This window comes from Cetorhinus maximus, chromosome 16 (genome assembly GCF_964194155.1).
Source record: "Cetorhinus maximus chromosome 16, sCetMax3.hap1.1, whole genome shotgun sequence".
NCBI lineage: Eukaryota > Metazoa > Chordata > Chondrichthyes > Lamniformes > Cetorhinidae > Cetorhinus > Cetorhinus maximus.
In genome coordinates, this window is record NC_135894.1 from 36299303 (window position 1) to 36443481 (window position 144179).

The 144179-nt window shown below is 45.2% G+C and overlaps 1 protein-coding gene across 7 annotated transcripts; it reads right to left on the reverse strand.

Moving 5' to 3' along the window:
* Positions 1 to 21966: 21966 nt before the first annotated feature.
* Positions 21967 to 96835, reverse strand: mab21l3 (mab-21-like 3). 7 transcript variants are annotated; one of them, XM_078559665.1, is made up of 8 exons: positions 96760 to 96835; positions 92306 to 92454; positions 83631 to 83771; positions 65730 to 65801; positions 62964 to 63255; positions 57386 to 57567; positions 24311 to 24505; positions 21967 to 22781 (listed from the first exon to the last, which is right to left on the reverse strand). In XM_078559665.1, the coding sequence occupies exons 2-8, from the start codon at positions 92351 to 92353 to the stop codon at positions 22548 to 22550; spliced, it is 1164 nt and encodes a 387-aa protein (XP_078415791.1). In that variant the 5' UTR covers positions 92354 to 92454; positions 96760 to 96835; the 3' UTR covers positions 21967 to 22547. The 7 variants fall into 7 exon arrangements, with proteins under 7 accessions (XP_078415791.1, XP_078415787.1, XP_078415789.1 ...); XM_078559661.1 differs by lacking the exon at positions 96760 to 96835 and adding an exon at positions 93103 to 93362; XM_078559663.1 differs by lacking the exon at positions 96760 to 96835 and adding an exon at positions 92947 to 92964.
* Positions 96836 to 144179: the final 47344 nt, after the last annotated feature.

Sequence of the window (144179 nt, forward strand, 5' to 3'; positions counted from 1 at the left end):
ACATCTCCAGGCAGCTCGCGGGTGCAGAGAATTTCAGTTTGAGCTGCTGCCATGTCGATGAACAATTAACAATGCGGAGTGATGTATTGCAATCAAGTAAAGACATTTCCTATTGCAAAACATTTCAACACAATCTTGGCTGCAACAGTGACATCAATTCAAGGACGTCAGCCAACATAACCGGTCAATCCTCGGGTTGGAACAATTACATATTCCATTGCAAGTGAACCAAGGAGTCAGAAATGTATCAGGTCATGCATCCCCTCATCTGTATAGTGCCACAATATGCCTGCCCATTTGTAGTCTGGCTAATTATGTGCTCCCACTGAGGTTGCAGTTTTTGACAGGGGCAAAAGACAATGGGGACTCAATAGGAACCACTTTCTACGCTCCCACCCACCTGGATTTGCAGCCCCAAGACAGATTTCCTACACCCAAAATACCATGCTCCCTTAATGCTGGTTCAGGATATTATGTATTTAAAAGGCTGGTTTGTTTTTTTTTGCAAAAATATACTTTATTCATAAAATATCTTCAATCACATTCCAAACCATTTCAAAAACACCATTACAAGGGTACAATCCAGGTTAAACTTTTACAAAATGTATCACCAGGTGCATCAGTACAAACAATATTACAATCATTTACAGCCTTTCATTTTGAGCTGTACAGCCCGAGGAGCTCTAAACAGTTCCCAGTCTCTCGGTGCGCTGTGGCAGAAAGGTCATAGACAGCGACCCTTCCCCATTGCGCCTTTGCGGCAGCTGCCCCAAGCTTTAGTGCGTCCCTCAGCACGTAGTCCTGGACTTTGGATTGTGCCAGTCCGCAACAATCGGTCAGGGACAACTCTTTGTGCTGGAAGACCAACAAGTTTCGGGCAGACCAAAGCGCGTCTTTCACCGAGTTGATGATCCTCCAGCTGCAGTTGATGTTTGTCTCGGTGTGTGTCCCTGGGAACAGCCCGTAGAGCACAGAGTCCTGTGTCACAGAACTGCTCGGGATGAACCTCGACAGCAACCACTGCATCTCTCTCCAGACTTTCTTTGCAAAGGCACAATCCACAAGGAGGTGAACAACGGTCTCTTCCCCACCACAGCCACCTCGAGGGCAACGTGCAGAGGGGGTGAGACTCCTGGCGTGTAGGAAGGATCTGACGGGGAGGGCCTTTCTCACCACCAGCCAAGCCACGTCTTGGTGCTTGTTGGAAAGTTCTGGCGATGAGGCATTCTGCCAAATGACTTTGACAGTCTGCTCGGGGAACCATCCCACAGGGTCCACCCTCTCCTTTTCCCTCAGGGCCTCTAGGACGTTACGTGCTGACCACTGCCTGATGGACTTGTGGTCAAAGGTGTTTTTCTGCATAAATTTTTCCACGAGGGACAGGTGGTACAGCAAAGTCCAACTACTTGGAGCGTTCCGCGGCAGCGTGGCCAGACCCATCCTTCGCAACACCGGGGACAGGTAGAACCTCAGCACGTAGTGACACTTCGTGTTTGCGTACCGAGGGTCTATGCACCGCTTGATGCAGCCACACACAAAGGTGGCCATCAGTATGAGGGCGATGTTGGGCACGTATTTAAAAGGCTGGTCTGATCTACCAACTTCCATCTACTGAATTGTCCTGTGTTAATCCACAAAGTATGTGCATGAGCCTAAAGGAACGTATTTAACACCACATTGAAGTTGGCCTATTGGCCTATTTTCATTGTTCAGGTTTCCATGCAAATTATTATATGTTGTAAAGCAGGTTCGAATATTATAAAATGAACAATGTTTTCCTGTTGTAGGAACACAGAGCTAAGGACTCAATTTGAAACGAACATTGGCATTAACAGAGCATGTGACTCCTTAATACAAGATTCCACAACTTTACAGGACCAAATATACTTAAAATATGAATTTTCCCTGGCTTGCACACACATGTGAGTTTCACCATTCCTAGTAGGCATCATGCTGTGTTGGTAAGTTATGAATTTTGCTCTCTTGTATTTTGCTACATTTTTTGTAAATGTGTCAAATCCTGTTTTCACAGGTTATAAAGTCAGGAATATTTTTTATAGAAATAAGCTTCTCTTTTACTGTAAACATTTTACTTTGAGGGATAACAGCACTTTTATGGAAACAATGGATCCAGTCACCACATGACTTCATTTAAGTTATTGGGCTAATGCTTCAGAATTAACTAAAAGAACATATTGGTGTTTCCAATGGCAGCGTGGCCTGCTTAACACTCCACAATGTTACCAAAAGCGTCCTGGGGAACTCATTGAAGAAATATCTTTTCACTTCGAAGCAGAACTAGCAAAGGTTTTGCATTGCTACAAAGACACAGCTCTAAGCATCTACAATTCTAGGAGGCGAATGGGGTACCTGATTACGATGAACCAGCTTTTCACCCTTCAGGTGGAAGGCAATATTTCTTCTAGGTAAATACCAATTATATAAAATAAAACTTTCATATCTACACCCATAGTATTTACTTCTGTAAACTTGGCATAAATTAATTCCAGCTGAAGAAGAAAAATGGCATGTGAAGCAGTCCTTTCAATATAAATTTTTCATGCAGCTAATGTGAAGAAATGGTAGAGTCCTATCTAGTGCTGAAGGATATTCATAGTTTTACAGCTTTAATTTCATAGAGACAGCAATTGCAGGCCTGGTCTCTCCAGAAGGAGACACAAACTGACAAGAATACCAGTTAGCAAAGTGACTGAAAATCCATAAGATAAACATGTTTTGCAGCTCCAGATCAGGATGTGTCTATGATGGGAAGAGTCAGTAATGTACTGAGGGCAGGGCTTTTTTCAGAAGATGACTGTATGCCGCCGTGTAGTTCGTTGCCTATCCCCAGCATGTAGCTTTAAAAAGCTGACTGTGAACTTTCCCTGTATTATTAAAACTACAAACAGTCATGAGAAGTCTTTCACTTGATACGACAACCTTGCAATTGTGGTTCTACTCTGCTAAGAATAAATCATGCATGGTTCATACTACACCTAACTGTCATTCACAGTTTACTTCTTCCGACAAGAAGCAGCCTTTTCGACAGGCCCATTGGAAGTATTTTAAAAGTGGTGTGGCCTGTCATTGGCTCTTTCAGGGTTATCTCTCCCTCATTTCCTCTCTTCATAACTGAGCTCTACCTCCCATTTCAGTGTAACTGCACAGAGAATCTCCAACCTTTTACTCTGTGGTAGCTGTGTTGGCGCATCTGTTGCTATACGATTTAAAAGTTCACTGAGTCTGCAGTTGTAGATTTTTAGCTTCAGCTTCTTTCTTGAAACAAAGTTAATGGCCTGTATTTTCATAGAGTTGGGGAAACTCTGTAGAGTGTTGAAAATGATGGACAGGACTTGGATCCCAAAGTCCTGCCCCTATTCTTGGCATTTCCAATACTAACAGTTGTGTGAAAGGGCCGTAAATTGCATATAGGGCAGTTACAAATCAGCCCGGCCATTTAAAGTGATAGGGCAGGACAGGAAGTCATGATTTTCACCCTGAAAACTTCCAGAACTTGGAGTGTCTGTGATACAACTTGGTGCTGGAGATGTAAACAGATCTGAAGGACAGAGGTAAACAATTTTAATCTTTATACAGAGCTGTGTGAAGCAGCAGCTGCAAAGCTCAACCTCCTTCTGAGATAGAGGCTGGTGTTTGCCCTCGAGGGGGTGGAGTGTCTGTAAAAGACCAAAGACTCATTCGTGTGGGCTCCTGCTCATCACTCGTTGCTTTGTCAGCCAAGTGGAAGACAGAACAATCTGCCAGTCTCACTGGGTTTGGAATGTGTTATCCACAAAGGAAGGAAGTTTGCTGATATGGGTGCAGGATCTTCACATATGTGCCATGCATATAAAAGAAAGATGGCAGCAGCAGTGTACGGTTAGAGCCAGGCTACGCGGGCAATGAGGTGGCAGAGCCCCCAGACAAACCAGAAAGACGGAGGGTGGTGAGATATTACCCTGAATGAAGGGTGTACAGGAACAGGTTCAGCTTCCTGGACATGAATGAGAGGCGGTGTAGGCAAAGGCTGATGTCTCAGGATATGGTCAGAGAAAACTATGCCCTAAACTGGTGCACATGTCCTCCCAATAGTAGTCAAAGTCATCATGGCCCTCAACTTTTATGCAGCTGGGTTCTTCCAGCGCTCTGCTGCAGACCTCTGCGACATTTCACAGTCTGCCACCCACAGGTGCATCGCAGCAGTCACTGATGCCCTCTTTGCCAGGGTATGGGAGCACATTAAGTTCCCTACAGATGTGGATTCTCAGAGCCAAAGAGCAATGGGGCTCATGTCAATGGCAGGCTTTCCACGGTGCAAGGCTTAATAGTCTGCACACATACCTCCACATAAACATCATTGTAGGGGGAGCACAGGTATATAAATAGAAAGTCTTTTTACACCATCACTGTCCAAGTTCTGTGCGACCAGAGTAAAGTTTTCCTCCACGTCTGTGCAAGATTGCCTGGGAGCTGCCATGGCTCATTTGTTCTGAGGAGGTCCAACTTGCCACACCTTTTTGAGCCTACACCCCAGATCTGTAGCTGCCTACTGGGCGACAAAGGTTACCCATTATGGAGGTGGCTGTTTCACTTTTGTGCCATCCGGAAACAGTGCCAGAACAGCATTATAACACCAGTTACCATCAGACCAGGGCAACCATTGAGCATTTTAAAAATACATTTCTGGTGCCTGGACTGCTCGGGAGAAGCACTGCAATTGTCATGATGCGGTAGATGATGTGTGCCAGGCAGGTCAAATCTACGAGGATTATGCGGTCACAACGATTTTGTAATTAGTAGTTATTTTGAGATGCATGCCCTGAATTCAGCAGTGAAAAGTCCACCAAGACTTTAGAGATTTTTTAGAAAATAAAATTAAATATTTATTAGCCAAAGAAAAGATTTCAAGTACATACATAGGTCTACAAATTATTCCTATAATAACTCCTAAAGCCCCTAATTAATCTAGCATCCAGTTACATCCCTGTTAAGGCAACTGTAAAAAAAATAGATTTAAACAGAACCAGGCAAGTCAACACTGGACAGTAGGATTCAAAGTGGCTTTTCCCAGCTTCGGTTTTTGTAGACAGCAGCTTAATACACAAATACTAGAGACTTTTCACACTTCTGGTAGATCTGACACATAGCCTTCCATGACACATAACTTCAATCTCCTTTATACATGTTTCTCCCTTTTAATGTAAATTCCGTTGTTCCCACATGTCTTTGGAACTTTATTTTTCTCATAATATAAATCTATTCATGGTGCTAATATTGTCAGTAATCTTTGGGAAAAATAAACACACTGCTTGGCCTAGCTTCTCTGGCTAGGTGTAAAATCCTACCATCTCTTTGAAATTCAAACTACCCTGATTTAACTAAAAATGCAAATTCTCCTCACCTCGCTTTCTAAAACTTCAGTCATGTTTACATATTTAGCATTTTAAACCGATTAAGTCACACACACACACACACACACACACACACAACCTATCCACCCCCACTATTAACCTACTTTTGCAATAAATCACAATAATATTATGAGAATTATTATACTTTTTGACACAACACTCACCTGCAAGGGTATCAAGAATAGTGGTGGCCTGCTGCATGCTGCCTGGCACAGCGAAGGGTTATATACAGGTAGGATCCAGGGCCCTGTGAAGAAGACCACCAATCAGAGGAAGAGGAGGTGGAGGAGGAAGAGCTGGAAGGACAATTCCAGCTGATACAAGGAGACACCACCACTGCAAGTTCCCCTGCAAGCCACACACCACTGAGAATTTGAACAAAACCGCTGCTGTTAGGTCAAAGTCCTGGAACTCCCTCCCTAACAGCACTGTGGATGTGCCGACACCACATGGACTACAGCGACTCATGAAGGCATCTCAACCACCACCACCTTCTCAAGGGAAATTAGGAATGATCATCATCTGCTGACCTGGACAGCAATGCACACCTCCCGTGGTTGACTATTATCAGCAGTGAAATTATTACTGATCTCCGATTTAATGATGATGGACTTGCAGGGCCCCACCCTTCACATCTGTCAGGTGGCTAAGGGATGGTCTTCTGGCTCCAATCTTCACAGGTGGAGTATATTGTGAAAAATGTGAACTTGTTCACTTTGGCAGGAAGAATGGAAACGCAGGATGCTATTTAAATGGAGAGAGATTGTAGATCTCAGTGGTACAGAGGGGTCTGGGTGTCCTGGTACATGAATCACGAAAAGTTAGTATGCAGGTACAGCAAGTGATTAGGAAGGGAAGTGGAATGTTGGTGGAATATGAAAGCAGGGAAGTTTGACTGCAGCTGTAAAGGCATTGATGAGGCCACATCTGGAATACTGTGTACAGTTCTGGTCTTATTTGAAAAAAGATTTAATTGTGTTAGAAGCAGTACAGAGAAAGTTCACTTGACTCATTCCTGGGCTGAAGGGTTTATTCTATGAAGAAGGGTTGAACAGGTTGCGCCCATACCCATTGGAGTTTAGAAGAATGAGAGGTGATCTATTGAAACATATATAAGGTCCTGAGGGGACTTGTTACGGTGGATACCAGGAACATGATTTGATTTGTGGGGGAGACCAGAACTAGGGAACACAGTTTAAGAATGAGGGGTCTCCCTTTTGAGGCTGAGATGAGGAGAAATATTTTCTCTTAGAGGATTGTTAGTATGTGGAATCCCCTTCTCCAGAGAACAGCTGGGCCATTTAATTTATTCAAGGTTGAGTTCAACAGATTTTTCATAGACAAGGGAGTCAAGGGTTATGGGGGGGAAAGGAGGGTGGCAGACAGGAAGGTGGAGTTGAGGCCACAACCAGAGCAGCCATGATATTGTTGAATGGGCTCAAAGGGCTGAATGGACTCAAAGGGCTGAATGGCCTACTCCTGCTCCTAAATCCTATGTTCCTATGTTGTTGGGGTACAGGGGTGGGGTCTCATTCTTAAGTTGGGTTGCCAGCTGCGGTAGGACATATTCCTGGAGTTTCCATCATATGAACTCCTGCATCCAAACATTGCTGGAGGATCCAGGGCAACCCTGTGGCAACCCTCCTGGGTACACTATCCTTGTGTGTGAGCACCGCAAAAATGGCACGGTGTATTCTAGGGCTTAAAGGACCTTGCTGGAATACTCCCTTGGAGTCACAAAGGCCAGCGAAGATAGTGTGCTGATGTCACAGTTATGGGTGAGGCACTTCTGGGTACCCACACTTGAAACTGCGACATGTAAAAATTATCACATGTAAAATTGTGAAATGACAGATCTGCATGCGGGGTCCTGAGACCAGCTACTGAGTTACCATGCTCATTTCACTTGCTGCACAGTGTCGTGACCTGTTGCAGCTGCAAAGATGCAGACATCTACATGGCTGGATGTGATTGAACATTGGCAACAGTGAATGCTGTGTGGACACTCTTTACAAATTACCAATGGCCAGACTTCACAATCTAAAGTTTCCTTTCCATGGAAAGCTCATGATTGGCCATAACTACAGCATTAAATACCAGTTGGCCAACATTTTTAACTTTCACTCAGCTGACTGTTCCTGAACTGTCCTCCCACACAGCCTTGTGAACCCTTGACAACTTCCTCCTCTTGCAGTGACTGACTTCCTGAACGGTCCTTTATAAAGGACCTGAGTAGTGAAAAGCCCGCTCCTAATTCACATATTGCCTCTGCCTAATGAGTTTCCAGGGTCTGCCACCCAGACTCCCCGCCCGACCCCACAGCAATGAAGATCGTGCCTCTGGAGCCACTTTTTCCCAAGGTGGGCATGCAAAGCTGGGAATTTTCCCGACTCCCCAGTACCTGCCTTGAGAATGAAAATCCAGGTCCGTGAAAGTGGGAGTCAGGCTGCTTCCAGAGCAGAAATAAAAACAAAAAGCTAAAAGCTACTGCGGATGCTGGAATCCAAAACAAAAACAGAATTACCTGGAAAAACTCAGCAGGTCTGGCAGCATCGGTGGAGAAGAAAACAGTTGACGTTTCGAGTCCTCATGACCCTTCGGCAGTTCTTCCTGCAGAGTGGCTGGAGCTTCTTCCAAGTCTGTCACATGGTGTACCTTTCAAGATTTTACATTGCCACCCCCCCCCCCCAAAATAACCTTCCATCCTTCTTTATATGTGTTTCTCTCTCTTTAATGTGTAAAATCCCATTGTTCGACATGTCTTCAGAAATCTACTTTTCCCATAATATAAAAATCTTTCATGTTGTCAATATGGCCTCTTTTCTTTTGGGAAAATTAACATAACAACCTTGCCCTATTTATCTTGTTAGTTGTAAACATCCTACCATCCCGTTGAAAATCAAACAACACCTTCACTTATCTAAAAATGCACATTTCATTCATATCTTACCTGTGGAACCCTCATCCTCGCTTGTCCATCTCCATATCAAAAGTTTGCCTTACACCTAAATCTTGATAATTTCAACCCTGCAGTCCACCTGATTCTAATTCAATTAAATCAGTCACACAGGCAGAACCATCCAAACTCATGAAAAATATTATAGTTTCATGACATTCCCTTTTCAATAAAGCCTTCAGAGAGTGTCCTTAAAATGTTTCCTCTGTCCTCCTTGAGATCGGGTGACATCCTTAAGTTGTGAAAAGGGGATCTGCTTCGGAATCCAATTATTTGGACGTTGATTTTGCATGGTCGTGGCTGCAATGCTGGAGGAAATGGTTTTGGTGAGAATGCTCGAGTTTGTTCTCCTGTCTTCCTAAGAGTATCCTGCAAGGACACTGCTGGCGGAAATTCCCCAGTGACCAGAGCCTTTGGAAGGTGACCCAAGTCTCACTGCCATACAGAAAGGTGGTGACAACAACAGTGTTAGAGACAAAAGCCTTTACCCTCTTATGAAGATCTCTGTTGTCAAAGACCCAGCTGTGCACCTTGTGGAAGGTGTGATGGCACAGCCGATTCGGTGCTGGATCTCCCCTTTGATGTTGACCTTTTGAGAAAGGTAGCTCCCGGGATATGGGAAATTCTCCCCATCAATAACAACAGCTGGAGGTGTGGGTGCTTGGATGGGGGAGGGCTGGTGGAGGATTTTAGTCTTGCTGATGTTGAATGAGAGATCGACCCTTTTGTATGCAGAGTTGAAGAGTTTGAGGATGGCCTGAATGTCGTTTGCACTGTGGGCCACAACTCCGCAGTTGTTGGCATATTTTAAGTCGTGTATACTCTGGAGGGTCCCCTTAGCCTTGGCTCTTAACCTGTTGAGGTTGGAAAGCTTCCTGTCAAGCTGAAACTCAATCATGACCCCCTTGTGGAAGTTGGTTATGAACGGGTTCCATGATCAGGCTGAGGTAAATAGTGAACAGAGATGGTGCAATCACACAGCCTTTTATCAAAAGCCTTTTGAAGGCCGGGGTACACAATGGGATAGGACTTTCCACAATTCAAATGAGTTATTCCAGGCTTGTCCCAAGGCCTGGCCTGCGGGCCGAATGCAACCCCGAGGCATTTTCATCCAGCCCGCCACGTCATTGGAGTCAACCGTCCAACATTTCTCCATGTATTGGCGGCTGATTGGCTCACCAGTAGCTGCCTATCAGCAGCCAATGTAGGCTGGAACCAGCCTGTGACTAGACGAGCAAGCTCTGAGCATTTTTCAAAATTCTGACCAGGAAGCCTTGGACGGTTGACTCCAATAATCTGGCAGGCTGGATGAAAATGCCTCATCAGTTGCCGGGTAAGTTTTTAATATCTGTTTCTGACTGGGGAGCTCAGAGACACAGGTAAGTTCACCAGGGAGTGGGTGCTCGGTGCGGGGCTGCTCAGAGTTTTGCTGGGGGCGGGGGCGGCGGCCAGAGCTGACGGCCTTGACCCCGACCTCAGTCCCGACCGCTGGAGCTGGTAAGGCCTCAGACGGCCTCAATTTCAATTTTGACCGGGTTCTCAGAGCTGGCGGGCCTGGGGGGGGGGCTGTGCTCGGTGCTGGCGGGCTGGGGGGGGTGTGCTCGGTGCTGGCGAGCTGGGGGGGTTGTGCTCGGTGCTGGTGGGCTGGGGGGGGTGTGCTCGGTGCTGGTGGGCTGGGGGGGGTGTGCTCGGTGCTGGCGAGCTGGGTGGGGTGTGCTCGGTGCTGGCGGGCTGGGGGGGGGTGTGTGCTCGATGCTGGCAAGCTGGGGGTGGGTGTGCTCGGTGCTGGCGGGCTGGGGGGGGTGGTGTGCTCGGTTCTGGCGGGCTTGGGGGGGGTGTGCTCGATGCTGGCGGGCTGGGGGGGTGTGCTCGATGCTGGCGGGCTGGGGGTGGGGTGTGCTCGGTGCTGGCGGGCTTGGGGGGGGTGTGCTCGGTGCTGGCGGGCTTGGGGGGGGGGTGTGCTCGGTGCTGGCGGGCTGGGGGGGGTGTGCTCGGTGCTGGCGGGCTGGGGGGGTGTGCTCGATGCTGGCGGGCTGGGGGGGTGTGCTTGGTGCTGGCGGGCTGGGGGGGGGTTGTGCCCAGTGCTGGCGGGCTGGGGGGGGGTGTGCTCGGTGCTGGCGGGCTGGGGGGGGTGTGCTCGATGCTGGCGGGCTGGGGGGGGGATTGTGCCCAGTGCTGGCGGGCTGGGGGGGGGTGTGCTTGGTGCTGGCGGGCTGGGGGGGGTTGTGCCCAGTGCTGGCGGGCTGGGGGGGGTGTGCTCGATGCTGGCGGGCTGGGGGGGGGTGTGCTCGATGCTGGCGGGCTGGGGGGGGGTGTGCTCGGTGCTGGCGGGCTGGGGGGGGGTGTGCTCGGTGCTGGCGGGCTGGGGGGGGTGTGCTCGGTGCTGGCGGGCTGGGGGGGGTGTGCTCGGTGCTGGCGGGCTGGGGGGGGTGTGCTCGGTGCTGGCGGGCTGGGGGGGGTGTGCTCGGTGCTGGCGGGCTGGGGGGGGTGTGCTCGGTGCTGGCGGGCTGGGGGGGGGTTGTGCCCAGTGCTGGCAAGCTGGGGGTGGGTGTGCTCGGTGCTGGCGGGCTGGGGGGGGTGTGCTCGGTGCTGGGGGGCTGGGGGGGTGTGCTCGGTGCTAGCGGGCTGGGGGGGGGTGTGCTCGGTGCTGGGGGGCTGGGGGAGGTGTGCTCGGTGCTGGCGGGCTGGGGGGGGTGTGCTCGGTGCTGGGGGGCTGGGGGGGGGTGTGCTCGGTGCTGGGGGGCTGGGGGAGGTGTGCTCGGTGCTGGCGGGCTGGGGGGGGTGTGCTCGGTGCTGGCGGGCTGGGGGGGGGGTTGTGCCCAGTGCTGGCGGGCTGGGGGGGGTGGTGTGCTTGGTGCTGGCGGGCTGGGGGGGGTGTGCTCGATGCTGGGGGGCTGGGGGGGTGTGCTCGATGCTGGGGGGCTGGGGGGGTGTGCTCGGTGCTAGCGGGCTGGGGGGGGGTGTGCTCGGTGCTGGGGGGCTGGGGGGGTGTGCTCGATGCTGGGGGGCTGGGGGGGTGTGCTCGGTGCTAGCGGGCTGGGGGGGGGGTGTGCTCGGTGCTGGGGGGCTGGGGGGTTGTGCTCGGTGCTAGCGGGCTGGGGGGGGGGTGTGCTCGGTGCTGGGGGGCTGGGGGGTTGTGCTCGGTGCTGGCGGGCTGGGGGGGGTGTGCTCGGTGCTGGTGGGCTGGGGGGGTGCTCGGTTCTGGCGGGCTTGGGGGGGGTGTGCTCGATGCTGGCGGGCTGGGGGTGGGGTGTGCTCGGTGCTGGCGGGCTGGGGGGGGGTTGTGCCCAGTGCTGGCGGGCTGGGGGGGGTGTGCTCGGTGCTGGCGGGCTGGGGGGGGTGTGCTCGGTGCTGGCGGGCTGGGGGGGGGGTTGTGCCCAGTGCTGGCGGGCTGGGGGGGGTGGTGTGCTTGGTGCTGGCGGGCTGGGGGGGGTGTGCTCGGTGCTGGGGGGCTGGGGGGGGTGTGCTCGGTGCTGGCGGGCTGGGGGGGGCTGTGCTTGGTGCTGGCGGGCTGGGGGGGTGTGCTCGATGCTGGGGGGCTGGGGGGGTGTGCTCGGTGCTAGCGGGCTGGGGGGGGGGTGTGCTCGGTGCTAGCGGGCTGGGGGGGGGGTGTGCTCGGTGCTAGCGGGCTGGGGGGGGGGTGTGCTCGGTGCTGGGGGGCTGGGGGGGGTGTGCTCGATGCTGGGGGGCTGGGGGGGTGTGCTCGGTGCTAGCGGGCTGGGGGGGGGTGTGCTCAGTGCTGGGGGGCTGGGGGGGTGTGCTCGGTGCTAGCGGGCTGGGGGGGGGTGTGCTCGGTGCTGGGGGGCTGGGGGGTTGTGCTCGGTGCTGGCGGGCTGGGGGGGTGTGCTCGGTGCTGGTGGGCTGGGGGGGTGCTCGGTGCTGGGGGGGGTGTGCTCGGTGCTGGTGGGCTGGGGGGGTGCTCGGTGCTGGTGGGCTAGGGGGGGTGCTCGGTGCTGGGGGGGATGTGCTCGGTGCTGGTGGGCTGGGGGGGTGCTCGGTGCTGGCGGGCTGGGGGTGTGCTTGGTTCTAGCGGGCTGGTGGGGGTGTGCTCGGTGCTGGGGGGCTGGGGGGAGTGTGCTCGGTGCTGGCGGGCTGGGGGGACTGTGCTCGATGCTGGTGGGCTGGGGGGTGTGCTCGATGCTGGTGGGCTGGGGGTGTGCTTGGTGCTGGCGGGCTGGGGGGCGGTTGTGCCCAGTGCTGGCGGGCTGGGGGGGGGGTGTGCTTGGTGCTGGCGGGCTGGGGGGGGGGTTGTGCCCAGTGCTGGCGGGCTGGGGGGAGTGTGCTCGATGCTGGTGGGCTGGGGGTGTGCTTGGTGCTAGCGGGCTGGGGGGGGTGTGCTCGGTGCTGGTGGGCTGGGGGTGTGTGCTTGGTGCTGGCGGGCTGCGGGGGGTGTGCTTGGTGCTGGCGGGCTGGTGGGGGTTTGTGCTCAGTGCTGGGGGGGGTGTGCTTGGTGCAGGCGGGCTGGGGGGGTGTTGCTTGGTGCTGGCGGGCTGGGGGGGTGTGCTCGGTGCAGGCGGGCTGGGGGGGTGTTGCTTGGTGCTGGCGGGCTGGGGGGTTTTGCTCGGTGCTGGCGGGCTGGGGGGAGTGTGCTCGGTGCAGGTGGGCTTGGGGGGTATTGCTTGGTGCAGGCGGGCTGGGGGGGATGTGCTCAGTGCTGGCGGGCTGAGGGGGTGTGCTCGGGGCTGGCGGGCTGGTGGGGTTGTGCTTGGTGCTGGCGGTCTGGGGGGAGTGTGCTCGATGCTGGCGGGCTGGGGGGGTGTGCTTGGTGCTGGCAGGCTGGGGGGTGGTTGTGCTCGGTGCTGGGGGGGTGTGCTCGGTGCTGGCGGGCTGGGGGGGTGTGCTTGGTGCTGGCAGGCTGGGGGGGGGTTGTGCTCGGTGCTGGGGGGGTGTGCTTGGTGCTGGCGGGCTGGGGGGGTGTGCTCGGTGCAGGCGGGCTCGGGGTGCGACCTGAGCTTCAACCACGATACCTCTGGACCTCAGGCAGCCTCAATTTAAATTTTCACTGGGGTGGGCGGTGCCCAGAAATAGCAGCCCTGGGCCTCGGGCTGCCTGCATTTTAGTTTTCACCCCACTGTCAGAGCTGCTGGAGCTGGTCCTTGGGTGGCCTCACCGTGAAGTTGAGCAGGGCTATGCTGGGCCCTGGTGCCTCTTGTGGAGAGAAGGATGGAGCAGGGCTGCAGGGCAATACTAAAGGGGGTGGAGAGAAAAAATGAATATGTGGTCCCACACGTGAAGAGGCTGGACAGGAATACAGCATCAGGATCACCCCTGAGAGATGGGCATCAGGTCCGGGACATTCCACCGTGCTACATCAGGTCCGTGTGCAGGCATCGAGCTCTTGGGTGTGGGAGAAACATCAAGGGCAAGTTGTCTCACTGAATCAGTGCTGAAGGTAGTGTGGAGAAGGCATGGCAATAAATCAGTCTCCTCATCTGCAGCTGGATTATAGTGATGTAGATTTGTGCTGTTTGGAGTAACAGCGAGATACATTTCCATTCCTCTGAGCCCATTTCCCTTTCTTCGCAAAACTTGTGCTTTGGGCCCCCGAGCAACAGGAAATCCAAAATGTCGGCCTCCGAGTGAGTTCTCAAAGGAGTCAAGGGAGGTCAGGCAGGTTAGAATCCACATTAACTGCTCTTTACTTGGTTAATTTGTATAGAATTACTGAATTATTTCTGATAATCAATTCTATTATTTTACATAACTAATGGGTAGTTTTTACCCTTGTCTAATTTTAAGCGCTTTTGAAAATGGGCACCATGTTAGCCTGTAATCAGTCTATTGGTGTGTCGTCTGCCTGGTGCACAGCGATTGTCCTCCCTCATCTCTTATCGTACTTTGGGATAATTACCACAAACCTCTGAGAATTAATCAACTTTTAACCTGCCTAGCACCTCCAACTTATTCCACTGTTTTGCTGAAATGTAAATGAAGCCAAATTAGTGTCCAAGAAATATTTCAAACACTTCTTCCAACTGCCCCAATTAATAAGTATTTCTCACTGGATGTTTAAAAGCATCCAAATTCAGGAGGGGTAGAGGTTGTTCACTGTGATTGCTATTGAACGCAATGATTAGATTCCCATGTATGTCTGCTTGCTTTCCAAAATAATATGTTCTCCAGCCCTCAAAATCCTTTACTCGAGCAGACGGTGCTTGCTTATCCTCAACAGCACAGTAAAGACAACTGGAGGTTAACAGTATTGGCAGAAATTTCTGTTTGTCTCTTTTATGATTGATATATGTATAGCTTGGATGATACATGCTCTATTTTGGGAATGGCTTTACACTTGTTGATAGAAGTACCCCAACGTACAGTGTTCCAGCCTATGACTTTGGTTGTCCTTATCCTGCCACAAACTGCCATCTACTGGAAAGATGGAGTACAACAGTTATGTGACACGTTTTTGAAGAAAAATTACAGGCTCCAAATAAATGAGTCAATCTTTCCCCAGACACTCAGTTTCTGGAGCTAATTCATTTTAGCATTTCTTCTAAACAGTAATTGTTGTTAGTTTACTGCAAGAAACATTAAATAAAGTCTCAAGATTTATCTATCTGTTTATCACAACTCTGACAAGTCTCAAAATAGGAAAATTTTAACTTACAGGCAGGAAGCTGCTGGGTGTGAGGGCAGCCTGGACAATTTTAATGATCTCATTTAAACCCTAGACCAACTAGGAAAGGTTTTTTTTTTAAAAAGTTTAAGAAAACCTATCTGTTTGAGCCTCTCTGTCCCCAGATCCTCATCCTGCCATTTTTACCTAGGGGGAAGTGTACTCAGGTCCTGATCTGCATATTTAAAGGGGGACCCCGCCAGCTTCAGGGAGATCCCTTACCACCTGCTGCGAGAAGCACGTGAAAATAAAACGTAGCATGAGCAGAACAGGGCTCTCAGGAGGGGGTTCCAAAACTGGTTATATTTGTCCTGTAAGTTTGGTCACTTCACATCCAGTCATCTGACATTTATTATTTAACATTGTACAACAGAAATGAATGGTTAATCTTTAAATGCCCATCATGGTCTTTTCCTCATTATGGTGCTGGTCACGATAAGTTGATGTAGCTGCGATACACCTGACCTGAGAGTGGTTGATGCCTGCACCGGTGCCCAAGAAAGTGCTCCTTTTCTTAGCCTAGCTTCCACCGTTCACAAGATTCATGAGAAAAAAATGCATAGGTTGCTGTAATTTGCCAGTTTATTATAGCTTCATCTTCCTTTGTATATTTTATTTGTGATATATGCTGCCTTCAGGGAATAAAAAGTGAAATATTGTAAAACGCTACTGGAAATTATTAAGCACTTCCAGCTATAATCATTTGATTTATATTGAATCTGATAGCTTGTCTCCTCTACTGACAGAAAGTGAGAAAATAAGCCATTAAAGTGAACCCTGCTGTCTTTCTTTCAAATCACATCACAGGTTGGGTGGTGTTTTCATTAGTGTTACAAAATGTCTAGATGCTATAAAGTTTGAAGATTTTGATAAACCTTACTTGAGATGGGCATTGACACTTACCAACAGATGCACATAGGATTACGTTACATTGGGTTACATAGGATGTATGGTGCAGAAATATTCAGGCCAACCAGTCCATGCTGGTGTTTACGTTCCACTCTAGCTTCCTCTCATCTTCCCTTCGCTAAATCTATCATCGCATTCTCTATTGCCTTCTCCCTCATATGCTTGCTAGCTGTCCCTTAAATACATCTCTACTATTTGATTCAACCACTCTATTTGGTAGCAAGTTCCATGTTCTGACCACTCTTGGAAGCTTGAGTTCCCTATTGGATTTCAGGATGACTGTCTTCTATTGATGGCCTAATGCTCTTCCCCACAAGTGGAAACATTGGGCTGGATTTTCATCCTCGAAGCAGGTAGCAGGAGTCAGGAAAATTCCCAGCTTGGCTTACTCCCTTCAGGAGAAAGTGCCCACAAAGATGGGGTTTTCATTGTGGGGGGGTGGGGGTGAGGGGGAAGAGGGGTGGGTGTGGGCTGTATTTGGGCCAGCTGACCCGATAAAGTTTAGGCTCAGCCACAGAAGCTGTCAGGTGCTATTTAAAAAGCCCGCCTTGGTGCTATGGGACTTTGACCCATTTATAATAAAAACAGAGTGGCTCTCCAGCTCTCACCCCTCACACGCCCTCCCCTCCACACACTCCCCATGCCCCATCCAGCCCACCCAACCCCAATGTCCCTCATGCCATGCTATGCCCCCAAACAATGCCTATGATTCCCATTTTGACTATGTCAAGCAATGGTGTTTCCATGCCCATTTACCCACTGTATACTGTATAGAACCCTATAGTGACAGTAATACGTCTTAAAAAAAGCTTTAAAAAAAGTCAATGATAACTTTACACTTTTTGAAAAAAAACTCCTTTTTAGTACAGTCTAATAGAAGTGTCAATCATCCAGACCCTTTAAAATATCAATCACAGAAACTGCAATCATTTGAAACCTCTTTAACTTGTGTAAATAAACATTGTGAAATTGACAGCATGGATCAGAGAGCCAATGCTGTCAATGAAGCAATGTTTTCCCTGGGGATCAGATGTTTCAACAGGCTTATGAATTTCTGAGCTCTTCACCAAGAGGCTTGGCCGAGAGCTCATGGGATAGTGATAATGTCATTGAACTAGTAATCCAGTCGCGCAGGCTAACGCTCTGGGACACAGATTCAAATCGCGCCACTACAACCCTTGGAATTTAAACTAAATTAATACATCTGCAATATAAAGCTATTCTCAATAATGGTGACCATGACAATTATTGTTGATTGTTGTAAGAATCCATCTGGTTCACTAATACTCTTTTGGGAAAGAAATCTGTTATCCTTACCTGGTCTGGCCTACATGTGACTCCAGTCCTACAGCAATGTATTTGACTCTTAACTGCCTTCTGAAATGGCCTAGAAAGCCACTCAGTTCAAGGGCAATTAAGACTGGGCAACAAATGCTGGCCTTGCTAGTGATGCCCACATCCTGTGAAAGAATAAAAGAATTACATCCCCTTGAAGTTCAATGGCATTACTATTGCTGAATTCCCCCACTATCAACACCCCAGGGTTAACGTTGACCAGAAACTGAACTGAACCGGGCATATAAATAATGTGGTTACAAGAGCAGGTCAGAGACTGGGAATTCTGCAGAGAATAACCCACTTCCTGACTCCCTAAAGCCTGTCCACCACCTACAAGGCACAAGTCAGGCGCACAATGGAACACTCTCTGCTTTCCTGGATGAGTGTAGCTTCAACAACACTCAGGATGATCAATACAATTGAGGATGAAGCAGCCAGTTTGATCAGTGCCTATACACCACCTAAAGATTCACTCCCTCCACTAGCACATCATAGCACTGTGCTGTGCATATACAAGATGCACTGCAGCAACTCGCTAAGGCTTCTTCAATAACACCTTCCAAACCCACAGTCTATACTACCTAGAAGAACCAGGTCAGCAGTCCTGTGGGAACACCACCACCTCCAAATTCCCCTGAAAGTCACACACCATTCAGACTTAGAAATATATCACCATTCCTTTGTCATTGCTGGGTTCAAATCCTGGAACTCCCTCCCACAGTGCTGATGTGGGTGTACCTACACTGCACAGACTGCGGCGGTTTAAGAAGATGGCTCATCGCCACTTTTTCAAGGGGAATTAGGAATGGGTGACTTTGCCAGTGATGCACAGTGGCAGCTCTGTGCACTATACACAAGGTGCACTGCAGCAACTCACCAAGGCTCCTTCATAGCACCTTTCAAACCATAATCTCCACCACCTAGCAGGATAAGGGCAACAGTCGCATGGGCACTGACCGCCTGCAAGTTCCCCTACAAGCAACACTGACACCTGGTGCGGAGGGGGGCCGGGAAGGAGGAGGACCTCCTCGTGAACCTGCTCCTGGGCTTGGCTAAGTTGGCCACTAACAGGTCCAGGCAGCGGGCGATCGAAGGGGTCGTCCGACCCGACTGTCTGCCCCTCTTCCATGGCTGCGTTCATGGCCGGGTGTCCATGGAGAGGGAACACGCGGTGTCTGCCGGCACCGTCGAGGCCTTCTGTGCCCGGTGGGCACCGCGGGGTCTGGGGTGCTTTATCGACCCTTTTAATCACATTTTGATTTGATGTTTGTAAGTTTCCATTAAACTTTGTCTTTGTTTTTTTTACAGCTGACCTAACTTAGGGGCTGTGTTTATTTTACCCCTGATTTTGTTGCTTTCGTTTATTTTGTTCACTTAGAAAGAGTATAAGCAACACTGATTTAGAACTGTATTACCATTCCTTTGCCATTGCTGAGTCAAAATCCTCCCTAACAGCACTGTAGGTGTACCTACACCACATGGACTGCAGCAGCAAGACAGCTCACCACCACCTTCTCAAGAGGAATTAGGGATGGGCATCAAATGCTGGTCTAGGTAGCAATGACTACATCCCACATGAAGGGATAAAAAGGGGTATCTGATGATGCTTTGAATTGGCATATGTACTAAGACACAGTAGAACTGCTTACCAACCACAAGGTAATCATCCTACTATGGTGATATGAACATTTCCATAAATTATTTATATCATCAAGCATCATGAAACATGATCTCAACTGTGTACCACATCAATGTGCAAATACCACGATTAGAGATCAGCACGAAGTAAACTGAAGCATTAATTAGTAGAGGACGTTTTGGTTTCAGTGTAAACAAGCTGCTGGAATCACATGCCGAAGGAACCTTTGGAAAGCTGGATGCATTACTGATTGGCTACTGCTTAACCATGGAAATGGGAAACAGACAACCAAAATCATGGAATTTTCATTGTTTCTATTCATGCAGATTAATGCATGAACGAATAACAACAATGATGGAAAACAGAAAAGTACAAGTTAATTGAAACTGAATTTTCTCCCCATCACAGAAAGATGCAGATTTAAAAAATACATCCCTTTCATGTCCAAAACCTTTAGTGAATTCTGACACTATTAGCTCCTTTCAGCCATCAGAAACTCTTTCAAATTCGTCCTAATGCTGAGCGTCGGGTCGCAGGGGGAACATAGGGTGGTGGTGGCAGGTGGTAGGTGCACAGCGGGGTGGGTGGGAGCTGGTTCTTTAATTATATCAGTGGTTAAATAGATGATGGCACACATAAACAGAGTTTAACATTTTTTTAAGGAGAAGTATTGTATACTGAATTGTCACAATCTATAAATATTATGAAGTTATCTAAACATTTATCTGGATGGTGTGTAGTCACATTAATGATGCCTAAAAACCTTGAAACCATCTAGGACTGGGGAGTTTGTTTTATTGATGTCCTTGCCACTGGACTTACAATCCACCCCATCTACCATCAGCGGTTGTACATACACTGGTTGTACATACAATCTACAGGATATACTAACTCACCAAGGTTACTTTAATAGTATCTTCTTTTCTAGAGATCTTTATCACCAAGAAGGACAAAAGAAACAATGTCACCATCATCGCCAGGTTTACCTCCCAGTCATTCCCCACTTTGCTTCGGATATATATTATTGTCCCATCGTTGTTGTTGGATGGATATTGTGGAATTCTCTACATACCACCACCTGGAAGTTCCCCTCATCAGCCTGACTTGGAAATGTATCACCATTCCTTCACTGTCACTGGGTCAAAATCCTAGAACTCCCTCCCTAACAGCACTGTGGGTGTACCTACACCACATGGACTGCAGCGGTTCGAGAAGGCAGCTCACCACCACCTTTTCAAGGGCAACTAGGGATGCAATAAATACTGGCCCAGCATCCCATGAATGAATTTTTAAAAATAGCATTATGAGAGAATTATCACCACCACAAATGCAGCAGTTCAAGGAAAGCAGTTTTCCTCCTTCCTTGGAGTATCCTATAGGAACTGTGAAAATTTATGTCACAGAAGGAGGTCATTGTGTCTGTGCCAGGAATCAGATCTTGTAAGGCCTTCACAGGCAGGTAGGCACCAATTTATCCAGACAGGCACCAGCGGTGCACATTGGTCCTCACACACACTTGCCCCACGAAAATTAGGTACCTTAAATAATACAAAAAATCCATGGGGCCAGTGTTGGAGAATTGTACTGCAATTGTGTACCAAAGAACTCCATAGTCAAGAAATAGGAATTTGCCTTAGTTTGGGCAGAGGCTGAGATGCAGTTCAGCATTGAGGTCTTCATGCAAAACAACCAGGAGTTGAGCACTGTAAGGAGACAAGTCCCGGGACAGGTCTGAAGAGGTAAAGGGAACCCGGGGGGGGCGTCAGAGAGCGTGCGAGAGCGAGCCCGAAACTGAACAGGAGCGCGCAAGCCCGCGACCGAGCAAGAGCACGAAACTGAACGGGAGCGCGCAAGTCCGCGGCCGAGTGAGAACGCGAACCCGCGACCGAGCGAGAGAGCGTGAGTCCGAAACTGAACGGGAGAGCCCGAGACCCAGCGAGAGAGCGCGAGCCCGGGATCGAGCGATAGGGCGCGGGCCAGGACCGGGTGAGAGGGCGCGGGAGCCCGGGACCGGGCGAGAGGGCGCGGGAGCCCGGGACCCGGCGAGAGGGCGCGCGAGCCCGGGACCCGGCGAGAGGGCGCGCGAGCCCGGGACCCGGCGAGAGGGCGCGAGCCCGAGTGAGAGCCCGGGACCAAGCAAGAGAGGGCGAACGTGAGTGAGAGAGCGTGAGGCCAAGAGAGAGAGCGCGAGGCTAAGAGAGAGCGAGAGAGCACACGAGCCCGAGCGAGAGAGCGCGAGGCCAATAGAGAGAGCGCGAGGCCAAGAGAGAGCGAGAGAGCACACGAGCCCGAGCGAGAGAGCGTGATGCCGAGAGAGAGCGAGAGCCCGAGATGCCTCTGCCATGTACTGTGCAGTGTAGTGTGTTTGACTGCAGTTTGCCTGTTAATTCACATGTAATCCATGTTAATTCTGAATGCTAGAGTATAAGATAGATATTTAAATTGTTTTACTTTTCTGACCTTGTATAATAAAGTTTATTTTGTTTATTCAAAAACTGTGGAATCTTGTAGCTTTATTTTCCAAGTACCTGGGATCTCAAACTTTGTCTACTTTAAATGAAGTGTTACTGGTCTCTAACTAGATCGTACCAAAAATTTAGGGGTGTGGTGCAGGATCATAACAAGGGCCATTTTGAAATTCTTTTCAATGACATTCAAGAATGGGAACAATAGATAGCAGATGCCTTTCATTTTTACACTATATGCCACTTGATGGGTTCTATACACAAATCACCTGGTCACAGGGTAGGTCTAGCCAATCATTCTAAAGCAGAAAACACATAGGTAAGAGGTGATACAGCTACTACTGGGCACAGCCTGGAAGTTGAATCCTGGAAGAACATTATATGATGCATGCACCAACAAAGCTTATACATTTAAGAACTATTGGGCACTTTGCCTTTAGTTTTAACAATTATAGAGGCAGAATTGGAATTTGTTTGATTTTCCTGTCCTTGTAAATTAGATTAGAATTGTTTAGCATTTGTGCTTGTAAGGACCCAAGGTATTTTTTTTAAAACATCAAGCAAGAGGCTGGAACAAGAAGTTTGATTGGGAATACGTGTGTTTTAGTAAAGGTAAAAAAACCAGAATGAACTTTATGGCTTAAATCAGAATCACAGAACGTCTGTCTTTAATTTAGTGAGATTTTGCTGAAATTTAAATGTGCATTTCATCAACTCAATGACATTTGGCAGCCCTTGGTTAACAGAACAATTTATTAAACACTAAACAATGGCTACATTGTAACACTTTTTTTTTAAAAAAAGAGTATCGCACAGTAGGAGCAAATGAAACTTTAATTTGCAAATTTGGATTATTGTTCAAGGCATGCAAGTCCACAGCAAAGAAACATCTTAAGATGTTTAAACCTTTAAGCACATTATAGGATAGAAATACTATCAGCAATGTTACTGTATGAATTCATAACATGATCTTATTAAATTCACCTCCCAAGTTTTACTGGAGGTTACTGGCATCCCTAAAATATCAGAGAGAAATCTGGTACAAATATTCATACGATAATAAAGCCATTAGTGATTTCTACTTGTGTTCTTCTCACAGTATTAATATCAACTCGTAACTCAATTTTAATTCAGGTAAAAGATGGAGAGTCTTGAAAAGTCAGTAAGACTTGGCACATTGGAACCTGTTGTTCATTTAAAAAGTCAGTAAAATTTAGTGGAAGTACACACTAGGGTTCATTAAGAACTCATTAATTTTCTGAGATGTTATATCCAGTTCATTTGTGTTAGCATACTTAAGCAGGTTAAAGCTCTTCACAAAGTAATGCCGGAGGTATCGCTGTAGCACACACTTCTGAAGTTTCTTTACCAAGCGCAGAAAGCATTTTTGGAAATTTTTCCAATCTTTAGAGCGTGGATATTTCTCGCAAGTCCAAAACAACAGCGTCTGGAGAGGGGAAAGTAAGCAGTTATCATTTATTAACAAAAATCTATTGTTGCCGAGAGATGAGTGAGATTTAATCACTAACTGTGGGTTGCTGCTTCTGCATTCAACCCACTGACGATCAAATGCTATCTTCTCCCTTTCTCCCTCTCTTGCATGCACGTCCTTACATCAGCAGTAATACATTACTGCACAGCTATTTACAACAACCCTTGTGGGAATTTTTAATCTGCTGACGTGTTGGGATCTAAGAGTCCTGAAGTCCATGTTTTCCCACACACTATGGAATTTTAACTCCACAGCATGTTACTTCCAGCTCCCTTTTGGTCCAATCACAGAGTCCTTTTGGAGTGGGGGCAGAAAATCTTCTAATCCCACTGTTGGTTCAATCTGTAATCCTGGAGGGAGGCTGATCCTGAAGGGGATTCTGACCCCGAGTGCAGCCATCTTAAAAATTTCTGGTATAGTGTTCACTGCTAACTCTCTTGCTTAATAGATTGTGCCAGCCATAACTGTACTCAATTTACTTAATCAATCATTAGCTTTCAAAACCATGGTGTGGAGAAATTAAAGGTAACATATCATTCACCTCAGAATAAAACAAACATATTATAGCTTGCCTCGCAAATATTTTATGCCAACCAAAAGCAACTTTCAATAATATAGCACCTTTAATGTACTAAAATGTCCCAAGGTGCTTCACAGGGGTATCAAACAAAATATGACACTGAGCCACATAAGGAGATATTAGGACAGGTGACCGAAAGCTTGGTCAAAGAGGTAAGTTTTAATGAATGTCTTAAAAGGGGAAGAGAGAGTTAGAGAGGCACAGAATTTAGAGAAGGAATTACAGAGGCTAGAGCCTTGACAGCTGTAGGGACAACCACCACAACCACTCAAGAAGCCAGAATTGAAGTAGTGCTGATGTCTCAGAGGGTTGTAGGGGATTACAGGTATAAGAATTTTAAATCGAGGCTCAACTGGGAGCCAATGTAGGTCGGCAAGCATGGCAAGTGATGGGCAAACAGGGCTTGGTGCATGTACTGCATACATGAATATATGTATCTCAGTCGTTACAGTAAGTGTTTCCCCAGTGAGATGAAGGAAACTGCACAAAGGTTAAAAGACAGATTGGCATAAATGAAGAGTCCATAATGGAATGCTGGCAGAAAGGAAAGGTGTTGGCCCAGAACCAAAGGCCACTAGGGTTCCTTAGTGCTTGATCCAGACTCAGGTGTGACCAAAGATATGAAGGAGGAATTTAGAACCTGAAATCATAAGGTAGTAATGAAGGAGTAACATCTAGGCTGTTTCATAGCCGTGGTGGTCTTACAATGTACTTTTATCAGTGATTGGAATATACCTGTCCATTCAATAATGGGTCCAGAAGCCACAGGTTATGTTTTTAAGCTAAACTACTATCCTCCATTTCTCTGTAAATCCACTTTGTTAAAGCAGAGATTGCGAGAGTGATGCAACATTGTAATAGTTTTATAAATCACCTGCTTTGTAAGCCATAGCACATTACTTACCTGCAGGTGATAGGATGTGATGACTGGTTTACTTCCGGGGCACCAGTAGTCTTCTTTCAGCTTTCTTATGACATGTAAACACTTTAAACGGCAGCTTCCATCTTCATCCATACCCTCTAATAGCTCCTGCTCTGCACGTGTGAATGAGAGCTGCCAGTGGTAATTCGATCTTGCCAATAAATTAAATCCAAAAGACTGCCAAGATAGAAAGCATTGGGTATTAAGTTAAGAGAAAGTAGCAGATCACTAATACGTTTGCTAAACACATTTTAACATTCCAATGAGGGTTTTAACTTCCCTTTCCTGATAGATTTACTCCTAAAAACAAAAATCGGATACACAATTTATGAATAAATGTACAAACACAGAAGTATTGGGCTGGAATTTCATTCCAGAGTCCCAAACACAATGTCGGGCTGAATTCCGGATCAGGAATCTGGGTCTGCCAGCGGCGGGATCTTGGAAGCGGTTTTTGAGGAGGTGGCCACCCCGTCCAATTAAGGTCAGTGGTCAGGTTGCTAAGGCTGGAGGACCAATAGGAGGCGCTTCAGCAATGAACGACTGGAAGCCCCACCATCAGAGGTGGAAGCTGGCAATGTAGAGATAGGTGAAAGAGAAGGAGCCGCAAAATGGAGGCACTGTCTGAAGACTTTTCAAAAACCTTAAAATACAAAGAGGCCACAGCTGCCAGGCCTAATTTTGTGGAGGGCGAACCTGCCAAAGGGTGGCCTGCAGTTGCAGCTGTGGCCCTTTGGGTATGGAGGTTGCAGGGGGCTTAACTTTAACAATGGAGGGCTGGTCGGTGGACTGCTGCCTGGAGGCCACCTCCATCCCTCAGCCAGGTTTCGTCCTCAGCAGCTAATAGGCCCTTACGGAAATTTAATTAGCTACCGGCCCACAAGGGCGCTTACTCCCAAATCCAGCATGTTCACAAATAGCCCAGAGACATGAACAGGCCGCAAACTGGCCGGTGGCAAGAAACTATCAACCCTTCCCTCTCTGGTCCCACCTCCGTAGCCGTTTGAAAATTTGACTCATTGGCCAGGATTCTCCCATCCCGCCCATGGCGGGATTCGTGACGGACGGGAGCGGAGAATCCAGCAGCAGGCAAAAAGTCGCAAATTTGCTGTCGTAAAAACAAGTCGTGGTTCTACCGATGGGGGCTCGTGGTGGGTCAGTTATCCCGCCGACTACTGGCGCGAATGCCATTTGCGTTCATTAGCATGTCATGAATGCTCAATAAAACAGCTGCTCGCTGGAATCTTGCCATGCCTTCCAATCTTCCATCACGCCAGCAGGAAATTACATTGGCCTCAAATCTGTTTGAAAGAGGGTGGCGTGCACAAGTCAAACCTCAGTTCGCTGGTAACTTCAAGGTGAGTGGGACATATCTGCCATTGTGCTGCAATGGTCTTGTTGTGACGAATGCCACTCTGTTGGGGCTGCAGGTTTGGACTGCTCCTTCTCTTTGCTTTCACTGTCCCAAGGAACACGACTGTGCTGTGGTACTCATGCAGGCCTCCACTTTCAGAGACTAGCACTTCAACTGAGGGTGGGCTGTGAGGCGAAGGTCGGGTTGACGAATACTATCGGGGCAATGGGGCGGGAAAGCTGTGGAATAGGCAGTGAGAGGGAAGGGCAAACACTGTGCATCATTCTCTAACCTCTTGTTGCTGCAGAAGTCCATTTAGAAAGGTGGAAGACGTCCCTGAGATGAAAGCCAATGGCTTCATTAGCACTGTTAAAGGGCTACTCAGAACTCAGTGGCTTCACATCACAGTCGCTGCAGCTCATGAGTAACACAGGAATGTTGAATTTGTGAATGCAGGCAATAGTGAAGGAGACACAGCTGTATCATATATGGCATTCCATCAATGAAGGCCTGTCACATGTTCACCAGATTTGACACTCCTAAATGGGTCAAAGTGCATCCGCTCATTGACCATGAACAACTGATTGGTCATTATTATGCCACATCAGAGCACAGAGCTAGGTTGGTCACTCATCTCATTTAAACTTTAGCGTCCCACGCAAGGCTCAAGGTGTAACATCTGCGATGCCATCTTGGTCACCTGTGTGTGTGCTAGTGTCTCAGGGACAAGACGGCATCAGCCACCATGCAGGTAGGTCAGGAAAAACTATGAACCCTCACAGTTTCCAAACATGTCATCTTCTGAGCTTCACTTTCTTGCCCCTTGAATCATTAATGTCTTCAATGTTTCCTTTCAGAGAGAAGGCAAAAGCAGATAAGGATCCAGGGCTCAATGTGCCTTCGTCAGGGTCCTAATGTAATGGAGGCGGCGAAGGAGGGAGAGGCGGCTCCATGCGCAGCTCCAGCATGAGGGACATGGTCAAGCGGAACCACAACATGAACCGGATGGTCAGGGGGAGACCCCCAGACAATGGGGGCGACTTGCCAACCTAGGGTTTATCGTCCAAGAGTCTCCTATTTACCAATGAGCGAGAGGCAATGCCGTGTACGTCTGCGTTTGTCCCGAGGTCTGGTACATTACATATGCCACATTCTTCATGAAGACCTGATACCATGAGTTAGAGGGTATCCCTTGCCAGTGGCTTTGAAGGTGACTGCTGAACTCAATTTCTCAGCCCCTGGTTCTTTCCAAAGATCAATAGGCGACCTTGTGAGACATCTCAGTCCGTGACACGCCGATGCATAAAGGAGGTCACAGATGCCCTTTACAGGAAGGCCCATCATTATATCAGGTTTGCTCTGGATGAAGAGAGCCAGGCTGTGAGGTTTACCAGCTTTGCTGTGATCTCAGGCTTCCCTAGAGTGCAGGGTGCAATATACTGCACCCATGTGGTTATACAGGCTCCATGGCAGCAGCCCCTAATGTTTATAAACCACAAGGGCTATCATTCCATCAATGTACAACTGGTGTGTGATCACTGGAAGCACATCCTGCATATTTGTGCACGGTGCCCTGGGAGTTGCCATGACTCCTACATCCTGAGTCACTCCCAAGTGCCTGAGATTTTTGAGGGGCCATTACGTCTGCTGGGATGGCTGCTTGGGGATAAGGTGTACTCACTGAAACGTGGACTGATGACAATGGTGCGTCGCCCTCAGAGTCACTCTGAGGAGAGGTACAACGCTGCTCACAGCTCCACACGCTGCCTTCTACAGCAGACCATAGGGCTTCTGAAAATGTGCTTCAGATGCTTGGGCTGCTCAGGTGGTTCACTCCAATACACTCCTGACAGGGTTTCCCGCATCATCGCAGTGTGTTGCCCCTTCACATTCTGGCAATGCAAAAAGGTAATTCTCTACCAGAGGATGACCTGGAGGAGGATAAGAGCTCATCAGAGGTTGAAGATCTGGAGGCCCAAGGTGGTCAGCAGGCTGCTGAGGGCCAGTATGAGCATGATCACGTCATGGAGGAATTTGTGGGAGACGTGCCTGTGATACGTTAATCGCTGACAGATTCCAGGAAGAGCAAAGTCAAATGACGGAATATGGCCACATCTCTGAGCCTTCAATGCCATTTTCTTTCAACTCAAGGGATGTCCACCCACTTGCAACGAGAACGAGTCCCACATTCACACTTGCCTTGAACTGAGAGTTCACTGAGGAACAAGAGTGATGCGAGAGAAGACTTGAAGCCTTCACCACCCTCCAATGAAACAGATACTGCTGCGGCTGAGATGTGAACATGCCTAGGGACCTCCTCCTCCCATGTGTGTCTTTTTTTCTGCCACTACCACTGAGGAGACACAAATGCCGCTAGAATAGCGAATGGATAGCATGTTTAGAGGGGTGGTCACACCGCAGATGAAGGGACCTGAGGAAGGAAGGGAATGGGTGACCACCAGGCAGTCCAAGAGAAACAGGCAGGTAGCTCAAGAGTCCCCTGGGGTCCCACTCGCAAATCGGTATTCCATTTTGGAGGCTGATGAGGATGCTGGTTTCTCCAGAGAGTGCGGAGCCAAGCGTCTGGCACCACAAGCAGCCTGTCTGTACAGGAGGGGAGGAAGAGAGGAAGAGCAATAATAATAGGGGATTCTATAGTCAGGGGAACAGACAGGCACTACTGTGGCCGTCAACGTGACTCCAAGATGGTGTGTTGCCTCCCTGGTGCCAGGGTCCGGGATGTCACTGAACGGCTGCAGGGCATCCTGAAGGGGGAGGGTGAAAAGGCAGAGGTCATGATACATGTTGGTACCAATGACATAGGTAGAAAGATGGATGGAGGTCTTGCATCAAGAATTCAGGGAGTTAGGCAGTAGACTAAAAAGCAAGACCTCTCGGGATGTAATCTCTGGATTACTCCCAGTGCCACGTGCTAGCGAACTCAGAAATAGGAGAATAGCGCAGATGAATACGTGGCTTAAGAGTTGGTGCAGGAGGGAGGGTTTTAGATTTCTGGATCACTGGGACCATTTCTGGGGAAGGTGGGACCTGTACAAGCGGGACGGTCTACATCTGAACCAGAGCGGAACTAACATCCTTGCGGGCGGGTTTGATAGTGCTGTTGGGAGGAGTTCAAACTAATTCAGCAGGGGGAGGGGACATAGAATGTTAGCAGAATAGGGACACATCATAATACAATAAAACAATCAAGTCAGAGGGAGTACAGCTGCATTAAGTTTCAAGGGAGTAAGGTAAGGCTGGATAGCCTCTACTTTAATGCCAAGAGTATTACAGGTAAAACGGATGAGTTAAGGGTGAGGATTGACACAAGGAATTGAGATGTAGTAGCCATCACTGAGATGTGGTTGAGGGAGGGGCAGAATTGGCAGCTTAACATTCCAGGATATAGAATCTTCAGGCGAGACAGGGGAGGGGGTAAAAGAGGAGGAGGCATTGCATTATTAGTTAAGGAGTCAGTTACTGCAGTAAGGAGAGATGATATCTTGGAGGGGGCATCGAATGAAGCTTTGTGGGTAGAGTTTAGGAATAAAAAAGGGGCAGCCACCTTGTTAGGTGTTCATTATAGACCCCCAGATAGTATGTGCACAATTTGCAGAGGTGCGTAAAAACAATAATAGGATAATTATATTAGGTGATTTCAACTTTCCCAACATTAATTGGGATAGACATAGTGTTAAGGGCTTGGATGGAGTGGATTTCTTGAAATGTATACTGGAGAGCTTTTTCGGTCAATATGTAGAGGGTCCAACCAGGGACAGCGCAGTGTTGGACCTAATTCTGGGGAATGAAGCCAGACAGGTAGCTGAGGTGGTGTTGGGGAGCATTTTAGTGATAGCGACTACAACATGGTACAATTTAAGCTTGTTATGGACAAAGAAATAGACAAGTTGCAAAAAAATGTTTTGGATTGGGGGAGAGTGGATTTTAGCAAAATAAGGCAGGATCTGGCCAAGGTAGACTGGGAACAGTTACTTGTGGGGAAATCTACAGAGGAGCAGTGGGGGACGTTCAAAAAGGAAATAGGGAGGGTACAGGCTCAACATGTTCCCTCTAGGGTGATAGGAAGGAGTAACAAGCCCAGAGAACCATGGATGACCAGAGATATTCAGGATAAGGTGAGAAGGAAAAGAGAGGCTTTTAGCAGATACAAGGGGAGCAAATCAGCGGAGGCATTAGTGGAGTACAGACCGTGTAGGGTGGAGCTTAAGAAAACAATTAGGAGAGCAAAGGGGGGAATATGAGAAAGCTCTGGCTGGTAAAAGTAGGGAAAATCCCAAGATATTCTATAAGTATATCAATGGGAAGAGATTAACCAGGGAAAGAGTAGGGCCCATTAGGGACCAAGAAGGCAATCCGTGGGTGGAGCCAGATGACATCGCTGGAGCGTTGAATGAATACTTCACATCCATCTTCACCCAAGAGAACGAGGATGAAGGTATCGAACTCGTGGAGAGGGACTGCGAGGTTCTTGAGCAAATTGATATAGGGAGTGACAAAGAATTGGAGGTGTTGGTAGGCTTATAAGTGGACAAATCTCCAGGTCCGGATGATTTGTGTCCCAGACTGCTGAGGGAGGCAAGGGAGGAGATCGTAGGGACTCTGACCCAAATTTTTAATTCCTCTCTGGCCACGGGGGAGGTGACAGAGAACTGGAGAAAGCTAATGTGCTCCGCTATTTAAGAAGGGCTGTAGAGATAAGCCAGGGAACTACAGGCCAGTGAGTCTCATGTCAGTGGTCGGGAAACTATTGGAGAAAATTCTGAAGGAGAGAATCTATCTCCACTTGGAGAGGCAAGGTTTGATCAGGGATAGTCAGCATGGCTTTGTCAGAGGGAGGTCATGCCTAACAAATTTGATTGAATTTTTTGAGGTGGTGACCAGGTGTGTAGATGAGGGTCATGCAGTTGATGTAGTTTATATGGATTTCAGCAAAGCCTTTGACAAGGTCCCACATGGGAGACTTATAAAGAAGGCAAACGCACATGGGATTCAGGATAATTTGATAAGGTGGATTCAAAATTGGCTTAGTTGTAGGAGACAGAGGGTGACGACACAAGGATGCTTTAGTGACTGGAAGCCAGTGTCCAGTGGCATACCACAGGGATCTGTGCTGGGTCCCCTATTATTTATCATTTATATAAACAACATAGATGACTATGTGGGGGGTAGGATTAGTAAGTTTGCGGATGACACAAAGATTGGCCGGGTGGTTAACAGTGAGGTTGAGTGTCCTGGGCTACAGGAAGATATAGACGGGATGGTCAAATGGGCAGATAAGTGACAGATGGAATTTAACCCTGAAAAGTGTGAGGTGATACACTTTGGAAGGAGTAATTTGACAAGGAAGTATTCAAAGAATGGTATGACGCTAGGAAGTTCTGAGGAACAAAGGGACCTTGGTGTGTGTGTCCATAGATCTCTGAAGGCGGAGGGGCATGTTAGGGGGGTGGTGAAAAAGGCATATGGGACGCTTGCCTTTATCAATCGAGACATAGATGACAAAAGGAGGGAGGTCATGTTGGAGTTGTATAGAACCTTGGTAAGGCCACAGCTGGAGTACTGTGTGCAGTTCTGGTCACCACATTATAGGAAGGATGTGATTGCACTGGAGGGGGTGCAGAGGAGATTCACCAGGATGTTGCCTGGGATGAAACATTTAAGTTATGAAGAGAGGTTGGATAGATTTGGGTTGTTTTCATTGGAGCAGAGAAGGCTGAGGGGCGACCTGATCGAGGTGTACAGGATTATGAGGGCCATGGACAGGGTGGATAGGGAGCAGCTGTTCCTCTTAGTTGAAGGGTCAGTCACGAGAGGACATAATTTCAAGGTGAGGGGCAGGAGGTTTTGGGGGGATGTGAGGAAAAACTTTTTACCCAGAGGGTGGTGACGGTCTGGAATGCGCTACCTGGGAGGGTGGTGGAGGTGGGTTGCCTCATCCTTTAAAAAGTACCTGGATGAGCACTTGGCACATCATAACATTCAAGGCTATGGGCCAAGTGCTGGTAAATGGGGTTAGGTAGGTAGGTCAGGTGTTTCTCACGTGTCGGTGCAGACTCGACGGGCCAAAGGGCCTCTTCTGCACTGTGATTCTGTACAAATATCAATGCTGATGAGCTACCGTCACTCAGTGGTGTTCCTCGAGGAAGAAGAAACACTTCCATCACACACTTCCAGTAAAGATTTAAGCACAGCTCCCTGCCATCACACAAGGGATGCAGATACTAGTTCAACTGAGGCTGACATCACAAGAATATGAATCTCACAGTGGGATACTATCACTGAGTGGAGGAAGGCTAAACCTCAAAATAAGAGGTTTCCTAAGGACAAAATCACAACACCTTCAGTTGACAGGAACATTCACATAACCATCAAATGCATTAACAAGTACAATTTAGTTATAGGCTAGCGGTGCGCCGTGACCCAAAAATGACATCAATTTTTCGTAACTTTCCTAACTGTACCGCTACGCCTGGGTGCAGCCCCGACATCCACAGCAGAGGTGGTGGCAGCCTGCTGACAGCTACGTCCTGATGACTGTGGTGACCTTGGCAGGCGTCCTCTGGTGGCCTGTAGCCTGAAGGGCCCCGGCCTGATAACGATCACCTGCTCAGGGTCAGAAGAGCCCTCAGTGGCTGGAGTGGAGGGGGTTACAGACAGAGGGGGCTGCAAGTGGCTACACACCCTTGGAGTGTCCTGAGAGGAGGCCCCCAGGGTGTCCGGCTGACACTGACACTCATCCTCCCTGTGGGGCCTGAGGGCCCCACCCTGACTCCTGTAGGAGATGGTGCACCTGGAGGGAGGTCAAAGTGCCTTGTCCCCATGTCACCTACATCTTGATGGTGCCCACCAGGGTGTGTGGCATTGGAGTGCAGGCCAAGTGCAAATCTGGCAAGACCTGTTGGACCAAGGTTTCCATGGTGGTTGCCAGCATTCCCATGGTGACCTCGGGGCACTTGCATGTCGGAGCCACAACATCAGACAAAACGCGGACGGACTCCTCCATCATTCGCTCTAGTCTGCTGAGTGACTGTCGAATCTCTGCCTGATGTTCCACCGCCTGTCGTTGAATCTCCAGCATAGATTTGATGGCCACTTCCGGAGGCTCATCATCTGACTCGGACTGAGCGGGTGGCTGGTCTCCAACAGCCCTCCAAGTGCCGGAGACCTGGGGTGTCCCTGCCTCTGACTGCTGCAGGGATGTGTTAGTGAGGTGTTCCCCAGAAAATGAGCCTGAGCCTTATCTACAGCTGTGTCCCACCGATGTGTTTGTGTCTGAGCTGGTGGAGGGTGGGTGCGTGCGCCGGGACCATTCTCCCAGAGTTTCCTTCTCGGATGTAGTCTGTGGGCTCACACTTGTGTTGAACTGGCTTGGGGGCCTCGATCTGCTGGTGCCTAGAAAATAGAAAAGAGAGTTTCAGTTACTGAGCATGAGCTGGATAAGACTGCATGTGACTCACTGTGAATGTCAGGATTTGAAGAACTGGCGGAGCTGTGATCCACACTGCATTGCTGGGAGAGACTGATCTCCCCTTCCCCACAAGAGTGATCTGTGTCCTCCTCAGCCATCTCGGCTGCAGCCTCCTCAGACTCACTGAGGGCAATGATGTCGGCTATCCTTCCCCATGTCTGCGATCCCTCACACCTGTTGTGCGCCGGCTTGGCCTGTATGAAAACAAAAGGCACGTGATGAGAAGGGATGGAGCAGAGGTTGGGTGAGATGCATGTGCCCTGTGTGTGGTGAGCCTTCCCCAGAAGTGCCAGAGGATGGAGCGTGAGCAACATGATAGACGGGATGGCGATGATGTGAAAGTCTCGGTGAGAGAATAAGTGTTGGTATGTGTCCCCCGCAAATAGTTGTGTGAGGTCCCTGAAGAGATTAGCCATTTGAGTGCATGATGCATGGTGAAAGTTTGATATTGGAGGGTGTTGAAGGATGATTTACCCTGGCGGAGCAGATGAGATCCTCTTCCTGCACTGGATGGCAGGAAGCTGCACCGACCTGCTCCGCGACGGTCTCCCAGGCCGGAGAGGTGAGGCTGCTGTGCTTCCTGCGGCCAACCCTGGGGTAGAGCACTATGCGCCTGCACCCCTCAGGGCCAGGCCTGGAGGGTCTGGTGCATGAAGCAGGGTGCGGCCTTCATGCTCAGGCTCACGCCTTCCTCTTCTGGCTGCCAGACATCACTGGTGGGCTGGAGAGAGTGAGATTGTGTGTTGGACTGGCCTCTAAATATTGCACCCTGACCTTCGAACCCGCCAGCTGACCGCAGGCGGACGAATCAGCTCCCGGCCCGCCAGGTCATTCAGACTGATACGCGCCTCTGCATAATCAATGAGGCTCTAAGTGCTGAACTGTGTGCAGGTTGCCACCATTACAGGCAGCCGGCTGGGCGTTGCAGAAATTGCCTGCCGCTGCACCTAGTTTCATTATGGGAAAATTCCACCCATTAACTCCATAGGGATGAAAGAGGGCATATATGTGCTTCAAAGAGAGGAGGAAATAACTGGATCTCTTATTTCTGTTCATAGGCTGGAAAACCAATAACTTTAGTAGTCCCTTGCCCCTCTTCATAAACCTCCTCCCCAACATTGATCCTAGCTGGAATTTCAGCTAAAATAATCTCGTGCTCTCAGTTCTTGATTGCAGTGCTACACTATGGCATGTACATCAGTAAGTATTTGAAATTAAAATTCCAGTGACTAGACCTAAAGAAGGAACAGATGTAACAAATGGAGGAATGATAATATGGTTCAAGTTTCCGCTTTGGGTGCAGTTGCCAGAATGGGCGCTTTCTTAGAGTTTCTGCTAAAACTTATTTGCACAAACACAAAATCAGCCATAAATTAGTCTAATCGGGCTGTGCTTTAAAACACATTTTTTTCCAAAAAGGAAATGAAAAATATTCCTTTATATATTTAAGAGTGGTGGCTTATTGCCGTTCAATTAATACAGCTGAAAATAGGTTTATCACAAAAAAATAAGCATTTTTAAACTGAGTATAAATCTACCACTTACAAGTAACCCGATTTTAAATGACTGAAAATGACTTTTTTAAAAAACAGAAGCGTTTCCTCATTATATTGGGGTAGAGTGGTCAGTTTTTTTTAAGTAAATTTTTAAAAATACTTTCAAAAGCAATACAATGTTTCTAATAGTATGTTAGCACCCAAAACAATCAGCGTAACATTTAAAGTCTTCTCAATTCAATTCAATTGCACATGTCCATACGGAAATTAACTTCGGATATTTGCACAAAAATTGCCTGTAAATGAATAACAACAATAAAAAGAAAGAAAATTACCCTATCACCGAGGTTTAACTTTAATTAAAACGTATTAAGAAACCTATTCCAATGTAGTAAAATAATCAGAGTCTCATCATGAGTGCATATCCTCATCAATTCATCCAATTTCTGTTAGAAGCTCTTATAAAGAAAATGAGTTCAACAACCGATTTGTCCTGCATCTGAGGGATTGTAGACTTTTCCCTGAACACATCCAACAGTATTACTGAGACAAGGGGTTTATTCTCATTGTTCATGACACTCTCTACTTCTGTTAGAATTCTTTGACAGCAGATTTTATCAAGAAAGATCTGCTCGTCAAATACCTTTCCTGCCTGGTTCAATACCTCGTATCCTTGAAGAGTCTACCTTCCTAAGTGCACAGTAAGAGGAGAGATATCCAGAGGGATTGCACTCTCAACTACAACTGTATAGAAGAGCCTCATGATTGTTCAATCTACTCAAAAGGATGTGTGTCCCTTGGCTACAACATGTATACACTTCCTTCCAATTCAACTTATCTGCTTTGATACCTAGATACTTGCACTTAGTAACTATTTCAGTGTCCACACGAATCTTCACAGGAACAATATTAACTGGCCTTTTCCTGAAGTCTGTAATTAGTTCTTTTATCTTGTTTTCATTCAGTTTAAGAGAATTGTGAGTGCGCCATTTTACAAACTTCTCCACCAAGTTCCTATAAGTAACATCATTATTCCTTACGAGACCCACAAGTACTGTATAATCAGCATACTTCAGGATCGTTACGTTGTCATGCTCTGATCAACAATCATTCGTGTGGAGGATGAAAAGTAAAAGATGACAGCACACAGCCCTGAGGAGATCCAGGGTTCATTAACCTGGGCTCCGAGTAAATGCCTGAGGCTAACACCCATTCAGTCCTGTTGTGAAGGAAATCACTAATTCAAAGTAGGAGAGTAGGATTGACATTAAGGTTTTTCAATAAGCTTGAATGGTTGCTCGGTATCAAAGATAGAAAATAAATCAACAAAGGTAGCGCGAGCATGGTTGTGTAATTTATCCACCTGCTGTTGGATCAAATGGACCAAGATCCGAACAACGTCGTTCACTGACTTTATGGAGTTGATAGGCAAATGCAACTGATCAATATGTAGAACAAGGAGATCTAAAAGATGCTTGAATACAATGCATTCCAAACACTTCATGACTATCCATGTGCAATGAGTGGTAACGCACAATGGTGATTAATCTCCTGGAGGCATGGCCAGCTGTGGGTGGGGTCAGCTTCTAGTGCGATATTTTCAAACTAATGCAAATGATCATTGAAACTCTATTTGCACTGAGCACAACTGGCACTTGAAATTCTGCGATCTTTTGCAGGGTTACACCAATTTCAGACAAATTGCACTGATAAAAGAAATTCATTTGAGTGGAAGCTCTACCCCATTGTGTCCATGGAAATAAATTATTCATTTACTTTCTTGATGCAACAGAAACTCAGATCAAAAGGAAAGGGTTCACAAGCAAAAGCACGATTACTTAACATGTAATATTGTCTTAATAAAAGGCATCCTCCACAAACCAATATTCAACAGCATTAGCTGTTATGCTATGAAAACCTAGACAGCAGAGATTGACCAAAGCAAATGCAACATCTTGGGTTAATGGATGCAACAGAATCAATAGCAAACGCATTTCCAGCTGGGAAAGAACTATCGCTACGAAATATCCACACAGGATCCGAGGTACGTTATGAACATGCATCACCTGACAATGGCACACATCAAAGTAACATCCAAGTATGCAGACCATTTGCGCCTGTGCAAATCAATTCTGCTAATGGTGGACAGGCTGGCAGCCATGTCCTGGTTACATCATTGATGGAGAAAGCTTTACAAGCATAGGTGAATGCACTGAAACAAGTGCCTATGTTCAAAGAGGCCTTCAGGTCAGCATTAGGAGATGGTGCAATATAGATGCAAGATCATAGAAACATGAACACTTACAGTACAGAGGGGATCCGTATCCTCAAGCACCTGTCCAACTCCCTTTTAAAATTATTTGTGCAATCTGCATCTGCTGTCTTTTCAGAGAGCTACAGATCCTGATAACTCAGTGAAAAATATTCTCCTCGTATCTCCTCTAGAACTTTTCCAGTCATTATGAATCTATGACAACTCACTGTGATGACTTTTGATTGTAAGCAGTAACAGTAATGGAATTTTGTAATTACTTTAAAATGTTTGGGGAACTAAAATTGATTATAAACATGTTTGAAAAGGACTTTTTAAAAGCTTGTATCAATTATATAGGGGTCAATAATGATTTTTGGATACAAAGAAATTCTACTCCATGTGACCTGGTGACCCTTGACCTGGAAGCAGTAGCAACAGGAAGGAAGTTAAAATATGGAGGCTGTGTGACACACAGACTCAAGAACAGAGTGACCAACCATCCTGCATTTTTGGGGCCCATCCTGTAATTCGGCGTTCCTGGGACATATTTTGTCCTGAATTTCTGGTGTCTCTCTGCAGGCCTCTCTTTTGTGCATGCATTGGGTGCAGACGGTTTGCGACTTGACCTCTGGGTGTCTGGTATTGTCGTTGGCTCTGGGGACCCAAGTTCAAATCCTGCCATGGCAGATGGTGGAATTTGAGTTCAATAAAAATCTGGAATTAAAAGTCTAATGATAACCATGAAACCATTGTCGATTGTTGTAAAAACCCACCTGGTTCACTAATGTCCTTTAGGCATCACTGGCTAGGCCAGCATTTATTGCCCATCCCTAATTGCCTTTCAGAGGACATTTAAGAGTCAACCACATTGCTGTGGGTCTGGAGTCACATGAAACCAGGTAAGGACAGCAAATTTCTTTCCTTAAAGGACATTAGTGAACCAGATGGGTTTTTACAACAATCGACAATGGTTTCATGGTCATCATTCAACTTTTAATTCCAGATTTTCATTGAATTCAAATTCCACCATCTGCCATGGCAGGATTCAAACCTGGATCCCCAGAGCATTACCCTTGGTAGTCCAGCGACAATACCACTACGCCATTGCCTCCCCATGAGGGAGGCAATGGCCTCCCTAGAGAGCTAGAATATAAAGCGGGGGTGGGGATAGGGACATGTTTTGATACAACTATACAAAGCCCTAGTAAAACCACACCTGGAGGACTGTATACCACCCTTAGAACAATTGCCTTGGAAGCAGTACAGTGCAGATTCACCAGATTGTTACTAGAGTTCCAAGGGTTTGTTTATGAGGAGAAATTATTTAAGTTAGGCTTGTATTGACTGGAATGAAGATTACTGGGTGACTTGATTGGCTTTTTTTTTAGCATTTTGAAAGGAATTGAAAGGTTAAAGAGAGAGAAACTTCTTCCACTGATGCAGGAGTCTCAGATAAGGGGGCTTATCCTCAAAATTAGAGACAGGCCATTCAGGAGAGAAATTAGAAACACTTCTTCATTCAAAGGGTAACAGAAGTGTAGAACTGTCTCCCACAAAAAGTAGATGCCAGTTCAAGAAATAATTTTTAATCTGAGGTTTAAAGGTTTTTTACCAGCTGAAGTTATTAAGGAATCTAAAGAAAAGGCAGTAGGATAAAGTTAAGATACAGATGAGTCATGATCTAATTGAATAGCAGAACAGGCTCGAGGGGCTGAATGGCCTACTCCTGCTCCTATGTTGGGATGAATGGCCTGTAAATTCTATATAAACTGAGGGAATTGTTTACTACAACTAGATCTAAAAAGAGATTGAACAGCAGGCCAAAGTTTGCTGTCAGAGACCAGGGAGGCAAATGCCATTATTTATGTGTAAATTGTACAGCATTTTTAGGAGAGAAGCAGATCTACCATTAAATGTGAATATGTGCAAGTTGTTGTCTGAGTTGGGCCACTCCACCCTTAACTTTGCGGAAATGGCATTTTGCTGAGCGTCTCCCAGTGAAAGGTATTGAATGTGGTGATTTTGCTGTATTTGCACTGTAAGAATGAACTAAAATGTTTAATATTTTTAAACTTTTCCTTTGACTTGTTTTTCCTTCCCTCTCTTAATCCAATCTTTCCTTTCTTTCTGTACCTGACTGAACATTGAGTTCACCCACTCTAATTGGGGGTGCCTCCTTCTCACTCCTTGTGTTGTTAATGTCACAATCTTTAACTCTGGTTAAGGAGATAATCACTCAGTTGGTTCTCCTGTTCATCCTGAACCATGAAACCAGTTTCCCTTGCTGCACTGTTATCAGCTCTCACTTCCAGCAATCATGTGGGCAAAACATTTTTGAGCTGAAGGGTGCAAGGTCAAGGCTAACTAATGGCAGATGCTGTTAGATGCCCTGCTCCACCAAAACATAGCCAGTTAGTGTTACTAAAACACATTCTTGCCTTTTGTTGCTAGTCTGCTATTTTCATGGAAATGAGTCAAATTCTTGTTAGACAGATATTGGTTTTGTGAATTTAAGTTATGTCATTAATACTGTCTCAGGTTCATTGGGCTCAATCACTCCTGTAAATGGTTTCAGCATCTTCTCTTTGAGATAGATATAAGGCAGTGAGAATCAATTTATATGTTGGTGTGACATAGGAGAATAGGACAATTGGACTCCTTTGTGACCTGAACTAAAAATCCATGTATATTTCTTCAACCTCTGAAAATAAATCAAGCCAACACTCAGGGCTAAAAATTGGATAAGGCCCATTAGTTTTGTGATGCCTGTTCATCCCCATGATTGTGGCCAGTCTTAAATGCACTGCTCAGTGGCAGCAGGGAGCCAAGATTTGTGTAAGGCTAGCACCAATTAAAGCCAGTCTCCACCTGTAGAAAGAGGTGCACTCTGGCCGCAGCAGGTACTGGAAATAGCTATGAAAGACTTGGAGTAGGAAGGAATCTTTGAACAACAGAGCAGCACGCCAGAGAGTAGGCTCCCAGATGCAGCATTTAATTCAAGAGGAGGAACCGGAGGATAGAGGTCATTTTTCCACACGGGCCAGGATGCCCTCCAGACAGACACTGAAGGAAATGAGTGTAGGTGGCCAAGGAGGCCAATGGCAGGAATCTGGTCCCGAGGACCTGGGTGTGGTACTGTTAGAAGTCCAATGACTTCACACAAGTGGTCAAGATCAGTGACTACATCTTCAAATGATAGATCTCACCAACTGCATCACCAGCCTCTCACATTGCTCCATGCACCATATTCCCATCATCACCCAACAATAATGTCTAGCAACCAGAACACATACCTAATTCATTCAATGTTCAACCATTGCACAAGGTCCAAACCTCGTGCCCATATCTCATAGCTTCGACACATTTCCAACCACTCAGCAATAACAGGCACCTTAATTCATTGCAACACACTCACTGACATTCATCTCTGTCTCTTGTAGGACAAGGTCACGGGTAACAGAAGGGAACAGCAAAGAACTGGTGGGGTTCAGGCACAGCTGAATGTCCACGCTCCGCCTTGGAGGAGACAGTGCTCAGTATTATTGACACAGCCTCTCATGACTCTATGGCCGTGGGACTGAGGCGGTGGGACCCTGCTGTCCTCTGCCGGAATTACAGCAGTCGAGTCCCACCACTGAGGCAACAGCAAAGGCACTGGCTGAGCCAATCAATCAGCCAGTCCAGACTGCTGCCCCCGTGCTGAAGTGGCACAGTCTGAAGCCTGGCCTTCAAGGCTCAAGAGCTGTCCAAGGGCATCCTGCAAAACCATTTGCAGTCTCCCTTGTTGAAAAAGTCAGCCACCTCCTATCAACCATGCTGTAGCCACTGGGCTAGCACTGCACATGTGCATATGAATGCAAGGCCAGACAAAGGCACTTACAAGGCAGGTACTGAATAAAGAAACACAAGGGTGAACTGTCCAATTTAGTATATATTAGTGGAAGTGTTGCTCGGATAAAGTTGGACTGATTGGTTTAAGGTATCTTTCCTTTCAGGAATTTGGCCAAGATGAACTGTGATATTCCATGACAGATAGATGGAATGTTAGGGAAGTGTAAAGCAATGGTAATTTGGGAACTTTTCAGGGGAACTGGCATCTGATGAAATACTCAGACAGCCTATCTGTAGTGAAGATCTTCTGGATGCCTCATCCCTTCCTTTTCCTTCTGAGGTGGTTATCGAAAGGCTGGTCACTAGGCTGTGCCCCCATGATTGGTCTATTGCATCCTGCACAACTGACCATCATAAATCATGAGACATGCACCAGGAGGCTGAAGGGCTTCCTTCCAAGCAGTCCAGGGAGGGGACCCATTCATTCAGAACGCTGATGGTCGACTCCCTGGTCGCAGCACGGCTGTCATTGAAGGAGTTCTGGCCATGGTCATTAACCATGTGCAGAGCAGCTAGACTTTGTAGCATAGCAGCCACTCTCTGTTTTGACATGGTAGTGGGAAGATGGCAGGAACAGCTGACTGGTGCAGGCTGGAAGCACCACGACTGCTGCCAGGATAGCAGGAATTCACCAACATGATGTTTTGAGCATGGTCACATACCAACTGCACATTGAGGGTGTCGTTATGAAACATCTCCCCACAGAGGTGTGGAGCCCTCAGGGCCACAGGTGTTTACTTGTTGGTTCCCTGCGTCATTGGGGATTCCCCTACCCTGGAAAAACCAAGTGTCCACTCCTCCTACTTCTCTCTGGTTAGGAGAGAATATAATGAAATCCCCTCTCCTATTGTACAGGGCCTCTGTCACCCATCTGATTCAGTGATGCATAGCAAACTGAGAAATGTTGAGAATTCACTGGCTCCAGTGCAGAAGGATCCACTGGCATAGAAATTGAGGACCACCAAGATCTCATGGCAGCAGGCAGCAATGTCGTCGCCTTGTTCTGCAGCTCCAGGTCCAGTTTGAGGAGGTGGCATTGTTCAATGAGCACCTCCTTGGTGAACTGTAGCTGCTACGGTCACTTCTGGCTGAGGTGGAGGCAGGGGAGGTGCTCCGTGAAGACCCTAGGCAGATAAGGCCTTCTGTTGAGAGCCCTCCTCCTCCTGCCTCTATGAGCAACGTCTCCTCTCTGCTCCATCTCCCAATCATGCTGCAGGACAGAGGAACTACAACTCTAGACCCCATGTTGGCAACTAGTTTTCTGCTTAGTCCTTCCAGAACTACACTACTCCTTGCAAAGGTCCAGCATCACATCCTTCAGACTCAAAGAACTTCTGTCAACTCTTCCTCCAACACACTACAAAGTAACATTGCAACAGGAAAAGAAATCAAGAACCCCTCTCCCAAAAGCTGAATGGTGATCCCTTTAATGGTGATGTTAGGGGCTCTCCGAACACATGTTAAGCTATTCGTGTTTAAGAGAGGACATTAACTTGACTGCAAGGTCCATATTGGCAGGTCAGATGTCAAATCAGAGTTATGCCCTGACTGACTGACTGATGCACAACCTGCTCACTCTTCATGTTTCTGGAACAAGCCCTTCCAGACATAGCGATTGGCATGGGGCATGCCAGAAGTTGTCAGAAGTGGACCCCTGCCATTGAAAGCAGTGGCTCTAGGGAGCTGAATTTTGCAGGCAGTGTGTTTAAAAAGTACAAAATATTAAGCTGCTTTATTTCCCATTGAATAAACATACAGAACAATAATTATGACTTTTTTTCACTTCTTTCCATCAAGTTGGCTTGTGTTCATGTAAAAATAATGAACGAACTATGCTAATCCCTCTTTGTGCTGAATCTTGCCTGATTACATGCCTGTCAGACGCCTCGGGACATTTTATTATGTTAAAAGGTGCTAAATGCAAATTATTGTTGTTGCTGAAGCTAATTTCCTAATCCCTCTCTCTTGTATTCAATCCTTCTCCCAGCCCTTTGCTGTCCGACTATTATTTTTCCCTCTTCACAGCTCTCAGGTTTTTAAAAGCTGACATGGCCAAGATCCCCGCTGGGTTGAATTAATGGAGTTGACATGGCAGCAATGAGTGTCAATGATCTCACTGGTCACATTATCTTTCATTGTTTATAGTGTATCGGTTCAGACACTCTCTAAAATTTAATCAATATCTGCCATCCTGGCTGTCCTGTGGATTCAACTCCTCATGAGCTAAGTTTAACTCAACAGCATTTTTAATAGGTACTAGGCAGTACCTAACAGGCAGTAAACACCAATTTGAATTTTTCAGGTCAAGGCACGGTTAGGTGCTGTAGCATAATGGAACCAATGAGGTGGTCAAGACAGGAGAAAGAGGGAGAGGTAAAAAGGAGGGGGAGAAGAGAGAAGACAGCAGGGGAGAAGGAAAGGAGAGGGCCGAAGAGGTACAGGGAGAGGAAAGAGAGGGATGGAAGAAAAGGAAGATATAGAGGATGAGGAGAGGGAAGGTAACAGCAGGAAGCGAGAAGGGAGAGGAAGGAAGGAGAGAGGGAAGGAGGAAGGATGAAGGGAGGCTGGAGATGAAAGGTAAAAAAGGAGAGAGGGAGGGAAAAGAAGGGAGTGTTGAGGAGGAGAATTAAAATCAATGGGGAGAGAGTCTGAGTCATGGAACAACCAGCTTTCGGGCAAATACAGCAAGTAAATGGTGTGTGTGGTTGGAGGGGGTGGGGGGGGGGGGCTGTGTGCGCAGGCTGAGGGTGGTAGGCTGTAGATGAAAAATGCAGCCAAGGAAGTGGGGAAGCAGTATTGTCAAATGTGAAATTATGCAGGACAGTTTGTGAAGGGAAAGTGCAGGCCTGCCACTATTCTAATATATGTTACACCGAGGTCTCACCCTGGTGGCATATTCTGGAATCTTGATGAGTGAAACACAAGTTTATGCCTGGTTAAAGAATTTCATCAATCCACTATAAAAAATACCCGGGCTATTGGACCAGAAACAGACCATCTTTCATGGAAGCTACTTAGGCTGGTGTAAAGATGGTATATTATTATTTTATCTCGAATCAGCACAGAAATCCGAAACATGCTGGAGTTGGTTATTTTAGAGAATTGTAATGCTCAGGGTACTAGTCTGGGATAATAGCCACAGCCAACCTGATAGGTTGAACAAAATAAGTATTTCATTTCTGACCTCAGATATAAAAGTTGTCATTCTTGTCTGAAGAATTCCTTTAAATGGGTCAAGTGGGTCTATTCTTTTATGGGTTCATCTGATAGTAAGTTAATTACAATTATGTTTAAAGGCAAGAAAGTTTCTAAATCAAAAACAGGGCTATGCACATCCTTGTGTGTTAGTCCTAGTGGAGTAACAGAAGGCAGCTGGCGACTTTGAGGCTCTATTATGGTTCTAAACTGTTGCAATAAAAACATTATTTTAACCCTTAGGCTACTTGCCGACCCAAACACTTTGACAATCAATGTTTACCCACTAGTGGTCAAAAAAAAACACTAGTAAGGGTACTCAAATGTTAGGAGTAAAATTATTATTGTAAGAATCCCAAGCTAAAAAGCAAAAACATTTATAATTATGTTTTAATACTTTACTTCTGCACATATTGTCCTCTCATTCTCTATTCTCTCCTTCCCATTTTATTTTTAACCATAGAATACATTGGGTGGGTGGGGAATAAGTTATCTATCTATTCTTTTCCTCTAATTAGAACAAATATAAATGATAAAAACAAAAAGCTAAAAGCTACTGCGGATGCTGGAAATCCAAAACAAAATAAAAACAGAATTACCTGGAAAAACTCAGCAAGTCTGGCAGCATCGGTGGAGAAGAAATCAGTCAACGTTTCGAGCCCTCATGGCCCTTCAGCAGAACTGAAGCATAGTTTCAACAAGGGAGAAATATAAATTGGTTTAAGGTGGGTGGGGGGGAAGAGACACATTGAGGGTGTGGTGTGAGCAGATAATCAAAAGATGTCAGAGACAAAAGGGTCAAAGAGGTGTTGAAGGTGGTGGTCTTTGTCTGAGAAAAGTGCTAATTAAGAATGCAAGACAGGATATTCAAAGTACAGCTCTAGTGGGGGTGGGGTGGAAAGACTAAAGGTTTTAGTTTTAGATTTAAAAATAATGGAAATAGGTGGGGAAAGAAGAATCTATATAAATTATTGAAAAAAAAGGCGGGTGGGGGGGGGAAAAGAAACGGGGTGGGGATGGGGGGAGGGGGAGTTTAAGATCTAAAGTTGTTGAATTCAATATTCAGCCCAGAAGGCTGTAAAGTGCCTAGTCGGAAGATGAGGTGCTGTTCCTCCAGTTTGCGTTGGGCTTCACTGGAACAATGCAGCAAGCCAAGGACAGACATGTGGGCAAGAGAACAGGGTGGAGTGTTAAAATGGCAAGCGACAGGGAGGTTTGGGTCTTTCTTGCGGACAGACCGCAGGTGTTCCGCAAAACGGTCGCCCAGTTTGCGTTTGGTCTCTCCAATGTAGAGGAGACCGCATTGGGAGCAACGAATGCAGTAGACTAAGTTAGGGGAAATGCAAGTGAAATGCTGCTTCACTTGAAAGGAGTGTTTGGGCCCTTGGACGGTGAGGAGAGAGGAAGTGAAGGGGCAGGTGTTGCATCTTCTGCGTGGGCATGGGGAGGTGCCATAAGTGGGGGTTGAGGAGTAGGGGGTGATGGAGGAGTGGACCAGGGTGTCCCGGAGGGAACGATCCCTACGGAATGCTGTCAAGGGGGGTGAAGGGAAGATGTGTTTGGTGGTGGCATCATGCTGGAGTTGGCGGAAATGGCGGAGGATGATCCTTTGAATGCGGAGGCTGGTGGGGTGATAAGTGAGGACAAGGGGGACCCTATCATGTTTCTGGGAAGGAGGAGAAGGCGTGAGGGAGGATGCGCGGGATATGGGCCGGACACGGTTGAGGGCCCTGTCAACGACCGTGGATGGAAAACCTCGGTTAAGGAAGAAGGAGGACATGTCCGAGGAGCTGTTTTTGAAGGTAGCGTCATCAGAACAGATGCGACGGAGGCGAAGGAACTGAGAGAATGGGATGGAGTCTTTACAGGAAGCGGGGTGTGAGGAGCTGTAGTCGAGGTAGCTGTGGGAGTCGGTAGGCTTGTAATGGATATTGGTGGACAGTCTATCATCAGAAATTGAGACAGAGAGGTCAAGGAAGGGAAGAGAAGTGTCAGAGATGGACCATGTGAAGATGATGGAGGGGTGGAGATTGGAAGCAAAATTAATAAATTTTTCCAGGTCCCGACGAGAGCATGAAGCAGCACCGAAGTAATCATCGATGTACCGGAGAAAGAGTTGTGGGAGGGGGCCGGAGTAGGACTGGAACAAGGAATGTTCCACATACCCCATAAAGAGACAGGCATAGCTGGGGCCCATGCGGGTACCCATAGCCACACCTTTTATTTGGAGGAAGTGAGAGGAGTTAAAGGAGAAATTGTTCAGTGTGAGAACAAGTTCAGCCAGACGGAGGAGAGTAGTGGTGGATGGGGATTGTTGGGGCCTCTGTTCAAGGAAGAAGCTAAGGGCCCTCAGACCATCCTGGTGGGGGATGGAGGTGTAGAGGGATTGGACATCCATGGTGAAGAGGAAGCGGTTGGGGCCAGGGAACTGGAAATTGTTGATGTGACGTAAGGTGTCAGAGGAATCACGGATGTAGGTGGGAAGGGACTGGACAAGGGGAGAGAGAAGGGAGTCAAGATAACGAGAAATGAGTTCCGTGGGGCAGGAACAGGCTGACACGATCGGTCTGCCAGGACAGTTCTGTTTGTGGATTTTGGGTAGGAGGTAGAAGCGGGCCGTCCGAGGTTGGGCGACTATCAAGTTGGAAGCTGTGGGAGGAAGATCTCCAGAGGAGATGAGGTCAGTGACAGTCCTGGAAACAATGGCTTGATGTTCTGTGGTGGGGTCATGGTCCAGGGAGAGGTAGGAGGAAACGTCTGCGAGTTGACGCTCAGCCTCCGCGAGGTAGAGGTCAATGCGCCAGACAACAACAGTACCACCCTTGTCAGCGGGTTTGATGACAATGTTGGGGTTGGACCTGAGAGAACGGAGTGCAGTGAGTTCAGAGAGAGACAGATTAGAATGGGTGAGAGGAGCAGAGAAATTGAGATGGCTAATGTCACGCCGACAGTTCTCAATGAAAAGATCAAGAGAAGGTAAGAATCCAGAGGGAGGGGTCCAAGTGGAGGGAGAATATTGGAGGTGGGTAAAAGGATCCGTTGAACGGGGAGAGGACTCCTGCCCAAAGAAGTGAGCACGGAGACGAAGACGGCGGAAGAAGAGTTCAGCATCATGCCGAGCCCGAAATTCATTGAGATGAGGGCGTAAGGGTATGAAACTAAGTCCTTTGCTGAGCACTGAATGTTCAGCATCGGAGAGGGGAAGGTCAGGGGGTATAGTGAATATGCGGCTGGGGCTGGGATTGGAAGATGGGGTGAGGACGGAGGGACAAGCAGGGGTGGAGGGTCCCCGATGGGTGTTGGAGTCGATGAGTTGTTGGAGCTTGCGTTCCTTAGCACTTGAGAGAAAGAGAAAAAGTTTCTTGTTGAGGCGACGGATGAGGCGAAGAATAAAATGAAACTGGGGGCACGCGCAGCTTTGAAAAAGGGTGCGGCGGTGCTGCTGGAGGGAGAGGTCAAGTGTGTTCATATGGTCTTGATTGGCTGACAATTGGCTCCAAGAACCCATTTTCCATCAAGCACTAAAAACAAAAAAAAATTGTTGGGGGATAACATGTTAGCACATACTGAATGATGAGTGAACAGGATGATAGAAGATCTCGGATGACACAAAAATTGATAGGGTGGCAAATAGTGAGGAGGATAGCTGCAAACTGCAGGAGGATATCAATGGACTGGTCAGGTGAGCAGAGCAGTGGCAAATGGAATTCAACCTGGAAAAGTGCGAGTTAATGCACTTGGGCAGGGCTAACAAGGCAAGGGATTACAATAAGAATGGTAGGACCCAGGAAAATATTGAAGATCAGAGGGACCTTAGTGTGCATATCCACAGATCCCTGAAGGTAGCAGGTCAGGTAGATAGGGTGGTAAGAAGGCATATGGGATACTTGCCTTTATTAGCCAAGCAGGGAGGTTATGCTGGAACTGTATAAAACGCTTGTTAGGCCACAATTGGAGTACTGCGTGCAGTTCTGGTCACCACATTATAGGAAGGATGTGATTGCACAGCAGAGGGTGCAGAGGAGATTTACCAAGATGCTGCCTGAGCTGGAGGGTCTGAGCTATGAGGAAAGGTTGGATAGGCTGGGGTTGTTTCCCTTAGAGCAGCAAAGGTTGAGAGGGGACCTGATAGAGATGTACAAGATTATGCGGGGCATAGATAGGGTAGATAGGAAGGCACTTTTTCCATTAGTAGCGGGGTCAATAACGAGGGGGCATAGAGTTAAGGTAAGAGGTAGAAGGCTAAGAGGAGATTTGAGGAGAAATTTTTTCACCCAGAGGGTGATGGGAGTCTGGAGCTCACTGCCTGAAAGGGTGGTTGAGTCAGAAACTCTTGTAACATTTAAGAAGTGTTTAGATATTCACTTGCATTGCTATAGCCTCCAAGGCTATGGGTCAAGCGCTGGAAAATGGGATTAGTGTAGTCAGATCTCTGTTGACCGGTGCAGATACGATGGGCCGAATGGCCTCCTTCTGTGCTGTAGACGTCTATGAGTCTATCACACTCTCATAATCAACCAGTCTCTTTTTCCTCTCGGGAGCTAAGATCCATAATGAAATGTCAGAAAGAATATCTTGTTTGGTTACACTAATTAGGCATAATATTGAAGGGCTTTTACATATTATTCCTTCTTTCCCACTAAGAGATAATCTCGCTCAGGATCCAGAGGTTTCACTTGTTACTGCAGGGATAGCTAACTGCATGGAGTAGGAGACATAATTTGTATATCTCACAGGGATGGTTACAGGATGAATTGTTCTACAATAACTGTCAAAAACATGAAATTGACCATTAATCGTAAAATCATGGGTGATTTTAATCTACATATAGATTGGATAAATCAGACTGGCAAAGGTAGCCTGGATGATGAGCCCTGCCTTTTTGGGACAGTTTCTTAGAGCAGCACATTTTGGCACCAACCAGAGAGCAGGCTATAGTAGATCTGGTAATGTACAATGAGACAGGATTAATTCATGACCTCATAGTGAAGGCGCCACTAGGTAGCAGTGATCATAATATGATTAAGTGTCACATTCAGTTTGAGGGAGAGAGGAGTTTTTTTTAATATATTCGTTCGTGGGATGTGGGTGTCGCTGCCTAGGCCAGCATTTATTGCCCATCCCTAATTGCCCTTGTTCAGAGGGCAGTTAAGAGTCGATCACATTGCTGTGGGTCTGGAGTCACATGTAGGCCAGACCAGTAAGGACAGCAGATTTCCTTCTCTAAAGGACATTCATGAACCAGATAGATCTAAGACTATGGGTGGAATCGTCCCAGATTTGCACTAAGTGCGATAGCGTGCATGTAAAACAATGTTTTACCCACTGGCCACAATGTCAGCTTTTCACGCCGTATCGTCCCAAATCCACCGCATTAATTATGCATTCCTGGGAAGCACGCCGTTTCCATGGCAGGCGAACATATGAACAAGGAGCAGGCCATTCAGTCCATCGAGCCTACTACACCATTGAATAAGATTATGGCTGATCTGATAGTAACCTGAAATCTGCATCCCACCTACCCCCAATAACCTATCACCCCCTTGCTTACCAAGAACCTATCCACCTCTGCCTTAAAAATATTCAAAGACTCTGCTTCCACCAACATTTCAGGAAGAGAGTTTCAAAGACTCATAACCCTGAGAGAAAATATTTCGGCTCATCTCCCTCCCCCGACCGTGCCATCCCCTTGCCGCTTCATCACGCCGGTCACCATATTTAAAGTCCACACCTCAAGTGCTTCCAGCTCACGACTGCCGCACGGGCAACAGGATGGTCCTGAAAGGCAAAAAGACTCCAGCCCCCAGGTTTAGTGACATGTCCCTCGAGCGCCTTTTGGACACCGTGGAGGCCTGTCGTGATGTCCTCTACCCCCCGCTCTGGCCGCAGGCAGGAGGGGCAGCAGCATCACCAATACAGCATGGGAGGTGGTAGCAGCGGTGGTCAGCGCCAACGCCCTGCAAAAGAGGACAGCCACCCAGTGCCACTACAGGATAAAGGGTCTCATCCGTTCCACCGGGGTAAGTCAATCTTCTCATCACTCTCAGCTCACACACTCACAAACCCATCACACGTCCACAGGGATCTCACATCTCAAGGGACAACACCACTAACTCTCACACACACCCTTACATCTCCATCAGGCTCCTATCCTCTGGAGCTCCCATCCTCATCCTGTCCATGGCTCCACTCGCCACACAAACATTCCACGCAGTGCCATGCGTCCTGCTCACACTCTCTCCATCTGTTTTCATGCAGGAGAAGCCTGTTCACATCAGCAGGAAGAGGTCCCAGACCGGGGGTGGAGTGGCCCAGATTAGGCCCCTCACTTACTTTGACGAGCGTGCCATCACGATGACTGGTGAGGACACGGACCCTGCCTGCGGTGACGGTGAGGTCAGCAGCAAACACCCTCGTGAGGATCCTGCATCACATCATCCCTCTTTCAATACAACTGAGTGTTCTCTCTCCTGCTTTTGACTCTGGTGCCATACACTAATCACAGGGAGCTCTGCCAAGTGACTGACACCCTCAGCCAGCCAGTCCTTCAGCTCCATCCACGTCCTCACCTCCAGCCAAGAGGACACCTCGTCCATTGAGCAGCTGGAAACAAGCAGCCTGGAAGACCCGTCACAGTTCTTACCCACACCCTGCACCAGTGCAGAGACACACACCTCAGTGGGGCCTAGAGCTAGAGCAGGCTCAGGTTCACAATCTGTGGTCACCGCACGGACACATGTCCGCAGCAGCAGGAGGCAGGTTCATGCGAGCTTCCCAGCACTCGGAGGGCTAATGGGGATCAGGCAACTGTGAGGTCCGAGTCAGATGACAAGCCTCTAGATTTGGCCTTCCAACTCCTCCTGGAGAGTCAGCAGAAGGCGTGGGAACATCACGCAGAGCTGCTGGAAGCCCTCAACAGAGTGGCACGTGAGTCAGAGGAGTGCATCTAGCTGCTTCCGATGAAGTGGTGCCCACATGTGTGTGTATGGAGGTCTCCATGGGGAGAATAGCGGACGCCATGGAGACCCTGGCCCAGCAGAATGCGGAGATGTGTGCAGACCTGCACTCCATCGTGGGAACCATGGACGAGTTCCTGCAGTGGTGACACGAGAGGGAAATGGGGCACCTCAACATCACTCCAGGTGCTCCTTCCCCTCAAGGAGTCAGGCCGGGACACCTGAAAGGAGGAGGAGCAGCAGCTGGACACCCCTGGGTCATACACGCAGGAATCTCAGAGGCTGTCTGCAGCCTCCGAGTCCCCTTTGCCTGTGACCCCCCCTCAACCTCATCCTCTGTCACCACAGAGGGAGCAGCTGGCCAATGAGTGATTCTGGAGGGAGGTGTATGTGTGTGGCAGGGCCTTTCGGAGCCTCATGCAAGCTCTCTCCCACACACACAGATCCTTCACATACCACACTCACCTCAATGTCCTGAGGTGAATGCTGCCTGCTGGGGTTCACTTTCAGTTGACCTGCATCTCCACCCACCCACTGATCACACTCCCATGCAGCACCTGATCTCGCCCACCACAACTGTTGTTTCACTTTCGATTTAGACAGCATGGTGCTAATTCAGTTTTACTTTCGCTCCCCTGTCTTTTCCCCTCCCCCAGTCACCCAGTTCCTTCCCCCCATCACTGTTGACCCCCGCCCCCCCAGCATCACCTTCCACCTCCTCTCTGTGACCTACCAGCCACAACTCTTTTCCTTCGGGTATGTCCAGGTGAACGTGCACGTTCCCTTCCTTCCTGAAAATCCCACCCGCACCCACATTAACCTCCCTGACCTCCTCCTTCCCACCCCCAGGGTCCGTGTCTGCCTCCGAGTCCCCACCAAGCACCCTCACCGTCCCTTCTATCGCTACAGTCAAACACTCACCCGCCCACCCTACTGCCTTATTCTGCCCTCAGTCATTCTCACCATTCCCTTGTACCACGCCCATCCTCTGTTTGCTCCCCAGGAGGCAGACATGGACCCATCAGACCCCTCCCTTGCATGTTCACCTGGACATCCCCACCCCCCCAGACCATTCCTTCCCCCCCGCCCCACCAGAACCCCTTTTACTCCCCTTAGTCCTCCCAGCCCCCCCCGGACTCCCCCACAGACCCCCATCCCCATTTAGCCCCTCCCCCTTCCTGAATCCCTCAGACACCTTTACTTCATCCACCATCCTTAGTCCTTCCCCCCCACAACTCCTTCCTCCAGCCTTACTCCTTCTTCCCCCTTCCTGACTCCCTCAGACACCCTCACTTCTTCCTCCCTCCCCTTACAACCTCCCCAGTTGCCATCTTCTCCCCCGTTACCACCCCCACCCTCCCCCCGACAGGATTATTGAATTATTGATGTGGAAGCCGAACTGTAGGCACTGAGCAACATGAGGGATGGGGAGAAATACCTGGACACTTTGTTCCAGAAGACTGTCACACTTCTTGGGTCATCTGTTTTGGTCAGCAGTGAGGGACAGGAGGATGTGACTGTCACTGAGGCAGGTAATGGGACCGAGCAGACAGTAGTGGAGGAGCCTCAGAATTTGCAATTGTCAAACAGGTTTAAGGTGCTCGCAACCTGTGTGGATGAAAGCGAGGTCTGCAACATGGATGAGCTGACTGGCCATGGCACTATGGTACAGGAAGCTGTTCAAGCGGGCGGAGCAAAAAGAAATGTAGTGGTAGTATGGGATAGTATAGTGAGGGGGATTGACACTGTTCTCTGCAGTGAAGAGCGAGAGTCCAGGTGGCTATGTTGCTTGCCCAGTGTCAGGGTTCAGGACATGTGCTCAGGGCTGGAGAGAAACTTGCAGTGGGGCGGTGAGGATCCAGTCGTTGTGGTCCATGCAGGTACCAATGTCACATGTAGAACTAGGAAAGAGGTTCTGTAAAGTCAGTATGAGGAGCTAGGTACCAAATTAAGAAGCAGGACCTCAAAGGTAATAACCTCTAGCTTATTACCTGAGCCACATGCAAAACGATATAGGGCAAATAAGATTAGAGAGACAAATGTGTGTCTCAAAGACTGGTGTGGGAGAAGTGGGTTCTGGTTTGTGGGGCACTGGCATCAGTACTGGGGAAAGTGGAGGCTTTACCGTTGAGACGGCTTACACCTGAACAATTTATATAAATGACTTGGAGCGATGGCATGCTATCTAAATTTGCAGATGACACAAAGATAGTTGGAAAATATATTGTGAAGAGGACATGAGGACGTTGCAGATGGACATAGATAGGTTGAGTGAGTGGGCAAAGATCTGGCAAATGGAGTTTAATGTGGGAAAATGTGAAGTTGTTCACTTTGGCAGGAAGAACAAATAAGCAGAGAATTACTTAAATGGAGAATGGCTGCAAAATTCTGAGATGCAGAGGGATCCAGGTGTTCTAGTACATAAGTCACAAAACGTTAATATGCAGGTACAACAAGTAATTAAGAAGGCTAATGGATTGCAATCCTTTATTATGAGAGGAACTGAACATAAAAGTAAGGATGTTATGCAGGTGAGGCTGCACCTCGAATATTGTGTGCAGTTTTGGTCTCCTTATTTAAGGAAGGATGTAAGTGCATTGGAGGCAGTTCAGAGGAGCTTTACTAGATTAATGCCTGCAGTGAGTGGGTTGTCTTATGAGGAAAGGGTGGACAGGCCTTGTTTCCACTGGAGTTTAGAAGAGTGAGGGGTGATTTGATTGAAGTATGCAAGATCCTGAATAGCCTTGACAAGGTGGACATGGAAAGGATGTTTCCTCTTGTGGTTGAGTCCAGAACTGGGGGCACTGTTTTAAAATTAGGGGTCATCCTTATGGGACAGAAATGAGGAGAATTGTTTTCTCCAAGAGGGTTGTGCGACTTTGGAACTCTCTGCCTCAGATGGCAGTGGAGGTAGGGTCATTGAATATTTTTAAAGCAGAGGTAGATTGATTTCCTTGCCTAACAAGAATCTAAGGTTGTCTGGAGGGGGGTGTAGATGGCAATGTGGAATTCGAAACACAAGCAGATCAGCCATGATCTTATTGAATGGTGGAGTGGGCATGAGGGGCCAAATGGTCTACTCCTGTTCTTATTTTTTATGCTATGTTCATTCCCCCTCCTCCTGATCTCACCCCGCCGACACCTTCATTGCCCCCCACCCCATGATCCTCACTCTTCCCCCACCCCCCGCACCGACACCTCTTCCTGCTGATCCTAGACCTTCCTTTCCCACCCCCTCTGCATTCATCTGTCGTGAGCATCAATGGTGACTTTCCAACTTCTGTTAGCTACTTGGCACAACCATGTCCATGAGAATCCACCCAGCATGCCATGGACATTGCTCTAGGATCCCATTGCTATCGGACTCCAGCATCTTCTGCTCCTCTGATATCTGCAATGTGAGCAAGGTCCTGGCAGTAAGTCCCATCTTCTGCATGCTACAGTTTTTAAGACACGTTCTGCACCGGTGTGTTTGCCCGCCAACATAGGCAGACGAGTCCGGCGGGCTGACCTATAATGATATGCAGATGTATTACAATGAGGTTCCTGACGTCCAATGGCAGGGAATGCGGCCCGCCATCGATGGGCTGAGTGGATGATCGCAAATTGGTTCCATGATGTCGTGAAACAGATTTTTGGCCTTCTCGCTGTATTGTCCACTCACGCCACCGAACACGCCCGATGCCAGTGGGCACGGATGATTCTGCCCTCTGTTTTAAACTTAAATAAAGGCAATTATGAGGGCATGAAGGCAGAGCTGGCTAAAAAGTGAACTGGGAATTTCGGTTAAGAGATGGGTCAGTAGAGATGGAGTGGCGGACATTTAGGGAGATTTTTCAGGATAGTCAGAAAAGATACATTCCAATGAGAAAGGGAGGGACACACTGTGGTTAACTAAGGCAGTTAAAGATAGTATCAAAATTGATAGAAACAGCATTTAATTCCACAAAGATAAGTGGCGGGTCAAAAGATTGGAAAGAATAAAAAGAACAGCAAAGAATGACTAAAAAATTAATAAGGAGGGGGAAATTAGAGTACAAGAGAAAGCTAGCTAGAAATATAAAAATAGTTAGTAAAAGTTTCTGCACGTACTTAAAAAGGAAAAGAGCAAGCAAAGTGAGTGTTGGTCCTCTAGAGAGTAAGTCTGTGGAATTAATGGAAAATAAGAAAATAGCAGATGAATTTAACAGATATTTTGGGAGGTCTGTCTTCACTGTAGATGATACAAATAATGTTCCAGAAGTAATTGTGAATCAGGAGGTGAAAGGGAGGAACTTAAAACTAATACAATCACCAGGGAAAGAGTACTAAGAAAAATTATTAGAACTAAAAGCTGTCAAGTCCCCAGGTGCTGATGGACTTCATCCTCAAGTCTTTTTAAAAAAAAGTGGCTGCTGAGATAATAGATGTGTTGGTTTTAATTTTCCAAAATGCCCTAGATTCTGGAAAGGTCCCATCAGATTGGAAAATAGCAAATGTGACACCTCTATTCAAGAAAGGAGGGAGAGAAAGCAGGAAACTACAGGCCAGTTAGCTTAAAACATCTGTCAGGTAAATTTCTGGAATCTATTATTGAGGCTATAATAGCGGGACACTTAGAAAATCTCAATGCAATCAGACAGAATCAACAAAGTTTTGTGAAATGCATATCATGCTTGACTAATTCATTGGAGTTCTTTGAGGAAGTAACAAGCAATGTGGATAAAGGGGAACCTGTGGATGTGCTGTACTTTGATGTGACATTAACAAATGCCTTCTGGAAATCTAAAGGTCACTACACAAAATATGGGCTCATAGTGTAGGGAGTAACATATTAGTATGGATAGAGGATAGCTAACAGGAAATAGAGAGTAGGCATAAATAGGTCACTTTCCAGTTGGCAAGATGTGATGAGTGGAGTGCCACAGGGATCAATCCTGGGGCTTCAACTATTTACAATTTACATCAATGACTTAGATGAAGGGACCGAAGGTATGGTTGCTAAATTTGCTGATGACACAAAAATAGGTAGGAAAGTAAGTTGTGAAGTGGACATAAGGAGTCTGCAAAGAGACATAGATAGGTTAAGTGAATGGGCAAACATTTGGCAGATGGAGTATAATGTGGGAAAATGTGACTTTATCCATTTTCGCAGGAAGGATAGAAAAGCCACATATTATTTAAATGGAGAGAGATTGAAGAACTCTGCAGTACAGAGGGATCTGGGTGTCATGGTACATGAATCACATAAAGTTAGCATACACGTCAGAAAGTGATTAGGAAGGTAAATGGAATGTTGTTGTTTATTGCAAGTGGAATGGAATATAAAAGTAGGAATATTTGCTATAGTTTTATAGGGGCGTTGGGGACCCCACATCTGGAATACCAAGTACAGTTTTGGTCTCCTTATTTAAGAAAGGATATAAAAGTTAGAAGCAGTTCAGAGAAGGTTCACTCAACTGATACATGGGATGCAGGGGTTTTCTTACCCCTCCTTACCTGGAGGAAAGGGTGGGCAAACTGAGCCTGTATCCATTGGAGTTTAGAAGAATGAGAGGTGATCTTATTGAAACATTTAAGATCCTGAGGGGATGTGACAGGGTGAATGCTGAAAGGTAGTTTTCCCTTGTGGGAGACTAGAACTAGGGGACACAGTTTAAAAATAAGAGGTCTCCCAGTTAAGATGGAGATGAGGAGAATTTTTTTTCTCTGAGTGTCGTGAATCTTTGGAATTCTCTTCCCCAATGAGTGTTGGAGGCAGGATCATTGAATATTTTTAAGGTAAAGGTCGATAGACTCTTGACTAACAAGGGAGTCAAAGGTTAATGGGAGTAGATGAGTTGGAGTGACGCCACGATTGGATCAGCTATGATCTTGTTGAATGGCAGAGCAGGCTCAAGAGGCCAAATGGCCTACTCCTAATTCATATGTTTGCATGTACGCATACCATTACAAAACACAACTTTCAATACAGAGTTCAAATCATAATGTTTGGGGATGGAAATTTGTCTTGGGTAATATTAGGCTCTGTGTATAATGAGTGGTCGATCTGATAGCGTCTGTTTTGCACCACTACCTACAGCAAATTTCTACCCCTCTGTCTTTAGGCCCAATACCACTCAACCCAGAAAATAAAGTCTTCTATCTTCAAATCAATGCACTAATCATCCACTTCCTTGTCTTTGTTCCTGTTATGTCTTTTCATCAAGTTCATGGGCACTCTTGTTATAAATGATAAGTCATGTGTAACCACATCCCTAAAATGTCCCAAGGGTTATTCCATCTTTGCAGAACATAGTTCATCTCCCCCATAAATAACCATACGCCAAACTTAAAGAACTTCCTTCGGCTTTTTGATGTGTATCATGTATTCACTTAACTATAAACAAACCAATTTCTCATCAAGCTTTTATATTGTTAAATGCTTTTTCTCTATTTCATACCTTAACAGTTCGAGCCTTTTCTTTCGAAGGCCAACGTTTCAGAAACCGTGGCCAACGTGCTTTTTTTGGCCAGTGGTTGGCAATTTCAATGGCTGGTACAATCTCCACCTCAACATGCTGTTCTGTTGTTTCCACAGCAAGCCGTATGGTAGGGCCAACGCTTTCCAAAACATTGATTTTCCCTGTGAGAAGAACAGAATTTTTCTTGCTCAATAGGTAGGCTGATGTTCGGAGGCATTGTTTTTCTTTCTCACACAATGACAAAGATAACAGAAGTGGTGGAGAGAGCGAGAGAGAGAGAGAGAGAGAGAGAGAGTGGACAAAAGGAAAGGGGAGAAAAGAGAAGTTCTTTTTACCACAATTTGCACATTAAAAATAATCAAAAATCCACGAGAGAGAGAGAGAGAGAGAGAGAGCAACCAATCTAAATAATCATCTTGTAAGGAATCACCATTCAATTATAACAATGTCACAAAATCATCAGGAACTCAACCGCATATCACGTTTCAAAAGAACTTTTCAAAAAGGAAAGTATTACTTTTTGAAGAGACATAACTAGACAAAAAACATGCTGAATCCTCATAGCCTTTGATGTTCCAAAATAAGTTTGTCTAGGCAGAGGGAACATTTTGCCCCATTGCGCATCCTGTTAGATTTAAAAATAATGAATAATTTGCCAGAATCCAAATTTGATTTTGCCAAATGAGAATTCTTTTTGTGCAATGTAATCCAGCACAGTTAAGATTTGCCACTCATCCCTACTTGCTCAGTTCCAATGGTGAAACAGAGCATAAAACTTTGATGTTGACAAGAAACTAATCAAGTGCAACATTTATGTGTTATGAAAGTTCTCACCACAGGTGACTAATAGATATCTGCAAGATGCCAAACAATCTGGCCCCACATGCATAGATACACACCCGGAATGAATTTCCATCTGTCAGAGTGTAATTGGCAGCATTTCCACTGGCATATTCCTTCTGGAATCTCTGTGGTGTGCTCTTGGCAATGTAACTAGGCTATTACTCAAACAAAATGGCTTGGAACTCAACAGTTGAAACTCGACTTATTTCCCTTGATGCTTGGTATCATTCTTTTCAAAACTCATCATTATATTCACCTAGTTAAAGCAATTGCTCAAAGCAACTAAATGCAGTGAAGCAGGTCCTTTTGGTTGCCAGCATTAAACCACCAACTGTTTCAACTAGTAATTTTCAATCGGAAATAATATATAAATAGAATTGAGCAGGGGTCAATCTGGACTAAATAGCCAGCATTAAAATTCTACGCATTGTTTAAAATGATACAATTATATCTGGTGCAGGCAACCAGATATACTAGCAACTAGCCTTATTGAGATTGGTTAATACAGACTTCTATTGCACTAATTATCTTATCTCACAGCAGGGTTAGTATACAATCCAGAAAATAACATCACCCTAATGGTGTTACACCTGTTTGATACTAATGCTCTTTTACATTAGTCATGGCACAGATTGTGAAACAAGGAAATACAGATCAATAGCAAGGCTTCCTATGAAACATAATAAAAGTCAGAAGCCTACTTTTGTGAAATAGTATGGTATACTTGGAGGATTTCATGCAGAGATGGATGGGAGAGCATGTGTAGATTTTGAATAGCATAGTATTCTGTACACAAACCACTCGTGGAAATAACTGGTCATTCGTTGATGAACAATGCATTTTAACATAACGGCTTCTTCATGACAAGCAGAAAACACTTTACTATTTTCCACATGGTTCACTAAAATTATTCAGTATTATATTTTGCTCATAGAAAAATTGTGGTGTGCATAATGGTATACCACAGCTGGGTTTTACATGCACCCCAGTTTCCAGCTAGGGGCGGGGGGGGGGCGCATGTAAAATAGTTTGGGTGGCTAGCCCACTACCTTCCTGCCCACCCCCATCCCAGTCCCCATAATATGCTAGGTGGGCTGGTGCCAAAATCAGCAGCCTACCAGCCATACTTAAATGAATAATTAAAGGTCTATAGTCATTTGGTAGTACAGAACTTGAGTATTGTTGAAAAAAGGGACATGTCTAAGCTTTTTGTCTTGCACTCATCAGGACACTCAAGAATACCAATACAAGGGGAAGGCAACAATTTATACTGTATGTGAATAGAGTGCTGATTAGTTGGCAAGTGACATTACCATAAAGAATGCACCACTGATGGTGACTGACAGTTAACTGCCAAGCATTGTTTGAAATTTAAACCAGACAGCTTGACCCTGACTGGTCAAGGCATTGCCCTGAGGAATGAATCAGCAAATGGCTGTCACTTATTTTGTTTAGCTGGAACAGGCACAATATGTGTACATGTTCTTTCTGTCCGCACAGAACAGGGCCCTGAGTATTAATATACTTAATTTCCAGTACACACAAATGCATCACACTGTGAACCTGACTGACAGTCTTAAGTTGGTTGTCAGTGTAATTAATAGCACATTCTAGGTCCACCTCTCGCAAACGTCTTTGTAGGGTTCCATGAGAAACATGGCTTCGATGGAATGACACCTAACCTCCTACTTCTTGCATATTTCCAATATGTAGATGATACGTTTGCTACATTTAAATCTGCAGCTGCATGTAACAATTTCCTTACATGTCTTAATGGACTCTATCCTGTGCTCAGATTCACCTTTAAAATGGAGAAGTCAAGTGAACTCCCTTTCCTTGACTTACTAGTTGAGAAATCTGCCAGGGGGTTCTCTGCTATGGTCGACCGCAAGCCTACCTTCACTGGTCAAGATATGCATTGGGATTTTTACAGTTCCACATGCAACAAGATTGGTCTCATCGGCAACCTTGTAAATAGGGCCAGAGCCATTTGGTCATCATGATGCTGAACTAGGCGCATCAAATGCATCCTGCAGGATGACTACCCTGATCAGATCATTTCACGCTGCATATCATGCAAACTCATGAATGGGCCTAAGACCATCACCTTTGGCCCTGAAAAGTGCCCAGTCTACCTCAGATTACCCTGGAAGGGCAAGGTATCTCAAAAATTTGAGCAACAGGTGGAGCTGACTGCAGTAGCAACATGTGTGATATTTGTCACTAACAGGATGCTGCCATCAAACCAAAAAGACGTTCTGCCTATCACACAGATGAGTAATGTGGTATATGAATTTCAGTGCCAGTGTGATGCTAGGTATGTAGGCTGTACATCAAACAACATGTCCCAGCCACAGTTTGCACTGGGCAAGGTACAGACCAAGCCCAACCAGCTCGTACTTGCATTAGACGTCCAGCATTAGATGTGATTCCGCGATTGGACAACATTTGCTAAATAATCCTCAGTGTGCTACGAATTACGCTGAGAACCAATTTAAGGCTATCCGTCAGGCTCACAGTGGGACACATTTGTGTGTACCGGAAGCTACATATATTAATATGCAGAGCTCTGGTTCTTTGCAGAAAAAATAACGTGCACACACCGTGCTGTTTCAGCTAAACAAAATAAGTGACAGTCATTCGCTGACTCATTCCTCAGGACAATGCCTTGACCAATCAGGGTCAAGCTGCCTGGTTTAAATTTCAAACAATGCTTGGCAGCTAACTGTCAGTCACCATCAGTGATGCATTCTCCATGGCAATGGCACTTGTCAATCAGCACTCTCTTCACATACATTATAAATTGTTGCCTTCCCCTTATATTGGTATTCTTGCAAGTATCCTGATGAGTGCAGGACTAAAAGTTTAGACATGTCTCCTTTTTTCAGCAATGCTCAAATTAAAGGTCAATTAGCCTGGTTAGCAAGCCTATTGACCTGAATAATACATTTCCTATGCCAAAATACGGTTGGTTTGGGCAGTTTGTTTTTGAGGCCTACATAGGAAAATGGGAGGAAGGAAGAGAGGGTATGTCACTCGGGGGGTACCCTGCACTCAACGGGCAGCCCCACCCCCACCAATATGTCAACCTGCCCTTCATTCTGTGCCGTGTGTCCTATAAAACCCAGCCCCTCACCCCCCTCTTCTACCTCCCTAGGCTCTAAGATCCCTCCCTGTCTTAAAGCCCTGGGACTTAGCTCTCAAGGTAGTCATGATCCTTTTCGGGCTTCTTCCTGCAGTCCCAGTAGGGCCCACTACTGAGCTCTGGTGCTGTTGGGTCTGATGGAGTTGCCGGTCAGATTGGCCAGCAGCTCTCAAAGGTAGGGCTTCCTTTCACCGAGGGGTGGAAGTCTCACTGTTAAACAATTTAGCCCACCCGCAGCATGGGGCAGACTTCTAACCAACTTTCCTGCAAACAGGACAAGCAGTCCACCCCCACCCCTATAAAATGCAGCCCATTCAGTATATTTGACTCATGAGTAAAAGAGCATCACTTTATACCCAAGGCTTTCTTCATCTATGGAGTAAACAGTCTTTACTTTGTCCTGCTATGTGTACTCCACCTATTTTCACACCTTGAACACCGCTATTTGAATGCCAGTAGAAAAATCACAATCGCTGTTTAGCCGATTTAAAAGGCCCTTTTCTCATCCTGTGTTAAAATGGTTTAATTCATTACCCAGATACCGCATAGGACATCACAACGATTACCTGAAAGTGCTCCTTTCTTCACAGTCTTGCATACAATCACTTCATTTAAAGCCTTATGTCATACAATTGATTTGTGCATGTGACTGTCATCACAACATTCTGGTCAGTACATTGAGCTTGGCTGCATCTCATAGTCATTCTCAACTTTTGCATTCTTTGGGAAGGAAACAACAATCCATAACACTAGAGAGAGATTGACAACTGGTGATGGAATCTCAAACTTTCTGTTCTGGTCTAACATCTTCAGCAGTATTCTAGCAATCAACTGGATACCAATAGGGAATAGAAATCTGACTAATTCCTTCCTCCTCCATGCTTATGGTCTCAATCACTGATCACTCCCTTGTAACTCTCACCATGTCCATTATCCTCTTCCCACTCCATGTCTTCCGGTGTCCAATCCTGAAAAAGAAACCCTTCCCCATAGTCACTTACAGCTACATTTTCAAACTGCCAACTTGCCCTCCATCCACTACAGTACTTCTGCAGCCATTGATTTGCTCAACTATTCCTTCACCTTTGATTGCCTTGTGCCCAATAAAACCTTTACCGTTCCCATCTTGGTTGTTTGCCCTGCTAAGGACACAGTCTTTACTTCAAGTCTAAGGGTACTCATACCTGACTTATAACTTGGCTTAGCCATCCATCACCAGATCTGACTGGATGACACCAAATTATATTGGGCCTCTTCTACCAGTACTCCAGGACTACCCTGGAGAGCAAAGGTTACCTCCTGCTTCTTCCACAAACTAGCTCATTAAATCTACTTCCCCAACACTGTTTCAGTTCTCAAATGTGCAAAGAGTTCATGGATGTTTTTGTCATCAAGGCGCAATATCAAGTACCATTGTGAGAGGGGGAAATCCACACTAAAGACATCGTTAGATCTTTTGGGCAGCTTTCTTCAAGGTCTGTGATGAACACCCTTGCCTTGCTGCTGACTGCAAAATCTGGGTCTTAGTCAATGTTTAAAATTAAACTGATCATTTGATCCTCTACTTACCGTGAAAATTAGAGGCCTGGAGTGGTTTCTCAAGCAGTGCTTTAAAGATAGCAACTACTTTAGAAGGAACAATGTCACCTTCAATAGTCACATCTGGCTCGTGCCATTCTTGGGTACCCTTAAGAAACTGATCCACCTCCAACCACTGATGAAGTTTCTCGGGCTCTTGAACAGGTGAGATGAGCTTGGAACCAGTCAAGGTATAATAACGCCACTGGCGTGCCTTCCGTTCAGTGTAAGCTGCCAGACCTCGGACCGGAACCATAATGAAAAACTGTGTTGGTGACTGAACCTGAGAGAAAGCAGAACACCACTTGGAAACTAACATTCCCTTTCAGGCATTACTGAGGTTTGAATACACAAATGAAGGAATCTGTTTATTGTAATTAGTCATGATTACCTACATCATGAATTTGTGAATATTACAAAGTATATGTGAAATATTTCAGCTAAAATGATTATCTGCATGATTGCTTTTGCAAGAATATGTCTGATCTGTTTGAATGAGCACAGCAAAATCATCAGACAGCATGGCTGACAGAAGCAGCTCGAGGCAAAACACTTGGGTTGCCCCATGTATCACTGATGTGATGACACCAATGTCATTAATGATCAATGGCTTGTATGAGAGAGTAAGATTATAATTGAAACAGTGCATAGTAGTGTGTAAACTGGAAGAAAAAGTTAAATCAATATGTACAGAGAGTATAATAAGAATTTATTTTTAAACAAGAGGCAAATAAATAACATTGGAGGCTAATTAAAATTAACTGCCTAAAATAAAACGATTCTCTGTCTACACAAACTTATTTCCTTTTTACATTTTTCACTCATTGATTTACTGCACTTCACAGGGCATCGACTCTTCACTGGGATAGAGTCTTATGGTGTCAGCTACCTCTAGGCCTCTCGCTCAACTAGCCATTGTGTTTGACTTGGGATTGAATGTCTATAGAGTATTTGATCATGATGAGTATTTGTCTATTTGATTACAAACTAATTCAGGCGATTTGTTTTTGAGAGTAGGTCTATATTGGTGCAGTGTCAGCTGTGGCTCAGTTCATAGCACCCTCGCCTTTGAATCAGAGGGTTGTGGGTTCATGTCCCACTCCCAGAAACCAAGAACTGTGATTGTACTCGAAAAGAGTTGCAATCTGTGACTGTTGATAACTCGAAAGAGTATCCTTTAATACATTTACAATGAATGATAGTTAAAGAGAACTATGAGTTTTATTGGATTCAACTGAGAACAAAGCTCTCAGCTGGTGGTGTTTGCTTTGATTATGGTAAAACCCGAGCTGATCAAATTCACTTCTGGTGAATAAGAACTGATTTTACTGAAGAACCCCATTTTGGGAAAAGTACAATGAATGATATACACTACTGTTACATCACTATTTTTCTATTCTTTATTATTTAAAGAAGGATGAAAATGTGTTGCAAGTAGTTCAGGGAAGATTTACTGGACTAATACATAGAATGGGTAGGTTGTCTCATGAGGAAAAGTTGGACAGGCTAGACTTGTATCGAACAGTAAGAGGTGACTTGATTGAAACATACAAGATTCTGAGGGGTCGTGACAGGGTGGATGTGGAGAGGACATTTCCTCTTGTGGGAGAATCTAGAGCTAGGGGTCAGTGTTTAAAAATAAGGGGTCACCCATTTAAGACACTTGAGGAGAAATATTCTGAAGGTCTTAAGTCTTGGGAACTCTTCCTCAAAAGGCAGTGGAAGAGGAGTCTTTGAACATTTTTAAGGCAGAGCTAAATAGATTCTTGATAAGCAAGGGGGTGAAAAGATCATCAGGGGTAGGTGGGAATGTGAAGTTGAGGTTGCAATGAAATCAGCCATGATCTTACTGAATAGCAGAGCAAGCTTGAGGGGCCTACTCCTGCTCCTAATTTGTACGTTCATATGGTTGTATTACTTTGGTATATTTATAACTACAGGTATAGAAAGGGAGCCCTGTGTGAGATTATTTTAGCAGAGTGAATGCAGGATGATGCACGCCAAGTAAGTTCCACTGCAGCATAGTACTGAAAGTACAGAAAAATTGGTTTTGCTGAGGACTTCTTCACAGGTTGCTCTCATCCCATTTTTTGCTCTTACTGTTGTTGTGTATTTGCCATACTTCAAAAGTCGCTTCCATTATATTTAAGTGAATTATTCCCACAGTCATCTTTATGTTCTAATCCATGCACTAATACTATTATTGTCAATGACTATGAAAATTGAAAGGCTGCAGGAAGATTTAATTTCTGGTTGTTTAGCTTGATCTACCAAGTAATGAGAAATGCACACACATCTTCAAACTCTGCAGACCAAACGTCAATCCACATGCAAACTATTAATGGACAAATGTTTGTTTTCTTCCTTCCACCATGATCTTTACAACACATTTTTGTCATCAGATCACCCAAAAACATATAAAAGCAGAATCCTGGGGAACAGCAGATAAGTTTTACTCAGGCAGAAAAAAGGATGGGTGTAACATTTAAAATATTTTAGTTTCAAACAAATAGCAAGTTAATTGTACAAAATGGTGCAGTAGAATTTTATTTTAAAAAAGAAAAATTAGATGAATAGTAGGGTGGACTTGGAAAAGCTTGTTGTAATCTGGAGCTGGATAAACAAGGGAGAGAAGGTGTATATCTAGTTACAGGAGGATGTAAAGATGCACTAGGAAATGGGGTAGAGGAAGTAGGAGACTGGAAAAATATTGGGATGCAAGGATGGGCTGTGGGAGCTAATCATTATGATGTGTACCTGGATAGAAGAATGTTGGGCTCGTTTCCCTGTCAGAATAGATGACCATTTAGCCACTATAGCCAGCTGGTCCTGGCAAAACAAATGGAACATGCTCTTTAGGAAGAAAAATAAAACCAAACTATGAATTTAAAAGAAAATAAGGCCATGAGAAAATGGAAAACTTTCCAAATATACAAGATAAAACTGTAATATCAAATACTTATTTCAATACATATAGACAATTCTTAAGATATTTGTAAAGTATTTAAATACACCAGTTTCCTCAACCAATTCTTCAAATCTTTATTTGACTACTGTCAGGCCCAGTACAGGCATGTCATATTGTGACCTTTCAGTCAATGCTTAATGAGCTGTTAAGATGGTTTCTGCAAATCATATGACTTTGGCATTTAGACTACAGACAGTATCAAGACTCCAGCAAATACTTATGGTATGGACTAATTAAATGTGGCGATGGGTAAAGGTACCTCACAGCCATTTATGGAATTCATGCATCTAAGGATGGACCAAGGTCTAAAGACTATGGAGTTTCCAGGCTGCCTGTCTCCATGTTTCATACTGGACAAAAGGGAAAATAGTGTCCATTGAGATTCTATCAACTTATCATTGAATCATGATAGCTTTCCATATCCAAACTAGACTGGATGGGCCTCAGAAGTGTTACCCAGTGGTCATGTGACTGAAACTGCCCCCTTATTACCCCAGGACCACGAAATCCATCAGATTTGTCCGTCAGCCAGTCTAAGAACCAGACACTGAAACTAGCTGCAAGTCATCAACCTCCTAGATATTTGACTACAAGAAATCACAAAACCTGCTGTGAACCCTTTGCTTTACAAGGGTCTCACTTTAACTTTAAATTACTGAATCACTTAAGAAACTACAGGCCTGCCACATGGGAGACTGGAAATTATAAATCAGAGTCTAACTTAAGTGGTGCTTGTGTGTGTGCGTGCATGCATGCACACGAGAGAGAGAGAGAGAGACAGAGACTGAGTTTGATGTTGCGTTAATTCGGGTAAGTGGGTGAGAATAAATAACATTCTTTATTATAAACTAATGAAACCTTGCTGCTGAATTATTTGACTGGAATGCACCCTCCAGGGTAAGAAAAAAAAAACACATCTCTTTCCATACAAAACATACTGATTACGGGCAGTAAGAGAGCAAATACACTCTGTCTGCGACACGACTCTTAATTTAAAATTGCTTGGGTCAAATGATCAGAATTCAAATTTTATTGCAGTTATTATCTAATTGCTGTTTATGATGTTTAATTAAAAATGGATGATTCAAATTATTAGCACAAATAAACATTTTAAATTATGAAGACTCAACTGTATGAAAGTCTTTAATTTCCAATAATAGAAAACAATTAAGCAAGAGGAAAACAATTTGAATGACCACATTATCGTTTCTAAGTCACACTTGAAACCAAAGAAAACACAGAAAAACAAGATGGATCAGGTCTTGAGGTAAACTTTGGTTCGAGATGCTAGTTGCCATTAAAACAGTGCCGCTGATAGAGCACACGAGGACAGCCGCATGAGAACAGCCAAGTACGTTCAGTTGTTCACGTTGCTCCTATCAGCACTATGGGCAGGTCAAAACTTCATGGATGAACCTATATGACTCAGCCATCATCATATAGGAATGGAAAATAATGAAATCCAGAGGTTATATTTCTTTTGTCTTAGCCATTCATATCTGCCAGCAGTAATTTTCATTGCAATTGCTTTCAGTATAGTTTCAAGCTCAGCGAGTTCAAATTTATGGTTTAGAAAAAGGGCTAACAACAGCTTCAAACCTGCAGCAAAAGTAGAGTTTTCTTTTCCTTAAAACAAAAAGGTGGAATAAAAGGGCTTGAAGTCACCTAGCTGCCATTTTGTGCAGCAACCAGAAGGCTCCTTGGCAATAAACTCAACTCGGTTGCTGGCTGGCTGATGTAGTATAAGGGTCTGGCACATAGATTTAGAGTTAATGTGGAACTAAGCACAATAACACTCAGTGTGATGCATGAAAGCATATGACCCAGAATTAGGGTCAGTAAGGTGTTGAGCAGAGACATGTAAAGATCTAGATATGAAGTTAGCTCCTTGCCTGTACCCTTTACTGTAAGTATGTATAAAGTTACAAATAGTAAAGACTTGCTGTTACCCTACTGAAAACTACGAAGATTTCTTTAAGAGACACCGTTCTGTAACCGACACCCTCCCAATAGTTGGCATATAGCTTTCCTCCATAATTGGAGATCTTTGACCATACCTTTGCCCAAACATTCTGCCCATGCTCCAAATCATTTTGAAATATTTCGTCAGTGGCAAAAATAATTCAGTCATACCATAGTTCTGTTTAAGACTATTGTGCCTTCCTTTGACGCTTTGTGTCTCTTTTTTAAAAAAAAATAATTTTATCACCCTGCTTCTCTTACAATGGCAGGAAGTTCTGATACACTGGAAGATGGCTTGTCACTTTGATGGAAACTTAAACAGCTGCCTTGTAGACTAGGCTCAAAACTTTGCTCATCCTTGGATATCTGCATGTCCACTTTAGCTCCTAATTTTTGAATGTGGATCATTTTTCCTTTAAGAAAACATTTGCCTGTCTATATGCCATCATATAGACTGCAATCCAGGTTTCAGAAGGTATTCTGAATAGCAAAAATAAGTGTAGGAATGAGATGCATATACATTTCTTCCACTGCTCTACATTGTCATGCAAAAATTTTCTCTTCAGATAATTATCCAAAACCCTTTGAAAGCCACAATTCAATCTGGGTCTGCCATTCTCACAGATAGTACATTCCTAATCCTACCCACTTACTGTGTAAAAAGCTCATGGGGCAAATTTTCTCCCCGTCGGGTAGGGGGGGGGTTGTTGGGCAGGAGCGGCCCGCGATCAGCTGCACGCTGCCATTTTACATGGGCGGGCCAATTAAGGCCCGCCTAGCATCATGTGCACCCAAAAGCGCTATACGCTCCCTGTGTGGGTGAGGAGATTGGCTGAGTTGGGGCCTGCAACTCTTTCACCCGCATGCGCACAAAAGAGATCAGAAATCTCCCCGAGGCACAGAGCTGCCTCAGGGAGATTAGTTTGATTTTTAAGAATTTAAATAAAGGAAAAACAAAATTTTTTAAGGCATGTCCCCTCACATGAGCTGGGACATGTCTATGAATTTTATTAAAAATTTTTATTAAAATTTGAAAACCTTCATGAAACCTCATCCCACCCGTGGATCAGGTTTCATGATAAATGCGAAGGCCGCCTGGGCTCTTCACCTGCCCGCCAACCTTAAGGTTGGACGGGCAGCTTAGTTAATTATTTTAATTGGTATTTAAATGGCCTTAATAGACCTTTGACAGGTCAACTCCAGTGCGCGCCCGCCAAACTGAATATCTGAATGATGCGCGGTGACATTGAGACACACACCCGACATCACCACGTGTCATTTTATGCATCGGCGAGTGGAGCCCACCCCTGCTTGCCAACCCGAAGATTCTGGCTCATGTCACTTCTAGTTCTTTTGCCATTCACCTTAAAGAATCTCAGTATCTTTACAGTGCAGAAGGAGGCCATTTGGCCCATCGAGTCTGCACTGGCTCTCTGAAAGAGCATTCTACCTAGTCCCACTCCCCTGCCTTATCCCCATAACTTTGCACATTCATTCTTTTCAGGTAGCAATCCAATTCCCTTTCAAATACCTCAATTGGACCTGCCTCCACCACCCTTTCAGGAACTTTGTTCCAGACTCCAACCGCCCTCTGGGTGAAAAATGTTTTCCTCATGTCACAATTACTCCTTTTGCCAATTATTTTGAATCTGTGCCCTGTAGTTCTTGATGTTCTCTTGACTGGGGACAGTTTTACACTATTTACCCTGTCCATGACCCTTCAGGATCTCCTATCAGCCACCTTTTCTCCAAGGAAAACAGTCCCAAATTCTCAATCTAACCTCATAGCTACAGTTCTTCATCCTGGGAATCATTCTTGTGAATCTCCTCTGTATGCTCTCCAACGCCTTCACATCCTTCCTCAAGTATGGCACCTAGAACTGGATGCAGTACTCCAGGTGAGGCCTAACTAGTATCATATACAAGTTCAACATGACCTCTTTACTCTTGTACTTAATGTTCCTGTTAATAAAGCCTAAGATGCTATATGCTTTATTAACTGCTCTCTCAATGTGCCCTTCCATCTTCAATGGCCTATGTACGTGTACACAGAGGTTGCTCTGTTCCTGCACCCCCTTTAGAGTTTCTCCTTTTATCTTATACTGTCTCACCATATCTTTCCTGCCCAAACAAATCACTCACACTTCTCTGCATTGAACTTCATCTGCCACTTGTCTGGCCAAGCTACTAATATCCAACACATTTCCACTTCCCTTCAGCTCTGAAGAAGGGTCATATGGACTCAAAACGTTAACTCTGCTTCTTTCTCCATAGATACTGCTAGACCTGCTGAGTTTTTCCAGCATTTTGTTTTTGTTTCAGATTTCCAGCATCTGCAGTATTTTGCTTTTACAACCAACTTTTCTATGTCCTTTTGAAGTTCAAGACTATCCCCATCACAGTTGGCAACATTTCCAATCTTTGCATCATCTGCAAATTTTGAAGTGGTGTTCTCTAGTTCTTGACCCTTCTTCCAATGGGGATAGTTTCTCCCTATGTACTCTGTCTAAACCCGTCATGATTTTGAGCACCTCTATAAAATCACCTCCCAACTTTGTCTTCTCAAAAGAGAACTGCCTCAGCTTCTCTAATCTACCTGCATAATTTAAGTCATCCTCATCGCTGGAACCATTCTCATGCATCTTTTCCGCACCCTCTCCAATGCCTTCACATCCTTCATAAAGTGTGGTGCCCAGAACAGAATACAAGATTCCAGTTGAGATTGTGTTTTATAAAGGTTCACCATAACTTCCTTGCTTTTATACGCTACACCCTAATTTATAAAGCTCAGAACCCCGTATGTTTTATTAACTACTTTCTCAACCTGCCCTGCTATCTTCAACAATTTGTGCATACACCTCTACATCCTTCTGCTCCTGCACCCCTTTAGAATTTTACCCTTTATTTTATAATGCCTTTCCTTGTTCTTCCAACAAAAAATTATCAAATCACACTTTTCTGCATTAAATTGCACCTGCTACATATCTGCCCATTTCACCAGCCAGTCTATGTCCTCTTGAAGTCTATTATTATCCTCCTCACAGTTTACAAGGTATCAAGTTTGGTGTCTGCAAATTTATTATCTATTCAATGCAGTGAAGGCAAGATAGCTGTAACATGTAAAATTGTTTATTACTGTTCATAGCTGCAAGTTATGCCTGTCTCCAGTTCCTTAGCTAACCTAGAGGGGGCATCAAACTTTGTCCAGTATTGAATAGTTGCAGGAACTCCTGAATATGACAATCATCAACTTCCTTCCATGAATTCGGAGTCATGCCCTTTGTACTGCCATTTGGACTGCCCGTTGTCAGATTACTGAAAATGGAACTTCCATGATTCTTTAAATATGGGGCCTCAGTGGTTATATAAGCACCAGCTTTAGAAAGTGCATTGACCCAAATTGGTACACAAAAATAAAAATGTCTGCCTTGACCTTTTTCTGCTCCATCCAGTTTAGCAGTGTTGCAGCACCGGTAAAGGATTCAATCAGTGTCAGGAGCTTGCAATGTTTAAGGTGCCCCGCACCCAGAAACCTTTGGACTAGTCTAACATTGATGGGCAGAAATGCAGTTCTGCTTCCATTTCAGTGGCCAAGCCTGAAAATCTAGGCCACCGTGTGCCAGTCTAACCTCCTTAGATTTCCTTTGCATTTTCAGTGTGTAAAGGAGATGTAGCAAGTTCAATAAGCCAAGTGTGTCTTTCCTGGATATCTCCAAGGATCACTGCAAGAGGAGGCTGTGCTTCCACAGGTAGTTACAGATCTGTGCAGCCTCCATTAGAAGGACCTGCTGTCTACTGGATTGGGGAGGGTCAGGGGGAGGGAGCATGCTTTTCCCCAGTTGGAAAAGTCACCACAGACACTATTATTTTGCCTCAGGTTCCTTCCAGGCTGTTACAAGAGCCTGGAATTGCTCCCCAGAAACATGCCAATGCTTAGCTTAAGCAGTCCACTTTTGAAAATGAGATTGCAGACTCTACAGACAAAGGAGACAAGTAATAATTTTGAGAGTTATATAAATCTTCCTATGTTATACCATTTGCAGATCTGCTGATTCAAAGAGTGACAAAGGCAAATTCTAGAATTCCAAGATTTTCTATGGCGTTTGAGGACTTGCATTCCATATTTCTGCTTATTTACAAATAATCAGTCACAAAATCAATGATCCTAAGTCAAATTCTGTTTCATTATAATCAGTTAAGGAGTTTTCAGCACTTTTTCCTGGTCATTTGGTGCTGATAATCTGTAGTTAGATATATTTTTCTTTGAAAACTGCAAATCAATGTTTCTGATCATTGGTCACACAGAGTTCTAAAGGGTGAAATTTAACCTGAGCAGGGACACAAAAATTGATCCTTCACCTATCTCTCAACCTGCCTGCTTTTCCATTCCATTGTGAATTGCTACGACCACAGACAAGGGAGCCAATAGTGATTGAGGGAGGGATACAAATCCTTTTATGTTATTCCGTGAGCAGAGCCATTGATTGTCAGCAATTCCAGAAGACAAATTCTGTTTTTATTACATGGGATTCCAAGATTTTCGATATTGTTTTTGGGGATTACATTCCAGAATTCTGTTGGAGGGAAATGTGGCAGTCGATTTGCACTCAAGACTCCACAAACAGTACATGTAGGACTTCCTTCCTCCCTGCACCTCCCAGTCTCACTTTCCTTCTTTAAGACACTCCCCAAAACCTATCTCTTTGACCAAGCTTCTGGTCATCAGACCTAATATTTTGTTATGTGGTTCAATGTTATGCTTTGCTTTATAATGTTTCTGTGAAGCAAATTGGGATATCTGATTACGTAAAAGGCACTATTGTTGTCCTTCCCATATCCTTTTGGCTCACATGAGCTACCACTAAGCCAATGTTGACACCAGTTGACTGATCTCAGCTAGGACAGAGATCTAGGCAATACAATTGCCTCAGTGCTCCTGGGCTGGGAAAAAATAACAACTGAGATTCCACTCAATTGCTATCTAGTGACCTCTGTTGGAAAGTGTGTGTATGTGTAAAGCCACACTACAGATGAATATCCTAATCATAGGCTTGCTCAAAGATAAGGTCCAAAGCCTGAGAAGAGAGGAGGGAAAGAAATTGAAAGGGACAATATTAAATAGAATAAACCAGGATAGATTTTTATTTGGAAGGATGTTAGGTGGTTGGTGGGAAGACTGCTCCTATGCTCTCTCAAAGTCCTTGCCTTGAAGTCCCAACCATTTTGAGAACTGAGCCTTAATGGGTTATTGCCAGCTCGCTATAAGCAGTGTAAGCAGCATGCAAAGACATGGGCAGTTCCTCTGTGAAGCCAAGCTGGATGTTGTACCTAAAGAACAAAGAAAAGTACAGCACAGGAACAGGCCCTTTGGCCCTCCAAGCCTGCGCTGATCATATTGCCCGTCAACTAAAACATTTTGCACTTCCAGGGTCCGTATCCCTCTATTCCCATCCTATTCATGTATTTGTCAAGCTGCCTCTTAAACACCACTATCGTACCTGCTTCCACCACTTCCTCTGGCAGCAAATTCCAGACACTCACTACCCTTTGCATAAAAAACTTGCCCCACACATCTCCTCTATAGTTTTCTCCTCTCACCTTAAATCTATGTCCCCTAGTAATTGACTCTGCCACCCTCTGAAAAAGCTTCTGACTATCTACTCTGTCCATGCCACTCATAATTTTGTAAACTTCTACCAAGTCGCCCTTTAATCTCTGTCGCTCTAGTGAGAACAATCCGAGTTTCTCCAACCTCTCCTCATAGCTAATAACCTCCAGACCAGGCAGCATCCTGGTAAACCTCCTCTGCACCCTCTCCAACGCCTCCATTTCCTTCTGGTAATGTGGTGACCAGAATTGCACGCAATATTCCAAGTGTGGCCTAGCCAAGGTTCTATACAGCTGCAGCATGGCTTCCCAGATTTTATACTCAATACCCCTGCCGATGAAGGCAAGCATGCCATATGCCTTCCTGACTACCTGCGTTGCCACTTTCAGTGACCTGTGGACCTGTACACCCAGATCCCTCTGCCCGTCAATGCACTTAAGGGTTCTGCCATTTACTGTATAATTCCTGCCTGTATTAGACCTTGCAAAACGCATTACCTCGCATTTGTCCGGATTAAACTCCATCTGCCATTTCTCCGCCCAAGTCTCCAGCTGACCTATATCCCGTTGTATCCTTTGACAATCCTCTTCACTATCCGCAACTCCTCCAACCTTAGTGTCATTTGCAAACTTACTAATTAGCCCAGTTAAATTTTCCTCCAAATCATTTATGTATACTACAAACAGCAAAGGTCCCAGCACTGATCCCTGCGGAACTCCAATAGTCACAGCTCTCCATTCAGAAAAGCACCCTTCCACTGCTACCCTCTGTCTTCTATGACCAAGCCAATTCTGTATCCATCTTGCCAGCTCACCTCTGATCCCGTGTGACTCTACCTTCTGTACCAGTCTGCCATGAGGAACCTTGTCAAAGGCCTTACTGAAATCCATGTATATAACATCCACTACCCTTCCATCGTCGATCATCTTTGTCACTTCCTCGAAAAACTCGATCAAGTTAGTGAGACATGACCTCCCCTTCACAAAACCATGCTGCCTCTCACTAATACGTCCATTTGCTTCCAAATGGTAGTAAATCCTGTCACGAAGAACCTTCTCCAATAATTTCCCTACCACTGACGTAAGGCTCACCGGCCTGTAATTTCCTGGATTATCCCTGCTACCCTTCTTAAACAATGGAACAACATTAGCCATTCTCCAGTCCTCTGGGACCTCACCCATAGCCAGTGAGGATACAAAGATTTCTGTCAAGGCCCCAACAATCTCCTCTCTTGCCTCCCTCCATACTCTGGGGTAGATCCCATCTGGCCCTGGGGACTTATCCACCTTAATATTCTTGAAGATGCCTAACACCTCCTCTTTTTTGATCTCACATGATCCAGGCTATCTACACACTCTTCCCTAGACAAATCGACCGCTAAGTCCTTCTCTTTGGTGAATACTTATGAGTAGTATTCATTTAGTATCTCTCCCATTTCTTCTGGCTCTACACACAGATTCCCACCTCTGTCCCTGAGTGGGCCTACCCTTTCCCTGGCTACCCTCTTGCTTTTTACATATGTATAAAAGGCCTTGGGATTTTCCTTAATCCTGGTTGCCAGTGACTTTTCATGACTCCTTTTAGCCCTCCTGACTCCTTGCTTAAGTTTCTTCCTACTTTCTTTATATTCTCCACGGGCTTCATCTGTTCCCGGCCTTCTAGCCCTTATGAATGCTTCCCTTTTCTTTTTGACTAATCTCACAATATCCTTTGTTATCCAAGGTTCCTGAAACCTGTCATGCTTATCCTTTATCCTAGCAGGAACATGCTGGTCCTGAATTCTTATCAACTGACATTTGAAAGCCCCCCACCTGTCAGTTGTTGATTTGCCCTCAAACATCCGCCTCCAGTCTAGATTCCGCAGTTCCTGCCTAATACTGTTATAATTAGCCTTCCCCCAATTAAGCACCTTAACCCGAGGACTCCTGTTATCCTTATCCACCAGTACCTTGAAACTTACTGAATTATGGTCACTTTTCCCAAAATGCTCCCCTACTGAAACTTCGACCACCTGGCCGGGTTCATTCCCTAATACCAGGTCCAGTATTGCCTCTTCCCTAATTGGACTATCTACATATTGCCTCAGGAAGCCTTCGTGGATGCACCTTACAAATTCTGCACCATCCAAACCCCTAGCACTAAGTGATTCCCAGTCAATATAGGGAAAGTTAAAATCACCCACCACAACAACCCTATTGCTTTTACATCTTTCCAAAATCTGCCTACACAACTGTTCCTCGATCTCCCGCCGGCAATTGGGAGGCCTATAGTAAACCCCCAACATTGTGACTGCACCCTTCCTATTCCGGAGTTCTACCCATATTGCCTCGCTGCATGAGCCCACCGAGGTGTCCTCCTGTCATACAGCTGTGATATTCCCCTTAACCAGCAGTGCAACTCCCCCACCTCTTCTACATCTCTCTCTATCCTGCCTGAAACATCTAAATCCTGGAACATTTATCTGCCAGTCCTGTCTATCCTTCAATCAAGTCTCTGTAATAGCAATAACATCATAGTCCCAAGTACTGATCCAAGCTCTAAGCTCATCTGCCTTGCCTGTTATACTTCTCGCATTGAAACAAATGCATTTCAGACGCCCAGTCCCACTGCGTTCAGTAATTTCTCCCTGCCTGCCCTTCCTCTTAGTCCTACTGGCCATATTCACTAGTTCCCAGTCATTTATTTCACCTGCTGACCTATTGCTCTGGTTCCCACCCCCCTGCCATACTAGTTTAAACCCTCCCGAGTTACACTAGCAAACCTCACAGCCAGGATATTGGTGCCCCTCCAGTTTAGAGTGAGGGAGGAGACAATTGTGGGAGAATGTGAGGTTCAGTTGGATTATAAGTGAGCTGAAAGATTTTTTGTGGCACAAGAAAAATAAATTTACCTAGGCTGTCTTGCGGATCAGATTGCAGTGATCCCCACTGGTACACCAAAATAGCATTTTATAAGTAGGCTCCCATTTAAAAAGAGATGTGTGCCTGGGCCGTTCATGCAAAGGGCTAAACAATTATGTTGGCAACCAAACAAGGAGCAAGAATGGGATGCAGTATGATTTTTGCCCCATTCAAGGAGAATTTACTTTATTTCAGACCCAAATTGTTTCAGGTAAAGGGATTAGAAGTCAATGCTATTATTGGCGTCAAATGCACTCAGCTGTAAAGAGCTAATCTTGGGTCAAAGTACTTTGAGATAATTAGCTAGAAACTTATTCCTTCTATCATGCTTAAATAATTATTTCACTGGAGTGTGTAGAGGTACAAATCCCCCAAGAGGGAGGGAAAACAAAAAACAAATGGAAATATCACACCAACTCCCTCCCTAATAGCACTGTGGGTGTTCCTATACCACAGGGACTGCAGTGGTTTAAGGCAGCAGCTCACTTTCTCAGGGGCAATTAGGGATGGGCAATAAATGCTAGCAACACCCACATCCCATGAATGAAAAACAAACCTACATCATTTGCTGGAAGTTTAATCTAGACAGGTTCCATGCCAACTCAAATTCCTTTAAATTGCACAATTTAAGTTTCCAAAAGCCAAAGGAGAACAAAATTTTCTTTAACTCAATTTCAGTTTACAATATTTGTAGTTTGTATTTTATGAACTGATTAACATTAAGCTCAAGAATTCACTTCTACTTAAATGTTACTGCTCTTGCCAATTTTAATGTTTTTTGTCTTTCAGTTTCCTTTATTTCTTTCCCCTTTCCATTTCCTCATGAAGTCATTTGTTTTTACCCCTTTTATTGTTTCATTTTTTTTCCTCTGTATTGAACTTTTCTTTCCCACTAATTATTTTAGAGCCATCCTTCTTACTTTTGTCATTTTCATTGCTTTTGTTTCTTTATCCTCACCCTTTGGTGAACTTTTACTCCTACCACCTGCAAACATTCCAGGGTCTGTCAGTGACAATCCAATTCTAGCCAATGATCAGCTCAAGTATTCTGAGCTCCTTTCAGTTGAATGCATTTAATGTTTATGGTAGAACTGCTTTCTAACTTTTAACACTTGGACTTTAATAATTGATAAAGATGCCAACCTCTTCTTTGTTTGAGAACCATTTCTTGGCTTGCTAGATTAAGTCGCCTGGTTCCTTGAACTCAGTGCTATGGCTCGTGTCAGATATAAAAAGGTATCTTGTAATGTTGATCAGTGTGGTCTCCTAGGCTAATTTCAATCACCCTACGCTCCCCAAACTCTGTTTTAAATTTTGATTTACACCTCTCCCAGGTAATCACATGGCCATGTATGGGTCAGGGAGTGTACACAGTGCGATGTACGACATCCCAACCAGCTGGATGCAGCAGCAGATATTTTCCAGTCTTACCACTTTCTGTATACTGGTTGAACATCCATTACGTTAAAGTGGGTCCAGGGATTGGATGGAAGAGATAGGTCAACACTGAGGGGAGAATAAGGTAGCTTGTCATTCGTGTCAATGTACTTTTTGTTCCACCAAACTCCTGTGGGCAGTCTACCAAGATTAAAGCCTTAAAGCCTCTCAATCCCACCCCAAACACCCACAATTCTACAATTAATTGAAATTACGTAGATAGTTTAACTAGATATTTTATTGGGCTTTCGTATTCTGCAACTCTCATGTTGTCAGGTCAAAGTAATTCTATGGGTGATATTTCAGGCACTGAAGAGAGTCATTGATAAAAGTTTTTGATGTCGCAGCAGTGAGTTAATGTAGGCTTTCAATTCAACCAGTCATAAACTCCAGACCTCATGAAATCTCACTGCAGCGGGTCAAAAATGGACAAGGAAACCTCCTCCTGATTACCACATACCGCCCCCCACCCCACTGGTGACCACTGCACAGTCCTCATGGACTCTTAAGTCCTGTCTTCACATTGAGGATACCATGTTGTGGCACTACCACCGTGCTAAAAGGGATAAACTTCAAACAGATCTAGCAACTCAAGACTGGGCATCCATGAAGCGCTGTGGGCCATCAGCAGCAGCAGAATTGTACTCAAACACAATCTGTAACCTCATGGCCCAGCATATCCCCCACTCTACCATCACTGTCAAGCCTAGGGATCAACCCTGGTGCAAAGAAGAGTGCAGAAGGGCATGCCAGGAGCAGTACAGGCATACCTAAAAAGGTATCAACCTGGTAAATCTACAACTCAGGACTACTTGCATGCCAAACAGCATAAGCGACAAGCGATAGAGAGCCAAGCAACTCCCAACCAACAGATCAGATTCAAGCTCTGCAGTCCTGCCACAGCTAGTCGTGAATGGTGATGGACAATTAAACAACTCACTGGAGAAGGAGGCTCCACAAATATCCCCATCAACAATGGAGGAGCACAGATATCAGTGCAAAAGATAAAGCTGAAGCATTTGCAACAATCTTTAGCTAGAAGTGCGGAGAAGATGATCCATCTCCGTCTCCCCTGGAGGTCCCTAGTATCACAGATGTTGGTCTCCAGCCAATTCAATTCACTCCACGTGATATCAAGAAATGGCTGAAGGCACTGGATACTGCAAAGGTTATGGGCCTGACAATATTCCAGCAATAGTACTGAAGACTTGTGCTCTAGAATGGCCACACCCCCTAACCAAGCTGTTGCAGTAGAGCTACAATACTGGCATCTACCCGGCTATGTGGAAAATTGCCCAGGTATGTCCTATACACAAAAAGCAGGACAAATCCAACTGTCTACTCTTGATCATCAGTAAAGTGATAGAAGGGGGTCAGCAACAGTGCCATCATGCGCACTTGCTTAGCAATAACCTGCTCACTGAAGCCCAGTTTGGGTTCCGCCAGGGCCACTCAGCTCCTGACCTCATTACAGCCTTGGTTCAAACATGGACAAAAGAGCTGAACTCCCGAGGTGAGGTGAGAGTGGCTGCCCTTGACATCAAGGCAGCATTTGACCGAATGTGGCAAGAAGCAGCCCTAGCAAAACTGGAGTCAATGGGAATCAGGGGGAAAACTCTCCACCGTTGGAGTCATACCTGGCACAAAGGAAGATGGTTGTGGTTGTTGGAGGTCAATCATCTCAGTTCCAGGACATCACTGCAGGAGTTCCTCAAGGTCGTGTCCTTGGCCCAACCATCTTCAGCTGCTTCATCAATGACCTTCCATCATAAGGTCAGAAGTGGGGATGTTCGCTGATGATTGCACAACGTTCAGTACCATTCACGACTCCTCAGATACTGAAGCAGTCCATGTTCAAATGCAGCAAAACCTGAACAATACCCAGGCTTGGGCTGACAAGCAACATTCATGCCACGCAAATGCCAGGCAATGACTATCTCCAACAAGGGAGAATCTAACCACTGCCCCTTGACCTTCAATGACATTACCATCACTGAATGCCCCACTATCAACATCCTGGGGGTTACCATTGACCCAGAAACTGAACTGGACTGGCCATATAAACACAGCGGCTACAAGAGCAGGTCAGAGGCTAGGAATCCTGCAATGAGTATCTCACCTCCTGAGTCCCAAAGCCTGTCCACCATCTACAAGGCACAAATCAAGAGTGTGATGGAATACTCTCCACTTGCCTGGATGAGTGCAGTTCCAACACCACAAGAGGCTTGACACCATCCAGGACAAAGCAGCCCATGATTGGCACCCCATCCACAAACATCCACTCCCTCCACCACCGATGAACAGTAGCAGCAGTGTGTACCATCTACAAGATGCACTGCAGGAACTCACCAAGGCTCCTTCGACAGCACCTTCCAAACCCAGGACTGCTACCACCTAGAACAACAAGGGCAGCAGATACATGGGAACAGCAGCAGCTGGAAGTTCCCCTTCAAGTCACTCACCATCCTGACTTGGAAAATAATACCATTCCTTCAAAATCCTGGAGCTCCCTCCCTAACAGCACTGTGGGTGTACCTGCACCACATGCACTGCAGCAGTTCAAGAAGGCAGCTCACCACCACCTTCTCAAGACAGTTTAGGATGGATAATAAATTCTGGCCTAGCCAGTGATGCCCACATCCCATGAATGAATAAAAATACCAGCTGTTCAAGAACAAAATTAAGGAAATTAGATCAAGTCAGAGCAAGGTGGAAATATTCTCAACCCTTGGCAGTTATCAATCAATAAAAGAGCCATCTTCCAGACGTTAGCATCAACATTCAGGTACCACATCACAGAATGCAGAATTATGTAGGTTTACTTCTCATTTCCTTTTATCTCCCTCCTTTTAGATATTGTTAATGCAAAGGCACACCTTTATATTTGCAATTGTCAAAGTACCAATTTTTTAAAACCTGATTCACGTTCATAGCAAAGGATTCACCTAGCATAAAAATACTGATTTATCCTATCAAATTCAATCAGATTTTTACTGTGAAATTCAGCAATGTAGAGAGATGGTTAATTTTCATTGCCTGTTTGCAGAAGTTCTCCAGGATTCCAGTTAATAATGCCATTCAAAGCTGAAGTTCATTCTCATTAGTGAAAAATTCTGACTGAAATCAATGAAAAGATTACCCAATGCACCCTTCTTTCTTCTAATCTACCCCAAACTGCTGAACCATGCCTTTACTGGGCACAGTGCAGCAAAATCATACACACCATCCCAGAGATGGTTTCTTTTGCAAGTTATTTTCTTCTTGCCCCCACTTACCCCCCCCCCCACCAAAACACAAAGGCCCAAGGTGACATGTGGGTGGAGTGGACAGGATGCTTTTTGGGAAAAATGGACCCCAGAAGATATACATTGTTTAAGTACAACTGGAAACTGGACTAGTAATACCTCAGGATAAGGAACAGATGGGGAAGGATCACAAAGGAAGATAGACATCCCAGGTGTCAGGGCAAATCTGTGAAAGAAATTGTCATGTTCAATTGCTAAACCCAAACAGCAATGTTTGGTAAAGATATTTTGCCGATTTAAATGAATTATTGATGGATACCTCACAAAACAAAATACAGACGAGAGAAACCATTTCTCAAGGCCCATTTAGCTATAGAAATCTACAGTCTATCACAACATCGAACTGTCTGTTCAATAATTCCAGGGTTTTTGTCTCCATATCTCTAAATAGAAAATCATTCCTGGTATTAAATGACTCCGTGTAAAGAAGCGCTTCCTAACACTGTTAGGAAACTGCCACGTATCCATTTAAAGTATGTCCAGTAAGTAACAATGGAAGGAGTGGAATGATGTTTCACAAAAGAAAGGGCCAGTGTACCCTATATTTTGGGCAGGGGCGTTAACGGGTGATGTGGAACCAGTTGGTATCCTTTATCCTAGACAGGGAGGCTCAATCTTTGATCCTTTGAATGAGAAAAAAATGAAACCCTGACTGGTACAGGCTATGAGGCACAAGTGAATGTTGTAGGTGCTGATGTCATGCCAAAGGCATCAAGCTCATCTAAAAAATGAAAGACCTCCCAGGTTTACACTCAGTATGTAAAGCTGATGTGAGGTAACCATTATTGCAGATTTTTGCGGAATTTGACATGAAGAATAATTTCAACAGCAAATCTACAGAGACTTTGGGTGTGATTTTTCAAGCCCCCCAATGGAGGCAGGCTTTTTCTAAAAATAGTGCCGCCAGCCTGTGTCCCAGCTCCATTCCACCTCCAGGCCATTTTCCAGGATGTGGTCAGGGGGATGCAGGGCTACCTGTCCGCAAGTGGCAGGTAGTCAATTAAACCAATTAACAGTCAATTAAGGCCTATAAACAGAGGCTGACTAGGATTTACCAGTCAGTCTCCAGGTTCCAAGAGGTGGCAAACACGGGGGTCAGCACTCCCCACCAGCCTCAAGCTGACCTGCAAGGGGTTCACCAGCTATCGTATTCATTCTGCCAGCGCCACAGTGGTGGCCTGACTGCAAAAGCCATTTTTAAATTCAACTTTAAAAATAACTGGAGAGAAAGAGCATCTCCACCCTCTGAACCGCCCTCTGTCACTTACCTGCTATGGCATCCTGCTGCTACTTTCAAGCTGGAGGGCCCTCCAGTTTTGAGAGCCAACCCACTGTCCTTAATGGGACGGCGAGCGTGGCCTCTGGCCACTCCAGGGAAAACCACATTGAGTGACTGTTTCCTACACAGTGCAGGCTTCTGATCCCCATTTGAACCTGACAACAGGGTTCAGAAGGCTGCAGGTAAAATCCTGCCCAATTATGATTAGGAATATAAAAATAAAAGAGAAAAAGCAGAAAAATAAAATAATCGAGTTCACCACAGACTACAAAAAAGGAATTCCCACTTTAGCGTGTGGCAGGTCTTTTTAAGATGGTTGGCCACATGAAATATTTGCAACATCACAGAACATCTCATCCCTTGCACAATCTTTCCCAGTTAAAAACATTTGGTGGACTATTTCAGTGCTGTATGGAGATATAATAGACAGAAGAACAGCCATATTTCTCTGAACATACCGCTGTCAATTTAAATCAATTCATTCTCATCGCCATGACTTCTCTATTTTCCATAAAATTACCTTTAACAATCATCTTTCTCAATGGTACAGGCAAAATCCATATCTTCTCCACAGTCATTATAATGTCTCACCATGATCAGTGAAAAAATCACTGACTGTTCAGAAGGCCAATCCTTACCAATCCTTTTTTTTCACTTGTTCCATGATGGAGTGATTTCCTGTGTCAAGCCACTGAACTACCAGTCCAAGATCTACTAAAGCCTCTTCTCAAATGGTGCTAGTCCTGTTCAGGTCATAGGCTAGTCTCAAATTGGCAGCCAAGTGGTTGAGTGACATGTCTTCTATCATCAGAATGAAATAGGGTGCACATGCTAATGATTCCACTGCATCCCTTTTTCAAAGCCAAATATTGTTTCTAACACAAATTAGTTCAATGCTCATTTTAGTACCATGCTTCACACCAACATCACTGTGATAAACAATAATCTTGTATTAACTTCTTAATAGCATAACTATCCTTTAAAATAAAGAAATTGACATTTAAAACATTGAATTTTGCAAGTTGACTCTTAATCATCTAAGTAATTGCATGCAAAAATTGTTCATGGTTGGACTTCCCTGGGATTCAGCATGCTAATGATGTGACCTTCTACAAAAGGTTTACAACCCAAGTTCTGTGCAAACTGCTAGCATTAAACTGAATTTTACAAGTTAACAGAGATTCTAATCTAGATATTACCTTGATGTTTTCATTGTTAATTCCAGAATGAGAAATGGGCTGAAAGCGGCTATCCTCTGTGCTGATTGCAGAAGTCAGTTCTTGAACGATGGCATAAACTTCTTCTTCAGTCTTTGAAACTTCCCGATCTCGCAGATGCACCTAACAAAGCAATTTGTTAAGACAATTCTAGCTCTCTTCTGAGCAAGACACCACATAACAGAGTCAGAATATACTAGTGCACATGTTCTAGACATCAATCGAATATGATCCCATGAGTCAATTGTCTCATCAGTGTTGTCACATCTTCCATTTCCTATGTTCAAACAAGTCAGCCAGTCTTTTTTTTAAACCTGGTGTTGGGAGATACCAGGCTGTTTGCACAAGGCAAATGTAATTATGAAGAGAACCACAAAAACTTTGTCAAGCAGCAGGATGGTAAACTATAAACATATTTCCACTTCTCACATAAGCAATCCCAAATTAGATATAGCATGCGCTGGATGCACATATAACTTATTGTGCTCCACCCCAACAATAGGCCTCATTGCCAACCTCATCTCAACAGTGTAAAATTATCCATGCTATAAACTACTATCTGAGTAGTACCTTTGAACTAATTGTAGGAAACCTTGAGCTCCATACCACAAAAAAGCCTTCTCTACCACAATCAGAATGGAAACAAAATCATAGGATGACTATGAGTGTACCTCCCATTTGGCAGTATAGCAACATCAAATGCAAAAATAACGAGAAAAAAAACCCTGAAAGACTGACATTTCCAGTAATGGGTGTGTATAAGAAAACACCCACATTCTCTGATGCAGAAGGATGCCAAGTGATAAGCACAGCAGCTTTCAATTCAAGTGATGATTTGCAAAAAGTGCTGGTACTATTTTTCAAATCAGAGATAAATATTTTCACCATTTCACATTCACATGTTTCTACCAGCTTGATTGTGATGTATTGGGCAGTGCAGCCTTACAGGACAGCCTGTTGTCTCACGACATGTTTAACTAAGTAACATTTATACTATTAATAAGTTACTATTGACAGTTCAGTTTAACACAATTCATTCCTGTCCGTATGCAGGTTAAAGGCCCTATGTCAAAGTCACAGTTTTTTTTACACATTAACGCTGAATTAGTCATTGCCAGCCTAATCAGTGACAGATTGATTGGCAGTAAATTTCACAATATAAACATTTTCATTCATTCTTATACAGCTAACTTCATAAACATATAAGTTGCATTTTGAAAGTACTCTTCACATGCAGGAAAACACATCAAAATGTCTTCCAAAAATACTAAGGATGTCAAGCAAGAGGGGAAAGAGAAAATGGGGAGGCTTAGGGAGGTGGAACCAAAGGCACAGCTGACAAGAAGGGTTTTGAAAGTAGGGAGGGAGATAGCAAGATGGAGGGAACTGAACTGTACTGTACTGACTGAGTGAGCGGAGGACAAAAAGAAGTCTGGCGTTAGAAGGACTGGACAGTACTTGTGGAGATGCAGGACAGGAGAGATCACTAAAGGAAGCTGCAGTTGAGGCCAGGGAGGGATTTGACACCAGTCAATCCACTGGAGTACTGACAGTCAAAAAAGCTTGCAGGGGATGGGATGATGGAAGTGTGCAAGATGTAGGATGGATAAGAACATTGACGATAGCACATCAGATGAGCTGAAGCTTATATCAACTATAGGATGGCTAGCTAGAGGAACATTACAGAAATTGGACCACAAGGTGATGAAGGTTTCCTTGGTTTTGTCAACATTAAGCTGAAAAAATGTTAGCTCATCCAAGTCTTTAAGCCAGGCAGGCAGCTGGAGACAAGGGGTAGAGTTTCTACACTGCCTAGGCAATAATCTGGCAAATTGCCCGCTTGATTTTCATTCCATCAATCCACTGAATTACTGCCCAGGCACGGATGACAAAAATCTACCCTGTATTTTTGGGGATTCTGATGTTGTTGAAGTTTATTTTTTATTTTCACTCATCCACTATTAAGCAAGCTCCAAGTAATAAAGCTATTTAATTGGGATGGCATCAAATAATTGAGACAATGGGGTTATTAGCAATTTTTGAACTTCAGAATTCCCATTTAACAAAACATACAATCTTACTTGTTCAGTTGGCAGTGTAAAAAAAAAGAAAAAATTCAGAAAGCTTAATTTCTCTCATCATCCTTTGCAGCCTTTATTCCACACCCTGTGGTAATGTTACTCTGAACTTTGTGGTCAGCCAATAAGCAGTGGCAAAGGTAGAGGCAGTTCTTTCAGCAAGGCACCCAACAAATCAGTAATCCTGCAGAGAGAGACATGTTGTTGAAGCTTTTCATCTTGCATTACCCGGGACTTTGGGTTCCCCATTCCTTTCTCCATGACATCTTGACCAGAGTCGACTTGTCAACCAATCAGCACCCTTTTCTCCTGCAGTATAAATTGTTGTGATCGTTTGAAATATGGCATTCTTGTGTTTGTCCTGATGAGTGCAAGGTGGAAAGCTTCAGCAACAAGTCTCTCTTTTCAGCAATATTCAAGTTCTGTACTACCAGTAAGCCATTGATTGTCTCAAGGAAACTAGACTATTTTAGGCATGGCTAATATTTGAATCTGTGTCCCTGACACAGTGTGTGTTACACCAAGGCCCATCTTTACACAAAGCATTTCCACATCCTATAACACAGTTAACTTAGTGAAACAATCCAAGGTATTTCAGAGATGAACGGTGTTGCTGAAGGGTTATGGAAAGTGACCCAAGAGGTAGAATTCCAGGAAACCTTTGAAGGTGGAGTGATAGGGACCAAGCTAGCAAGATTTAGACAGCAAGTTCTAGAAAGTGGAGCCAAGGCAGCTGAAACCCTTGTTACTGAGAATGTGTATGGGATTGGCATACTATTAAGGATTATTGTGGAAGGTAAGTAAAACAACTAAAAAGCCAATTGTTTTGTTTCCAAGACTGTTAAATTAGAGAAAGCGTGGCTGAATATTACATGTGCAGTTTCCATCTCCCTATCAATTTTCCCCCTTTTTTCTATTTTTGAAAACATTGAAGTACGGTTCCAAGTGGTTCAGCCACTCTTTGGTACCTCACCTAAGTGACGGGTTTCTTCATTGATGAGTCTAAACAGTCAGTACTCACAGACATTGCTCATCAGGGTCTATCTTTCCAGTGACTTCAAGTTTGAACTTCTCCACTCAGGTTTTCATTCCTGCCACAGGACTGAAATGACCCTAATCAAAGTCACAAATGCCACCCTTTGTGAATATGCTGCACTATCCCCCCTCATCCTTCTTGACCTGTCTGCAATCTTTGATTCGGTAACCACGCCATGTCTCTTCTCCAGTGTCCAGCTGAGTGGAACTGCTGTGTCCTTTTCCAATTACATAGGATATATGACACAGAAGCAGGCCATTCAGCCCAAACAGTCCATGTCGGTGTTTATGCTCCACTCAAGCCTCTTCCCATCTTTCCTCATCTATCAGTATAACCCTCTGTACACTTCTCCCTCATATGCATTCTAAATACATTCTATACTGTTTGTTTCAACCACTCCCTGAGGTAGCAAATTCCACATTCTCACCACTCTTTGGGTAAAGAAATTTCTTCTAAATTCGCTGCTGGATTTCTTGGTGACTATCTTATATTGACAGTCTCTACTCATGCTCTTCTCTACAAATGGAAAAACCAATCTTACCTATCCTATTCAAAAGGAATCTCCTGAATGGATTCTCTTCCTGCTCCCACACCAGTAGCTCTGGAGTTCCCCAGGATCTATCCTTGGCCCCTCCTATTCCTCACCTACATTCTGCCCCTCAGCAATATCACACAAAATCACATCAGGTTCCACTGTATGCTGGCAACATCCAGTTCTACCTCACCACAGATAGATTTAACAGATTTCGTCTTCAACATCCAATATTGGATTTCCTGAAACTTGCATCAATTATACATTAGGAAGACTGAAGCCATTGTCTTTAGTCCCTGCCACAAACTCCGTCCCTTAACTGCCAATTCCACTCCCCTCCCTCACCACTCTAGCTGAACCAGACTGTTTGCAAACTCAGCATCCTCTATGACCCTGCACTAAGATTCTGAGCACATATCCTCTGCATCAAGAAGACTACATACGTCCACCTCAAATATCATCCATGATTAAAAAAAACTCTCATCTGGGTTTTTGTTAGCTCCAGAATGGACTATTCTAATGTGTTAATGGTCAGTATCCCATCTTCCACCCTTCATACACTTAACGCTCATCATACACTCTGCTGCCCAGATCCTAACGTTCACCAAATCACCAAAGCTAACTGACCTACATTGGCTTCCTGTCCACCAACACTTTGATCTTAAAATGATCATACTCATGTTCAAATCACACTGTGGCCTCGTCCCCTCCTGCACTCCTCCAGCCATACGACCCTCCGCAAACATTGCATTCCTCCAACTTTGACCACATGTGCACCCCCACCTCCTTCATCTCACTATTGCTGTCAGCCTACAAGCTCTGCAGTTCCTTCCTAAACCTCTCCGTCTTCCTCTCTTCCTTTCAGATGCTTCTTAAAGCCTCTTTCCTTGACCAAGCTTTTGGACTACCTGCCTTTAGCTTAGTGGCAATTTTGGACTGATTACACTCCTGTGAAGTTTCTTGGGATCTTTGACTATATAAATGTAAAGTGTTGTTGTAGAAGATAAATCCCATTTGGCTATGGGGCTGTAAATTTGCAGTAAAAATATGATGAAAGAAAAACAGAGTTGAAGGAAACGCCACCAAAGATGCATTCAAAACGTCAGGACATTTTAATAATTTATATAGATTCTTCTTTCCCCACCTATTTCCATTATTTTTAAATCTAAAACTAAAACCTTTAGTCTTTCCACCCCACCCCCACTAGAGCTGTACTTTGAATATCCTGTTTTCCATTCTTAATTAGCACTTTTCTCAGACAAAGACCACCACCTTCAACACCTCTTTGACCCTTTTGTCTCTGACATCTTTTGATTATCTGCTCACACCACACCCTCAATGTGTCTCTTCCCCCCCACCCACCTTAAACCAATTTATATTTCTCCCTTGTTGAAACTATGCTTCAGTTCTGCCGAAGAGCCATGAGGGATCGAAACGTTGACTGATTTCTTCTCCGCCGATGCTGCCAGACTTGCTGAGTTTTTCCAGGTAATTCTGTTTTTATTTTGTTTTGGATTTCCAGCATCCGCAGTAGCTTTTAGCTTTTTGTTTTTATCTTTGTGTTTGATTGACTGCCACCTCTCTTCAAAAAAATGCCCTCTTGGAAGAAGTATGGTTCTGTCCTCCGACAGGATTTCCGACTGTCTCTTCTGCCCTGCTCACCTTCATTGCTTTCCATTTCTCTCCTGGTGTTTGACAAGGTGTTTACTAAAACCCGCTTTCACAGCCATATCTCCTTTCTCAGTGACTGTCTCCGTCTCCGACTCACCCCACGTGGATTTCAACTGAAATTCCATCCCTCTTGTTTCGAACCCACCCAGGATTACAGGTATCTCCGGGACATAAAACGTTTCTCGGACTGCTGTTCCCATCGCATTCTGAGATCCACACTCAGTGCCATGCGCCACCATATGAACACACGCGACCTCTCCCTCCAGCAGCACCGCCGCACCCTTTTTCAAAGCTGCGCGTGCCCCCAGTTTCATTTTATTCTTCGCCTCATCCGTCGCCTCAACAAGAAACTTTTTATCTTTCTCTCAAGTGCCAAGGAACGCAAGCTCCAACAACTCATCGACTCCAACACCCATCGGGGACCCTCCACCCCTGCTTGTCCCTCCGTCCTCACCCCATCTTCCAATCCCAGCCCCAGCCGCGTATTCATTATACCCCCTGACCTTCCCCTCTCCGATGCTGAACGTTCAGTGCTCAGCAAAGGACTTAGTTTCATACCCTTACGCCCTCATCTCAATGAATTTCGGGCTCGGCATGATGCTGAACTCTTCTTCCGCCGTCTTCGTCTCCGTGCTCACTTCTTTGGGCAGGAGTCCTCTCCCCGTTCAACGGATCCTTTTACCCACCTCCAATATTCTCCCTCCACTTGGACCCCTCCCTCTGGATTCTTACCTTCTCTTGATCTTTTCATTGAGAACTGTCGGCGTGACATTAGCCGTCTCAATTTCTCTGCTCCTCTCACCCATTCTAATCTGTCTCTCTCTGAACTCACTGCACTCCGTTCTCTCAGGTCCAACCCCAACATTGTCATCAAACCCGCTGACAAGGGTGGTACTGTTGTTGTCTGGCGCATTGACCTCTACCTCGCGGAGGCTGAGCGTCAACTCGCAGACATTTCCTCCTACCTCTCCCTGGACCATGACCCCACCACAGAACATCAAGCCATTGTTTCCAGGACTGTCACTGACCTCATCTCCTCTGGAGATCTTCCTCCCACAGCTTCCAACTTGATAGTCGCCCAACCTCGGACGGCCCGCTTCTACCTCCTACCCAAAATCCACAAACAGAACTGTCCTGGCAGACCGATCGTGTCAGCCTGTTCCTGCCCCACGGAACTCATTTCTCGTTATCTTGACTCCCTTCTCTCTCCCCTTGTCCAGTCCCTTCCCACCTACATCCGTGATTCCTTTGACACCTTACGTCACATCAACAATTTCCAGTTCCCTGGCCCCAACCGCTTCCTCTTCACCATGGATGTCCAATCCCTCTACACCTCCATCCCCCACCAGGATGGTCTGAGGGCCCTTAGCTTCTTCCTTGAACAGAGGCCCCAACAATCCCCATCCACCACTACTCTCCTCCGTCTGGTTGAACTTGTTCTCACACTGAACAATTTCTCCTTTAACTCCTCTCACTTCCTCCAAATAAAAGGTGCGGCTATGGGTACCCGCATGGGCCCCAGCTATGCCTGTCTCTTTATGGGGTATGTGGAACATTCCTTGTTCCAGTCCTACTCCGGCCCCCTCCCACAACTCTTTCTCCGGTACATCGATGATTACTTCGGTGCTGCTTCATGCTCTCGTCGGGACCTGGAAAAATTTATTAATTTTGCTTCCAATCTCCACCCCTCCATCATCTTCACATGGTCCATCTCTGACACTTCTCTTCCCTTCCTTGACCTCTCTGTCTCAATTTCTGATGATAGACTGTCCACCAATATCCATTACAAGCCTACCGACTCCCACAGCTACCTCGACTACAGCTCCTCACACCCCGCTTCCTGTAAAGACTCCATCCCATTCTCTCAGTTCCTTCGCCTCCGTCGCATCTGTTCTGATGACGCTACCTTCAAAGACAGCTCCTCTGACATGTCCTCCTTCTTCCTTAACCGAGGTTTTCCATCCACGGTCGTTGACAGGGCCCTCAACCGTGTCCGGCCCATATCCCGCGCATCCTCCCTCACGCCTTCTCCTCCTTCCCAGAAACATGATAGGGTCCCCCTTGTCCTCACTTATCACCCCACCAGCCTCCGCATTCAAAGGATCATCCTCCGCCATTTCCGCCAACTCCAGCATGATGCCACCACCAAACACATCTTCCCTTCACCCCCCTTGACAGCATTCCGTAGGGATCGTTCCCTCTGGGACACCCTGGTCCACTCCTCCATCACCCCCTACTCCTCAACCCCCACTTATGGCACCTCCCCATGCCCACGCAGAAGATGCAACACCTGCCCCTTCAATTCCTCTCTCCTCACTGTCCAAGGGCCCAAACACTCCTTTCAAGTGAAGCAGCATTTCACTTGCATTTCCCCTAACTTAGTCTACTGCATTCGTTGCTCCCAATGCGGTCTCCTCTACATTGGAGAGACCAAACGCAAACTGGGCGACCGTTTTGCGGAACACCTGCGGTCTGTCCGCAAGAAAGACCCAAACCTCCCTGTCGCTTGCCATTTTAACACTCCACCCTGTTCTCTTGCCCACATGTCTGTCCTTGGCTTGCTGCATTGTTCCAGTGAAGCCCAACGCAAACTGGAGGAACAGCACCTCATCTTCCAACTAGGCACTTTACAGCCTTCTGGGCTGAATATTGAATTCAACAACTTTAGATCTTAAACTCCCCCTCCCCCCATCCCCACCCCGTTTCTTTTCCCCCCCCCCACCCGCCTTTTTTTTTAATAATTTATATAGATTCTTCTTTCCCCACCTATTTCCATTATTTTTAAATCTAAAACTAAAACCTTTAGTCTTTCCACCCCACCCCCACTAGAGCTGTACTTTGAATATCCTGTTTTCCATTCTTAATTAGCACTTTTCTCAGACAAAGACCACCACCTTCAACACCTCTTTGACCCTTTTGTCGCTGACATCTTTTGATTATCTGCTCACACCACACCCTCAATGTGTCTCTTCCCCCCCACCCACCTTAAACCAATTTATATTTCTCCCTTGTTGAAACTATGCTTCAGTTCTGCCGAAGAGCCATGAGGGCTCGAAACGTTGACTGATTTCTTCTCCGCCGATGCTGCCAGACTTGCTGAGTTTTTCCAGGTAATTCTGTTTTTATTTTGTTTAGGACATTTTCTTTGTTCTAATGGATGGAAACTAAGCAAGTGTGGGGGTGAAAATGTCACAGTCATAAATCCATCGTTAACAATAAAAACTCCAAAATGAATTTAGTTATTCTGATTATTAACAAACACTCTCCTCTAACACGAACGGTCTTCACTCTCCCTGGTGTTGACTTCACTGCATTCCATCTCTCACAAATCTCCACCAACCTGATTCAGCAGGTAAAAGTCCAGATCTTCTTCTGTAAATTCAATCATTTTTGTCAGAGTTCTTCACTTGTCCTCTCCCGTTATTCAATTTACTCCGCTTTTATTCGTGCAGTTAAATTCCCGTGTCACTGTTCACTCGCTGACTGTTCCTTTAAGAAAAACTCAAACTATATAACTTATAATTTCTTAGTCTATTTTATCGCAATCTCGCATTCCTATATAATTATAGTTTTCTCTGTAATATTGCAGTGTTTCTACGAAATTACTCCGCGTTTATACAATTATTTCCTTCTCCCCCTCTCATTCACATTTTTGCTGTTTTCCTATATATCCTCCATTAAGGAAAAATGCTCCCAGATTATTTCTAGTCTTAGCCCTTTCTCGAGTTCTCTCTGATTTGGGACCCTCACTCTTCTCTTCGCCCCTTCTACTTTAGTTTGTTGTGTTCTCACTGTCTTTATGGTTTCCACAGTTTCTCGTTTATGATGTCTCCTTCTCAGCCCTTTTCCTCTTTGTTTCTACATTTCATACTCCCTCCAGTTTATTACTATTTCCTGCCGGTTTATTACTATTTTCCTCTTTCAGGTTCTAATGTTGGAGCTCCCCATTTCCTCTCTTCAATTTATTACTATGCTTATTACTCTTTCGGTTTCCACTTTTTAATGCTCTCCTTTAAATTTATTATTGTGATCCGTTGTCCTTCTTCTTTCTAGTTCATCATCAAGACTTCTCTCTTCCAGCCTTTTTCTGCTTAGTTGTCCCTATTAGTTCTACAAATCGGTCAAATGTAGATTTACCGTAGACCGTGCAGTTAGAAACCAATTCTCCGCCACCACTTGGACATCCACAAAAAGAAAACACTCCAACCTATCGAACAGGAATCGCGTTTGAGTTTCATTTTTGTCCATCAAGTTCCGCGAGGTCCTAGCGCCGGGGGGAAATCGCACTCTAAAGAGTGGCCCAACTGACAGGCAGTCCACAGTAAACCATGCGGCAAATCCCACAAGTGTCCCGGCTGCTGAATGAGGATTTAGAACAGCCACAGCAGTTAACGAATTAACCCGATGAGCCATTAATCCTACAAATTCCCGCGTTCTGAGAATGTCCTTTAAATATTCAAAATAGCATTTACGTGCGCGCCCTAAGGTCCTGCAGTTGAATTTAAAATAAAGAACGAACTATAAACATGGGGGCGAGAGTTGGTACTGAAGGGATCTACAGTTTATTAAACAATATATTAACTGGCCCTTTTATTGACTATTAGTATTGCAAGTAATGATGTTGCATCTATATATTAACAATATACCAGTGTATTGTTATCTATAATTGTTTAAACCTTCATTGCAATTTCACCGCAGGTGTTGGATGAGGTGGAATGACCACATGTAGTAATCTGATTGTAATATACCTTTAAGACGAATGTTGTAATGGAAGATCACATGGTCTTGGTATCCATTAGCAAAGTAGGGCAGGCTACCTCTGTAGTCAGTGGTATTGAGTTAGAGTCGGAAGTGTAAAGACAGAGTTTTGAGTTGTAAGCACAAGTGTAGCTGCTGAGTTCCTTTTGTAAATAAACAGAATGTGTTTCTTCTAAGAGCGATCTACTGATCTCCTCTGTCTATTGCACCAACTCGGTGACCCAGAAACAAGCATGCAACCTGGATCCGTTAGTCCCAACAAACCAGGGCACTGGATCCAATAAACTGGTGACAAGAGTGAAAAGCAAGAAAAAGACGCAAAAGGGCAAGAAAAAGCAAGAAAGAACGAAGGAAATCAAGAGAATTGAAATCGGGCTGTACCTCGCATGGTAATTGTAAGTGAAGAAAAATTTCCATCTTAATTATCGAAGCAATCCCCTCAGAGCGTGCCACAATTCGGAGGAGTTGAACCTTTCAATCCAGCCTTGGATGATTGGTCTCATTATATTGAACGCCTCACATTCTCTTTCCAGGTGAACGACATCGCGGGGAGAAAGAGAAGCGCGTGATCCTCTTATCCACATGTGGGAGTAAAACATATGGATTAATTCGAAATTTGTTGGCACCCAGTGCCCCAGATTCGAAAAGTTTTGATGACTTAGTGAACCTCGTAAAGCATCACTACCAACCATAGCCTTTGGTGACGATGCAGTGGTTCAAATTTGACTCCAGGAATAGAACTGCAAGGGAGACAGTTGCTTGTTATGTGGCAAGTCTGAAACAATTAACAGAATATTGCGAGTTTGGTACATCTATCAATGATATCCTTAGAGATCGTTTGGTGTGTGGTATAAATGAAGATGCGATTCAGAAGGGATTACTGTCTGAAACAAATGTGAATTTTCAGAAGGCGCTAGAAATAGCACTGGCCATGGAAGCAAAATGTCGCCGCCCTCCATGTTGGGTGGGGAGCCTCAGCCAAAAAGAGCACGAAAGTGCAAGGCTTTGCTCAGAAATGGGAAGCAGCCACCACTAGCAGACAAATAAAAATAGGTGGCTTAACAGCAAAATACATGGCATAATGGTAACAGAGGTTGAAGCAGACAACCTTACAATGAACCTGCTTAAAAAAATCAAATGTTTCTTCTGTCATCAGAATGGACACCTCGTGGGACATTGTAAAGATAGAATCAGGTAGACTTTCAAACAAAAGCAAAAACCCAATGTGATTTACAGCATTGCAAAACCTGAAGTAATAGATTCAGATATCTATTCATTGTTTAATTTAAAGGTAGGGAGAACAGAATCAATCTATGTAACCATGAGAGTGAATGAGAGGCCGAAATGAATGGAGGTGAACACTGGAGCAGTCACTACGGTGATAGGTGAGCATGCTTTTAAATACCTGAATCATGGGGAAAGTAAACTACAGGAGAAGACATACAAGGCCTAACCATCCTAGGCCCAACCATCTTCAGCTGCTTCATCAATGACCTTCCTTTCATCATAAGGTCAGAAGTGGGGATGTTCGCCGATGATTGCACAATGTTCAGCACATTCGCAACTCCACAGATACTGAAGCTGTTCATGTCCAAATGCAGCAAGACCTGGACAATACCCAGGCTTGGCTGACAAGTGGCAAGTAACATTCACACCACACAAGTGTCAGGCAATGACCATCTCCAACAAAAGACAATCCAACCATCGCCCCTTGATGTTCAATGGCATTACCATCACTGAATCCCCCACTATCTACATCCTGGGGGTTACCATTGACCAGAAACTGCATATAAATACTGTGGCTACAAGAGCAGGCCAGAGGCTAGGAATCTTGCAACAAGTAACTTGCCTCCTGACTCCCCAAAGCCTCTCAACCATCTACAAGGCACAAGTCAGGAATGTGATGGAATACTCCCCACTTGCATGGATGAGTGCAGCCTCTACAACATTGAAGAAGTTGGACATCGTCCAGGACAAAGCAGTCCACTTGATTGGCATCACATCCACAAACATTCACTCCTTCTACCACCGACACACAGTAGCAGCAGTGTGTACCATCTACAAGATGCACTGCAGGAATTTACCAACGCTCCTTTGACAGCACCTTCCAAGCCCATGACCACTACCATCTAGAAGGACAAGGGCAGCAGATAGATGGGAACATCACCACCTGGAAGTTCCCCTCCAAGCCACTCACCATCCTGACTTGGAAACATATTGCCATTCCTTCACTGTCGCTGGGTCAAAATCCTGGAACTCCCTTCCTAATAGCACTGTTATTATAACACCACATGGACTGCTGCGGTTCAAGAAGGAAGCTCACCACCACCTTCTCAAGGGCAACTAGGGATGGGCAATAAATACTGACCCGGCCAGCGAAGCCCACATCCCGTGAATGAATTTAAAAAATACAAGTCAAGGGCATATGTACACTACGGAGGTCAAACAGTGAAATTACCCTTGGTAGTGGTAGCAGGCGAGGGATCTAGTCTCCTTGAACGAAACTGGCTGAAAGAAATTAAATTGGATTGGACTGAGATCTTCCAATTGAGAACTGATGGGCTATTAGAGCTACTACAAAAATATGCCTCAGTCTTCAAGGACGAACTTGGAAATATTGAGGGGCTACAAGCAAAAATTAATGTAGATCCAGAGGCAACACCCAGATTCATGAAGGCAAGACCAGTACCTTATGCAATGCTGGAAAAGGTAGATGCCGAACTAGATAGATTAGAAAAACTGGGAGTGATACAACCAGTGCAGTTTTCAGAATGGGCAGCACCAATTGTACCTGTTCTCAAATCTGACCAAAGTGTTCAAATTTGTGGGGACTACAAATTAACAGTCAATAAGGTGGCTAAGTTGGACAGACACCCCATACCAAAAATTGAAGACTTGTACACTAAACTGGCAAGTGGAACTGCCTACACGAAGCTTGATATGAGTCATGATCATCAACAATTAGAATTAGAGAAGGCCTCTCGGAAACTTGCCGCCATTAATACACACAAAGGTTGTGCCAATTTACCCGTTTACCTCTTGGCGTGTCTTCAGCTTGTGCCATGTTTCAAAGAACCATGGAAAGTTTACTACAGGGACTGCCCCATGTTATAGTTTATTTAGATGATGTTCAGGCAACAGGACTCACTGAAAATGAACAGTTGGTAAACTTGGAAGAAGTTTTAAAATATTTTTCGCAGGTGGGAGTGCGTTTGATAAAAGATAAGTGCACATTCCAAGTGAAAAAGGTAACCTACCTAGGTCACAAGATAGATTCACAAGGCCTACACCCAATTGAGGAAAAAGTGAAAGCCATTAGAGAGACACCAGCACCAAAGAATACATCCAAACTCAAATCATTCTTGGGGATGATCAATTACTAAGGACATTTCTTGCCTAATTTGTCGATTGAACTGGCACCACTGTATTACTTGCTCAAGAAAACCAATGATGGTCTTGGCAAATACCACAGGAAGAAGCTTTCACAAAAGTGAAACAGTTGTTGCAATCATCTACCCTTCTAGTACATTTTGACCAGAAGAAAGAGTTGGTGTTGACATGTGACACGTCTTCCTATGGAATGGGAGCAGTGCTTTCCCATCGAATGGACAATGGATCAGAACGGCCCATAGGATATGTATCGAGAACACTCAATACTGCAGAAAAGGGGTACTCACAGATAGAAAAAGAAGGCCTGCCAATCATCTTTGGTGTTCAGAAATTTCACCAGTATGTGCACAGTCATCATTTTACTATCATATTGGACCACAAGCCCTTGCTGGGATTGTTTAGTGAAAACAAGGCTATACCCTCTATAGCCTCAGCAAGAGTACAAAGATGGGCATTGATCTTGGCAGCATATGTGTATACTTTCATTCATAGACTCGGAAGTCAAATTGCAAATGCTGATCCACTTAGTCATTTTCCCATGCAAGTAAGCGTTGAGGATGTTCCAATTCCTCAAGAATTACTTTTATTATTGAACTTCCTTGATTCATCACCAATCTATGCTAGACAGATCAGAGATTGGACAAGTCGAGACCCAGTCTTATTCAAAGTACGAGAACAAGTTCTTCATGGTTGGTCATAAGACCAAGAATCTGATGAAATGAAACCTTATTTTCACAGACGATATGAGATAACCAGTTAGGATGGTATCTTATTGTGGGAATCTTGAGTGATTGTTCCTCCAAAAGGACAAAAGCCAATGTTAACTGATCTACATAAGCACATCCAGGTATTTCCAGAATAAAGGCCATAGCACACAGCTACCTATGGTGGCCTGGAATGGATGGAGAAATAGAGAGCTTAGTGAGAAGCTGTATGCATTGTCAACAAGTGCAAAGGTTACCTTCAACAGCTCTGTTATATCCTTGGGAGTGGCCAGGAAGGCCATGGGTGTGATTATGCATCGACTGTGTAGAGCCATTTATGGGAACAATGTTTCTACTTATCGTCGACGCTCACTCAAAATAGATGGACATATATGAAGTGAAGTCGCCAACATCTTATGCTCCAATTGACAAGCTATGGCAAAGTTTCACAATCAATGGACTACGAGAAGTGGTCATATCAGACAATGGAACAGTATTTACGAGCGCTGAGTTTCAATGATTTATCAGCCTCAACAGTATTACTCATGTACAAACTTCAAATGGACTGGTCGAGGGAGCGGTTCAGAAATTCAGATTCTATAGCGACTAAACTAGTGCATTTTCTTTTCCATTATAGGACCACCTTCATACAACAACAGGTGTCACACCTGCGGAATTGTTGATGAAGCGTCATCTCTGATTGAGATTGAGCCTAATTACGCCAAATTTGGGGGGTAAGGTGGAAAGAAGTCAGGGAAGTCAGAAAACTGGACATGATTGGCACAGTCGTGACAGGATGTTTAATGTAGGAGAGAAGGTATATGTGAAGAGTTTTAGAGGTTGTTTGGTGAATTAAGTGCAATAACTGGACTTCTTTCCGACCATGAGAAAGTGGAAGATCAAGTTATACGGAGACATGTGGACCATATAAGAAGAGGAGAAACAAAATATCCAGAAATGATTCCACCAGTGTTCGCGAGTCAACGTCTCCTGTTGAAAGAACTCAACTGAGTACAGATGTGTCTGAAGGGCCGACTGACTATACCTGAAAGAGTCAAAGGAACAGATTTGCAGATACCTACTGAAGAGCCTAATGATCAGACAATTCCAGTGAAGGAGGTTCCAGATAAAACATCGGAAGCTGTAGAGCTGAGACGTTCTACATGCAGAAAGACTAACTTTGTAAATTACTTATCTGTGAGAAAAAAATTGATATTTTGAGAAAATTTGTAAAATGTATTTCTGAGTAAAGGGGGAGGGATGTTGTAATCTGATGTGTAATATACCTTTAAGATAAATGTTGTAATGTAAGATCACATGAACTTGATACCCAATAACAGAGTAGTGCGGACTACCTCTGTAGTCAGTAGTCTTGAGTTAGAGTCTGAAGTATAAAGACAGAGTTTTGAACTGTAAGCACACAAGTGTAGCTGCTGAGTTCCTTTCGTAAGTAAACAGAATGTGTTTCTTCTAAGAATGATCTACTGATCTTCTCTATCGTACCAACTCGGTGACCCCAAAACAAGCGTGCAACGCAGATCCGTTAGTCTCAACAAACCAGGGTACCAGATCCAACGCCACAACATTCAATAATAACAGTGTGTTCTTATAAAGTGGATTCCATTCTCAGTGATGCAATTCATTAACCCTAGTTTAAAGTAACTCTCCCGTTGCCTGGTCTATAATGTAGCAACTGCCCTGCTGGCCTTCTGGAAGGAGCATAACATTTAGCTTGGTATCCCTTTTCCTAGATTCCCAACATTAGGAAACTCCCTCCCTCCCCACAATTAAATACGAGCAAAACAATTCATAGACTTAGTTCCTTCAAATGCAGCTTTCAGACACCCTGAAGATATCTGTAAAATCTTCCTACTTCAACTTCCCATCTATCTAATCTTTGATATACATGTACAAAAATGGAGCAAAAATATTTGAAGTATATGTACATTATGTTTGTATTCAGTTGCAAAGAAGAACATTTTCTTTCCTAGAACTTTCTTTTAAAAGCTGATCTACATGTTATTTAGTGCAATATAAACCACTGAACGGAAGAACAAAACTAACATTTGCAAGATTGATCTCTCCTACATCAGTTCATGTAATAGAAGATATCTAAACAACGTTCTACAGCTTATCATCAAATTGATTTCTTGAAAAAGTACAGTGCTCTTAGTCATAAAGTAGGAAATTATTCAATTCATCTAGATTGCCCAGTCATTTAACCCATGGTCATGACTGACAAGGCATTTTCATCACCTCAGCATTAGAATCACAATCATCTGCTGGATATCTGTTCAGGTATTTCTTTGTTGAATGCTTCCTTCAAGTCTTCATTCATTTCACTACGTGGTAATCAATTCCTTAAGTGAACACCTTTTTGGTGCTGAAAGGGAATTATGCTGGGTTTGTCATTTCCCATTTCATTATGACCGGGTGAGGAGGAGTGAGCTGGCTCCCCTTTTATTCAGCCCTTGCGGATACCTTTTCCAATCCAAATATATTTACTTTTTAACAAGGAGCCAATCAAACCAGGTTTTCTTGAATCAAAGAAAGAGTAAGTTTATTATTTACTAAAACCTGAGAAAAATAAAAGACGCAATGACGCGCACACACACACACACACACACACACCGATCAGAAGTAAGAAAATTAAGAATCCAAATAAAAGTTATAAGACTGTACGAGTAAGTCCTTTGCTTGTCCATGAGGCATAAATTATTGACCTTTGAGGCCATTAAGTTAGGTGGTTTTCGGTAGAATTCTGGAGTTGGCTTGTTTCTGGTCTGCACTCCACTGACGACATACTTTTTACTTCCAGAGAGAGAAAGATCTTACTGCTGTCTTCCAGCAGTCTTTTCAGATGACAGTCTTGTTTTCTTTCCTCCTGCTTGTCCCCTTTCTTTGTTTGTCATAGCCAGTTTTAAACTAATTTCTATATATTCCTGGAAGGGAATTCTATTAGCGTGCCTTGCATCCATTATTGTAGTTATCCCAGTTTTTAAATTTTTCACCTCAGAAACCTTTTGACATGTTGTTTGAGATGTAAATCAACAGTTGCATCCTCCACAGGGGTTTCTGAGTGCTTGGTGGGGTGTAACTGGCTGGGTAACAGGTCCAATTGCCTTCACAGAATTATAGTGGATTAAGAGTCCAGTGCTTTGCATTTTTAATGCCTTCCTTTCAAGAGCCCCTGTTTAGTGGGCCTTGACATTCCACGCAAACCCCACCTCAGGTGTGAAACTCCACATATCTGGTCTGCAACGCAATTTATATAGACTTTCCAGAGAAGTGGTCAACTTTTCAGTATTATCCATCAGGTGACTCGTGGCAGCCAGCTTTTGATCACTTTTTTTTAAAAAGCCCTCTTTAAACAGTTCAATATGTCTTTGTTGGTCTGGTAAAGTTATAGGTAGATCTTAGTCATCATGTCCATCACCGTGACATTATTTAGAATCATATCCATAAGTTCCTTTCTAGTTCCACTCAAATAAATCCCCCATTGATCCTTTTTCTGAAATTTAAACCTGGATTGTGTACACTTCATGACCACGCAATGCTCTTTATCCTCCAATGAACTTAAAGAAAGCCTTTCTGTCTTCAAAACTCATTAATTTAAAATTTGGTTTTATGTAGGTTGCACTTCTTTGAAACTTTTTCTGATGGTCCTGAAATTTCAAAAATAGAGTGACAAAATATGAATGCTGTACTCTGTATAGAGCAGTGATGAGCAACCTAGGCTTCATATATTAATAGAACTGTTATCAACTTCAAATGGGTAAAAACAAAAGAAATTCTTATGCTTGCCTTTTCTACATTATACTCAGTGTGACTTTTTGTTGGATCTGCCCTCCACAAGCTTACTTAGATTAGGACCCAGGAATATGCAGATGCTACACAATTCAGCACTGAGGTTCCCATGCGTTAGTCTGTTGTGCTTCTTGCATTTGATGTGTCCCATAGCAGAAAAGGTCTGCTCGTATGTATATGTTGATCCAAAGATTGACATCAGCTTTGCAATGCAATGCTGGAGAACTGGACAAGGGATATTCAACCAAAGCTCTCGTATACCTTTCCTCTTTAGCTGGTTAATTTTGTCTTCATCCAGGGGATGAACATGAATTAATTCCTCCTCAAACTTCCTTTTATCAATCCCAAGACTTTGATATACTATGCCACACTTGTCAGATCAAATTCAAATGGATTTGAGAGCAATGAGAAGTAGGGCTTCAGATTAATCAGACAAGAAAAGTGGTTCTCAAAAAGCTCTGCCAGTGCAGGCAGCACTTGTATGTGAACTGATGGATCATATTCATTTCCTTGATCAGTGTGTTTTTCCAGCATTTTTTCAAATTTGGGAAGTCAGTGCAGTCGCATGAAGGTAACTGAGTGGACATTAACTTCAGGTGTAGTATGAAATTTCTGACACTATCAACTAGTATGGGCCAGAGATAATTTTCCCCCTGCAATGACTTGCTCAATGCGTTCAGGTGACCAGTGATGTTGGCAAGAAAAGCCACATTCAAAATCCAGTTTTCATCTTCTAACCATGGGTGTATTTGAGATTTCTAAGCAAGAATCTGCTGGATTTCTGGCAGAAGTGCCAGAAAGTGGTCCAGTACTTTACCAGGGCTTAGTCAGTGCACTTTGGTGTGCATGACGAGGTCTCCATATTCTATTTCAATTTGGTTCGTAAGTTCCACAAACTGACAGTGATGCAGGGGGCGAGCACGTATGAAGTTAACAATCTGTACCACTTTGTCCATTAGAGCTTTCAGTCTGTCTCCCTTGTCAAGTTTGGCACAGAGCACTTCTTGGTGTATTATGCAATGCACACCAAATATGTCAGGTACACAAGCTTTCAATGAAGCTACAAATCCATGGTGTGTTCCTGTCATGGAGGGGCACCCATCTGTTGTAACTGATACAATATTTTCCAAAGGTAACTTGTGCTCTTTGAAAAAATCAGTAAATGCCTCGAAAAAAATGAACCCTGTGCTCACCTGTGATTTCCCAAGGATCTAACAATTCTTCTGTCATGTTCAGATTACTGTCAGTACAAGAAACCTATATGTAGAGCTGAGCAATGTCGTTAATATCTTTGCATTCATCCAACGCTGTACTGATAGCCTCATTTGAACATACAGTTCTGAAAAGTTGCTCTGCCAGATCAGCAGCTATATTGTGCATTCTGCGACTCACAGTACATCTGCTGAGCTGCAGTCATTTAGCACATTTGATAATTTCCTCTTGATTTTTAAACCCAGCAAATAAAATATCCGAGGATTCAATGATGCATCATTTCACTAATTCACCATCTGAGAATGACTTCCATTTTTTGCAAGTAACCAAGCAATACGAAAGCTAGCCAAAGTCACTGCGTCACTCTCACTTAATGCGCGTCTAAGTACCTGCTTCTGTGTTTCCATGGCTTCCTTCAGATTTGGAAGTTGTCGAGCACGTTGGGCAGAACCTACCAGAAATTTTGCCATGTGAGAGGAATGGCCTGTTTCATAATGTCTCTTAATGTTGTATTTTTCTGGGACTGATATCACCCCATTGCAAAAGGAAAATGGTCTCTCTTTCTGTTCAATAACAAAATAATCCAGCTTCCAGCTCTCTTTTACCATTTTGTCCCCATCACCGATTTTCCTCTTTTTAGCTACTTCTTCTTTCTCCTCACTTTTTGATTTTGCACTTGATTCTCCTTCTTTATCACACCACTTCAACACAAAGCAAATACAAAGTACGGGCAAATTAAATTACTGCCAAAAGTGTAATCTGCTGTGTCCACCATCAACCATGACATGAAATCTGAATGAAATCTCTGTAACTGCTTCAAGGCTTGTCTCTCTCTCTATTCACCAGGTGTTAAACGTATAGCTTCCAGTGTGTACTCACTAAATTACTGCCGAAAGTAACAAAGGCCACCAGCAACCACGGTATAACTGCGCTTGTGTACCCACAATTCGTGGGGCATGCTGATCGACCCGTAGCAGCACGTGGACAGAATGCCTCGCGCCCCACACTCGGAACCCCAATGGGCCACATGCAGCCTGCAGGCCTCAGGCTGCCCATCACTGGTATAGACTGTCAGTCTAATCTCCTTGGTCTTATAGATGATTTTATACATCTCAATGTTCCCTTTGCCTTGGAAATTGCCATCTTATAGTGAAATATTTTCTGTGTTTAGTCAACTTACATGCATTTCTTCTCCAGTAACCTACTGAACAATATTGAATGTGAATTTCCCCTCCAGGCACTAAGTGCAGTGGCTGGCTGGAAAAGTAGCGTTTTTCTAGTTGGCAGCAAAGGCATGTTTTCACACCGTACTGTCTGCTTCCCACCTCCTTAGATTAGCATCAGCAGGAAAGGCATCATATCGCGGACGGACGATCTCTGATTCGCCCGCCTCACTGTGATGTCAGCGGATCATCGCCCCTAGCGCCATATTTAAACCACACCTGTGCACAGCTTTCTCAGTGTCTGCAGCCCAGGACTGCTCCAGAAGAGAGGCGGCCCCCAAAGGGAAGAAACATGCTGCCCCCCAAGTTCAGTGACACCTCACTAGGCCGCCTTCTGGATACCGTGAAAGCCCACTGGGAGGTGCTCTACCCCCGTGATGGGCAGAGGAGGTCCACAAACCTCTCAATTGCAGCTTGGAAGGCGGTGACCACGGCAGCGAGTGCCAACACCGCACAGAAGAGGTCAGCCATCCAGTGTAGAAAGAGGATGAATGATTTCATCTGTTCTGCCAGCATAAGTCAATCAGCTCATCACTCTCAACTCGTACACTCCCAAGCCCATCGGACATTCGCAGGATGACACTCCACAGGGATCTCCCACACTGTCAGCTCAAGGGGCATCACCACTCACTCTCTCACACACATCTTCACATCTCTATCCAGGCTCATATCCTGTGTAGCTCACACCCTCATCCTGTGAATGGCTCCACTCTCCACCCACACAAGGCAGGCATCCTTATCCTCTGCCTTGGCATGTGTCCTGCTCACACTCTCCCCATCTGTCTTTATGCAGGACCAGCTCACCCACAATAGGAGGGAGAGGTCCCAGGTGGAGGTAGGTTCTTCCAAGGCCGCCAGCACTCGGAGGACTGCTGGAGGCCAAGTCAGATGATAAACCTCGGTCTTGGACCTAACTCAGTTGGTGGAACTGCAGCGACAGTCAGGGGAATATCAGGAAGGGTTGTCAGCTGCATTCCACAGATTGCAACGTACAACATCCATGTTCAGTTTTAGTTTATAGTGCCAGCATGCCAGTGCACCAAGGTCAACATTGGTAGGATGGTGGCTACCATGGAGACCTTGGTCCGGGACATAGCGCCTGTGCTGCTGTGGGAGTTGCACTCCATCACTGTAGGCATTGGTAGCATCCAGCAGTGGCTACGTGAGAGGGGTCCAGGGCACCTTGATCTCACTCCAGGTGCCTCTTCTTCTCAAGGAGTCAGGCAAGGGCATCAGGCACCCATAGAGAGGAGTGACTAGCAGCTTGAAATCCCGGGGCTGTCCACTCAGATGACTCCAGGAGCATCAGCTGATCCCAACCCTCTCTTCCTGTGACTCCATCACGTCCAACTCCACAGGAGGGTTCACCTGCTCCACAGAAGGAGACCCAAAGCAGGGCAGGGCCCTCTAGTTCTTGGACTTCTAGAGGAGGTCAAAGTCATCACAGACAACAGGGCGCAGCAGTAAGCAGGCAGCCTCCACCTCCGCTGTGGATGTCAGGGATGCACCAAGATGTAGTAGTAGGGTTCTGAAGACAAAGAAATATTAGGAGCACAACTTGGCATGGGTGTTCACCACATGTATATACTTCTCACCACTATAAACTTAAAGGCACCAATGTCACATCTCCTCTTGTGTGTGCCTCCTCTTTATGCTGAGCTGTGTATTAGTCAATCAGTTGTAACATTGTGGTCCCTCCTTCCATTTATCACAGATGTTGCTATCATATACCTCTGTTCAATGTAGTGTGCATTTGTTACAGACAGGAGGGGCTTTATTTTAAAACAGTTCTGATTTCTCCTATCAACACCTGTCCGTAAACAGAAAGGTGTTTTTAGTCATAGAGTCATAGATGTCTACAGCACAGAAAAAGGCCCTTTGGCCCATCGAGCCTGCACTGGTCAAACAAGTACCTAACTATTCTAATCCCATTTTCCAGCACTAGGCCCATAGCCTTGTATGCCATGGCATCACAAGTGCACATCCAAATACTTCTTAAATGTTATGAGGGTTTCTGCCTCTATCACCTTTTCAGGCAGTGAGTTCCAGATTCCCACTACCCTCTTCTTCCTCACATCCACTCTAAACCTCCTGCCCCTTAAATCTATGCCCCCTGGTAATTGATCCCTCCACCAAGGGGAAAGGTTCCTTCCTGTCTACACTATCTATGTTCCTTTTATACACCTCAATCATGTCCCCCCTCAATCTCCATGGAAAATAACCCCAGTCTATCCAATCTCTCCTCGTAACCTAAAACTCCCCAGCCCAGGCAACATCCTGGTAAATCTCCTTTGCACTCTGTCTTTTGAGTTCCCCCTTTATAAGTGGTGGGGTATTTTCCCCAACCCTTCAGTTTTTGGAGTGATCCAATTGTCTATTAGTAACCCCATAGCAAACTCAAGATAGGGTAAAATCAGAGGGTTAGTTTATTTTACAAACACTCAAAACATGGGGAGGAGGTATCACTACATAAACCCAGTACATTCACACAATAAAAGAGGGATAAGAGAACGAAAGAGGTACAGAGCAAAAACCTCAGTCAAAATAAGGATTATTGTTTCACGTGAGTCCAGGGTCCAGAATCAAAAGTCCAATTGATGTATTCCTTCAGAGAGGTTAGCCAGCTGAAATTCGTGCGGGTTGTCCACTTTTCCAGTAGCACTGACTTCCACGATGAGAGAAACACGTAGAGATGAATCAGTTTTATAGTAGGCACTGGCACAGAAGTTCAGATGTTCCAGTAGAAAACAGCATATGTGAGTGCCAAGCAATTTAAACATGGATAGAGCTCTGCTTCTGCTGCTGCTTTGTTGATGGAAGATAACAGACAGAGGCCACTAACCTGGAGTCCGGTTTTCTCTTCTGAGGTTCAACCACAACTGAAGGCAGAATTCAAAAGCTGTATAATTAAAGCAACTCAAACAGCTCAAGTCCTGATCATGTGACAGGGCATTTTCAGGTCGAGCCATTCAGCTAACGAGGCCCCCTTGTTAAAACCCATTGTATTTTGAGCAGGTAACTGTAGAACCATTAGCACACCATTGGACCAACTTGCGTGATGTTACAACCACAACCTGCGCACAATATGTTGGGCATGACTGACAGTGGACTGGCATGCCCTCCCCGTCCCTGCACTCAGACAAGGACAGTCACAAGCTCAGCAATGTAAACTGAAATGCTTCTTCACTCTGCGATCTTCCCATTCTGGCTCCAATTCACGTATGTGCTTCTGTAACAGACAGTCTCCCCATTGCAGCCCAGAGGACGCTTCCCCTCCACAACCCCCCCCCAGTCATATGTCTGAGTGCAACATTCCCCAGTCTCCCCCCTCCCAGTCAAGCCCTTGTCCTGTAACCCCTTCCCTTTCCTCTGCTCGTCTTCCCTCCAAGCCCAACCCCAGCCAGTTAAGCCCTTGCCCTGCTGTACATTACAACGCGTCCCCACCTTATCACTGGTCTGGTATGTATAGCCTTGCCTCTGAAGGCCCCCTGATAGCAATGTGATGCTGCCTGCGAAGCGTGGTGTGGAGTCTGAGGTTCTGCGAAAGTTGCACAATGCAAGGTAAGCAAACAAACTTCAAAGTCACAAGCGGAGTGCAGGTCGTCAGATGGACGTCACATATATGTGGTTGTGAAACACGCCAGTCTAATTAGATGCCGGTGTTATGGCACAGCTGATGGTAAATGCTGAGCTGCTCAAATCCCAAAGGGAAACTTGAAACAACTGCCACAACTGTTTTGTAATTTGTATAAATTTTGAGAAGCTTGCCTTGAATTGAGTAGTAATAAGACCACTGAATCTTATAGGTTTCTTACAAAACTAAATTAAACCTTTATTACTAGAAGAAATGAATTTTAAGCACACACATAGATCTACAAATTACAACTATGATAACTTCTAAAACCCTTAGTTAATCTAACTGCCAGTTACACTTTTGTTAAGGCAACAGTAAGACACATAGATTTTGAAAGACCCAGGCAAAGTAACACACAATACCCTGAAACAGTCGAATTCAAAGTGAGTTTTCTTAACTTCAGTTTTTTGTAGACAGCAGCTTGAGACTTAGATGCTAAAGGCTTTTCACACTTGTTAGATCTTAGAATTCCTTCCCTTGTGCATAGCCTTCTCTGCTTTATCCATATTTTGCCCTTTGAATGCAAATTCCCATTTTTTCACTATGCCTTTGGACTTTACCTCTTCAATAATAAAAATTTCTCATAGTGCCAATTTTACCAGTAATCTTTGGGAAAAATAAACACGTTGTTTCTTAACTTCTCCCTGGCTAGGTGACACATTTCACCCCTCCTTTGCAATCAAATTAGTCTGGTTTATTTAAAAATGTAAATGTTCCCTTTACATCTATGTTTATCTGCTTAACATTTTAAACCTAGCTTATCTTCTGTTACTCAAAGCCCTCAGACCAGCTGCCTTTAATTCATTTAAGTCACACACACACACACACACACACACACACAGACCCATAGACACAGACCCTACTATTACTCTACAATAAATTCCAATAACATTATGAAAATTATTATATCTTCCTGACACTGGCTGTGGCCTTTTAATCCAGCATGGCGGCAGGAGGGTGATTCCAGCAATCATCCTTTAAAATGAGTACTCACAACATTCAAGTGTATTTAAATGGAGTTCCCGACAAGGTTCAGTGGGAAACACACGCTGCCATTGAGGTCTGGAGTGGACGATCACAACCTAATCTTATGCCGACGGCAAACTGATTTTTTTGCTCCCGCAATATTTCCCATTCCTGCCCACCATTTTACCTGCCGCAGGAGGGAGCGGAAAATCCCCCCACTTTTGGTTATTTTAAATACTATATACATTGCGTTGCATTTCTAATTCCCCAGTCACTTACTTTATGTGGAGAGACTGGAGAAGCTGGGATTGCTCTCCTTGAAGCAAAGAAGGTTCAAAGGCAATTTCATAGAAGCGTTCAAGGTCATAAGGAATTGTGATAGAGTAGATAGGGAGAAACTGTTTCCACTAGCTGTGTGAATAGCTCCGAGATACTGAAAGGCTGGGTGTTTTCCCAGAAGTAGCCAGCGTGTGAACCAAAGTGTTATTTGTTAGTCAGTTGAAAAACAACTCTGAAAAGCTATATCATCAAGACTAATGTGACCTGAGAGAGAGAGAGGGTTTGTAGAGATGTGCCTTGCAGATGATAATTGTACCCATGAAACTCGAAGGTGAAAGCTTTAGTTGTATAGGACTCCTGATCTACCCTGCATGAATAAAGAACAGCACTTGTGGAATTGTGTAGTTATGTAGTGCCACATTTTTTGTGGGGAGTGATGCAAACGCTTATGGTTGTGTAAGATGCATCTTGTTGTATCAACTATTTAGAGTTAAATTTACCTTTTTATTTGAAATATCATTTGCAGTCTGCAAAGCAAAATAGATAAGGTAAAGTGTGGGGGTAGGGAGCTGGCAGATGGAATATAATGTGGAGAAATGTAATCTTATTCACTTGGCTGGAATAATAGAAGATCTAAATATTTTTTAAAGGGGTGAAAACTATTAAATGTTGATGTTCAGAAGGATGTTGGTGCCCGTTGTACACAAAACACAGAATGTTACATGCAGGTACAGCAAGCAATTAAGAGATAAATTATATATTCGCGTTCATTGCAGGAAATTGGAGTACAGAGTAAGGGAGCATTACTGCAATTGGAGTGATTTTTTTATTATTATTAATGGGATGTGGGCTTCACTGGCTAGGCCAGCATTTATTCCCCATCCCTAATTGCCCTTGAGAAGGTAGTGGTGAGCTGCCTTCTTGAACAACTGCAGTCCATGTGGTGTAGGTGCACCCACAGTGCTGTTAGGAAGGGAGTTCCAGGATTTTGACCCAGTGACAATGAAAGAACGGCGATATATTTCCAAGCCAGGATGGTGAATGATTTGGAGGGGAGCTTCCATTTATGTGGCTAGCCCAGCTCAGTTTCTGGTCAATGGTAAGCCCCCAGGATGTTCACAGTGATGGTAATGCCATAGAACATCAAGGGGCGATTGTTAGATTCTCTCTTGTTGGTTTCCCCATCTATCTGTTGCCCTTGTCCTTCTAGATGGTAGTGGCATGGGTTTGGAAGGTGCTGTCTAAGGAGCCTTGGTGAATTCCTGCAGTATATCTTGTAGATGGTACACACTGCTGCTACTGTGCATCGGTGGTGGAGGGAGTGAATGTTTATGGATGTGGTGCCAATTAAGTGGGCTGCTTTGTCTTGGGAAGTGTTGAGCTTCTTGAGTATTGTGGGAGCTGCACTCATCCAGGCAAGTGGGGTGTATTCCATCATACTCCTGACTTGTGCCTTGTAGATGGTGGACAGACTTTGAGGAATCAGGAGGTGAGTTACTCACTGCAGGATTCTGAGCCTCTGACCTGCTGTTGTAGCCACAGCATTTATATGGCTAGTCCAGTTCAGTTTCTGGTCAATGGTAACCTCCAGGATGTTGATAGAGGGGATTCAGTGATGGTAATGCCATTGAATGTCAAGGGGCGATGGGTAGATTCTCTCTTGTTGGAGATGATCATTGCCTGCCACTTGTGTGGCACGAATGTTACTTGCCACTTGTCAGCCAAGCCTGGATATTGTCCAGGTCTTGCTGCATTTGGACATGGACTGCTTCAGTATCTGAGGAGTCGCGAATGGTGCTGAACATTGTGCAATCATTAGTGAACATCCCCACTTCTGACCTTATGATGGAAGGAAGGTCATTGATGAAGCAGCTGAATGTGGTTGAGCCAAGGACACTACACTGAGGTACTCCAGTGATGCCCTGGAGCTGAGATGACTGACCTCCAATAATCACAACAATCTTCCTTTGTGCTAGATATGACTCCAACCAGCGGAGAGTTTTCCCCCTGAATCCCATTTTCTTCAGTTTTGCTAGGGCTCCTTGATGCCACACTCAGTCAAATGCTGCCTTGATGTCAGGGGCAGTCACTCTCACCTCACCCCTTGAGTTTGACTCTTTTGTCCATGTTTGAACCAAGGCTGTAATGAGGTCAGGAGCTGGGTGGCCCTGGCGGAACCCAAATTGAGCATCAGTGAGCAGGTTATTGCTAAGCAAGTGCTGCTTGATAGCACTGTTGATGGCCCCTTCCATCATTTTACTGATGATCGAGAGTAGACTGATTAAGCGGTAATTGGCTGGGATTTGTCTTGCTTTTTGTGTACAGGATATACCTGGGCCATTTTCCACATAGCCGGGTGGATGCCAGTATTGTTGCTGTACTGGAACAGCTTGGCTCGGGGCCCGGCAAGTAGTGTTCAACATGGAGGAGCTCTGATTCATCAGCTGAGGAGGGTGGTACATGGTAATCAGCATGCTTCACCATGCTTGACCTGATGCCATGACAGTTCATGGAATCCGGAGTCAATGGTGAGGACTCCCAGGGCAACTCCCCCCTGACTGTATACCACTGTGCCGCCACCTCTGATGGATCTTTCCTGCCAATGGGACAGGACATGCCCAGTGATGGTGATGGTGGTGTCTGGAACATTATCTGTAAGGTATGATTCCGTGAGGATGACTATGTCAGCCTGTTGCTTGACTAGTCTGTGAGACAGCTCTCCCAATTTTGGCACTGGCCCCCAAATGTTAGTAAGGAGGACTTTGCAGTGTCGAAAGGGCTGTTTGCTGTTGACTTTTCTGGTGCCGTGGCCGATGCCAGGTGGTCCCTCTTGTTTTATTCCTTTTTTGAGGCTTTGTAGCGGTTTGTTACAACTGGGTGGGCTTGCTAGGCCATTTCAGAGGGCATTTAAGTGTCAACCACATTGCTGTGGGTCTGAAGTCACGTGTAGGCCAGACCAGGCAAGGACGGCAGGTTTCCTCCCCTAAAGGGGCATTAGTGAACCAGATGGGTTTTTACAGCGATCGATAATGTTTCATGGTCATCATCAGAGCTTTAATTCCAGATTCTTACTGAACTCAAATTCCACCATCTGCCATAGTGGTATTCAAACCCTGGGTCTCTGGATTACTAGTCCAGCAACAATGCCACTTTACCATCGCCTCTCCTTGTGCCCAGTTTTAGTCTCCATATCTATAAAAGGATATACTTTCCTTCAGGAATTTTGAAAGGTCTAAACCAATGCATTCACTATTGCTGCTGCAATATCTTTTAGTACCATACAATGTTGGCCATCCAGTCCAGGGGATTTGTCAGCCTTTAGTCTCATTAACTGCTCTAAAACCTTTTCTTTACCAACATTAATTAACTTAAGTTCTTCACTCATTACACCCCTGGATCCTCGCTTTCTCTGTTATATTTTTGTGTCTTTACCTGTGATGCCAGACACAAAGGCTGGGATTTTCTGCACCCGATCGAGATGGGGCATGTTCAGTGGCAGGGTCAGAGGGTTTCATGAGAATGCCCTAGGCACATTTCCCGGCGGTGTAAATCCAGGAAGTGATTATCCCTTTTCCCCATCAATGGCGGGCCACATTTCCCACCGTCGGATGTCGACAACTTAATTTGAATACACTTGCATATCATTATTGTGGCCACACACCAGAATCACCCCCACCCACATCAAATTTAAATCCCACGTCGGCGTGATTTCGGAACAGCATGATTTACAACTGCCTTTAAAAGGCGTGCACCTGGTGACCTGAACTTTGAGGGGAGCTCAGAGGTGAATTCACACAACTTAGTGCAGCGCTCGCGAGGATCCCAATGCAAGGAAGCGGCTCCATGGATTCGGGGCGGGAGGTCACAGGCAAGTCTCTACAGCGGCTTCTTCATGGCTGGCTTGTGGTGCCAGGGCAAGGGTGACAGTGTTGGAGAGATGGGAACATCAGGCTAGGGCAACAGTGCAAGGTGTTGGTGGGGCGGGGGGGGTCATGGCAGCACAGACTGAAGGTTGCACACTAACACATGCTGGAGGTGGGGGAAGAAAACTACCAAGCAAATGGAAAAACATGTCAAAGATGAGCACTCTTCCGTGGCTGAGACCATCTAGATTGAGCTTAATTGACATGCTTGGAATCAGGCTAGTCAAGCACTTGCGCCCACTCAAGCAGCACTAATTCCTGAGGGTGCCAATGCTTGCTCCTCTACTTTTAACCCCTCGCATACAGGCTTCAAAATCAAATGAGTGCTGTGGTGCTGCAGAACCATTGGGCAACTGGGAAAGCTTGAGGACCCCCTTTGGAAAGGTGGCCATGGAACACTGATGGAGGGGTGCGCTCCTCATTTGTTACATTCTGTTTAAGTAGACATTGAAAAGTGCCCTCATGGTCAAAGCACATTGCAAAGCCTTGGAGTGCAGGTTAGGACAATGCCTGCGCCTTAGATGAGAGTTCAGGATGCAGTCGAGTAGCCGAAGCTGTCACCACTCAGTCATGTGGTGTAGGGTGGTACTGGGTGTGGGCATGGTGAGCCACAAAGGTTTTCAATCTCTCAATATTCAGCTGGGCTGCGACCATAACAAACAGATCATGCAGGTCTGTGCAAGAGACCCTGGAAGCATCCATGACTCGTACATCCTCAGCACGTCTCATATCCCTGACATTTTCCTTGGGAACAAGGGCTACCTGCAAAGGGCGTGGCTGGTGATGCCCTTGTGGCGGCCTCAGGCTGCTGCTGAGAGAATGTAGAACGAGGCTCAAGCCGCAACCCGGAGTTTGGTGGAGCACACCATTGGCATCCTGAAAATGAGGTTCCGGTGCCTGGACAGATCTGGTGGAGCACTCCAGTACACTCCCCAGAGAGTGTCACACATCATAGTGACTTACTGCGCACTACACAGCCTGGCAATGCAAAGGGGGGAGGACTTGGATGATGAGGAGATGGAAGAACTGCACGTCTCTTCCAATGAGGAGGAAGTCAAAGGGCATGAGGGTGATGGAAGGGGAGGATACAGGTGATGAGGTCATTGCACTGGCCAGACAAAGCAGGTGTAGTCGTGAGGCTATCATTGCTACAAGATTCTAGAAGCATGATGACAAGATGCAGTGAGGACGCTCCTGAGATCTTCACATTGCACCTGGGGACGTCTGACACTTATCAAGCTGAGGGCAACGCACATACACTCTGTGAAGAGGCTCATGTCACCTGCTGCTGAGATACAGCGGGCACATGGGCTATAAGACAATTTGATCCTTTGACAGGCTTCATCGCCTGTTCCCTTCAGCCCCACGCCTTCACTTGTCAGGAATGGTGTCGAGATGGCAGCCCCGCCTCTCAGGTGCTGGGAGCACACAGAGAACATAACAGAACCCAGTGACACTTGGGTACGAGATCCTTGCAGCAAACACAAGCCACATGGAGGTGTAGGCATCACTGATCTGGAGAGTGACTTTGAAGCCACTGTGCTCAGAAGGTTACACCCTGCACAGGGGAGAGGCTCTGGACTGCGACATTCACCTTCATTCTGTGCAGGAAACATCTCACATCTGAATGACAGGAAGACTGCTCATCATAACAAGGAGCTATAGAGAAGGAGACATTCTTGCGAGTATATTTACAATGGTCAACATTATGTACAGGTGATTAACACCCATGCCCACGTTATGCAACTACATCTTCTTGACCTTTCTAACCCTGCCACAATGTCTTGGTGCATCCCCGACATCCACAGTGGAGGTGGAGGCAGCCTGCTGACTGCTACGCCCTGTCTGTGATGACCTTGGCGGGCGTCCTTTGGAGGGCTGAGACCTGGAGGGCCCTGGCCCGCTTTCGGGGTCCTGCTGTGTGGTGCCACCCTCCTCGGCCTGTGGAGCTGGAGCTGCTGGGGTCACAGGAAGAGGGGATTTGGACGGGCTGGTCACTCCCAGAGTCGCCTGGGTGGATGGCCCCGGAGTGTACACCTGCCTCTTATGGGTGCCTGAGGGGCCCTGGTTGACTCCTTGAGGAGAAGGGGAAGCTGGAGTGAGATCAAGATGCCCCACACCTCCCCCCCAATCTTACTTTGAGTTCTGTTGAAGGGTCATGAGGACTCAAAATGTCAACTCTTTTCTTCTCTGCCGATGCTGCCAGACCTGCTGAGTTTTTCCAGGTAATTCTGTTTTTGTTTTTTCACTTTGACACTGATGGATGCCAGCAAGTGCCTCAGCAATGGAGTGCAGCTCCTGCAGCAGTGCAGGACCGATGTCCTGGACCAAGGTCACCACGGCAGCCACCTCCTTACCAGTGTTGACCTCGGCGCATTGGCATGTTAGGACTATCACCTCAGTCTGAAGGTGGATGGATTCCTTGCAATCTGAGGGGTGCAGCAGACATCCCTTCCCGATGTTCCCAAACTTGTCTTTGCAGCTCTGGCAACTGAGGTATGAATGAGTCTAGAGGTTCCTCCTCTGACTCGGACTCAGCAAGTTCCTGGCTTCCAGCAGTCCTCTGAGTGCTGGCACCCAGGGAGTTCCTTGCCGCTGCCTGCTGTGGATCAGGCAATGTGCTCACCAAATTGTGGCTCTGAGGCTACTCTAGAGCTAGGTCCCACCGAGGTGTGTGTCTCTGCACTGGTGGAGGGTTTGGGTGAGCGCTGTGACAGGCCTTTAATGTCTGTGTCCATGGATTCCTCTTCCCTTGTGTCCTCCGGGCTAGAGTCAAGGGCCTGACTTGTAGACCCCCTCAGCTGCTTCCCAGATGTGCCTGTGAAAGAAAGGAGATGATTAGTGCATGGCAGCGTCCTGTGAAACAGGACACATCACTCACAGTATGGTTGTCTGATGGATGTTGCACTGCTGGATTCTCACTTGGTTGAGCGCCGCCGACCTCACCGTCAGCACAGGAATGGTCCAGATCCTTGATGACCAGTTGAATTGATCTATTTTCAAAGTCTGTGATATTGGGCATCCCACCACCAGTGTGGGCCCTCTCCCTTTTGTTGTGTTACAGCTTGTCCTCCATGAAGACAGGTGGAGTAAGTGTAAGCAGGACGCCTGCCAGCCCAGATGAGAAGGATCCCTGACCTGTGTCATTGGTGAGTGGGACCATGGACAGGATGAATCCATGATCTGCAGGGCAGATGAATGTGTATGTGAGAGAGTGAATGGTGATGTCCCTTGAGCTGGCAGTAAGTGGATGTGTGATGGGTTTGTGAGTGTGTGAGTTGAGAGTGATGAGAAGAGTGACTTACCCTGGTGGAATGGAGGAGATCATTTCATCCTCTTTTGGGACTGGGTGACTGTCCTCTTTTGAAGAGCTTTGGCAATGACAGCTGCTGCCACCACATCCCATGCTGGATTTGTCACATTGGAAGAGGTTCTTTGGCCAGAGTTGGGGTAGAGGACATCGCAGCCGGCCTCCACTGCTTCTAATATGGCACTCGGATTACTGGAGCTCTGAGGTCACGGTGGGGTGGGCAAATCCGAGGCTGCCCCGCCAGCGCTCCAACGTAAAACTTGTGCCTCTGATTTTTTTTAACAATGTTCCACACAATATGGGGTGAAATTCTGCCATTGCTAGAGACGGGTCAAACGCCAATTTCCCCCCCAATATCGGACTTTTCCGATTTCAGGGAAAATCCCGGCCAAAATATTTGTTAATTGTCTCTCTCATTTCCTTATTCCCAATTATAATTTCCTCTGTCTCAGCCACTAGGGGACCCACATGTACAATGAGGCAGGGTTAATTAAAAATGTCATAGTAAAAATCTCACTGGAAAATAGTGATCATAATACAATTGAATTCCACATCGTTTGAAAATGACATACTCCAATCACAAACAAGAATCTTAAACATAAACAAAGCCCATTACATAGGTATGAGGGGAAAGCTGGCTATGTTTAATTGAGGAAAATAGACTAAAAGGTATGGTGCTAAATAAACAATGGGAAACGTTTGAAGAAATAATTAAATATTTTCAACAAAAATAAATTCCATTGAAAAACAAAAACTCAGCGATAAAGATCCATCCATGGCTTACTTGGGAAGTTAAGGATAGTATTAGATTAAAATAAGAAGCTTATTTGTTGCAAAGAACAGTAGTAAGTCTGAGGATTTGGAATGTTTTAGAAACCAACAAAAGGCCACCAAAAAGTTGATAAAAGGGAAAAAATAGACTATTAGCGTAGACTAGCCAGTATATAAAAAACGATTGTGAAAGCTTTTACAAGTGTATAAAAAGGAAGAGAGTAGCTAAATTAAATGTTGGTCCATTAGAAGCAGAGGCAGGAGAAATTATCATGGGGAATGAGGAATTGGCAGAGACATTGAACAAATATGTTGTGCTTGGCTTTACAGCATAAGACACAAGTTACATACCAGAAATGAAGAGTAACCTAAGGGCTAATAAGAGGGAGGAAATTAAGATAATTAATATCAGCAGAGAAAAAGTTCTGGAGCTGGGGTGATGCATTAGTTTGTATAGAGAGTTGGTTAATTGACCCGAAGCAGAGAGTTGGGGTAAATGGAATATTTTCAAGTTGGCAGGCTGAGACTATTGGAATGCTGCAAGGATCAGTGCTGGGGTCTCAGCTGATAAGCAATCTATATTAATGATTTAGACAAAGAGACAGTGAGTAATGTATCTAAGTTTGCTGACTATACAAAGCTGGGTGGAAATGTATGCTGTGAGAAGGACATAAAGAGGCTGCAAAGAGGTAGAGACAGGTTAAGTGAGTGGGCAACAAGGTGACAGGTAGAGTATAATGTGGGTAAGTGTGAGGTTATTTATTTTGGCATAAGAATAGAAAAGCAGAATATTTTTTAAAAGGTCTGAAACGTACAAATATTGATGTTCAGAGAGATTTGGGCATACACATTCAAGGAACACAAAAAGTTAGCAAGCGGGTACAGCAAGCAATTAGAAAAGCAAATGGTATGTTGGCCTTTTTTGCAAAGGGATTGGAGTACAGGACTGAAGAGATCTTGCTACAATTGTACAGGTATTTGGTGAGACCACACCTGGAACACTGTGTGCAATTTGGATCTCCATTTTTAAGGAAGGATATACTCCCATTAGAAACAGGGTAGCGAAGGTTCAGTAGGTTGGTCTCTGGGATTAGACATTTGTCCTGTGATGAGAGGCTGAATAAATTGTGTCTATATTCTCTGTAGTTTAGAAGAATGAGAGGCAATCTCAATAAAACATTCAAGATTATGATGTAGCTTGACAGGTTAGATACTGAGACTTAGTTTGCCCTGGCAGGGGAAGCTAGAACACAGGGGCACAGTCTCAGGATAGGGACAGAGCATTCAGACCTGAGATGGGGAGAAATTGCTTCACTGAAAGGGTTCTGAATCTATGGTATTCTCTACCCCAGAAAGTTGGGGATGCGTCATCATTGAATTTTTAAAATTAATTTGTTCACGGGATATGGGCATCGCTGGCTAGGCCAACATTTATTGCCCATCCCTAATTGCCTTTGAGAAGGTGGTGATGTGCCATATTATTGAATCACTGCAGTCCATGCAGTGTAGGTGTAGGAAGGGAGTTCCAGGATTTTACCCCATCAACGGTGAAGCAACAGCCATATGGTTCCAAGTCAGCATAGTGCATAACCTGGAGAGGAACTTCCAGGTGGTGGTGTTCCCATGCATCTGCTGCCCTTGTCCTTCGAGGCGGTAGGGCCATGTGTTTGGAATGTGCTGTTAAAGGAGCCTTGATGAGTTATTGCACTACATTTTATTGATGGTACACACTGCTGCCATTGGTGGAAGGAATGAATGTTGAAGGTGGTGGATGGGATGCCAATCAAGCAGACAGCTTTGTTCTGGATGGTGTTGAGTTTCTTGAATGTTGTTAGAACTGCACTCATCCAGGCAAGTGGAGAGTATTCCATTGCACTCCAGGCTTGTGCCTTGTAGATGGTGGACAGGCTTTGGAGAGTCAGGAGGTAAATTACTCGCTCTAGAATTCCCAGCCTCTGACCTGCTCTTGTAGGCAACGTATTTGTATGGCTAGTACAGTTCAGTTTCTGGTCAATGGTAACCCCCAGGATGTTGATAATGGGGGATTCAGTGAACGGCATTGAATGTCAAGGGGAAATGGTTAGATTTTCTCCTGGTGAAGATGGTCATTGCCTGACACTTGTGTGGCATGAATGTTACTTGCTACTTACCAGCCCAAGTCCAGGGCTTGCTGCAATTGGACATGGACTGCTTCAGTATCTGAGGAGTTGTGAATGGTGCTGAACATTGTGCAATCATCAGCAAGCATTCTCCATTTGGACTTACGATGGAAGGAAAGTCATTGATGAAGCAGCTGAAGATGGTTGGGCCTAGGATACTACCCTGAGGAGATCCTGCAGTGATGTCCCAGGACTGAGATGATTGAATGCACTGCCTGGGAGGGTGGTGGAGGCGGGTTGCCTCACATCCTTTAAAAAGTACCTGGATGAGCACTTGACACATCATAACATTCAAGGCTATGGGCCAAGTGCTGGTAAATGGGATTAGGTAGGTAGGGGAGGTGTTTCTCACATGTCGGTGCAGACTCGATGGGCCGAAGGGCCTCTTCTGCACTGTGATTTTGTGATTCTGTGATTGACCTCCAACAACCACAACCATCTTCCTTTGTGCTAGGTATGACTCCAACCAATGAGAGTTTCCCCCCAATTCCCATTGACTCCAGTTTTGCTAGAGCTCCTTGATGCCACATTCAGTTAAATGCTGCCTTGATGTCAATGGCAGTCACTCTCACCTCACCTCCTGAGTTCAGTTTTTTTGCCCATGTTTGGATGAAGGCTATAATGAGGTCAAGAGCTGAGTGGCCCTGGCGGAACCCAAACTGAGGGTCAGTGAGCAGGTTATTGCTTAAGTGCTGCTTGATAGCACTATCGGTGACAACTTCCATCACCTTGCTGATGATCAAGAGTAGACAGATGGATTTGTATTTGGCCAGGTTGGATTTGTCCTGTATTTTGTGGATGAGGCACTCCTGGGCAATTTTCCACATTGCTGGGTAGATGCCTGTGGTGTAGCTGTACTGGAGCAACTTGGCTAGGAGCGCAGCAATTTCTGGAGCACCATTCCACAGTATTATTGCCAGAATGTTGTCCAAACCCATAGCTTTACAATATCCAAGGGGAGGCAGGAGGCTGAGACATTCAGATTTTTGGTTTCTCAGGGAATCAAGGACATAGGCAGCAGGGGGGAAAGTGGAGTTGAAGCCCAAAATCAGCCATGATCATATTGAATGATGCAGCAGGCTCGACCAGTCGTACAGTCTTTGTCTGCTCCCATTTCTCATGTTTTACTTTCGTTACTTGTTCCCTTTTCTCATACTTGTGGAAGTGCTTGCAATTTGTTTATTATTTTTTGCTAGGTAACTCAAAGATTCTATTCAATCCCTTGATACCAGTTTATACATCATCCTGCGCTGGTTTCTAAAACTCCCCCAAACCTCAGGCTTACTAATTTCCTTGGCAACATTATACATCTCTTCTTTTAAACTTATACTATCCTTAACCTCTTCCATCAACACCTCTAATGCAGCATCTAAAAACTGGGGTGGGGGTTTGTGAGAGTTCCAGCTTCTCCTCTGCCTGCCACGTGTGCAAGCTACTTGCAGCCATGATGCACCTCCACGGCCAATATTTATCCCTCTATTAACTTCACAAGAAAACAAATTGCCTGGTCATTTTCACATTGTCCTTTGGGGGAGCTTGCTGTGTGCAAATTGGCTGCCATGTTTCCTACATTAAAGCAGCGACTCCACTTCATAAGTGCTTCACTGTCTGTAAAGCGCTTTGCAACCTCCTGAGATCATGAAAGGAGCTATATAAGTGCAAGTCTTTTTTCTTTTAAGAGGTGCAGGGCGCCTTTAAATGTCAGAGTGACTCATGTTTTCCTGGCTTCCATTAAATGTGATGCCAACCAAAATTGCTGACATTTTTGACAACAAGGGACCCTCCTCAATTTTGCATCGTAGTTTTGTCCATAACCGGTGTGGGCTCAGATTAATTTCTTTTTGCCATATAATCTGCTACCTTCCATAAACACAATATCTACTTACAACCTTTGGTGAGGTTATTAATGGATTTTAGGAACAACTAGGGCCTCCGGGCTGATCCCTGTGGAACAGTGTTGGTCACAGCTGTCCAATTAGAATTATTACCACTGGCAATCACCCTTTGTTTCCTATTATTGAGGCACTTACTAATCCAATTTACATTTTTAAATGACAGCTGCCTGTAACATCAGTGATGTAAACTCAATTCTGGAGAGTGAATGTATCATTTCATTTGCACAGATAGTAAAAACTACTGAAGAGTTCTGACACTTCTGTTCCCTTGGGGTGTTTTTGAATTTAAATATAGCATGTTTATTCAAGATGTATTGAAATATATAAAAATCGCAACCTAAGAGCTTGAAGTTGAAGTTAAAGAAAGTGTTGTAATCGGAGTTAATTTTGGATCCAATGGAATGGGTCTGCGGAACAGCACAAGTGGACTGGCAGGTAAAATGCGAGATTTGTTGAATATAAGGGTTATTTGGTCTCAAGGATATTACTTTGTTATACATATGGAACTATGAATTCAAATCTGATACGTGCCCCATTACTTTCAACACTGACAGACTCTAAATTTGCTTGCATATAGAAAGCTTCAGGTATCAGGCTTTAACTCAGCTTTGAGTGTGACCTGGCTTCTAGAATTCAGTGTGACTGTGGTGGGTGGGTAGGCAGCGGGAAGGACACCGGGGCAGGGCCAGGGAGAGAAATCATGGGCCCTGATGCTTTTCTTGTTTCAGAGCCCCTGGTTCCCCTCCTTCCCCCCACGTAACCCTCCCCCTCAATCATGCATGATATTTTTCCCATTTCAAGATTCACTTATCATTTCACCAATCACAGAAAGGTCCTGTAAAATGATGATGCCATTGTTGGCATCTGGTTACAAATATGCAGCATGGGTCATTAATATTAAGAGCAACAATGATATAATGCAGTATTATATTGTGTGCGCCTATAGGTGATCCCACCGTGACTATTAAAAAACCAGAAAGTACAAATTTTACTTTAACAGCATTGTGCAATATTGTTAATTTGACAGAAAAATATCCCATGAGTTATTTATAACACTGTGTAGATGATACCATTAATTTTGTTTACAGTCTCAGCCCTCATTAATTAATTAATGAACAAGGTGACAGTAAATTCATATTTGGGGGAAAGATTCAATACTTGCAACCCAGATAACTGCACAAGATCTTTTCCATTCTGTAGAATAATTAGAAGACTTTCTGTTGCCTGGGAGCAAGATATTATTCAATATAATTGTTTCATAGAAGGGATGTAACTGGATTCTATTTTATCAATAATCCCAGAGGGAAGAAATATCAAATGATTCCCAAGCAACAAAGTGGAATGATTGGACATCATAGGCCTTCACTGTCAGTGAGAAACATTGGAGCCCTCAGGTGTCTCTGTGTTACACAACTTTTAAGAGGATAAAGACTGAATAGTTCACAATTGTATCTGTGTTTTCTTGATCAACAAGTCTGAAGACTCCGCTGATTAGTTGTTTGGTTTGACTTGAGTATTGCAGAAAAAAGAGACACATCTAAGCTTTTCGTTTTGTACTCACCAGGACACTTTGCAAGAATACCAATAAAAGTGGAAAACAGTTTATATTGTATGTGAAGAGAATGCTGATTGGTTGGCAAGTGGTGTTACCACGGAGAATATGCCAGTGATGGTGACTGACAGTTAATTGCCAAGCATTGTTTGAAAGTTAAACCAGGCAGCTTGACCCTGATTGGTCAAGGCATTGCACTCCCTTCACATACAGTATAAATACATTTTAAATTGTTGTTTTCCCCTTATATTGGTATCCTTGTGAGTGTCCTGATGAGTGCAAGATGAAAAGCTTAGACATGTCTCTTTTTTCAGCAATACACTGCTGATTGCTTCTTCTCGCTACAATATATTTTCAATATCTGCTATGCAACACAGCTTTATCATGATATTTCATTCCTCAAAAAACTCATAAAAGCACGAAGATAGAGTCGGAAATAGGTAAGTAGATAAAAGAGCAAGATTGAAGGCAATTGAAAAGACCCTTAAAAATCACGGAAAGAATTTTCCCCCATTAGGGGGAATGTTCAGGAGTGGGCACGTGCAGGCACGCCTCCGATCGGCGCACCCAATTGGGGCGCCATTTTACGTGGGCGGGCCAATTAAGGCCTACCCAGCGTGATGTCCAGCAGGAAGTGCTATGCGGGGAGGGGGTAATCCCTAAGCCGGGGGTGCGCTCTTTCACGCTTGCGTTTATGCGCGAAAGAGCGCACTCATCTCCCTGAGGCTAAGTGCTGCCTCAGGGAGATCGGCTTCAAGTTTAAAAATGGTAAATGTAGAGAAATAAAATTTCCCTGACATGTCCCCTCATGTGACTGTCACATGAGTTGGGACATGTCCATCACTTTTAACTAAGCTTTTACTAAATTTTTTAAAACTGTCATGAAACCTCATCCTGCCCGTGGATGAGGTTTCATGTTTTTTTTGAAGTCCGTCAGGGCTCCCAGCCTGCCCACCAATCTTAAGGTTGGACGGGCAGGTCCATTAACGAGTTCAATTAGTTTTTAAATGGCCCCAATTGGCCGTTAACAGGTCATTGGGCGCACAGCTGATTTGTCTGCATCCCCACCGACCTAAAAATTAAAATGACACGGGGTGACGTCGGGAGTTCCGCCTGAGGCCACCCCGCGTCATTTTACATGCCCCCGCTCGCTGACCTCAATATCCTGGCCCATGTGCAGGGTAAAATGATTCACTACAAACCCATTGTACAAGTTCCTGTCCTGGCAATTTCACCCCACAAAGCCCATTCACAGTAAACTTCCATTGGCAACAAAATAAACAGGCCTTCAGCCATGATTCCACCCTCTGTTCACAAGATAACCATGGATGATAAAAGCCATCTAGCCCACCTCATCTCACACATCCAGAATGATATACAAACATACATATTAGGAACAGGTGTAAGTCATTCGGTCACCCGAGTCTGCTCCACCATTTGATAGCATTACATTATATCAGTGACTAAACTCAAAAGTATTTACTTGGCTGTAAAGCGATTTGAGACAGTATGAAAGGTGCTGCATAAACATAGGTTTTGTTTTTCTTTCATTACATCTGCATGCAATCGGAGGCCCAATGTTGATTCTCTAAGGATAATTAATCACAGAGCAGTCAACTGATGTTAGGAAAGTGGCTACAAAGAAAAGTTTGACAGCAGTATCCTGAGAGAAATCATCTCTAGAAGCACTTGAGCCATAGAATTGGGTTTCTATAAAGACCCTTTATGGTCAAAGCCCTTTAGGCTGTTTCCCTGTTTTTTTTCCAAAGTTACAATGGATAATCAGGAATCCTCCCCCCAGAGAAATTTTAACCCCACGGTGTGACCACCTTCTGCTGGATTTTAAAGAGGATAGTGCAGGGTGGGGTGAACCTAGAATAGAGTAGCTATTTGTAAAACCTTTCTTTAAGCAATTTCTTAGTGACAAATAGGGATTTAATTCCCAGACTTTGCAAGAGGAATAAAACGGGTGAAAGTGAGTCAACACCCTGTTTTGCATCACTCCCTGTTTTTAGCTTCTTACATTTATTTTGATGAGGCCCAACATTTTCTGGTACATCAACACAGCATGTCATCAGAATTGTGTCTACTTTATGTCTTACAAAATGAAAATTTAGACTGCTATTTATATGCTGGTTAAAATTCAAAAGAGAATTTTGAGAAGTGTACAGTACTTAATTATGTGATACTAAACCTTAAAAGTGACTCTCCAACACCCCAAACCTCCCCCACCACCACATGGCCACAACCCGCCTAACCTCCATCCCCCTTATCCCCCTACCCCAACAATTCTGTATTTTTTAAAGCCGGCCTTTCAGGTCTAAAACTCGTCAGAAGGACAATGAGAACTTTGTTAAAAAAACTGTACCCAGGTACCCTCCAGCATGCGAACCCCAGTGATTGGCACCGTCTGCACCCCACTCTTCCAGACCCCACACCCAGGGAATTTCATGCCCCCACTCCTCCACCACACCTCACCGCCTGCAAAGTGGGAGCCCGTAAAATTCTGCCCAGGAAGTAGGTTTAAGGGCTGGCTCTTAGGAGATAAGGGATATCCCCTTCAAACTTGACTTACAACACCGTGAGGAACCCCACTCTCAGGGCACAGGAGAGCTATAAAAGTCACATGACTACCAGTTGTGTCATCAAGGAAGTTATCGGAATGTTGAATTTGCAGTTCAGTGCCTAGATAGATCTGCAGTTGTCCTCAATACTTACCTGTGTGGGTGTCTTTTTTTTTCATTCACAGAATGTGGGTTTCGCTGGCTGGGCCAGCATTTATTGCCCATCCCTAATTGCCCTTGAGAAGGTGGTGGTGAGCTGCCTTCTTGAACCGCTGCAGTCCATGTGGTGCAGGTACACCCACAGTGCTGTTAGGAAGGGAGTTCCAGGATTTTGACCCAGCAACAGTGAAGGAACAGTGATATTTTTCCAAGTCAGGATGGTGATTGACTTGGAGGGGAACTTCGAGGGAGTGGTGTTCCCACCTACCTGCAGCCCTTGTCCTTCTAGGTGATAGTGGTCATGGGTTTGGAAGGTGCTGTCTAAGGAGCCTGGTGAATTCCTGCAGTGCATCTTGCTGCTGCTGCCATGCGTCAGTGGTGGAGGAAGTGAATGTTTGTGGATGGGGTGCCAATCAAGCGGGCTGCTTTGTCCTGGTTGGTGTCAAGCTTCTTGAGTGTTGTGGAACTCATCCAGGCAAGTGGGGAGTATTCCATCACATTCCTGACTTGTGCCTTGTAGATGGTTGAGAGTCTTTGGGGAGTCAGGAGGCAAGTTACTCATTGCAAGATTCCTAGCTTCTGGCCTGCTCTTGTAGCCACAGTATTTATATACAGTTTCTGGTCAATGGTAACCCTCAGGATGTTGATAGTGGGGGGTTCAGTGTTGGTAATGCCATTGAACATCAAGGGGCGAAGGTTGGATTCTCTCTTGTTGGAGATGGTCATTGCCTGGCACTTGTGTGGTGCGAATCTTACTTGCCACTTGTCAGCCCAAGCCTGAATATTGTCCAGGTCTTACTGCATTTGAACATGGACTGCTTCAGTATCTGAGGAGTCACAAATGGTGCTGAACATTGTGCAATCATCAATGAACATCCCCATTTCTAACCTTATGTTGGAAGGAAGGTCATTGATGAGCAGCTGAAGATAGTTGGGCTGAGGACACTACCCTGAGGAACTCCTGCAGTGATGTCCTGGAGCTGAGATGACTGACCTCCAACAACCACCACCATCTTCCTTTGTGCTAGGTATGACTCCAACCAGTGGAGAGTTTCCCCCCTGATTCCCATTGACTCCAGTTTTGCTAGGGCTCCTCGGTGCCACACTCTGTCAAATGCTGCCTTGATGTCAAGGGCAGTCACACTCACCTCACCTCGGGAGTTCAGCTCTTTTGTCCATGTTTGAACCAAAGCTGTAATGAGGTCAGGAACTGAGTGGCCCTGGCAGAACCCAAACTGGGCATCAGTGAGCAGGTTATTGATAACCAAGTGCCACTTCATAGCACTGTTGATGACCCCTTCCATTATTTTACTGATGATCGAGAGTAGACTGATGGAGCAGTAATTGGCTGGGTTGGATTTGTTCTGCTTTTTGTGTACAGGACATACCTGGGCAATTTTCCACATAGTCGGGTAGATGCCAATGTTGTAGCTGTACTGGAACAGCTTGGCTAGGGGCACAGCAAGTTCTGGAGCATAAGTCTTCAATACTATTGCCGGAATATTGTCAGGTCCCATACCCTTGCCTTCAGCCATTTCTTGATATCACGTGGAGTGAATCGAATTGGCTGAAGACTGACATCTGTGATGCTGGGGACCTCTGGAGGAGGCCGAGATGGATCATCCACTTGGCACTTATGGCTGAAGATTATAGCACATGCTTCAGCCTTAACTTTTGCACTGCTGTGCTGGGCTCCTCCATCATTGAGAATGGGGATAATTGTGAAGCCTCCTGCTCCAGTGAGTTGTTTAATTGTCTACCAACATTCATGGCTAGATGTGGCAGGATTGCAGAGCTTGGATCTGATACATTGGTTGTGGGATCGCTTAGCTCTGTCTATCACTTGCTGCTTATGCTGTTTGGCATGCAAGTAGTCCTGTATTATAGCTTCACCAGGTTTACGCCTCATTTTTAGGTATGCCTGATGCTGCTTCCGGCATGCCCTCCTGCACTCTTCATTGAACCAGGGTCGTTCCCCTGGCTTGATGGTAATGATAGAGTGGGGGATATGCCAGGCCATGGGGTTACAGATTGTGTTCGAGTACAATTCTGCTGCTGCTGATGGCCCACAGCGCCTCATGGGTGCCCAGTCTGGAGTTGCTAGATCTGTTCGAAATCTATCCCATTTAGCACGGTGGTAGAGTCACACAACACAATGGAGGGTATCCTCAATGTGAAGGCGGCACTTCATCTCCACAATGACTGTGCAGTGGTCACACCTACCAATACTGTCATGGACATGTGCATCTGCGGCAGGCAGTTTGGTGAGGATGAGGTCAAGTATGCTTTTGCCTCTTGTTGGTTCCCTCACCACCTGCCACAGATCCAGTCTAGCAGCTACGTCCTTTAGGACTCGGCCAGCTCAGTCAGTTGCGGTGTTACCGAGCCACTCTTGATGATGGACATTGAAGTTCCCCACCCAGAGTACATTCTGCGCTGTTGCCACCCTCAGTGCTTCCTGAAAATGATGTTCAACATGGAGGAGCACTGATTCATCAGCTGAGGGAGGGCAGTATGTGATAATCAGCAGGAGTTTTCCTTGCCTATGTTTGACCTGATGTCATGAGACTTCATGGGCCCGGGGTCGATGTTGAGGATTCCCAGGGCAACTTCCTCCCGACTGTTTACCACTGTGCCGCCACCTCTGCTGGGCCTGTCCTGCCAGTGGGGCGGGACATACCCAGGGATGCTGATGGTGGAGTCTGGGACAGTGTCTGTAAGATATGGTTCTATGAGGATGACTATGTCAGGCTGTTGCTTGGCTAGCCTGTGAAACAGCTCTCCCAATTTTGGCACTAGCCCCCAGATGTTATTAAGAAGGACTTTGCAGGTTCAACAGGGCTGAGTTTACCATTGTTGTTTCTGGTAGTCCATCCGGTTTCATTCCTTTTTTTGTTACTTGTAGCGATTTTTTACAACTGAGGGGCTTGCTAGCCCATTTCAGAGTCAACCACATCTCTGTGGGTCTGGAGTCACATGCAGACCAGTTAAGGATGACAGATTTCCTTCCCTAAAGGGCATTAGTGAACCAGATGGGTTTTTACAACAATCAACAATGCTTTCATAGTCATCATTAGACTTTTAATTCCAGATTTTTATTAAATTCAAATTCCACCATCTGCTGTGGCAGGATTTGAACCCCGGTCCCCAGAGCATTACCCTAGGTCTCTGGATTACTAGTTCAGAGACAATACCACTACACCATCGCCTCTCCTCTAAGAGTGTGTTCCCACTCAGGATGCAGTTAAGGGAAAGATGCAGAAGTGGTGCTAACAAATTTTATTTGGCTTGTAAAAAACCATAACATTATGTCAAACATCCATGTTCATACAGTTGGTGAATCACAATTTCTTTAACCGATAGTTCCTACTGCTTCTGTGTGATGCATCCATCTTGGCTTAGTGAAGGGAGAGGCAGGCAGCTCCGATCCCTGGCCTGACCGCTGATGTGCTTTATTTTGGCTGATGCCCAATGGATTTTGGAGCCCCTGAGGGCCCTGCCAAACACTGTTCAACATGTACCTTGCAGGGGCAGACTCAGGAGATGAGACAGCATGTCAGGTACAGTAATTTAAGTAATTTAATTTCCACTTTAAGTGGAACAACATTAAGCGAATCAGATTTTCCCATTATAACCATTATAACCAATGTAAAAACTGTGGTTAGATTCTGTAGGACCTTTCTCATCAGAAAAAAAACATTAAAACATTATACCCTCTTAACTTGAAATAGTTTACATTGCTAAATTCCTATATTTGTAAATGAAATAACTTTAAAAATAAAATAAATTTACAAGTTTAAAGGAAATATGCTGACTCTTTCGACTTACCTCTGGCTCACCATCTCTCCTGCTCACCGACAGCGCCAGCTCACAGTCTCTCTGCCTTGCTGCCTCTCCCGCTCCCTGATCTTCCATCTTGCCACATCTTCTGCTCCCCAGCCCTCCCAGTCACCACCAGTCTTGGTCGTTAACCCTCCCTCTCACTGACTCTCCCTCTCGCCGCCTCTCCCGTTCGCCACTTCCCTCTCCCAAACCATCACTGTGAGTGAGAGGCAGGGAGTGCAGCTTCCAGTTGCAGGGTTGCAGAGGTAAGCTGCAAACTGGAAAGGCAGCAAAGATGGAAGGTTGGCAAGAGGGAAGGTCATCAGCGACCAGCGGGGGGGGTCGGCGAGAGGAAGATTTGGCAGCGACTGGGAGGGTCAGCAAGAGGGAGGGTCAGCAAGAGGGAGGGTTGGTGAGAGGAAAAGTCAGCAGTGAGCAGGAGCGTCAGCTAGAGGGAAGGTGGGCAGCGGCTGGGAGGGTTGACAGGAGGGAAGGTGGGCAGTGACTGGGAGGGTCAGTGAGAGGGAGATTCAGGGGCGACTGGGAGGGTCGGCAAGAGGGAGGGTTGGTGAGAGGGAAGATCAGCAGTGAGCAGGAGCGTCAGCCAGAGGGAAAGTCGGTAGTGGCTGGGAGGGTTGGCAAGGGGGAGGGTCGGCAGTGACCAGGAGGGTCAGCGAGAAGAAAGGTTGGCAGTGAGCAGAGGCATCAGCAAGATGGAAGGTCGGCAGCAACTGGGAGGGGTGGTGAGAGGAAAGGCCGTTGAGAGGCAAAGTCAACAGTGACTGGAAGCGTCGGTGAGAGGAAAGGTCGACAACAGTTGGGAGGGTTGGCAAGAGTTTAGGTGAGCGAGACGGTAGGTGAGCGAGAGGGTAGGTGAGCGAGAGGGAAGGTGAGCGAGAGGGTAGGTGAGCGAGAGGGAAGGTGAGCGAGAGCGAAGGTGAAGGAGAGGGTAGGTGAGCGAGAGGGAAGGTGAGCGAGAGGGAAGGTGAGCGAGAGGGAAGGTGAGCGAGAGGGTAGGTGAGCTAGAGGGTAGGTGAGCGAGAGGGTAGGTGAGCGAGAGGGTAGGTGAGCGAGAGAGTAGATGAGCGAGAGGGTAGGTGAGCGAGAGGGTAGGTGAGCGAGAGGGAAGGTGAGCGAGAGGGAAGGTGAGCGAGAGGGTAGGTGAGCGAGAGGGAAGGTGAGCGAGAGGGAAGGTGAGCGAGAGCGTAGGTGAGCGAGAGGGTAGGTGAGCAAGAGGGAAGGTGAGAGAGAGGGAAGTTCAGTGAGCTGAAAGGTGAGCGAGGCGGAAAGGTCAATGAGTGGGAAGTTCAGTGAGAAGGAAGGTCAGTGAGAGGGAAGGTCAGCAAGAGGGAAGGTCAGCAAGAGGGTCTGTGAGCGAGAGGGAAGGTCAGCGAGAGGATCAGTGAGCGAGAGGGTAGGGGAGTGAGAGGATAGGTCAGCGAGTGGGAAGGTCAGCAAGAGGATCGGTGAGCGAGAGGGTAGGGGAGTGAAAGGATAGCTCAGCGAGTGGGAAGGTCAGGGAGAGAGTCGGTGAGCGAGAGGGTAGGGGAGTGAGAGGATAGGTCAGCGAGTGGGAAGGTCAGCGAGAGGATCGGTGAGCGAGAGGGTAGGGGAGTGAGAGGATAGGTCAGTGAGTGGAAAGCTCAGCGAGCAGGAAAATCAGTGAGAGGGTAGGTGAGTGAGGGGGTAGCTGAGCGAGAGGGTCAGTGAGTGAGAGGTTAGGTGAGTGAGAGGGTAGATCAGTGAGAGGGTAGGTCAGCGGCAACCGGGAGAGCTATGGGGTGGAAGAAGCCATTCCAAAATACTGTCAAATGTGTGGTGTAACCTTATGTCAGACCAAGCACGAAATTACATTAAAATGAAACTCCTGACACTAAACATGAATATGGGCCTGATTAACTGATTGACACTGAAAGTGGAACGACTTAAAATGGAACAACTTAAAACAGAGACTTGCTATACTGACTGAAGAGTGGGCTACAGTTGAGAAGTGCTTTGTGTGGAGTTCCCATTTCCATGTCCCAATTTGCTATCTTCCCTCTCCTGGGCCAGTTTCACATTGCTCCTATCATTCTGTTAGAGAGTAGGTTGGTGAAGAGCCGTGGCCTGTTATAAGGTCATGGATACAGTATTTGTTAAATTGTTTTAATGCAGCAAAAATCTCCTGTCTGCTGTGGTTATCACCTGCATGGGCTCATTTGTGAGCCGTGCTTGAGGCTGCATGGAGGCAGCCATTCTCTCCATGGCAGACATTCTCGCAGTTCCCTGTGTCACCAGTCTTCTACTGTTCAAGATGGACACCTCCATCTTCTCCGCTGTTATGGAGAGTGTGCATGTCATGTCTGTCTGTGCCAGGAGAGTTGCTGATGATTTCTAGCACTCTCTTTCTCATTGATGGCCACTGAAGTTGAGTATCTGTGACAAACTGAGCAGAGTTTGAAGAATGAAAACAGAAAATGCTGGAAAAACTCAGCAGGTCTGACAGCATCTGTGGAGAGAAAAACAGAGTTTCGAGTCCGTATGACCCTTCATCAGAGCAGTTTCTGTTTTTCTTTCAGATTTCCAGCATCCGCCGTATTTTGCTTTTATTTCAGAGTTTGAAGAAGATTGTACCCCTCACAACCCCCCCTCCCCCACATCCCCCAATGTGGATTTGCAATCACTGTTCTGGCCACCAGTGTTCACTTGTGAAATGTGATTCACCAATAATAACTCAACTAACCCTTTAATTAGACCCACCAAAGTGTGAGTGTTTACTTTGATGCCTGGCAATATATGCTGTGACAATGCACCCTCAAAAGGAATAAGGTATTCAAAGGAATTGTCCTCATGTATCTCCAGTGGCTTTTGCTCTGCAGAGAAGGCATTGGAAAACAAGAGAAAGGATGCGATTTAGGAATGACCATGTTGACAATACTCAGTCTTCTCCTAGTTCTGTCATTGGTGAAGTAAAGTCAGTGTGTATCAGAGACATTTCTAATTCTGTCTCTAGACAGCTACAAGTTCCCTATCTCTCCATCTCCCATTGACAGGGACCCAGATGTGCCATTTATTGTCATGTTATCCTCCTTTGCATCATTTTAGTTGGATTATTCGCAGTGGCCCACCTCTGTTCTTTCTCTCTTTCTTGTGTTTTGTGCTCACTTTTCCTGCAAGGGGTGAACTAGGAGACCCACGAGTGACTGAAGGTCACTATCCCCTTGATGCATTCATTGAGGGTTACCATGAGACTTTGGTCATCATACTGCATAACGCTTTGGATCAGATTGGTGAGTGGATACATGGGGAGATGAGGAAGTACATATGAGTTGAAGGATGGGTGGTGCTGGAGCTCAAAAGTGGGTGTGAGGAGTGTTGTGATGTGATTCACTTGGCAAAGCTGAATAGGAGGGAGGGGATGGTGTTAGTGGTGGTTGTACTTTATGGAATATAGGTGAATCAGCAAATGTACTCACTTTTCCTGACCTGGTTAATTCATTAAACTGCTTCCTCCACGGCATCTAAGGCCTGGTCTCAATACTCCTGTTACTTACCTCTTCAGCTGCCTCCAACCAGGCCTTCTTGGTGACCGCAGAGGTTCCCCAATCCCATTGCTGGGGAAAAGTATGTCCCCACTGCTCCTGTCTGCACCCAGCAGTAATTCAAGGGAAACATCATTAAAACTAGGTTCTGGCTGTGTTCTTTCTGCATCCAGTCTAAACCCTTCTTGGCTCATCCAAATTCCATTTTTGCATTGACCCTTTAAATAATGGAGTCGTATTCACATCATGTACATGTGCATCACGCCCACTACAAAGCTTGGAGATGTGAAAATCAGAAGGAAAGATTTAGTGATTGACTCATGAAAATCAGAGAATCCAACCCTCTAACATACTCTCAGGGTTTGAGCACACAATTCCCCACCACTTGGAACCTAACCTTTGCATCAATAGTGGGGCCAGTAAACCATTCTGGTTATCTAGTTTATCACATTTTTTTCTGATCTCAATGCACACAAGGGATTGAATACAATTTGAATCTTCTGAAAAGGTGAAAATAAACAACGAGTTTTGCAGCACATTTTTTGATGAATGACTGACTTGCTCAGAAAGTACCTTTTTTCTCTAACTCTTGCATAAATTTTCCCTGAGATGAACTGTTTCTCCCAGAATCCAACAGCCCTCAAGCTGGAACATCTTGTTATTTAAACTGCATTTTCTTTTGATCTCAGCATTAATAACAAAGGTAATGAATTCAGGGATTATTGTATTTAGCATATTGCATATACCCATTCAGGTACCAAACAAAGGCCTAACTCCTCTGATTATAATTATCTCCCATTTGAAACATTCTCGTGTAAGAGCTTGCCATCGTCAACATGTACCATTACACTTTGAACAGCTTCATATCTAAAGGAATAGAAATATCGCTGCTTAACATCATTTAGTAGATACTGATACTGGACTGAATCATTTCTAAGATAATAAAATAATCCCTTCATTGACATTCCAGATGGGGATGTGGACAGCAGGGGTTACAAAGATACAGATATAATTTTATTTGAATTTGGTTACATTATCTTTTAAATATATTAACAATATTTATCAAAACCATGTACAATTGCTTTTCACACCCCCTCCCTCCAATTTGGCCATTGCACAGGAGATAACTAACGACAATGCAGTGAGAAACTAAATAAAAATGAGCACCATCACAGACATATTGTGCTGGATTTTTCTTGCTGTGGGGGAGTGGGAGGAGCCTTTGTCTCAACTCTGAACTATTTTCCTGAGTCAATGGTCATTACAGATGCAGGGTAGGGCCCCACCAGTAAGCCAGGAATTTTTGTCAGTACTGCAGGAGGAGAGTCACTGCAACAGCTGCCACCACCATAGGCTTACTGGCACCTTTAGCAAAGCAATACTGAGGGAGCAGTGGGAGGAAATGGGACAGGAGGCCAAGCTCTGCATGCCTCCCCATACGCATTTATATGTGACAGTTGGGAAATCAGCAGCCAACCGTAGCCCCAGCAGGAATGAAAGAAGGGAAATTCGGGTCAGGGCAAAGAGGCGTTAGTAAGCATCACAATATCAATATTCCTGCCATTTGTGTCACTATCATGCCTGATTTTGGATAGATTAGTAAAGTAAAATTCAGGTCAGTTACTCTTCCTTAACAGGATTTTTAAAATATTGGCCCAAATTTTGCGTTGATAATAATGAAAGGCTTAATAGTGTTCAACATTATTAAGGAGTAAATTGGGTAGCAACTTGAGGTGTCCAAACATGCATAGTTAAATGGGAAAATCCAGAAGATGCTGCTCCTACAAAGGGTGTGATATAATAGTCTGTGCTGTTAGATTTGACACAAGAGTCAAAGCGATGGCATGAAGTTACACTATTTACTTACTAGCTACCCACTAAACATGCTATAAAAATTTAAGGCTGATGTATTTGGGATGAAGTGAATTTTTGAAGGTGTGATAAGTGCTAATTACTGCCAAACAACGCCTCTCGCCCTGAAAAATTAAGTTTTCAAGTGTGGAATCTCATTCCTCGGATTTAATTAGCATTGGAGATTTAAAGAATATGTTTTTTTTCTCAATCTTCATTTTGATTTCTTGCATGATTTAATTCTAAATTATATTTCCTGGTATGTTTCAGTGAGAGTTCCTCAATATGCAAAAGCAAATGAAATGAGTTATCATTAAAAAGCAGGAACTAGATAGGGTGGGGCATGTGTTTTGGTGTTTAAGATCTAATGTGCCAAATTCAAAGTTACCTCAGAATGACATAGGTGGGGTTGGCATGGGGGAATTAATAGTTTCAGGCCATTGGTGAACCTGGGTTTGCAAAAAGATGTTACATTCAGCAAGTTAGAATGAAATTGTAACATCCTTAAGTATACTAAACTTCAGAATAAATTGAGAGAATCTAGGAAACAGCTTGTTAGGAGTGTTGAATTATCCAGTGCTAATGCAGAGGAAAATTAAACTGAATTTGTCTGAGGTCTGACTGTCAAGTACATGTAAAAAAGTGTCATAACTCAGGAGGCTCTTCATCTGGTGATTTTGTGAGTATGTGAGGAGCACATCATAAGCAGTTTGTTAGGAATCCAATTATTCAATCTTTGTGGCATAATGATCAAAGCTATTAATACACTCCAGCACTGAAAAATCAATCACTTCCGGCCTCTGGACATGACAGCCTCAGAGATCAATGCTGTGCTCCAAACTCTCTCCAACCAGAGGAAATCCAACAAAGGTGACTGTTGATAATGCTGAAAACTGTTAGCTTGGAGAAATATCTAAAGGACTAAATTAAAAAGAAAGCAATTGAAAACAATCAAACAGATTAAATCCTGAATAAAATGTACCTGTAAGCATGTAAATTACATAAGTGAGGCATTTAATTATTTGATAGCAAAATATGTACAAAAAACATCAGTGGAATCAACATGAGCTATAGCATCATCAGAATATAAAGAGATCTACTCTGGACAATAAAGAGAAAATAGAGGGCTATAAAATTTGGTTCTGTTGTGCCATTTGCGGAGACACTACAGAAATCCAGAGCTCATAAAGTGGCGGCAGTATGGTTTTCTGCCACTTCTGGTACAGCTCTTGTGCTGCACAATGATTGTAAGGGTGTAGAGCACGCATGTGCCAGGAGAAAGCAGACTGGACAGATCACTACATCAAACAGTGTCTAATGCTGACTTGGTGCCTGACCCAGATTTTTGACCTTGTTGATCCTGTTAACACCCTCTTTTAAACACTTCCAACAATTACATGCTCAGCTATATGAGGGATACCCACCCCCCCACACAGCACGAATTAAAGGGATCACTGTGGGACTGCTAAGTGAAGGGTTTTGACTTACTTTTGCTGCTGCTGAGTGAGCGGAAGTACTGTGTCACGAGTTGTTGAAGAGATTCTGAAAAGTTTTTGGATTCGGGAAGGAGTGGTGCTAGATTTTGACAAGGAGGCCAGAGGAGTTTTGAGGCCAGTCAGCAGAAAGCCTGTTTTCACTAATAGGGACTATAGACATCTCCTCAAACTGGACTTACAGCAAAGCAAAACAGCCCTGCCAGTGGCTGTGAAGATCAATGTGGTCCTCAATTTCTACATCAGCGATCCTTCCAGTGGGAGGAGGTGACATTGCGAACATATAACAATTAACCATTCATCACTGGTTGGTACAGAGCCTCTGTATCCCAGGAAAGAGAACGTTGGGCCTGGATTTTCTGGCCCCGCCATGGCAGGACCGCTGCAGGGGATGCGGCAACCAGCCATAAGTCCATCGACTTTCGGCAGGACCGGAAGATCCTGGCGGTGGGCGGAGCTGGAAAATCCCGGCCTTTGTGACTTCTCTCTTACTAAGAGAAGCAGGAGCCATGGGAATATGTGTTTGTCAGGATTGAGATTCCCAATGGTGCAGGGAGCGATCAACTGCATGCTCAAAAGTCTGTGGGCCCCACATATTAAAGGGGAAATGTACCACAGCCATAAGGGCTACTACTTCCTGAATGTGCAGATGGTATGAACATTGCCACCAGGCCTTTGGTGGGCACCCAGGAGGAAAAGGAGGAAGAAGAGACAAAAGGGAGGAGGCATCCAGAACCTCTTTGCTCTGGATGGGTTGTGTGTGACTGGCTACTGGGTCTCCAGTTCACCTAAAATCTTATCACCACTGATCCACAATTCCCCACCTTTCCATCCCTCTGCTATGGACCATCACAGCGTTCTCTTGCCAAAATAAAAACATCATAAGACCATAAAAAATAGGAGCAAGGGTGGGCCATTCGGCCGACCAAACCTGCTCCGCCATTCAGTAAGACCTTGGCGGATCGTATTGTGGCCTTAACACCGCTTTCCTGCCTGCCCCCAATTCCCTAGACTCCCTGGTAGATCAAAAATCTGTCTAACTCAGCCTTGAATACATTCAATGACTCAGCCTCTAGTGTTCTCTGTGGAAGAGAATTCAAAAGACTATCGAAGAAATTTTTCCTCATATTCAACTTAAATGGAAGGCCCCTATTTTGAAACTGTGTCCCCTAGTTTTAGATTCCCCCACAGGGTGAAACATCCTCTCAGCATCTACCCTGCCAAGCCTCCTCAGAATATTTTGTTTCAATAAGATCACCTCTCATTCTTCTAAGCTCCAAATAGTATAGGCCCAACCCGCTCAACCTTTCCCTATGAGGCAACCCTTTCATCCCAGGAATCAGCCTAATGAACCTTCTCTGAACTGCTTTCAATGCATGTATATCCCTCCTTAAGAAAGGAGACCAACATTGTACACTGTGCTCATGGTATGGTCTGGCCAATGCTCTGGACAGTTGAAGCAAGGCTTCCCTATTTTTATACTCCATCCATCTTGTAATAAAGCCCAACTTTCCATTTGCCTTCCTAATTACTTTCTGTACCTGCATGCTGACATTTTGCGATTTATATATAAGGACACCCAAGATATTTCTGTACTGCAGCATTCTGTAGTCTCTCTCCATTTAAATAATATTCTGCTTTTATCTATATCCCTTTGCAAACTCTTTGTACCTTCCTCACAACTTGCTTACCTCCCAAGCTTTGTGTCTTCAGCGAACTTGGCTACAATACAGTCAATCCCTTCATCCAAGTCATGAGTAGAGATCATAAATAATTGAGGTCCCAGCACTGATCCCTGTGGCACTTCACTCATTGCAGCTTGCCAACGTGAAAATTATCCATTTATCCCGACTCTCTGTTTCCTGTTAATTAGCCAGTCCTCTATCCATGCTAGTATATCATACCATGAGCTCTTATCATGCAGTAACCTTTTATGTAGCACCTTTTTGAATAACATTTGAAAATCCAAATACGCTACATCAACTAGTTCCCCTTTATCCATCCTGTTTGTTACATCCTCAAAGAATTCTAATAAATTTGTCAAACATGATTTCCCTCTCACTAAACCATGTTGACTCTGCCTGTCTGTATTGTGATTTTCTAAATGTCCTGCTATTACCTCCTTAATAATGAATTCTATCATTTTCCAAATGACAAATGTTAGGCTAACTGGCCTGTAGTTTCCTGCTTTGTGTCTCCCTCCTTTCTTGAATATGCTGTTACATTTGCAGTTTTCCAACCTGCTGGGACCTTTCCAGAATCTAGGGAATTTTGCAAGATTATAAACAATGCATCCACTTTTTCTTCAGCCCCTTCATTTAAGACATTTGGGCGTAGACAATCAGGTCCAGGGGATTTGTCAGCTTTAGTTTTATTTAACTAATTAGGTTTCAAACTTAAATTATTACTCAACAATTATCTATAGTTATGTTATGAAGTTTAACTGGTTATACTTTTAATTTACTAAACTACTTATATCTCCCAGTACAACACAAGTTTAAACTACTGTCCCAGTTTGCAGAGAGAAATGATAACCTAAAGCTCAACAATCATCTATCTGCTTACAGCTTAATGCCTTCACGCTTCAGCTCTCAGGTTTTGCTGTCTCCGTTTCCCTTTGTCATGCCACTCCTTTTTTGTGAAAGACCAGACAGCATCTCCTCCCTAACTGCACTGAATTCCCTCACTTACCAAATTCTCAGAATTCAGCACTCAGACTCACTGCACTTAGTCTCCAGCTGCACCATTATGCTATTTACTTAACCTGAAATAAAAGACACCATACATAACCATTCAATAACAACTTTATCCAACAACGCTTCCAATAGTACATGCAAAACCGAATCATTCACCTTGTGCATTTCCTTAGTGCCTGTCTTGGGGATGTCTTTGCCTGGCTCAGTGCTCTTACACAGTATTACCCTAATGGCTATAGCATGGCTGGTGGAAAGCAGTTGATTTTCACTGGGCGAGACTGCAGATGACCTTGCAGGTGCCCTCGAGCAGTTCTGGGCCTAGGTGGCCCAGCTTCAGACTGCATCATTTTGACATGGTTGGCAACAGCCCCGGCTGGGCTGGCTTAAAGGCACAGCAAGGACACTGGAAGAGCAACAGCTATAGGAGCATGAATGCTGTCACCCAGAGAGAAGGCAGCAGGTTTGTGCATCATAGAGCTACTACCACGACCCAGGGGCAAAGCCTCAGCAATCCCAGCAAGCAACCAATTTGCTGGATTGCTGTGAGACCCTGCAAGCCCCTTTGAGCACTGGTATCCGGACTGGCATGGTTTTGAAACAAGCACAGACCCCATGACCTCAGTCTGAGCTTCCACTGCAGCACCTACACGTTGGATCAATTTTACCCGGGCAACAATGGAAGCTAAGATATTGGTTATCTGTTGCTGCATGACGGGTGGGCCCGCAAGCGCTGTCATGGAATTGACCACCACTACCACACTGAAAAGGTTGGTTCAAGCTCCGCATGAAACCCCATGCCAAGTTGGTGCCAGACTCCTCCATACTCCTTGACAATGACCACAGACTGTCTGGCTGATCTGCCAATGCACAAAGCATTTCTGTGTGCATTTCTCATCAGTAATCTCTGGTGCCCCATTGAAGTTCTCACCTGGATCCCCTGCAATTGAACTTGTTTGTGTGCTTGCCCTCCGTAGAGCTGGCAAAAGTACTATCCTTTCCCCCTGGTTTGGCTGCAGCTTACTCATGCCTGGTAATTTGCCACATGCTGATCCTGACTCCATACCACTCTTTAAGGTACCCCTAGTTCCAGTATCAGAACTGGTGGCTGTAAGATTCAAATTAATTGAAAATGTTTCTTCATCATGCGTCTACTATTACTCATGACTTTCATGCTGAAGCTGCACTGACTGGAAAGGCAGCAGGACTTGGCTATCTGGTGCACAGAGGGTTAGAGAAAGGAAAGGTCAATCGGGTGGAAGGCAAAAGGCCCATGGTCGTTCCATCCACAGCTTGTGCTTATATACCAGGTAACAGGATGAGGGTGAAGAATGATTTGAGAATGTGCATAAGACAGGGGCTTACCATCATCCTGAATGTCCTCAGCGATGCCAAATACAATGGTCTCAGTCACTGCCAACCCTATAATGAGGAGCACTGTCTCCTCCAAAGTGTTCAGGAGATACAGGTGTACTTTTTTCCTGCTGGTTCTCTGCTGCTCCCTGCAGTTATGCGTGACCTTGTCTTGCAAGAGAAAGGGAAGAATGTCAGTGAATGTGCTTGGGTGATGTACCTGCCATAGTGAATAACAGAAGTATGTGGAAGCTAGGAGAGGTGGGCCTGAGGCTGACAGCATTGGTAAATATATGAGGGTGAGGAGGGGCATCTGAATGTTAGGCATGAGTCCTGATTGCTGATGGGTGGGTAATGGGGCTATGGTTTCGCGAGCAGTGTGGGAGGTTGGTGCTGCAGTGGGTAATGGTGGGATGTCATTTGAAATGCAAACATTGACCTTAATCAGGCCTGTGAGATTATTGAACTTTTTCCAGCACTGCATCCAGATCCTCAGGGCCAGTCTCTGGCCATTCACCTCCTTGGCCATCTGCTCCCTTTCCCTTCCCAGGGCGTACTTTGAGGGCCTCCTGGCCCCTGTGGATCTCCTCCTCTGGATCTCCTGGGTTAAGGCCTCCAGTGCTACATCAGAGAATCTGAAAACATTCTCTCTGGCCTGTTGTTTCATTTGCAGCCTCCTGTCTTGCTTGAAAGTCTTTTTGACAGTTCCAGCAGCTACAGTGACATGAGTTCCTCCTCATTACAAAGTGCAGGCTGTCGTTAAGAAGTGCAGGCTAGTTATATGTTATGCTAGCCACGTACGCACCTAGGCCGCCATACTAAGCATGCAGCAAGTTAGTAGTGCATTTCACATTGGGCTGCAGAGCACAATCACTGAGATGAGCAGGCAGCACGGAGTTTATGTACTACTTGCCTCAACTCAACTAGACGTGAAGTAATTATGCATCACAATATCTGCATCCGCCACTGGCCTAATCGAATTTTTAGCCTGAGGACCTGCAGTTGGGAATCTGTCTATTTGTGTAGCTTATAAAAGCTTGCTCTGTCACGTGGGTTATTCTAATCGCAATTTCAAGGATGGTAGAGATGTCAAAAGGATGGCAGCTGCATTGATTCAGCACTGAAGTTAAACTCCAGTTAACTCAATCAACCTTGTCAAGACAACAAGGATATGAGTGCTAAAAGGAAACAGTACATTGTGTGGGAAGACAGTTCTTTCCCTTTCTGAAACCTCAGTGCAATCCAGTATAATAGATGGCTCTCTTTCCCTTTTGGATGATTGCGCCATATGTTGTGTTGGAAAATAGTCGCTTTAAGCTCCAGGACCAAGGTGCAAATCTAGCTGAAAGAGAGAGGAAATGATGATCTAGTTTCTGTCATGTTTTGCCAAGGATAAATAAAATCTATTTCCCCTGAATTAGTTTCCTGTGGGTATTAAGCCTCAAGAAAAAAAAGCTATCATCTACCTTCCAATTTGGACATTAAAGAAAATATATATTTTTAAAAGGAATTGGAGTGGAACAGCCTTATTTACATGTGCAAAATGTTGTGATCTAAGATAGAAATTGCAGCAATAATTTTACTTAAACTTTTGGAATTAATGCAACTGCCACTTTTAAGTATTTTTGCTTTAACTTTAACGGGTAAATAAAATGTGAGTGAATAAAAGATTTGTTGTGTGTTAAGCCAAAGAGTTGAAGAAGGCTGAATCCTTGGTTAGGAGATCTCAGTAGGATTGGCAGTACTGATGGTGATGCTATAAATGCTCTCACTTTCTCCATGCTGGGGAGGTAAAAAGTTGGCCAGGCTCCCACATCTGATGACTATTTAGCAATCCCTGCATGCATGTGGATACCAGGTATGAATAAGATTTGCCTCTGATTAATGCTGTATTTGGTCAAATAGCTCTCATGGCTTTGTGGGCTAGTTTAATGTGCTTCTGTCACTTATGTCAATATTACTATCTCTTTGTTAATTAAATAATATGCAATAACCTACTGTACATGCCCTTCAGTCACGACACATTGACATGCTTTCACAGGATACAACATATATGATATATTGTATATGGTACACTGTAATAGTTAATTGAGCTTTGCTGAGTGCTTAGTTACTATGAACAATCCTGGAGGGAGTATCAATGATGGTAGTGTGCAGTGGCCTAGAAATTTGACATGCTTTGCTGGATATGTGCCACCTTCCATATTGGGCTCTTTAATAGATATCCAAGGTTTGCTCTGGAAATATTTAGTTAGAAAATCCTTTTGTGAAACTGATCTGACCCAGTGCGTGACTCACCACATGATAAGCTTGCCAAGCAAATCATCGTATTAAAAGGATCAAGAAACCTGAAGGAGTGCTATTGAAAGGGATGAGCCACCCACACAGATTAGTTTCTGGCTTGTCCTTTTAGGCTCCTGGTTAACTCTGGGCCATTTATTTTTGTTATTTTCTGTGTCGCACAACTGAATTCTGACTCCTCATTGAGTCGGGAACCGATGGCTGGACCATTTCTGGGTCCACACAGCACATTGCATCAGAGTCAGTGATCTTTAAAGGCAAAGGCCCTAACTAGCCTGGAGGTGAGCTCAGCACCCAAGTTGAGGCACCAGCGGAGGCCTGGAGGTGGGGCCTCATGACAGAGGGCGATTTTAAATAGTTAGCAGCAGCCATGACTGAGCTTGCTGTTGTCTAGAGGTATGTAGCAGCAGGGTGCTCAGTGGGCCAGCACTGGTCTCAGCAGGCATCCCCAAGCAGCCCAACACTTTTCTGATGCCTCTCTTAAGGCTGTTGCAGAGACGACATTTGAGCTCTTCCCTCTTTCTGGAAGAAGAAACCCTTCCAGCCAGACCAATGAGGTACAGATAGGGGTGGCTGCGGAGATCGGCAGCCAGGGAATAATTCGAAGGGCATGGGTACAGTGCAGAAAGCACTTTAATAACCTACTAAGGCCTGGAAAGGTGACATCTGGGTTACAAGTCTCTAACTCTGTGTACAGCAGCTTACACACAACCTGCGCAGACTGGGTGCCCTTAGTTCTCCTTAACATTGTCATACCAAATGACCAGTTGCATCACTGAGTCATCGGCAGCCCTCATATATGGGGCACAATTAAGCAGGGGGCAGCACTGAGGAGCACAACAGCTCATGTGATTGTCAAGCTGAAATGTAGGGCAGGCTTCTCATAAATCTGTTTGTAATGACTGATGGACCAGAGAGGTTTCAACAAGAAACAAATAAACTTTATTACAGAGAGCTTTTCAGATGGCTACATGCACAAACAGGACTCTTGTCAGGAAGCTCCACCAACATCCCCACCTTCCCCGGATTACTCACGCTTAGGGCTCATTGGTCAGAGCCTCCAAGAACACCACATGGCCCTGATAGACAGCGGGAGAGGCTATAGCTTCAGTCACTACATTTCCTACCCCTTTAGTTTTTTACAGTTTCTATTTACAGAGAACATTTGAATATCCAACAACATATATAATATATATATATATATACATATATATATTATATATATCAGGTGATTAAAGATTAAGTCTCTGAGGTGCTTTCCTTATTCGGTTAGAGCAGCATGTCTCTACCACTTGAGGTTCCCTGAGAGGATCAACATGATCAGAAACTGCAGCACCAGATACATCATTAGAAAGTGGCAGTTCTGGGTTAGGCAACTCTACAGAGACATCAGATATGCCTATTCTAGGTCAATCTGTCAACTCAGGGATTGATGGTTCGACGTTAATCAAAAGCGGAATAGTTGGTTGTTAGAATGTCTCTCTATCCCCAAGATAGTCCACATGTTTTCGAACAACTCACTCTTTCACTTCCACCTGGAAGGATAAGGGACCAGTCTCTGAAACACTGGTTCCAGGAACCCAGCAAGGCCCACTTCCAAAATTCCGCATGACTATTGTGTCTCCTACAGTGAATATGCGAGCTTTGCTATGAATATCATGATTCAATTTTTCATTACTCTGATTCCTCTCTACCATCCCCTATAAGTTTGGAAACACCAGATTTAACCATATACATAGGCGGCATTTCATCAATAATTCAGATGGTGTTGAACCTGTAGTCAAATGTGGCATTGTACGATAACTGAGAAGAAAGCAGGAAAATCGAATTTCTAGAGTACTCTGATAACCTCTTCATTCCAGATTTGAAAGTTT

Coding starts and splice junctions, on each gene's coding strand:
- mab21l3 (XM_078559665.1), bottom strand. CDS start 92,353: ATGATTGAATTTACAGAAGAAGATCTGGACTTTTACCTGCTGAATCAG. Junction 24,506..57,385: donor AAAAGGCTCGAACTGTTAAG/GTATGAAATAGA, acceptor CTATCTTGGCAG/TCTTTTGGATTTAATTTATT. Junction 22,782..24,310: donor TCACATCCTATCACCTGCAG/GTAAGTAATGTG, acceptor TCCCCTCTCCAG/ACGCTGTTGTTTTGGACTTG.